At 44.4% G+C, this 144,179-nt stretch overlaps 3 protein-coding genes across 5 annotated transcripts; 2 read left to right on the top strand and 1 right to left on the bottom strand.

Moving 5' to 3' along the window:
* Positions 1–46,192: 46,192 nt before the first annotated feature.
* On the top strand, positions 46,193–68,853 carry tmem91 (transmembrane protein 91). Its single transcript, XM_072269884.1, has 4 exons — positions 46,193–46,232; positions 51,501–51,951; positions 64,137–64,286; positions 65,853–68,853. The coding sequence occupies exons 2-4, from the start codon at positions 51,523–51,525 to the stop codon at positions 66,009–66,011; spliced, it is 738 nt and encodes a 245-aa protein (XP_072125985.1). The 5' UTR covers positions 46,193–46,232; positions 51,501–51,522; the 3' UTR covers positions 66,012–68,853.
* On the bottom strand, positions 68,820–86,443 carry exosc5 (exosome component 5). Its single transcript, XM_072269885.1, has 6 exons — positions 86,219–86,443; positions 85,283–85,396; positions 75,534–75,655; positions 73,458–73,598; positions 71,866–71,955; positions 68,820–69,214 (listed from the first exon to the last, which is right to left on the bottom strand). Exons 1-6 carry the CDS (start codon positions 86,376–86,378, stop codon positions 69,116–69,118), a joined length of 726 nt encoding a protein of 241 aa, XP_072125986.1. The 5' UTR covers positions 86,379–86,443; the 3' UTR covers positions 68,820–69,115.
* A 694-nt stretch (positions 86,444–87,137) lies between these two features.
* Positions 87,138–137,240, top strand: bckdha (branched chain keto acid dehydrogenase E1 subunit alpha). Of its 3 annotated transcripts, none has more exons than XM_072269881.1 (9): positions 87,138–87,303; positions 95,797–95,973; positions 101,979–102,065; positions 103,228–103,336; positions 107,382–107,543; positions 108,736–108,942; positions 113,111–113,252; positions 127,743–127,840; positions 132,498–132,806. In XM_072269881.1, the coding sequence occupies exons 1-9, from the start codon at positions 87,193–87,195 to the stop codon at positions 132,719–132,721; spliced, it is 1,317 nt and encodes a 438-aa protein (XP_072125982.1). In that variant the 5' UTR covers positions 87,138–87,192; the 3' UTR covers positions 132,722–132,806. The 3 variants fall into 3 exon arrangements, with proteins under 3 accessions (XP_072125982.1, XP_072125984.1, XP_072125981.1); XM_072269883.1 differs by lacking the exon at positions 132,498–132,806 and adding an exon at positions 137,177–137,240 and having other exon boundaries at positions 87,143–87,303; XM_072269880.1 differs by lacking the exons at positions 127,743–127,840; positions 132,498–132,806 and adding exons at positions 120,176–120,347; positions 121,547–125,936 and having other exon boundaries at positions 87,152–87,303.
* Positions 137,241–144,179: the final 6,939 nt, after the last annotated feature.

Here is a 144,179-nt window from a genome sequence, read left to right as displayed (position 1 = left end):
GGCCACAAAGCGATCAAAAGTGAACATCACCATCACCCAGACGGAGCAGTCTCTCACGGCGTCACCTCCCGCGACGTTCACGTTGCAGGCCGGAGGGAAGATCAGGAAACCGGATGGTAAAGTCATGGGAGAAACCCGGTTTAAAATGACGCCGGTGATAATGACCAGGAGATCCGTCATCGCCATCGACAGCAGGTAGACAGTGATACATCTGGAGAGACCGCATCGTCTGCGGAACATCACCGCAATCACGGCCAAGTTAGCTGCAACAGAGGAAGGGTATCAGTGATTGAGCGTGGCGGTCATTGTGAGTCGTGAGTGTGTGATGTGAGAATTTGTGTGTGTGTGTGTGTGTGTGTGTGTGTGTGTGTGTGTTTGTGTGTGTTTGTGTGTGTTTGTGCGCGTGTGTGTGTGTGAGAGAGCGAGAGAGAGAGAGAGCATGGTGTAACTGGTCTGCATTGCGTGTGTGCTGAATGCGCGCTGTATTTAATTTTGTATGCGGTGTGCATTTGGTTTGAATATCAGTGGTGTATATTCGCTTTTTAAATGTATGTGAGACAAGCAAGTAAAAGAATGAAACTCGTAGGTGAACCCCTGACCTCCAGTTGTAGTCCCACCAAATCTCAGTGGAAGAAGTCTGATTGCACTTACCCTTTCTATAACCCTCCTAATTTTGTATACCTCTTTCAAATCGCCTCTTAAATTACGTTCCACGGAATAAAGTCTTCACCTTTTCAATCATTCCGCATAACCTGGGGCCTCTGGACCCGCAAAATCCTTGTAAGTAGATTCAGGGTGGAGAGCATTCTGAATTGTTGCATCACAGCCCGGTATGGAGGGTCCAGTTTACAGGATTGATAGAGGCTGCAGAGGGTCGTAGACTGAGCCAAGTCCATCACGGCACAATCCTCCGCACAATCAAGGACATCTACAGGTAGTGGTGCCTCAGGAAGCCGACATTCATCACTAACGGCCCCCACCATCTGGAGCACGAGGAAGTATTGGAGATTGAAGACTCACACTAAATGATTTACAAAGAGCCTCCTGCCCCTTGCTATTAGATTTCTGTAGAGTCCATGTACAATATCTCGGATTTCCCAATCTTATCACAATCAACAGAAAATCTGCAGATGCTAGAAATCGAAGCGACACACACAAAATACCGGAGGAACTCTGCAGGCCAGGTAGCATCTATGGGAAAAAAAAGTACAGTCGACGTTTCGGGCCGAGACCCTTCGGCAGGTCTAGTAGGGTTTCCTATTCTTAATGTCTTTGCACTGTACCGCTGACACAAAACGACAAATGCCACGTCATATATGTCAGCGATAATGAGTCTGATTGTGACGTTGTCCAGCTCACACTGCACGAGGGTATCAACACGCTGCCATTAGACCATAAGACGTAGGAGAAAAATGAGGCCATCTGGCCCATCGAGTCTGCCCCGCCATTCAATCATAGCTGATCGGAATGTCACGGAGAGCATTCGATAAACGCACTCCTTAGGTGAATCTGGCAGAGGGGGAGTGGTGAAGTAAAGGCCTGGGAAGCTAATAGATGAAAGAGAAAAAGGGCAGGAGAAGGGGGAACCTGATAGGACAGGATAGAAGACCATCGAAGAAAGGGAAGAGGAGGGAGCACCAGAGGGAGATGATGAGCAGGTAAGACGATGAGGTGAGAGAGGGAAACGGGAAATGCGCATTGTGAAGGGGGTGGGTGGGCCATTACCAGAAGTTCAAGAAGTCGATGTTCACGCCATCAGGTTGGAGGCTACCCAGACGGAATATAAGGTGTTGCTCCTCCAGCCTGCATGTGGCTTCATCGCAGCAGTAGTGGAGGCTATTGACTGACATGTTAGCATGGGAATGGGAAGTAGAATTGAAGTGGGTGGCCACCGGGAGATCCGCTTTTTCTAGCTGATGGAGCGTAGGTGTTCGACGAAGCAATCACTCAATCTAGGTCGGGTCTCACCGATATACTGGGAGCCCTGGATACAGTAGATGACCTCAAAAGACTCACAGTTGAAGTGTCACCTCACCAAGAAGAACCGTTTGGGGCCCTGACTGGCAGTGAGGGAGGAGGTGTAGCACTGTTCTGCTTGCACGGTTAAGTGCCAGGAGGGAGATCAGTGAGAAAGGAAGAATGGAAAAAGGAGTTGAGTAGGAGACGATCCCTGCAGAAAGTGGAACGTGGGTGTGGGGGGGGGGGTAGTAGGAGTGAATGTGCTTGGTGGTGGGATCCCGTTGGAGATGGCAGAAGTTACGTAGAACTATCTGCTGGACATGGAGGCTACTGGGGTGGTAGGTGAGGAGAAGTAGTAGCCTATCCCTGGAGGGGTGCGGGAGGACGGGGTGAGAGCAGATGTGTGCAAAATGGAAGAGATGCAGGCGAGGGCAGCTGTGATGACGGAGGAAGGAAAGCCCTTTCTTTGAAGAAGGAGAGCATCTCATTAGTTCTGGAATGAAAAGCCTCATCCTGACAGCAGATGCGGTGAAGGTCGATGAACTGAGAGAAGGGGGTGGTATTTTTACAAGTGACAGGGTGGGAAGAGAAAAATCCAGGTAGTTCTGTGAATCAGTGGGTTTGTAAAATATCTCAGTAGATAAATTGTCACCAGAGATAGAGACAGAGAGATTGAGAAAGGGGAAGGAGGTGTCGGAAATGGATCAGGGTTGAGGCAGGGTGGAAGTTGGAGGCAAAGCTGATTAAGTGAATGAGCTAAGCATGGCTGCAGGAGGCAGCCCCAATGCAGTCGTCGATGCAGCGTAGGAAAGGTTGGGGACTGATACCGGTGTAGGCTTGGGACATAGACTATTTTACGTAGTCAACAAATAAGCAGGCATAGCTGGGAACCATGTGAGTGCCTATGGCTACACCTTTGGTTTGGAGGATGTGGGAGGAGCCGAAGGAGAAATGATTAAAAGTGAGGATAAGTTCCGCCAGAAGAGTGGTGTTGGAGGAGAATGGGTTGAGTTTGTTACCTAGAAAGAAGCAGGGAGCTTTAAGGGGGATGGAGGTGTATAGGGACTGGACGTCTATGGTGAAGTTGAGATGATCGGGGCCGGGGAAATTGAAGCCATTGAAAAGATCCAGAGTTTGAGAAGTGTCACGGATGTAGGTAGGAAGGGACTGAGCCGGGGGGATAAAACCGAGTCGAAGTATGAAGATGTAATTCCAGCATCTGAAGATTTCCTCGTGTTTACCCCCCTTATCTGCCAGTCTGATGGTGAGATTAGGATTATTACAGAGAGAGTGCGGAGCAGTGCGGTGGGAAGGAGCACAATTAGAATTGGAGAGAGGAGTGGTAAAGTCGGGACGGTTGATGTCTCGTTGGCAGTGAGCAGTGAAAAGATCCAGAGCAGGCAGGAGACTAGAGCGGGGCGTCCAGACGGGAGACGGGAGAAGGGGTCATCAGTGGGGGAAGGATTGTCCTTGCCAAAGAAATAAGCACGGAGACGGGACGGCGGAAGAAGAGCTTAGCGTCATGGCGGGCGCAGAAGTCACTGAGGTGTGGGTGCAGGTGCACAAAGCTGAGTCCCTCACTGAGGACAGAGCGTTCTGCCTCAGAGCGGGAAAGGTCAGAGGCAATAGTGAAGACCCGGCATGGATGAGAGCTGGGATCAGAGGGAGGAAGAGTTTCGACAGTGTTTGAGGAGAGGGGAGGGTTGGGGTTTTCAGGGAAGGTGGGTGGGAGGAAGATGGAGTCTCCAAGAGCTGACGGTGGAACCTGAGGGACATGGGGTTGCAGAGTAGTGGTGGTAAGGGGTGACTGGGGTTCCAGCGGTAACGCGTAAAGTCCCAACATGGCGAAGACTTAAGTTGGTCATGGTCCAGGCTGGAATCGGAGGTAGAGGTTGTTCAGTTAGCACCTTGACAGTGTCCAGGGTCGTTGCATCCCGCAATGATGGTGGTGGAGTCCGGGTTTTGAATCTGCTTGAGATTGTTAGAACCGTTGAGGTCAGCAGCAGGGATCGCGGTCAGGGGACTTTCGTGGCTGCCGGCATTGGACACAGCAGGTTCTGAAGTCTGTAGACTTCTTCCGATCCTTGGTGGACATGACAACGTCAAAGAACCGGCGATTGAAAGTGTGGATCCGACGGAGGATAAAGTATCGGACAGGTCCATTGCAGGTGGCGGGGAGAGAATCCTGGAGTTGTGGATGTCATGGTCCGGTCCATGAAGTCTGCATTCCGGTTCACGGTCCGGTCCGTGGACTAAGGCCTCCGGGTCTTCCAGTTGTTCCTTGTTTCGGTTGGGTTTATCATAGGCACCTGATTCCCATCTTGCGGCTTGGAATATAAGTGGCCTTGGGGTTGTGTGTGGGCTGCGGGTTTGTCTTGTCAAGATTCCCTGGGAGCAACCTGCTGGTGGAGGGCGAGAGCGGTCACTTGCCATCTTTAGGCTGCGTTGGAGAACCATTACTTCATGGAGCTTTGCTATTGGTAGGTGGAGCTGTCTTTGCGGTATGGATTCGGTGTTTCCTGGGCCAGCTGAGTGGCTGCCAGCCACTCTGAGCTAGGTAGGGATCTGACTGTTTCCATAGCCAGCTGAGGTTGCTGGCAGTAACTGTGACTTGGAGCAACCCCGATGCAGAGATGGAACTGTTTGTCATTCTTTGGTGTTTGTCTCTTCTTGTCCTTGCCTCCATAGGGTAAGTCAGGCTGTTCTGCCATTGCCCTGCGGGGGAATCTGTCCCACCTTAGTGTGGAGATAAATTTGAGTCTGGGCTTGTCTAAGGATAAGTCCTGGATCTATGTCTATGTACTGTCCAGTCTCGTGTTAGTGCCGTGTTAAAGATGAGTCCTGGCTTTTTGAAGGCTAAGCCCTGGCTCTATGTTGACGTATAGTTCCCAGTCTGTCTCTGAGCTCAAATGTCGAGCCTGCAGCCTGTAACCTCATCCAGTCCTGTAGCCATGTCATGTCCTTGCCTAGATCTGGGGTCTGAGCCTGAGGCAAGACACAATTTCTGGGTCCTTGTCCAGTCTCTGGCTCAGAGTCCACGCCCAGTCTCCTTGTTCCCAGTCCCTCGTCCTGGTCCTGCTTCCCTAGCCTAGTCTGTGTTCCTGCTGCAACTCCTAGTCTGAATCCTGTCCCGTCATTTAGTTTTGTCTGTTCCTGTTCCTAGTACTTCACTGTCTGTGTCTTGCATTTTGGTCTGTTCCCAATGCCCCCCCCCCCCCACTGTGACAGTGGAAGAGACAAGGATAGGGTCCCCAGGTACCTCTTTGTGGCGGGAAAAGAATCGATTGAATGCGAGTAACTGGAGTCCTCAGTGGGTCCGAATCGAAGTTTGAAAACTGATCTAGAAGCCATGTTTCACAAGATGATGGTGAACACACGTGCCCAGGAAACACACGTGGCTCTAGTCGCGGGTTTGGGTGAGCACACGGTCGAAGGGTCGGAGGGCAGCAGAGATCACAGAGCGGGAGCAGTGAGAGAGGGTTTTGCTGAACCATTGAAAGTTTGAAGTTCTTCAGGGTAGGCATCGCTGGAAGAGACTTCACAGTGTAGAATCCCAAAGCTGAGAAAATCTGCAGATGCAGCAAATCCAGATCAACGCCCACAAAATGCTGGAGGAACTCAGCAGGTCAGGCAGTGTTTATGGAAAAGAGTAAACAGTCAATGTTTCGGGCCGAGATCCTTCATCAGGACTGGAAAAAAAAAAGCTGAGATGTTAGATCAAGAAGGTTGGTGGAGGAGAGGAAGAAGTACAAGGTGGTAGGTGATAGATGAAATGGGAGAGGGGAAGGAGTGGAGTCAAGAGCTGGGAAGTTGATTGGTGAAAGTGATGAAGGGCTGGGGAACCTGATAGCAGAGGGTAGATGACCATGGAAGACAGGGAAGAGGGAGATGATGGTAGGTATGGAGATGAGGTGAGAGGGAAATGGGAATGGTGAAGAGGGGAGGGTCACCTGAAGTTCGAGAAATCGAACAGGGTGGAGGCTACCCAAATGGAATATTAGATGTTGATCCTCTGCCCTGAGTATGGCCAATTATTGTCTTTCTGGGAGATATATTCTTGAAATTATTTGCAGTTTTCACCATTTTCATTGGGTTTTGTAAGTTTGAGTTTTGACTTAAACAACCTTGCACTAAAGTGGTAAGAGACTTCATCCATTCTTTCCTCTGGTCACAACTCATGTATCTAACACCGAGTCATAGAAGATATAACTGTAGGTACTGTAACCATCAGAGATAATCTTCACTGGTGGGAGGGCCATGGTCAAAATGATTGCTTTCCAACAGACACCCCATCTTCCTTTGGGTTTGATACAACTCGAGTTACTGTTTTCCATTGATTGCCTTTGACATCAGATTCTAAGGCTCTTTCTTACTACGGTGCAGTTCTAGCCTAATGACACACAAATTACACTTGCAAAACCCCCTCAGTGCCCATTCTGCCATGCCATCTTCAATGCCTCACATCCTTTGTTGTCAAAGAAAAGGAGGAGAGGATGCCAAACATCAAGAAGGCTGCTGGCCCTGATTCTGTCTCCCCTGTCTTCCTTAAACAGCTGTCAACAGTCTTCAATCAGTCTCTTCAACTAGGTTGTTTCAAGAAATCTGTTATTATTCCAAGCCCCTCACGCTCAAAAAATCATTCTCACTAGACTCAATAGCAACAGGCCAGCTACACTTACATCAGTCGTAATGAAGACTTTTGAAAGTCTGGTCATGTCATTCCTCAAATCCATAACTCAAAATTTTCTAGGTTCAATGCGCTTTACCCGTATAGTCAGCAGATCTGCAGGTGAAGATGTTGACATCCTTCCAAGAGTGGTGAGCGTGTGGAATGGGCTGCCGGTGACAGTGGTGGAGGTGGGTACGATTGGGTCTTTTAAGAGACTCCTGGATAGGTACATGGAGCTTAGAAAAATAGAGGGCTATGGGTAACCTTAGGTAATTTCTATGGTAAGGACTTGTTCAGCAGAGCTTTGTGGGCCAAAGGGCCTGTATTGTGCGGTAAGTTTTCTATGTTTCTAAGATGGTGTTGGTGATGTATGGGGATATATGGAGGGCAGCTCACGAAACTGAGATATTCTACCAGGTATTCTTTTGAACTATGAATGGCACAATCTGCAGCCTGTAATTACATTTTAAGAAATGATCATATTAATAATCAGCCTTGGGGAGGGGGCGTGCCTTTTTCTGATCGTCGTAAGTCGCTTTCATTGTGATTGGTTAATTTAGAAACTGCAGCTGCTTTTCCTATTGGATAGCCTGCCTGATGTCCAGTTTCAAATATCCTGGATATGTAAACTAGCACATGGAAAGGGCTTGCCACTCTCTTCCTTTGTTTAAGGCAAGGCGATTGGGAAGGTATGCTCCTCGCATACTTTTTTACTAAGCATGTTTGCTGAATGTATGCATATTTGTTGAATATTCAGATTTGAGGTGTCTGTAATTTGAGAGCATGGATGTTAGGTTGAAATGTCACTGTTTGTAAATAAAAATCACTAATAAACCTATTGGAAGTCGGTGTATTTCCTGCCTCACTTGCAGGACTTGTGAACCTGATTCACATTACACCATCTGAACAAACTATAGATTTTATGACCTCCTGAAGGATTTGGCGAACTTGACCCTCAGGGATGCAGGTATGTCACCTCGAAGTGGACGAAGGCTGGCCATCGGCAGAAGTGAGAATGCTCTGCTGACTTGCAAGTGATTGTAGACTTCAGGAGAAGGGAAACCAGAACTCCACGAGCCAGTCCTCTTTGGAGGATGAGAGGTGGAGAAGATCAGCAAGTTTAAATTCCTAGATGTTACTATCTCAGGGGATGTGTCCTGGACTCACCACTTAAGTGCAATTGTGAAGAAAACACGGCAGTGGTTCTACGTCCTTAGGAGTCTACGGAGATTCAGCAGGAAATCTAAAACTTTGGCAATCTTCTAAACTGGCTGCAACAGGGCCTGGTATGGAAACACCAGTGCCTTTGAACAGAAAATACCATAACATATAGTGGATTCAGCCCAGTACATCACAGGCAAACCCCTCTCAACCATTGAGCACATCTACATGAAACACTGTCGCCGGAAAGCAACATCCATCAACAGAGATCCCCACCACCCAGCCTATGCTCTTTTCTCGCTGCTGCCATCAAGCAGAAGGTACAAGAGCCCCAGGACTCTCACCACCAGGTTCAAGAAGAGTTTCTATCCCACAACCATCAGGCCCATGAACAAAGGGGATAACTGCACTCACTTGCCCATCCATTGAGATGTTCCCGCAACCAATAATCTCACTGGAAGAACTCTTTACCTCATCTTCTCGTGTTCTCGTCATTTATTGCTATTTATTTATATTTGCATTTGCAGTTTGTTGTCTTTTGCACCAGGGAGTAAGCAAGCTGGTATCCTGGTGTAATCACAACTCGGCAGGGCCGGCAGCATCTAAGGAGCAGAATAAACAGTCGACGTTTCGGGCCAGGATCCTTCATCAGGACTGGAAAGGATGGGAGCCATGCTGACCACAATTGTGATCGAAGCTAGTCCTGTAAACAGAAGTCAATCTGCAGATGGTGGAAATCTTGAGCAACACACATACACTGCTGGAGGGATTCAGCAAGTCTTCCAGCTTCTAAGGAGGGGATGCTTCTTCATCCCTCCCTCCCACCACCTTCCAGCTTATACTTCACACTCGCCCACCCCGTCAGGAGTTTGGGGTACATCCCACTCTTGGCCACTAGAGGTCCTCAGTGGGCTTCTGGTTTCTAAACATTCCAGCCTTGCTGTGTACTTGTATAATTGACCACACCAGCCCCTAGTTATTCTGACTATTTTAGCTGTGTGAATTGTGTTGTTCTTTGCTCAGTCTTTGAGCCAACACTTAATAATGTGCCTGTTTTGTAATTCAGTGTCGTATTCCTTTCAAGTGCATTTTTTGCCCTTACCATTGCTGTTTGTAACACATGAAATGCCAGAGGACCTCAGCAGGCCAGACAGCATCTATGGAAAAGAGAAAACAGTCGACGTTTAGGGCTGAGGCCCTTCATTAAGACTGGAAAGGAAGGGGAGAGGTCTTGATAAGAAGGTGGTGGGGAGGGGAGGAAGAAGTTTAAGGTGGCAGGTGATAGGTGAAACTGGAAGAGGGAGTAGGGTGAAATAAAGATCTGGAAAGTTGATTGGTGAACAAGTTAAAATGCTGGAGAGGGGGGAATCTGATAGGAGAGAACAGATGACCATGGAAGTAAGGGAAGGGAGGAGCACCAGAGAGGTGATGTACAGGTAAGGAGATAAGGTGAGAAAGGGGAACAGGAATGGGGAATGGTGAAGGAGTTCGAGAAATTGATGTTCATGTCATCAGGTTGGAAACTACCCAGACGGAATATAAGGTGTTGTCCTCCAACTGGAGTGTGGCCTCATCATGAACTGACATGTTGGAATGGGAAGTGGAATTGAAATGGTTGGCCACTGGAGGTCCCTGTTTTTGCTACAACGTGTCAGTCCAACTCTCTGACAACCAGAAATCTGAATCCTTCCATCCTGGAATAACTGCAGCCATAACTTAACCCACATATTCCATAGTTCCCCTATATCCGGTAGCACGTGGTATTGAGAAAATCTGAGCTGACAGATAGTTTTGCTATTACATGATAGTTTTGTTCCGAAGAAGCTTTGTATTTTATATATAGTTTTATTGTAGCAGAACAGTTTGTAGATGCCTGCAGAAGATCCCCATTAGAGGCTTGGCTCTGAGCATTGTTTGGTTGGAGGGTCTACATTTGTCCTCCAGATTCCTCGTTGCTTTAGTGACCCAAGTTGGACCCTGGACTCTGGTGACACCTGCGAAGAGTTTGCACGTTCTCCCAGAGATGGACATCACACTTTCCCGGGATCTGACGCAGAGTTTTGTCCCCGAAATGTCGACCATCTTTGTCTCCAGGGATGCTGCTCAACTCAGGTCCGGAGTTTGTTGCTCCAGATTACAGCACCTGCTCTCTCTTAGTACCTGATGGGTGAAGGAAAACCAGGACACCCCTTAATGGTTAGGGGCTACAACCACGAAGTCCCCTCCACACCTTATGATCTTCACCATCTTTTACGCAGCTGTGTTATGCACTGAGGGTAGCATTAGGTATGTTGCTAATTAGAGGAAAGTGCGTTGTTAACAACTCAGATATTTAACCCTTTATTTGGCATTTTCTTCCACAGTAGGAGCCCACATATTTGAGGTCGATGACATGGGAACACTAGTTGGAGTTGTATCTAACCCAAAGGAAGATGGGGTAGTGAACATAAGATCAATCTCAGTATATACACATTTTTATTGGATACAGCATGGAATGGGTCCTTTGAAGCACTCCACCCAGCAATCCCCTGATTTAATTTAATGTAATCACAGGACAATTTATAATAACCTTACCAGCTGGTACGTCTTTGGGCTGTGGAAAGCAACCCACGCAGTCACGGGGAGAACATACAAACTTACGGGCAGCGATGGGAATCAAATCTAGGTCGCCTGTACTGTAAAGTGTTGTTTTAACCACTATGCTGTTGTGCCACGGAGCTATTGTATGTGGTCATATTTACTGTGATTTTTAAAGTAAAATAATTATTGTGCTCTTTATCTCATTCTGTTTTTCTTTGTTGCACTGGATTCAGAGTAATAATTACTTCATTCTCCTTTACATCTATGAACTGGAAAGGACATTACACAGTCTTGAATCTTGAAGATCCAAGGGGAACTTCTTCTCTTGAGATGTAAGAGTGTGGAACAAGCTGCCAGTGGAAATGGTGGATGTGTTCAATTCCAGCATTTAAGAGAAATTTTGATAAGTAAAGTATATGGAAAGATGCAGAGATGACAGAGGAACAGAATGATGCAAAATATGCTGTCTTCACAGTGGAAGATGTCTGCAGTATACCGGACATTCAAGAGTGTCAGGGAAGTGCAGTGAAAATTAGGACTGAGAAGGTGCTCAGGAAGCTTAATGGTCTGAGGGTGGATAAATCTCCTGGACCTGATGGAATGCACTCTCAAGTTCTGAAGGAAGTAACTGGAGAGATTGCGGAGGCATTAACCATGATCTTTCAAGAATCAATAGATTCTGGCATTGTACTGGATAACTGAAAAATTGCAAGTGTTACTCCGCTGTTTAAGAAGGGTGGAAGGCAGCAGAAAGGAAACTATAGACCTGTTAACCTGATATCAGTGGTTGGGAAGTTGTTGGAATCAATTTTTAGGGATGAGATTACAGAATACCTGGAGGCACATGACAGGATAGGCTAAAGCCAGTGTGGTTTCTTGAAAGGAAAATCCTGTCTGACAAATCTACTGCAATTCTTTGAGGAAATTACAAGCAGGGTAGACAAAGGAGATGCAGTTGATGTGGTGTACTTGGATTTTCAAAAGGCCTTTGACAAGGTGCCGCACATGAGGCTGCTTAGCAAAATAAGAGCCCATGGAATTATGGAGAAGTTACTCGCATGGGTGGAGCATTGGCTGCTCGGCAGAAAGCAAAGAGTGGGAATAAAGGGATCCTATTCTGGCTGGCTGCTGGTTACCAGTGGAGTTCCACAGGAGTCGGTGTTGGGACCGCTTCTTTTTACAATGTATCTCAATGATTTGGACTACGGTATTAATGATTTCTGGCTAAATTTGCCAATGATACAAAGATAGGTGGAGGAGTGAGGAAACAGAGCCTGCAGAGAGACTTAGATAGTTTAGGGGAATGGGCAAAGAAGTGACAAATGAAATACAATGTTGGAAAGTGTATGGTCATGCACTTTTGTGGAAGAAATAAATGGGCATTTAGAAGGGGGGAGAATTCAAAATGCAGAGGTGCAAAGGGACTTAAGAGTCCTTGTACAGGATACCCTAAAGGTTAACCTACAGGTTAAGTCAGTTGTGAAGAAGGCAAATGCAATGTTAGCATTCATTTCTGGAAGTATAGAATATAAGAGCAGGGATGTGATGTTGAGGCTCTATAAAGCACTCGTGAGACAACACTTGGAGTGTTGTAGGCAGTTTTGTGCTCCTTATTCTAGAAAGGAGATACTGACATTGGACAGGGTTCAGAGAAGATTCACAAGAATGATTCCAGGAATGAAAGGGTTACCATATGAGGAACTTCTGGCAGCTCTTGGGCTGTATTCCCTGGAGTTCAGGAGAATGAGGGGGGATCTCATAGAAGCATTCTGAATGTTAACATGCCTGAACAGGTTAGTTATGGCAAAGTTATTTCCCATGGTAGGGGATTCTAGGACAAGAGGGCACGGCTTCAGGATTGACGGCCGTCCTTTTAGAACTGAGGTGCAGAGAAATTACTTTAGTCAGGGGGTGGTAAGTCTGTGGAATTTGTTGCTACCAGTACAGGAGGCCAAGTCATTGGGTGTATTTAAGGCAGAGATAGATAGGTTCTTGATTAGCCAGGGCATCAAAGGGTATGGGGAGAAGGCAGGGGAGTGGGGATGACTGGAAGAATTGGATCAGCCATGATTGAATGGCAGAGCAGACTCGATGGGCTGAATGGCCTACTTCTGCTCCTATATCTTATGGTCTTATGGATAAGAGGGCAATGGTTCATGTGCAGGTTGATGGGATTAGGCAGAATAATAGTTCAACATGAATTGCCTGAGCTGAATGGCCTGTTTCAGTGCTGTACTGCACTGTCTGATTCCTCAGCCACTTTGCTCACGACCTTCTTGCCACAGGTCATCTGTGGAACCTACCAACCGCAGGCTGATGGTTGCACTACCTCTGGTTACATTTTCAATGACTCAGATAATGTGTTAATGTCTGTGCGCCGTGCGAACTGAACAACCTCACAGTCACTGACATACTCTAAGTGATATGGTTTCACGGCAGCACCTCCAAGAGGACCGCAACCTTGTCGTAGGATTTGGAGGCTTTTCTGCCTCGATGACCCGGAGAGCTTTGTTGGCTGGAGTCAGGGTCTGCGCTTCAGCTCTTGGTAAGGTTACCCATGCCAGTTGGGTCAAAGGGTAGAGGCCAGACTAAGTGTGGTCTGCTGGTCCTCCAAGTTTGGGGGTTCAGTTCAGCGTCAAAAAAAAATGTTACGGAAACAGTAATGAAGAATCTTCTAAACAGGCACAAAGGGAGGACCTTCATTGCTGGCCTATCACCAGCGGCGTAACAGACAGCAAGTGAATACGTTTGCGGCAGCAGAAAATTGCAAAAACATTTTAAAAAAAAAAAAAGAAAATACAAGGTAGTGCTCAGAGGCCAGATTCTAAATAGTTGAAGGTGGATCTTCAGGCTCCTGTACTTCTTCCCCAATGGTATTAACAAGATGTCCTTAGTGATGGATGCTGCCGTATTGAGGTACCACCTCCTAAAGATGTCTTCAATAGTGTTGAGAGTTGTGTCTGTGATGGAGCTGCTGTAACTATGACCCTCAACAGTGCCTTATGACCCTCTGCATTGGAGCTTCAAAACCAGGCTGTGACTCTCCCGGTCTCAATGCTTCCCATTGTATGTCTAGAGAAAGCTGCAAGATTCACTGGTAAACACGAGGAATTCTGCAGATGCTGAAAATTCAAGCAACACACAGACAGAGCCGCCAGAGAAAGCAGGATCTCCCAGTGGCCACACGTTTTAATTCCACGTCCCATTCCCATTCTGATATGTCAATCCACGGCCTCCTCTACTGTAAAGATGAAGCCACACTCAGGTTGGAGGAACAACACCTTATATTCTGTTTGGGTAGCCTCCAACCTGATGGCATGAACATTGACTTCTCTAACTTCTGCTAATGCCCCACCTCCCCCTCGTACCCCATCCGTTATTTATTTATATAAAACATTCTTTTCCTCTCTCTCTCCTTTTTCTCCCTCTGTCCCTCTCACTATACCCCTTGCCCATCCTCTGGGTATTTCCCCCCCCCCCTTTTCTCCCTGGGCCTCCTGTCCCATGATCCACTCATATCCCACTTGCCAATCACCTGTCCAGCTCTTGTCTCCATCCCTCCCCCTCCTGTCTTCTCCTATCATTTTGGATCTCCCCCTTCCCCTCCCACTTTCAAATCTCTTACTAACTCTTCCTTCAGTTAGTCCTGACGAAGGGTCTCGGCCCGAAACGTCGATTGTACCTCTTCCTAGAGATGCTGCCTGGCCTGTTGTGTTCACCAGCAACTTTGATGTGTGTTGCAAGATTCACTGGTGATGTACCAAATCAACTCCAACTCCAAACAAAGCAGAGCTGCTGGTCTCCATAGTAGGATCAGGATAGCATATTATATACGATTATTCATTAAAACAATCATTAGCATCAGCTCAACACGAGGAAATCTGCAGATGCTGGAATTTCAAGCAACACATAAAAGTTGCTGGTGAACGCAGCAGGCCAGGCAGCATCTCTAGGAAGAGGTACAGGACGAAGGGTCTCAGCCCGAAACGTTGACTGTACCTCTTCCTAGAGATGCTGCCTGTCCTGCTGCGTTCACCAGCAACTTTTGTGTATTGATTAGCATCAGCTGCCTGAAGCTGCTTGTATCAATTCATGAGATTAGCATAAAAACAAAGATACCCTCCTAATGTGCTCCCTGGTGACTGATATTGGGTACAAATATGCAGTATGTTGTATGCTTAAAGATTTCAAGAGCAATTCATGCACCTCCAACAATCTTGTGGTTGGCCATTTGCTATTACATCATTGCAGTGATCGGCATTCCTGGTAAAGTTTTGGTGTTTATTATCAATCTTTTTGATTGATGTAAATTAATCATGGAATACATTCCTTTGGTCTTTTTGACATGTATGTTACACTCAAAAACAAATAGTTTTCATAAAACATGGCAACCTTTTCTGCAGTATATAGATGTAAACCTGTCTGCTATACTAATAAGGGCTTTTGTATAGGATGTTGTGGTGATGTCTATATTTTCATCGAAGTGTTCTGATGCCTGATATCTGTGAGGGGAAGAAATGTAAACGTAAGTAAATCTGGAAATTGGAAGTTTGGTTATAGTCATAGTCATACTTTATTGATCCCGGGAGAAATTGGTTTTTGTTACAGTTGCACCAGAAATAATAAATAGTAATAGAACCATAAATAGTTAAATAGTAATATGTAAATTATGAAATAAGTCCAGGACCAGCCTATTGGCTCAGGGTGTCTGACCCTCCAAGGGAGGAGTTGTAAAGTTTGATGGCCACAGGCAGGAATGACTTCCTATGACGTTCTGTGCTGCATCTCGGTGGAATGAGTCTCTGGCTGAATGTACTTCTGTGTCCACCCAGTACATCACATAGTGGGTGGGAGACATTGACCAAGATGGCATGCAACTTAGACAGCATCCTCTTTTCAGACACAACCGTCAGAGAGTCCAGTTCCATCCCCACAACATCACTGGCCTTACGAATGAGTTTGTTGATTCTGTTGGTGTCTGCTACCCTCAGCCTGCTGCCCCAGCACACAACAGCAAACATGATAGCACCGGCCACCACAGACTCGTAGAACATCCTCAGCATCGTCCGGCAGATGTTAAAGGACCTCAGTCTCCTCAGGAAATAGAGACGGCTCTGACCCTTCTTGTAGACAGCCTCAGTGTTCTTTGACCAGTCCAGTTTATTGTCAATTTGTATCCCCAGGTATTTGTAATCCTCCACCATGTCCACACTGACCCCCTGGATGGAAACAGGGGTCACCAGTACCTTAGCTCTCCTCAGGTCTACCACCAGCTCCTTAGTCTTTAGCTCCTTAAGAGTGATTGGGAAACTGCTGTGGAAGCTCAATCCCAAAATCTTAAATTACTTGGGACTTTTCTAATAAATACAACCATTGCATGGGAAGATTGTGCTACAGTGCTGCATCTCTGGATGTTAGTGTTTCTGCTGAACTATTTGAAGAGAAGATTTTCAGAAGCAGAATCTGGCTTATCAATGAGATATGTCATTAAATATGTCATTTTGCACGGTGGAGAGGAAGAAGTTGCTCCTAAAACATTGTGTGTGTGTGTGTGTGTGTGTGTGTGTGTGTACCAACACTCTTGTATCTCCTTCCTGATGGTAGTAATGAGAAGAGGGTATGTCCTGGATTGTGAAGGCACTTTTTGTTGGATGCTGCCTTTCTGAGGCATCACTTTTGAATATGCCTTTGATGATGGGCAGGCTAGTGTCGTTGATGGAGCTGGCTGAGACTTCGGTCTTCTGCAACTTTCTCCAGTCCTGTGCAGTGGCCCCTCCATAGCTACAGTGATGCAACCATTCAGAATGCTCTCCACAGTATATCTGTAGGTATTTCCTAGAGTCTTTGGTGACATACCAAACCTCCTCAAACTCCGAATGAACTATAGCCACTGGCATGAATTCTTTGTGATTGCATTCATATGTTGGAACCAGGGTAGATCCTCTGAGATATTTGATGGCCAGGAAATTGAAGCTGTTCACACTTCCCACTTCTGAACCCTCGAACCCTGAATTTCTCCCAACTTCTCCTTCCTGAAGTTGACGATGGTCTTACTGCGAGTGATGGCAAGGTTATTATTGTGACACCACTCAATCAGCTGGTCTACCTCACTCCTGTATTCCTCCACATCATCTGAGATTGTCCCAGCAAAGGTGAAATTATAGATAGGATTTGAACTGTGCCTAGCCACACAGTCGTGAGTGTGGAGGGAGTGGAGCAATGGACCAAGCATGCATCCCTGAGGTCACCTGTGATGATTGTCAGTGAGTAGGAGATGTCCTTTCATTGACTGTGGTCTCCCAATGAGGAACTCAAGTATCCAGTTGCAAAGGGAGCAACAGAAGCCATGGTTTTGAAGCTTATTAATCGCTGAGCTCAAATCAATAAACAGCGGCCTGATTAAAGTACTGCAGATGTCCATTTGGTATAAGGGCAAGTGGAGAGCCAGTAATTTCATCTGCTATAGACCTGTTGTGGTCGTATGCGAACTGCAGTGTGTTCAGGTCCTTGCCTGAGGCAGAGTTAATTCTAGCTATGGCCATCCCCTCGAAACACTCGACCACAGTAGATGCGAGTGCTACTGGGCAATGGTCGTTGAGACAGCTCACCCAGCTCTCCTCGGACACCAGTATGATTGATGCCCTTTTGAAACAGGTGAGCACGTTGAATCATAAAACCAGCTGAGCTGTTAATTCTTGCCAGTGGGTCATTCTTGGACACACAGCGATTTCTCACATCGATAACAGTTCTCTGACCAGAAAACAAAACCTTACCTGAAGCTCCTTGATGTTTTGATAACACAATTGCATACAGATAACAAGGATGCTTTTTATAAGCAGTCAGATGCACACAAGATAAAGTGTGTTAAACCAAAAGACAGAACACCCATTTGTAGGAAATATATGAGTAGGTCAAGGTGATTCAAGTGCCTTCTATTAAAAAGATTTAGCATTATAAGGAAACAATTCATCACTTTAAAATGTGAATCTAGCTAGCTCCATTAAGGATACTAGCCTCCGTATTATCCAAGACATCTTCAAGGAGTGCTGTCTGAAAAAGGTGGCCCCCCATCACCCAGGTCAAGCCTTGTTCTCATTGTTACTATCAGGAGGGAGGCACATACTCAATGATTCAGGAACAGCTTCTTCCCCTCTGCCATTCGATTTCTGAATGGACATTGAACCCATGACCTCACTAATTTTTAATATTTATTGTTGTACTACTTACTTAATTTAACTATTTAATATAAGACCATAAGACATAGGAGCAGAATTAGGCCACTTGGCCCATCGAGTCTGCATAAGTATGTATGTAAATACTGAAATTCAGTTTGTTTTCTATTATTATGTATTGCAATGTATTGCTGTCCCAAAGACAGGAATTCCACGGCATACAGTGCCCATAGAAAGTACTCAACACCCTTGGAAGTTTTTGTTTTATTGTTTTACAACATTGAAGCACAATGGATTTAATTTGGCTTTTTTTTTACATTAATCAACAGAAAAAGACTCTTTTGTGTCAAAGTGAAAACAGATCTCTATAAAGTGATCGTTGGCGGAGGCGGAGTAATGATAGCGCTAAACGGCGACTCCTTTGTTTGCATCTTTGGAAACAGCTCTACTTCCATCTTTAACATCTTTATTTTTCACTTCCAGGGTTCTTGAAACAAGGGGAATAACTTCACTGAACTTCTCTTGCCCCATCATTGGAATGATCCACAACCAATGGACTCTTTCATGGACTCTTCATCTTCTGTTCTTGATAGTTATTGCTTATTGATTTATTATTATGTCTTTGTTTTTGTATTTGCAGTTTGTTGTTTTCTGCAATCTGGCTGGATGCCCAGTTGGTGTGATCTTTCTATCATGGTTATTGGATTTATTGAGTATGCCTGCAAAAAAAAATCTCAACGTTGTATACAGTGATATAAATGTACTTTGATGATAAATTTACTTTGAACTTTTGAACTTTGAAAAGTTGATAGTAATAGTGATGCAAATAAATAAGGTATTAAATTAAACACAAATGAATCATAGGTTAATTATTGATGGAATTCATACATTTTGAATGACTGCCAGTGATGGTGTCACAGACAATTGCCTTTGGATTTGATAGATTAGTTTGTACTCCAAAGGATATTAAATAGATTAAGTTAGATGTTACATAATCTTTTCCAGGTACTCTATCATTTCTACATGTAAGGAGAGGTAGCTTACAATCTGTTGTGAGGGGGTTTCTTTTTTATATGGCACTGCGTAGTATAATTAAAATGGCTTCTTTGTTATGTTATAATTGAAAGGGCTTCTTTATCATGTTAACTGCTGAGAAAGTCCTCCCGCTTGCAGTTTGTTTGGATCATGTTACTGATAAGAAAGGTGTTACAAACCAATTGCGATAGTTGTTATGTCTTTGGCGTATCTGTAAGATATTGTATGCACGGGGTTTTGGAGGCAGAAGGCGGGAGGGAGAGATAGAGGATGGACCAGGTGCTGTGAATCCGCTAATGGGGTTGGACCCCGAGCGGGGCGTTCGGCGAGGAGAGGAGATGGAGACAGACTCATGTGGAGCGTCTGGTCGACCACCGTTGTTGGTCCCAGGCGGCCGGTCGAGGTGGTCTGAGAGGTCACAGGGTGAAGAAGAAGGGTCCTGAGTTCCAACTGTTTGCGCACGAAGAGATTGAACTTTGATAAGTGTGGCACTTTTTATTTTCCTTTTATATTTTATTACTGGAACTATATAATTAATAGAGAATATCTATAAATTGTAAATCATTTAATTGTATCTGGTGTATTGTCTGTTATTTGGGCGGGGTGGGGTACATCACACAGCATCCACACAAACTATTACCCAGTTTGGCGGGGCCGAGGGCTGTTTCCCTAGACGACAGCGAGCCGAGTGACCATGAGGCTGGCGAGGGGGGCTACACTGTCTTCCAGGAATACCATTCAAGTGATGGGTTTAATTCATACATTGTGAGTAAAATTTATAGCAGGTGCTTTTATTTAGATACCTTTGGGGAAGATAATGAGATTCTACCATAATGGTTACACTGGACAACAAATTTTTTTGAATGTGTTGCTTCCTCAGAATTTGTTTATGATAGACCACGTGAAGTTGAACACAAATATAATTTCAGACTACTTGTATCTGATAGGAATTTGGAGAAATATGAACTTCTACTGAAAATAATATGTTTAATTGCATAACAGTGTTGATGCTTTGCAATAGTTCAGCTAAGCTAAAATGTTTTGTTGATGATTTTGAATTGTATTCAGTGTCTGAGGCTTCTTGCTTAAGTGTCCAACAATAATCAGCCAGCACTGATGGATTCCAGTTGTCATAGAAACATAGAAAATAGGTGCAGGAGTAGGCCATTCGGCCCTTCGAGCCTGCACCGCCATTCAGTATGATCATGGCTGATCATCCAACTCAGAACCCTGTACCAACCTTCCCTCCATACCCCCTGATCCCTTTAGCCACAAGGGCCATATCTAACTCCCTCTTAAATATAGCCAATGAACTGGCCTCAACTGTTTCCTGTGGCAGAGAATTCCACAGATTCACCACTCTCTGTGTGAAGAAGTTTTTCCTCATCTCGGTCCTAAATGGCTTCCCCTTTATCCTCAAACTGTGACCCCTCGTTCTGGACTTCCCCAACATCGGGAACAATCTTCCTGCATCAGCCTGTCCAATCCCTTTAGGATTTTATGTTTCAATCAGATCCCCCCTCAATCTTCTAAATTCCAACGAGTATAAGCCTAGTTCATCCAGTCTTTCTTCATATGAAAGTCCTGCCATCCCAGGAATCAATCTGATGAACCTTCTTTGTGCTCCCTCTATGGCAAGAATGTCTTTCCTCAGATTAGGGGACCAAAACTGCACACAATACTCCAGGTGTGGTCTCACCAAGGCCTTATACAACTGCAGTAGCACCTCCCTGCTCCTGTACTTGAATCCTCCTGCTATGAATGCCAGCATACCATTCACCTTTTTCACCGCCTGCTGTACCTGCATGCCCACTTTCAATGACTGGTGTACAATGACACCCAGGTCTCGTTGCACCTCCCCTTTTCCTAATCGGCCACCATTCAGATAATAATCTGTTTTCCTGTTTTTGCCACCAAAGTGGATAATTTCACATTTATCCACTTTAAATTGCATCTGCCATGAATTTCATGATATTATTTGTCCAGGACCCACTGACACCTTTCACCATGCTTGTCACTGACAGTGCCAAGATTTGCAGGAAAGTCGAAATCGGAGTGCAGAAAATGAATCTTTAGTGACATGTTGCACTTTATGGAATGTTGAAGCATATTGTCAACCAGTTGCACGTAGGTTGGTGCTCTGTAGTTACCAAGAAAATTTTCAGTAACATCCTTGAATGCCTTCCATGCAATTTTCTCCGGTCCTGACAATGATGATCTATTTGATTTGTCGACCAACAAAAATACCTTCCTTAATCTTGGCATCAGTTGTTCTGACTTGAATTATTAATTGAAATAACAAATAGGCAATTTCAAAAACATGGTGTGTGACAGGGGAATTTCATGGTGATTTTCATAACCAGCACCCCAAAATCCATAAGATATGTCCAAAGGTATTCAGGAGGCAAAATCTTTATTGTCCAGTGTCATTAGTTAAGCAGAGTTAGATCGTACAAAGAAATAAATATTCTAAGGTAATGCAGCATTGCCCCTCTCAGGAGTTTACTATCTATGGTACAACTAATAGATGTAGCTTAGGATGGAGCACTTCATTTATGAAGAGAGTCCGTGGAAGCTAGGTCTGTTTTCCAAGGTGCAAAGGAAGTTAAGAGGGGTCATGATTGAAGTATATAAAATTGAGGGGTACAGATAGGGTAGAATGCAAGAAACTTCTCCCTGTATCAGCTGTATACGGAATTAGAGAACCTACGTAGATTTAGTAGATAGTAGTAGATGGTTGCCTCTCCGACTGGAGGCCTGTGGCTAGTGGTGTACCGCAGGAATCAGGGCCGGGTCCATTGCTGTTTGCCATCTATAGCAACGATCTGGATGATAATGTGGTAAACTAGATCAGCAAATCTGAGGATGACACCAGGATTATGGGGAAATTGTGGACGGGGAGGAAGGCTGTCAAAGCTTGAAGCGACATCTGAGCCAACTGGTAAAATGGGATAAAAAAATAACCAATGGAATTCAATGCAGACAAGTGTGAGATCTGACACTTTGAGAGGACTATCCAGGATAGGACTTGCATGGTGAATGGTAAGGCATTGGGGAGTATTGCGGAACAGAGGGATTTGAGAATACAGCTCCCTAATTCATCGAAAGTGGTGCCACAAGTACTTAGGGTTGTAGAGAGAACTTTAGCCACATTGGCAAAATCAGAGCATTGAGTACAGGAGTTGGGATGTTATATTAAAGTTGAATAAAATGCTAGCAAAGCCTGATTTGGAGCATTGTGTCCGGTTCTGGGCATCTGACTACAAGATCAAAAGGGTGCAGAGAAAATTTACAAGGAGCACACATCAAAGTTGCTGGTGAACACAGCAGGCCAGGCAGCATCTTTAGGAAGAGGTACAGTTGACGTTTCGGGCCGAGACCCTTCGTCAGGGCACTTGTTTGAAATTCCAGCATCTGCAGATTTCCTCGCGTTTGCATTTTTAAATTTACAAGGATGTTGCTGGGACTTGAGGATCTGAGTTGTAGTGAAAGGTTGAATAGGTTAATATTTTATTCAGTGAATGAGAGGAGATTTGGTAGAGGTATATACAAAATTATGAGTGGTATAGATATGGTAAATGCAAGCGGCGTTTGTCTACTGAGGATGGGTGAGACGAGAACTGGAGGTCATGGGTCAGGGTGGAAAAGTGAAATGTTTAAGGGAAACATGAAGGAAAATTTCTTCACTTAGAGGGTGGTGAGGGTGTAGAATGAGCTACTAATGGAAGTGGTGGATGTGGGTTCATTTTCAACATTTAAGAGAAATTTGGATAAATACATGGGCGGGAGAGGTATGGAAGTCTATGATTTAAGTGCAGGTTAATGTGACTAGTCAGAAGAATAGTTTGACGTGGATTAAATGGGCCAAAGGGCTTCTTTTTGTCATGCAGTACTCTCTTACTCTATTTAAGGTGAGGGACAGTAAGTAAAAGGGGATATGAGGAGTACTTTCTTTACACTGTGAGTAGAACGTGCTGCCTGAGACAGTGCTTGAAACAGCATTTACACAGTGTCTAGATAAATATTTGAATCACTTGGGCATAGACAGGGATGGACCAAGCAACTGGTGATGAGGTTAACATGGAAGGGTGCCCAGGTCAGTGCAGACAAGTTGGGACAAATGACCTGCTTCCATGTGGTACAATCATATGAATTCTAAGAGATTCAGCTGATGGAATTTAATTATTGTCTTAGATGTTCTACACACAAAGTTAAATGCCTTTTGTATTATACAGGTGACTCTACACTCCCAAAAGCATATTAGCTACCAATGGGTTAAACATCCCGAAGGATGCAGAAATGCTCTTCTTATAAAGAGGAATAGTTTCTAATCCATCATACAATAAACAGGTTCATCCAATGAAAGTCAATTTGCACATTGTATTTGAGCAATATTATACAAAGGGTAAACCATAAAGGCACTAATACACTGTTAGAAATTACAGGAGATATTAATACAGAAGAAAAAATTGATACAAACAGTGCAATTTAAACATAAAATAATATGGTAAAATAATAGTATACTAATTTTTATATATATATATATATCAATAGAGAAAAGGAAAAAAACCCCAAAAAAAGACCCCCAAAAAAAGCCACCGTGCAACTAAACTAAAAGCAAAGCAAAGCAATGGGCTAACTTGGAAACAGGTGGAGTTAAAGAACTTAAAATCACGTCCTCAAACCCGACCTCCATTAAAAACAGTTAAAAAAAAGGCAAGAAGGGAATATAAATATGGAACAAAAGAGAAAAAAATTATATTAAATGAAAATATTGAGTAAAAGATCTCCAGGTCTGTTCAAATTTAAGTGAGGAATCATAAAGATTACTTCTAATTTTCTCCAAATTTAAGCATAATATCGTCTGGGAAAACCAAAAAAAGGTAGTTGGAGCATTAGGCTCTTTCCAATGTTGTAAGATACATCTTTTCGCCATTAAAGTAAGAAATGCAATCATTCTATGGGCTGAAGGGGAAAGATTACTGGAAATTTTAGGTAGTCCAAAGATAGCAGTAATAGGGTGAGGAGAGATATCTATATTCAATACCTTTGAGATAATATTAAAAATGTCTCTCCAAAAAGTTTCCAGAGTAGGACAAGACCAAAACATATGAGTTAAAGAGGCTATCTGCCCCAGACATCTATCACAAAAAGGATTAATATGAGAATAAAAACGAGCTAATTTATCTTTGGACATATGTGCTCTATGAACAACTTTAAATTGAATTAGGGAATGTTTAGCACAGATAGAGGAAGTATTGACTAATTGTAAAATCTGCCCCCAGTCATCCACGGAAATAATAGAACCCAATTCTTGTTCCCAATCTAACCTAATCTTATCAAATGGAGCTTTCCTAAGTTTCATAATATTATTATAAGATTACTAAAATTTCAAGAGTTCAAATTTCAAAGTAAAATTTATTATCAGAGTCCTTGTATGTCATCACATACAATCCTGAGATTCATTTTTTCTGTGAAAATCTATAGAATAATATCTGTAATATGATCAATGAAAGATCAACCAGAAGATAACAAACTATGTAAATGCAAATATAAATAATGAGAACATGAAATAACAAGGGAAAGAGTCCTTAAAGTGAGATCATTGGTTGTGGAAACATCTCAAAGGATGGGCAAGTGAGTGTAGTTATCCCTTTTTGCTCAAGAGCCTGATGGTTGAGGGGTAGTAACTGTTCCTGAACCTGGTGGTACAAGTCCTGAGGCTCCTGTACCTTCTACCTGATGGCAGCAGCAAGAAGAGGGCACAGCCTGGGTGGTGAGGGTCTCTGATGATGGATGCCGCTTTTCTACGACAGCGTTTCATGTAGATGTGTTTGGCCACACAGTTATAAATGTAAAATAAGTAGAGCTGGGTGCTAAGCTCACAGCCCAGTGGTGCACTTGTGCTAAAGGAAATCATGGAGGAGATGTTTTTTGCCAATCTGAACTGACTGGGGTCTACAAGTGAGGAAATCGAGAATCCAGTTGTATTCAAAGGACATATTCAAGCCAATTGTATTCCAAGAATGTATTCAGGCCAAGGTGTTGGAGCTTATTGATTTGTTTTGTTTTGATTTGTCTTGAGGGAATGACAGTGTTCTGTTCTCTAAATGCATTAAAGTTTGATAAGATAGTTTGTTTTATATACACTGACTATTAACTAAGCTGAGTTAAATCTAACAAATGAGACCACATTTTAAACTATTCCAGTATTACTCTGCATGTAATGAGAAGTAGTTTACAACTTGTCAAACAAGTAATGGATTCCGCTTGTTATTCCTTTTCACACCTTGTGGTGCACTAGGCGGCATTTTTGCCGTTTCCGTAGCAATTGACTTTTTCTTTGAGGCCCAGATGCTAGCTCGATTCTCAACTCAGCACGGCTGGAAAGCGTCCAAGGAGCCGGCCGAATTCGAACTCTGGACCATTCGCCTCGAAATCTGGTGCTGATGCCACCACAGCACTGGTCGGCATAATGGATTCTGTTGAGGGAATTGAATTCATCGTCGCAAAGATGACCCCTTAGTAATAATGATCAGTTTGGCACAGTGAGAATCTGTATTTAATGTTGAGTACATTTATTGACTCAGTTCACAAGCACAGGAATGAACGCAACTGCACACCTACTAAGTTTCCCTGACCTTCCATGAATAGTCAAAGAAGAGGAAAGGTAATACCTGGGAAGAAGAGTCTATGCTGGCCAGGCGTTCATTGTGGTCCAGTTGTGAACCCAAGTGTCTGACGTGGGTCCTCCATTTCCACAACAATTGGTCTCCAAAGAGTTGTCGCTGCCTGAGCCCCCAAAATTGTCTATTTTTAGACTTTTCCTTATCAAGTCAATCTATGATGTTTTATTGTTATTGGATTCAAGGTCACCTGACTGATCTATGACAGATTCCCATTGGATGTAGCTCAGGGCTACAAGCAGCATTGCTCTATGACCTTCCCCTTCAACTTCATGCCTTGGGCGTCTTCTTTTGTTCTATGCAACTTTGACTGGTTGAAACTAATCAAACCAGGTCAACCAGACACTGGGCCTCATGAGATTACAGACTGCTTCTTCTTCAAACCTGCACTTTATACAATAACCAGTTTATCAGAGAATGAGCTTGGGTTTAGCAGAAGATCCTTGTGTCTAAGTTCAATTGCTCTGATTAAGTTATCCCAGGGCAATAATCCATTCATCAAACAGTTCACAAAATGACAACTGCAAAATGGCGAGATGAATGCCTACATTCCTGTTCCCTGATTGTCACTCTTTCTGGCCAACTTTATAGAAGGTGCCACACACCAAGGCAGATGGCTTCGGGTAAGATGGAATATTTTATACTCCAAAGGGATATTAATAAACAGAGTGAAGTTTTACAAAAAAATCGGCACTTCCCAGTGCTCCAGCATCCCTTTCCACATAGGCAGTAATAGTATACAATCTATCATATAACAAATTGATGTTGTAGATGTTGTTGCACATGTCAGGAGAGGGTTTACTTTGTACAGCAATTATTAGATTTCAATGTAAAAGTATTATCAAAGTATGTATCCTGTATGTTATATGTACCACTTTGAGATTCATTTTCTTGCAGTCTTTCACAGGAAACAAAAGAAATACAACACAATTTTATGAAAATCTATACAAAAACAAAAACTGTAAAAAACAGCAATGTGTAAAAGAAGACAAATAAAAATAATAATGAGAACATGAGCTGTAATTGCTTGCCTGGTTGTTGGTGGGGGAGGGGTGATGCTATCTTCCGGAATAATTTAGAGGAGGGGCAGGGGGAGGGGTCGATGCTTTGCTCTTGCTTGTGCGTGGGAGAGGGGGTGCTTTGGGGCTCGAATGTTTTCCTGTCATTCATCCTTTGGGGCTTTTCTTCTGTTTCGGGGATGTCTGCAAAGAGTAAGAATTTCAGGTTGTATATTGTATACATTCTCAGATATTAAATTGAACCATTGAAATAGTTCTTGAAAGTGAGTCTGCAGGTCATAGAATCAGTTCAGAGTCGTGGTGAATGAAGTTATCCATGCCAGTGCAGGAGGCTGATAGTTGTACGGTAATAACTGTTCCTGAAACTGGTGGTGTGGGATCTAAGGCTTCACTAAACAGGTTAAGTCTTACAATAATTCTTTCCAAATACTCCAGCATTGATCTTCACATAAAGAGAAGCAGATTACAATTTCTCATGAAATGAATGAATATTTTAGATATTGCCACAAATACAAAGTGAAATGCCTTTAGATAGAAGATTGTTCTATATATACCCAGTGGCCACTTCATTGGTTGCCTCCTGCACCTAATACAGTAGCCCATTCACTTCAGGGTTCACCATGTTATGCATTCAGAGATGCTCTTCTGCACAGCACTATTGTAACCTGTGGATATTTGAGTTACTGACCCCACTTCCTGTCAGCTTGAACCAGTCAGGGCATTCTCCTCTGCCCTCCCTCTTTAACAAAATACTTTTGCCCACAGAGCTGCCACTCATAGCTTTTATTTTGTTTCTCACACTAAGTTCACACTAGTAAACTCTAGAGATTGCTGTGCATGAAAATCCCAGGAGATCAGCAGCTTCTGAGATGCTCAAACCATCCCATTTGGCACCAGCAACCATTCCACGATCAAAGTCGCTTAGGCCACATTTCTTCCCCATTCTGATGGTTGGTCTGAATAACAACTGAACCTCTTAACCATGTCTGCATACTTTTACGTACTGAGTTGCTGCCATTTGATTGGCTGATTAGATAATTACAGGTGTACCTAATAAAATAGCCACTGAGTGTACATTGGCTATTACTGAAACATAGTGAAGTCTTACAATGAAATAAGCATCTAGTATCTCTCTACACATGCAAGGACATAGATTATAAACTATTGTAGTCCATATTTACCTAAAAGTGGTGACACAGGTAGACAAAGAGGGTGATGAAGGCTTTCGGCATGTTGGCCCTCATCAGTCAGGACACTGAGTATTGAAACTGGAGTGTTATGTGGCAGTTGTAAATAACACTAGTGAGGCCACATTTGGAATATTGTGTTCACTTTGGCACCCTACTGTGGGAAAATGTTGAAGAGATTTAGGAGGATGCTGCAGGAAATTGAGGGGCTGAGTTGTCAGTGTTTCAATGGTTCAGTTTAATAGCAGAGAATATATACAATATACAACCCCAAATTCTTACACTCTGCAGACATCCACGAAACAGAAGAAAAACCCCAAAGAATGAACGACAGAGAAATGATCGAACCCCAAAGCTCCACCCTTCCCCCCCACCTGCCTCTGCAAAAGCATCAGCCCACCCCCACCACCCCACCAGGCAAGCAAGAGCAAAGCCCCCAAAAGACACCATGATCTAGAGTCCATAAAAAACCCCACATCTAGTTTTTTTTAGATATTTACAAATTCGAGATTATGTTAGGAAATATATACCTAACTTCGAAGTTTTAGACAAACATGAGTCCCTGGAGGGACTCATTTGATCCTGTTACTCATAGTGCAGTATCCTGTTTTTATCAGATCCTACATAATGGAGCTCAGGTGAATACTGCAGGTCTTAAACAGGCATGGGTGGATGAACTGGGTATAGAACTGACAGAGGAGGTCTGGGATGAGTGTTTAAAGCGTATACATGATTGTTTGGTCAACGTCAGACACAGACTTATACAGTTTAAAACAATACATAGACTATGCACAGTTTCTACCCTGAAGTTTCACCAGTTTGTAATAGATGTAAGTCTGTGAACAGTAACTTGTCACATTCATTCTGGTCGTGTTGTAAGTTTATGCATACTGGAAAAGTATTTTTCACTGTTTCTCTGAGGCTTATGGGAAGCAATGGGAACCAGACCTGCTCATAGCCATCCTTGGAGCAACAAGCTCCCTATCTTCAGCCAATAAGTATGAAAAAATGGCTGTATTGTTTGACATGGTGATTGCTAAGAAGTTAATCCCGCAAATGTGGAAAATGGACTCTGTGCCTATGTATGGTCTGTGGCTGAGAGAACTGGCAAATACTTTATATTTGGAGAGACTGAGACTATGTAATGAGGACAGAGGAGACCTCTTTGAAAGGATATAGGGCCCTGTATTGGACTTTCTTATGAGATGAGGACTGAGGTTTTTTGGTGCGGTGCACCTCTGCTGTGTATGGGAGAATGGGGACTGATCTTACAGAGGCGTACCAGATCGTGAATGGCATAAATAGTGTCAATGCGCATAGTCTTTTTTTCACAGGGTGGGGGATTGGAGGGCATAGCCTTAAAGTGCAAGAAGGGAGATTTAATAGAAATCTGAATGGAACTTTTCTCATCCAGCAGATGATACTTATGTGGAATGAGGTGCCAGTGTAAGTGGTTGAGGCCGATACATTAACAATTTTTAAAAGGTACTCGGACAAGCGCAAGGACAGTAAAGGTTTAGATTTAAACTTCCGAGGAATTTAGATCAGATGTGAGCAAAGGGGACGAGTTGAGATGGGAATCTTAACCTTAATCAGCATGACCAGTTGGGCCAAAGGACCGGTTTCCCTGCCCTGTGACTGTATGACTCTCATGAAATAGGTTCAGATAGAAGTTAATCCCTATATTGAGAATGAGACTCAATGTGATGGTTTTGCATAAATTAAGAGTACTTTACACACAAAACCTATTTACAAATCGTAAACACAAAATAATTTGCAGATGGTGGGGTCAGTCCTGACGAAGGGTTCCGGCCCGAAATGTCAACCAATCTTTTCCATGGATGCTGCCCGACCTGCTGAGTTCCCCCAGCGTGCTGGGAGTGTTGCTATTTACAAATCAGTTGATTTCTAAAAACAAAGCACAAATGCTGCTTATATTTTATTATTCACAAAAAGAGTACAACAGTAAGTCACAAAATAAATAATTTCAGTTGATGGAAGTTGCTTTATACCTTGCAAGTGGAGAAATAGGCAGGACTACACTCTCAAATGCCTTTGGATAAGAATTACATTATAATGGCTATTAAGTAGATAGAGTTGGGTCTTATGGGGAAATAAACATCTTGAAGTAGTTCAGCATTGACATAAAGAGCCTTTTTTAAGGCATCCGTTAGTCTTGCGAGACCATGGATCTGCGCCTGGAAAGTCTTCACTCTCCAGGGTGCAGGCCTGGGCAAGGTTGTATGGAAGATCGGCGGTTGCCCATGTTGCATGTCTCCCCTCTCCACGATACCGATGTTGTCCAAGGGAAGGGCACTAGGACCCATACAGCTTGGCACCGGTGTCGTCGCAGAGCAATGTGTGGTTAAGTGCCTTGCTCAAGGACACAACACGCTGCCTCGGCTGGGGCTCGAACTCACGACCTTCAGGTCACTAGTCGAATGCCTTAACCACTTGGCCACGTGCCCACACACATAAAGAGTAGATTACAATATATCATAATGTAATTTGATTACAACAAATAGATTCAATTTATGTGTGTTAATTCATACATTCCTCCAAGAGGATTACAACCTCGGAGGCTTGCATGCCTCAATGAACTGGAGCGCTATGTTGGCTGGAGTCAGGGCTTTATGCTTCGGCTCTTGGTAGGGTTGTCCATGCCAAACAGGGTCAAAGGGTAAAGGCCAGACTAAGAGTGATCCACCAGTCCTCCAGGTTTGAAGGTTCAGCTCAGAGCTAATGACTCTGACTGTAAAACAAGATTGTTACAGAAACAGCATTGAAGATTCCTCTACATTTGAGTGTGAAGGTGTTCCCGAGCCTCCACCTCGAACTTGCATGACTGATAGTAGTGAAAACCGAGAAGGTGCTCCTGACATGATGAAGGAAGCCCTGAACGTGGCCAGAGAGAGATGGAGAACCTTCATTGCTGCCCTAAACTCCAGTGGTGCAATGGGCAGTTGAGCAAATTCGTATATTCCATTGAGGTTGAAAATGATGCCGAACTCTCAGTTAATGTCAGGACATGAGATGGAGTACTCGGTGCTACAGTGGCCATGAACTAAACAGAGTTCTTTATAGACACAAGAGCTGAACTTGCTGGCATCTGGAGCAACAGTATGTTGAAGGAACTCAGCAGGTTGAGCAGTATCTGTGGTGGGAAAAAGGAACGGTCAACATATTGGGTTGAAACCCTGCATGCAGAGCAAGTTAATTGCATGTTGAGGTAAATGCCCCCAGTTGCTCTGGTATTGATCTTTGCCTAAAGCAAGTAGTTTTCAATAGGTCATAGGACACAAGAGGCTGTAGTTGTTTATACATTGTGAATGCTGGCTGCAGATGCTGCCTTTGGAGAACACAAAGTACTTTATACCATGATCAGAATTAGAATCAGAGCCTCTTCATTGCCAGTATGTGAAAACATGCCAGAATTCATTGTGGTCCAGTGCCAAGCATAAAATGCAGGACAATACTATAATAGAAAAACACAACAGCAACCAACGATAATCAAGACAATAGTACAAACAGCCAGAAATAAATAACAATCAGTGCAAGCATCAATAATCAAACTTAAAGAAATGTGAACATAGGACCTTAAAGGCATCCGTTAGTCTTGCGAGACCATGGATCTGCACCTGGAAAGTCTTCACTTCGCAAGGTTTTATGGAAACAAAGCCTGGCCTGCTGCGTTCACCAGCATCTATAGGAGGAGGTACAGTCGACGTTTTGGGGCGAGAACCTTCGTCAGGACTAACTGAAGGAAGTTATTGAAATTGCTGGTGAATGCAGCAGGCCAGGCAGCATCTCTAGGAAGAGGTACAGATGATGTTTCGGGCCGAGACCCTTCGTCTCTGCCCGAAACGTCAACTGTACCTCTTCCTAGAGATGCTGCCTGGCCTGCTGCGTTCACCAGCAACTTTGATGCGTGTTGCTTGAATTTCCAGCATCTGCAGAACTCCTCGGTGTTTGTGAAGTTATTGAAAGTTAGTTTTGAGGTTTGCAGGTCATGCTGCGCTCTCTGCCGTGGGTTTTCTGACCAGCTGTGCGGCCTAGCGCTTCGCGATCTCTAGGAACGGCCTGGAAGGTGTGTGCCCCCGGGGCTGGGAGGTCGGAAGTCAGGGAGTGGGCCCTGTGGGTGACCCGGTTCCTCGCTGATTTTGCTGACTTTAGCATCGTGGGAGACTGAGACATTGAGACTGAAACACCGAGACTGCGGGCAGTGTGCTGGCTGCTGCTGGAGGAAGACCCCCATACCTGAGTGACTTCCTCCCCCAAACTCTCTCTTTTGATGGAGAGAGAGAGAGAGAGAGAGAGAGCCTGTCCGTCCTTGAGACAGGGGCTTGGAGAAGTGACGTGGAAGTTTGTAACATCAGAACAGCAAATTGCTGGTCTCCATCCTCATGGCAGGAGCAACCTCTTTCCCCCCTTGCTGGACAGAGAGCCTGTCTGAGATACTAAAGTGTTGGTTTGTGGACGGTAGTTTGATGTACACTGGATCAGTGGGTTCTTCTGCTCCTGCTCACTTTGTGGTGGGGGGTGGGGGAGGGTATTGGTGCTTCTGCTGGCATGGGTGGGGGGGGGTGTCAATGCTTTTGCTGCTGCTTGTGTAAAGAAAGGCGGGGGGGGTGGCTTCGATGTTTCTATCATTCTATGGGGTTTCTTTATTTTCTGGACTTCTGTGAAGAGGATGAATTTCAGATTGTGTACTGTATACATGCCCTGATATTAAATGTACTTTGAAAACTTTGAGTTAGATATTTTAGTATCAGGTACACCAGAGTGGCCGCTGCGAGCTGCACCGTGCTGCCATCTTCTCCTCCCGCCTTTAGCGCAGATAACTGCGAGGTGTCACCCCCCCCCCAAAAGGCAGGGCAAATGCAAGACGACAGTGCCCTGTTAGGGGCAAGATCCTGAACAGTGTTGCTGAGCAGAGAGATCTTACCATCCAAGTTCACACCTCCTTGAAAGCAACCACACAGGTCAATACGGTCATTCAGAAGGCTTACAGGATGCTTGCTTTTGTTACCCAAGACACTGAGTCGAAAAGTCAAAAAGTTCTGTTGCAACTTTATCAAACTCTGGTCGGGCCACACCTGGAGAATTGTGGACAGTTCTGCTCGTCCCACTACAGGAAGGACGTCGAGGCTCTGGAGAGGGTGCAGAAGAGGTTCACCAGGATGCTGGCTGGTTTAGAGGGCATGTAATCTCACGAGAGGCTGGATAAACTTGAGGTTGTTTTCTCTGGAGAGCTGGGGGCTGAGAGGAGATCTGAGAGGGGTTTACAGGATTATGAGAGGTGTAGATAGTGGCATGTGGCGTGTGGCCAAGTGGTTAAGGCGTCGGTCTAGTGATCTGAAGGTCACTAGTTCGAGCCTTAGCTGAGGCTACGTGTTGTGCCCTTGGGCAAGGCACTTAACCACACAGTGCTCTGCGACGACACCTGGTGCCAAGCTGTATCGGTCCGAGTGCCCTTCCCTTGGACAACATTGGTGTCGTGGAGAGGGGAGAATTGTGGCATAGGCAACTGCCGGTCTTCCATATAACCTTGCCCAGGCCTGCGCCCTGGAAAATCTTCCAAGGCGCAAATCCATGGTCTCACGAGACTGACGGATGCCTATAATAATAATCAGGTACAATACTGGCGGTCACTGGGCTATGTATGGGTTCCATTGTTGGCTAATGTTCATCAGCCAATTTCTCCAAAAATCAGAAATATGCTAAAATTCTTTCATTTCATTGAATATCCACTCTGTATCACCTACAATTAAAATGATAGAATATATACCGTATCCATTCATTAAAAAATTAATTTTATTGTTATTATTTTCTTGAAAAATGCTTTAAAAATGTATGAGAGTATGTCTGTAAAGTTGGATTCAGACCAACAGTAACACAGAGAGACCCTGTATCTTCAAAGTTAGTGTATAGTCCTTTACACAAATTCATGTATGCACATGTAATGCCCTGGTTAAGACTTGTACTGCTAAGCTGTGAGGTTTTTTTTTAATTTTAGAAGTTTCTGCAAACACAGTGTGTCCTGTTAGTAAGCTTCATTGACTATTGCTTTGGCTTTGAGGAAAGATCTGGAGTATTTGCAGTAGAAAATTTGAGAGAGCGGGGTGGGATCAGATTTCAGAAGGACAGTAGTCTGGTTTGGGGTCTTTTGTGAGGAGGTGTGGAGAAGATGCTCGGAGGATCCCACCCTTTGTAAGAAGTGCTTTGTGTAGACGAATGCTTCAAAGGAGGAAGAGCCAGTGCTCCTGAGTTGGCCAGTTTGGTTGAAATGGTCCTCAAGGGAAGTTTGAATTGTTGCTGGTGTCCACGCTGAAAAGGGGTTCAGCACGTTAGCAATCAAAGTGAAGTATCCCGACTACTTCAGAAACAAGCTCCAACGTTTATGTGCACATGTGTAATAGGCCCTTTTAGTTTTCTTTTCCTGTTGATAAAGTTGAAAAGTTGGTAAAATTTGTAAAAGAGTATTTTCTTTATAATTTTATGCTGGTGTACCATCTGTCATTTCTTGGTGACTGTTAATTGTGTACGGGACAGTATTTAGACAGTATTTGCTACAATCGATGTTCCTTAATTGGGACATCCTATTTTTCTGTTTGATTGAACTCCAAATCATACTGACCCTAGACGTGTGTTATTTATGACAGGGGGCCTTCCCTCCACTGAGTCAAGAGGCTGTTACCAGAGTTAGCTAACAATCCAAGTTTGTATATGAGAGGGTTACACACAGGTGCAATGAAAACTTCAGCTGCAGCAGCATCACAGGCACATACCATCATACAAGTGCGATGGGGTCCTGAATTACCGCTATGACCTGTGCTCATTTACCCCTACTAACTGTGCTTTTGGAAAGAGAGAGAGAGTTATTTAACATCGATGTCTTGTTTTGATTAGAGAGAGAGAGACAGAGACGAAGACTAACTGTTGGACTGTCACTTTAAGGCACTGGAAGTAACTTTTGGATTTCTGCCGAGTTGGAGACAGCATCAAGCAGCTCGTTAGTTGCTATGGTAACCGAGGGTGTTATTTGATGAACACTCGATGTTATGATTTTCGACAGGTTGTTGATACTTCTCGAGGACACTCGCCTGCTTGTGCATTTCTTACACAGAGAGAGGAAGGAGGAGTTATTTGAATGACAGTTGATGCTCAGCACGGGAAGATAAAATAGGAGGTCAGATGATAGACCTCAGACACACGTCTGGACACTGAATGATCATTGTTGTGCCCGCAGGAACAGTGGGTTTTGGAGGATCGATCTGTCACTCTTGCAGTGGAAAGGGAAGAGGTTGACTGGTGGGGAGTTGTCCATGTGTCCACCCTCGCCTGGGGGATAGCTCCACCACAGAAAACCGGTCCCCTTTGTTAAAGTCACAGTCAGTGACCTTTAAAGGATTTCAAAGGACAATGAGGAGATCGACGGCGTCAGCTCACCTGGAGACTCAAAACTCTCCCTCTTTCTCTCTCCATCACTACTCAACTCAATACCACGAACTGAACTGAACTGAACTTTACTCATCATCGTAAGACTGTATCTTTTTATCCCTAGACTTTAAGAAGCTTGGTTTTTCATACATATATTTCCACACTTACTGAAATACTTACTTCTATATATAATCATTGCTGACCTGTTTGATTTATCTACATTTATATTATTGTATTGTGTAGTTACTAACAAATATTACTAGTTAATAGCAATACAGGTCTCAAAATTGTTTTCTGTTTCTGCTGGTTCTTTATTCCTGTCACGGGGTTCGTGACACGAGCAGCATTTACATGAAAAGCATAAATTAAGCAGAAATCATACACAATGTTTACAAGAAGGAACACAATTAAAACAAAAATTAAATCACAAGTCCATTTTAGTGTGAAGTAGTCTTTGTGTTACTCAGCTGCTGTGATTAGGATTGTGCAGGTTGGTTCAAGGACTGGATGGTTGAAGGGAAGTTGATGTCCTTGAACCCGGTGGTGTGGGTTCTCAGACCGCTCCATCTCCTGCCTGATGGTAGCTGAGATAAGATGGCATGGCCCGTATGCTGTGTATCTTTGATAATAGATGTAGCCTTCCTGAGGCAGTGCCTGCTGTAGATACTGCTATTGGTAGGGAGGGAAGTGCCATGTGTATTGGACAGAGGCGATGACTCTTTGCACCTTCTTAATTTCGTGCACGTTTGAATTGTTGATTCGTAGAATGATGCAACCTGTCAGGATACTTTCAGCAGTATGTTTGTAGAAGCTTCTTAGAACGTTCACATCACAAGCTGTTTATCAAGTCACCACCTTTTTTCCATCGAGTAGGAAAGGGAGGAATCAAAGTCCAAATGGTGCAGAATCTGGACCTGCCACATCACATGCTTTCCTTGGACCCCTCAAATCCACCCTTCTCTTTGTCCAGCCACTACAATGTGTGAACCTTGATGTCCCCATTTAGTCAGGAATGGCCTCTCTCTCAAGGTGGTCAATATTTGATGACTTTTTCTTACTCTTAACAAAAGGTACAGTACTGCTCAAAAGTCTCAGGCACATGTAAAAAGAAAATCTGTAAGCCGAAGGTGCTTTCAAAATGCTGATTTGAGAAGTTTCTAAATTGAAGAAAAAGTACCATAAAGAGCATTAAGCAATAAAAAAGAAATTACATCAAATCAATATTTGGCATGACCTCCCTTTGCCTTTAAAACTACATCAATTCTCTAAGGTACACCGTCCTGCAGTTTTATAAGAAAATCGGCTGGTAGGTTGTTCCAAGCATCTTGGAGAACTTGTCACAGTTCTTCTGCAGGCTTTGGATGTCTTGCTTGCTTTTTTCTCTCCAGGTATTCCCAGACAACCTTGATGATGTTGAGATCGGGGCTCTGTGGAGGTGATACTATCTGAAACCATATAAAAATCTATGATGCCTAAGACTTTTGCACAGTACTGTATGGATCTGAGACCTCCTATCTAACCTCAAGGAGGGAAAGGGACCCCCCTCCCCAACTCCCCCCCGACTTTGTACTTTGATTTGCCCCGAACTGATGAAATAAATCTAAATCCCACGTTTTGCATCAGCTGTCAAAAGAGTAGGGTGCCACAGAAAGGGCAGAGCCGCGGATGATTCATAACTGCAGGAAGACCCCACCCTCTGCGACAATGGAGTTTTCATGGGGGTCTGAGCCATGCCCAATCCAGCTGTTCAAGCCCCAATAACGTCCGAGGCACTAGAGAAAACCTCAAACCTTTCACACCCAGTGAAGGCGGGAGTGAATTCACCAGCCACAAGGATGGAAATGGCACTTTCCACCTGTTATCGATCACCTGTACTCTGTTAAGGGACCCTGTAGCCAGCCACCACCCTCCTCAGGATCCAGAGATGGACACACCCCATTCCTCCTCCCACTTCTTCAGACCAACAAAAGCTCCTCCTCCACTGGGGCAGCTATCACGATGGGTTGCTGAGATGATTGTTGTGTGAGGTCCAGGGGTGAGTGCTGGCTCTTACACCCAAGCAAGCTCCAAGATCCCAGGATTGAGCACTGAGAACCTGTTGGCAGTCCAAAGTCAGAAGGTACTCTTTCCAGTGAGAACTGAAGTAAAGGAAAGGCCTTCTCTAGTGAGGCCCAAGGTGTGTGTTAGACCTCCTTCAGGATGGCCCAGGCCCCAAGACAAAGACAGATCCCTCTCCAGTGAAGCCTGGGATTCCAAAACAAGAGCTGAGCTTTTCCGAGTATCGTCCAAGGTCCCAAGGTGAGTACTCAGCCTTTTCAGTAAGGTTAAGGCTGGGCTTTCTCCAGAATGTCCTAGGTCTGGACACCAGTGCTAAGCCGCTCCAGCACTCTAGTGACAGTACACATTTAATGGCAGGACGCTTAGCAATGTGATTAACAGCAGGATTTAGCTCCATGGTTGCAGAGTTCGATAGGGCGATAAAGAAGGTGTATGGCATGCTTGGCTTTATTAGTCAAGGCGTTCAGCTCAAGAGTCAGGAAGTTATGTTGCAGCTTTATATAACCGTGTGGTAGGTAGTGGTTAATGCAATCGCTTTACTGTGCCAGTGGTTGTTGATCATACTTTGATCATGGTTGCAAAAACAAAGGAGATGGTTGTGGACTACAGGGGGAAAGGAGACAGGCTAGCCACTATTGACATCAATGGATCTGGGGTTGAAAGGGTGTACAGCTTTAAGAATAAACATCAGCGAGGATCTCATATGGTCTGTACATACCAGCTGTGTGGTGAAAAAGGCACAACAGCATCTCTTTCACCTCAGACAGTTGAAGAAGTTTGGCATGAGTCCCCAAAGCCGAAGGACTTTCTACAGGGGCACAACTGAGAGCATCCTGACTGGCTGCATCACTGCCTGGTATGGGAACTGTACCTCCCTCAATCACAGGACTCTGCAGAGAGTGGTGCGGACAGCCCAGCGCATCTGTAGATGTGAACTTCCCACTATTCAGGACATTTACAAAGACAGGAATGTAAAAAGGGCCTGAAGGATGTTTGGGTACCCGAGTCACCCCGACCACAAACTCTTCCAGCTGCTACCATCCGGGAAACAGTACCGCAGCAAAAAAGCCAGGACCAACAGGCTCTGGGACAGCTTCTTCCACCAGGCCATCAGACTGATTAATTCATGCTGATGCAAGTGTATTTCTATGTTATCTTGTGTAAGGGGGTTTCGATTTTTATGTTACTGCGGATGCTAATTAAAATGGCGTCTTTGTTATGTTAATCTGAGGAATGCGGCTTTGTTGTGTTAAACGCTGAGAAAGTTTGAGCTAGCAGTTTATTGTGGTTTAGAGGGTGATAAGAAATACGTTATTAACCAATTGGGATAGTTGTTATGGATTTGGTGTATTTGAAGATACTATATGCGTGGGGTTTTGGGGCAGAAGGCGGGAGAGCGAGACAGAGGATGGACGAGGTGCTGTGATGTCCGCTAACGGGGTCGGACCCTGAGGAGGGCGTTCGGCAAGGAGACGGAGACAGACTCCTGTGGAGCGTCTGGTCGACCACCATTGTTGGTCCCAGGCGGCCGGTCGAGGTGGTCCGAGGGGTCGCAGGGTGAAGAAGAAGGTCCTTGAGCTCCAACGGTTTTTGTGCACGAAGAGATTGAACTTTGATAAGTGTGGGGCCTTTTATTTTCCTTTTATATTTTATTCTCTTTTAATTATATAGTTCCAGTAATATCTATAAACTGTAAATCATTTAATTGCATCTGGTGTATTGTCTGTTATTTGGGCGGGGTGGGGTACCTCACACAGCATCCACACAAATGAATTATTCAGTTTGGCAGGGCCGAGGCTGTTTCCCTAGACGACAGCGAGCCGAGCGACCCTGAGGGTGGCCAGGGGGCTACACTTGACTATCCTGTTGTACATAATATTTATTATAAATTACTATAAATTGCACATTATGAAGGATGTAAGTAATGAAGTCAATTCGATTCGATTCGATTCATGGCCCCTTATCTCGGAAAGGATGTGTTGTCATTGGAGAGAGTCCAGAGGAGGTTCATGAGGATGATTCCGGGAATGATGGGATTAACATCTGAGGAATGTCTGGCAGCTTTGGGCCTGTACTCACTGGAATTTAAAGAATGCGTAGCGGCAGGGGGGGGTGGGGGGGTGGAGGAGTCTCACTGAAACCTACCGAACGTTGAACGAACTAGATAAGGTGGATGTGGAGAGGATGTTTCCTTTGGTGGGGGCATCCAGAATTAGAGAGCACACACTGAAAATTGAGGGGTGACCCTTTAGAATAGAGTTAAGGAGGACTTTTTTTAGTCAGAGAGTAGTGAACCTGTGGAATTTTCTGCCGCAGACAACTGTGGGGGCCAAGACCATGGGTATATTTAAAGCGAAAATTGATAGTTTCCTGATTGGTCAGAGCATCGAAGGTTATGGTGAGGAGGCAGATGTATGGGGTTGAGTGGGATCTAGCATTAGCCATGAAGGAATTGCGGAGCAGACTCGATGGGCTGAATGGCCTAATTCTGCTTCTACAGTGGCATGCAAAAGTTTGGGCACCCCTGGTCAAAATTTCTGTTACTGTGAATAGCTAAGCGAGTAAAAGATGAACTGATTTCCAAAAGGCATAAAATTAAAGATGACACATTTCTTTAATACTTTAAGCAAGAAAACTTTTTTATTTCCATCTTTTACAGTTTCAACTTAATAAAAAAGGAAAAGGGCCCGATGCAAAAGTTTGGGCACCCTGCATGGCAGTACTTAGTAACACCCCCTTTGGCAAGTATCACAGCTTGTAAACGCTTTTTGTAGCCAGCTAAGAGTCTTTCAATTCTTGTTTGGGGGATTTTCGCCCATTCTTCCTTGCAAAAGGCTTCTAGTTCTGTGAGATTCTTGGGCCGTCTTGCATGCACTGCTCTTTTGAGGTCTATCCACGGATTCTCGATGATGTTTAGGTCAGGAGACTGTGAGGGCCGGGGCAGAACCTGTGGTAAACCGTGTATATAGGTTGTAACTGTATGTCTTATGATCTTATGGGGTCCCGCTGTTGTCTGTAAGGGGTTTGTATGTTCGCCCCATGACCATGTGGGTTTCCTCTGGGTGCTCTGGTTTTTTCCCACATCCCCAAAGACGAACAGTTAGGGTTAATGAGTTGTGGGCATGCTATTTTGCCACTTGAATTGTGGCGACACGTGCAGGCTGGCCATCACCCCACCCAGCCCAGTCCTCAGGCTGTGTTGTCTGTTGACCCAAAACAACGCATTTCACTGCAGCCTCCAATGCTTCAATGTACATGTAACAAATACAGCTATACTTTCAGTACGCTGGGTGAACTCAGCAGGTCGGGCAGCATCAGTTAGAAACGATGAGTCGACGTTTCCGGCCGGAACCCTTCGTCAGGACTGAAGAATGAAAGAGGGGGAAGGATTTGAAGAATGCTTGTAGCTTCAGTTGGAAGACCAGTAATTTGAAAGACAAAGGGGTGGGGGAGGGGAAGCATTGACGTCATAGCCCTGAAAACAATGGGTGGTAGAAGAAGGAGGCGGAACCATGAGGGAGCTGGGGGAGGGGGTAGAATGAAATAGGGATAGAGAAAGGGAGAGGGAGAGAATTACCGGAAGTTGGAGAATTCTCTGTTCATACCAAGGGGTTGGAGACTACTAGACAGTATAGGAGGTGTTGCTCCTCCAACCTGAGTTTAGCCTCATCATGGCAGTAGAGGAGGCCATGTATGGACATATCTGAATGGGAGTGGGAAGCAGAGTTGAAGTGAGTGGCTACCGGGAGATCCTGTCTGTTTTGGCGGATGGAGCGGAGGTGCTCGATGAAGCGGTCCCCCAATCTGCGTCGGGTTTCACCGATGTAGAGGAGGCTGCACCGGGAGCACCGGATGCAATGTGTTCTAGCCCAAGATGTCGAATCATCGTTTCTAACTGATGTTGCCCGACCTGCTGAGTTCATCCAGCGTACTGAAAGTGCAGCTTTGATCACAGCATCTGCAGATTATTTTGTGTTTACAAATTCAGCTAACCTTCAAGGTCACATTCAATTCTGGCCGCCTCATTACAAGTAGAACGTGGAAGCTTTGGAGATGGTACAGAGGGACACTGCCTGGACTAAAGGGTGCGTACTGTAAGAAGAGGGTGGTCAAACTTAGGCTGAACTCCCTGGAGCAGGGGAGACTCGACAGAAGTTTATTGGAACATATGATGCACAGATATGCTACTCAGCTGACGTCTTTCTCCCTGGGTCAAAACATAATATAGGAGGGAATGCATTTAAGGTGAAATGGGGTAAGTTCCAAGCAGATGTGTGGGGCAAGTCTTTGTACACAGAGAGAGGTGGTTACCTGGAAAGCACTGCCAAGGGTGGAGGCAGTAGAGGGAGGTACAATAGAGGCAGTTAAAAGGCTGTTGGACAGGCATGTGAATGGAGTATTGGCAGAAAGTATTAGTTTAGTCAGGCATTTAATTACTTTCGCACAATATAGTGGACCAAAATGCCTGTTGCTATGCTGTACTGTTCTATATTCTCTGAGTGAGGTGAGACGAGGCTTGGAGTTTATCTTACAATGCACACGGCCTTGGAATCAGAGTCAGGTCCCCGGGACTGTCAGCTGGACGGTGCTGTCCTTCCAGGAGAATGCGACACGACAGCGCAGAGGGACGGTGTACGTAACCTGCCCGCCATCAGGGATTTACATAAAGCTGAGAAGCATGAAATCTATTACCAGGATGAATCCGAATGGATATGTTGCCTTTGACTCTGCGTGGGCTGAACCAGCCCAAGTGGGAATGTGACTCTATAAATGGAGAGGAGGTTGATCTGTTTGAGTTATTTTTGGAAAGCAGAGATGCTGGTAATCTCCACTGCGCCTGCGAATCATGAACTAATAAGAGACACACAGAAAATGTCCTACATAGGCTTTATATAATTATTCCTCTTTTTGCAGATCTGGCTCTGAATTTTCTGGGGAAAAAGATACAGGGAAGAGGGGGAGAGGACAGCAGAACTTCTCTGTTTAATTGGAGAGCACACCCCCCCCCCCCCGAGATCCCTCCTTTCTGCTATTAGGAACAGTGAGTCCTCCATCATTCAGAGTCGACCATGCTTGGTGCATCCTACTGAGACGCACACCGGCCGAAGGATTTTGGCCCAAAACGTTGATTTTACTTTTTTCCACAGATGCTACCTGGCCTGCTGAGTTCCTCCAGTGTACAACTGGTATTATAGGTTGAGACCCTTCATCAGGATACATCCTAGCTGTCTAGATATGCAAACTTGGGCAGTATGATATGGAGAGCAAGCTGTTGCCCATGTAGCAAGCTCCCCCTCTCCACACATCTGATAAAGCCAAAGGAACTGCAGGGACTGATACAGTTTGGCACCGGCAGTGTCACAGGAGTTGCCAGTCAGCATTCAACTCAACATAGAACTTCCTCAGGGACTCCTGCTCTGGAATTTTCCCTCGGAGTTTCTCCTGAGCCCTTCCCCATGCGTGGGTATGGCCGCAAGGCAGCAAAGGTTTGAGATCAGAGTTTTCCTTCTCCTAGATGAGCTGCCAACCATGGCTGACGAGCCCCATCCGCCCGGCGACAGGTTTTAAGGCACCAGTAGCCTCCCTTTTCTCCTTCTACTGTCAGTAGAAATGGTTCCACCGGGCTTAGTAGCTAAGCCACATGTGAAGGCCGGCAGCTGAACTTGGTTATCAGAGGCTATTTGAGGTGCATGCCATTGGGGGCATTCAATAGGTAGTGGGAGCTTGCCCCTATTACCACCCTGCATAACAACCTTAAGGAATCTTGAGTAACAATGATTGTGATATGCTTGTAATCTTCAAATTTAGGTCATTACTTTGTGCAGGATACCACAGCACCTTTTCTCCATCAAATCTTGCATTTGGTTTGAAGGAGGTAATTTAGCTGTTTGCAACTCAGCCAATCCATGAAGGGCCACAGGAGAGAGCATGCATACCCAACACAGAGAGTGTTGAGGGCGAAAACTGAACTAGCATCACAGCGGGACAAGGTGCACAGAGCTGAGTGTGGCACGGCAGTGGTCAGCACGCCTTACAGTACAGGCGACCCAGGTTCAATTCTTGCTACTGCCTGTAAGGAGTTTGTACGTTCTCCCTGTGACTGGGTGGGTTTCCTCCAGGTGCTCTGGTTTCCTCCTGTAGTCCTATGACCTATCAGTTTGTAGGTTAATTATAAATTGTCCCATGATTAGATTAAACAGGGGTTTGTTGGGTGGTGTGTCTCAATAAAATAAACAAAAATCCATAAGGTTTTGTTGTTTGGTGGCTGCGACTTTAACGCAGTTATGGTTCAATGTTGTGGTCAGGGTCTCACACACAGTGCCAGGGTGGGAACTGAACCGGTGTCGCAGGAGTTTACAGCATGTTATACCTCCCATAATGGGATATAGCACATAGAAATGAGTGCCTAGAGCACATCCAAGAGCAGACTTTCTTGCTTGGTGGCTTCAGCACTAACGTGATTATGGTCCTGTGTGCTGGTCAGGGATAAGGGCCGGCTGACTTCTCAGGTGGACCTTGGATATCTCAAGGTGGTCCTTCTAAGAAGGGCGAAGGGCACAGGGCACAGGCCCTTCCCAGATTCATCCCCCATGTGTTGCTATTTGTGGGTTCTTTTGCATCATTTCCTGCATTGCACAAACAAGAAAGAGTCTGCAGATACTGGAAATCCGAGCAACACACACAAAATGCTGGAGGAACTCAGCAGGTCAGGTAGCATCTATGGAAAAAAAGTACAGTTGAAGTATATTTTCCTGCATTGCTGTAGCCATTCCTCCTCTGAAATTAATGACAGTTGGATTTCCAGAGGATGTGGAAGTTGTTATAGAAATGCAAGTCTTCTCTTTACTCTCCCCTTCTTGCCCCCAGTTTGAAGCAAAGACCTTTCTCCTATCTTTGATGTGCCTGGTTGACTCCTAACACTCAGGCCCAGCTGTCTAAAAAGCAGAGAGTCAGTCAGTAGCCACTTTTTTTTGGGTACACCTTGTTAATGCAAACATCTTGTTAACGAAACCGAATTTCCCTTGGGATCAATAAAGTATATCTATCTATCTAGCTATCTATCATCTACCAGCCAATCATATGGCAGATACTCAATGCATGCAGTAAAAGCACACTGACACGGTCAAGAGGTTCAGTTGTTGTTCAGCCTAAATATCAGAATTGGAAAGGAGTGACTCTGACCATAGAATGATTGTTGGTGTCAGATGGGGAGGTTTGAGTATCTCAGAAACTGCTGACCTCTAGTGATATTCAAGCAGAATCGCCTCTAGAGCTTACAGAGAATGATGCAATGAGAATCCAGTGAGTGGCAACACATACAAAATGCTGGAGGGACTCAGCAGGCCAGCCAGTGTCTGTAGGAAGAGTCCTGATGAAGTGGTCTCTGTCCGAAACATTAACTGTTTACTCTTTTCCATAGATGCTGCCTGGCCTGCTGGGATCCTCCTGCATTTTGTGTGTGTGTGTGTGTGTGTGTTGCTTGGATGTCCAGCATCTGCAGATTTTCTTATGTTGAGTGAGTAGCAGTATGGTGAAAGTGCCTTGTTAAGGAGAGAGGGTAGAGGAGAATGTCCAGACTGATTAAAGCTGACAGGAAGGTGACAGTAACTCAAATAGTCACACTTTATAACAGTAGTGTGCAGAAGAGCGTCTCTGAACACACAACACGCTGAACTTTGAGGTGGATGGGCTACGCCAGAAGACCACAGACGCACACTCAGTGGCCACTTTATTAGGTACAGGAGAGCAGGTGGTCGCTAAATTGTGCCCAGCAAGCTCCCACAGACTGCAATGGGATAGCAACCAGACAATGTGATGCTGATCAAGAGATTAATATTGACCAGGATGCCAGGGAGATATCTGTTACTCTTGTTCAAAATGATACCTTTGGACAGATGTAGACTTGGCTTCACCTCTCACCTGAAAGTTGGAACCTCCAACAGTACTGCATTCACTCTGCACTACACTGGCATGGCAGTATAGCTTTCCGAACCAAGCCACTGGGGGGAAGAGAAAGCACAATCTTCCATCTCCTTGCTGCACACCAAACCACAGACAGCAGCAGGTCGGGGGGGGGGGGGGGTTACCAACAGCCATCAAACTCACTCCATGACACCAGGCTGATGAGAGAGGTGGTGACGGGACAGGGAAGGTTGAGGAGCTGGAAGAAAGTAAGCGGGTGGGGGAAGGGGAGGGAGGATATGAAAGGAGAGGAAAGGAGGATCAGGAGTGAAGCTGATAAGAGGTGGGAGGGTATTGAGTGGAATGTGAGAACCAGAAGGAAGGGTAAGGAGGGAAGGTTGGGAAGGGAGGGAAGGTGATCAGGGAGAAAGAAAGTGAAGAGGATGAGGAGGGTGGGAAAAAAGGATGAGTGGTGATCATAGAGTCATAGAAAAGTAGAGCCCAGAAACAGGCCCTTTGGCCCATCTAGTCCATGCTGCAACTTTTTAAACTGCCTACTCCCAACGACCGGCACCAGGACCACAACTCTCCGTGTCCCTACCACCCATGTACCTATCCAAACCTCTTAAACGTTGAAATCGAGCTCACATGCACCACTTGAGCTGGCAGCTCGTTCCACGCTCTCACCACCCTCTGAGTGAAGAAGTCTCCCCTTGCGTTCCCCTTAAACTTTTCACCTTTCAACCTTAACCCATGGCCTCTAGTTGTAGTTCCACCCAACTTCAATGGGAAAAAGCCTGCTTGCATTTACCCTATCTATACCCCTCATAATTTCATATACCTCTATCAAATCTCCCCTCAATCTTCTATGTTCCAAGGACTAATGTCCTAACCCATTCAATCTTTCCTTATAACTCAGATTTTCCAGACCCAGCAACATCCTTGTAAATTTTCCCTGTGGTCCTTTAACCTTATTTACATTTTTCTGCAGGTAGGTGACCAGAACTGCACATAATACTCAAAATGAGGCCTCACCAATGTGTTAAACAATTTCAACATAACATCCTGCACTCACTACTTTGATTTATGAGGACCAATGCACCAGACGCTCTCTTTAAGACCCTACCTACCTGTGACGCCACTTTCAGTGAGAGTGAAGATAATTTGGAGTCTGAGGGAGCCCGTGGCCAGGAAGGGTCTGACTTCAGGCGCTCAGCAGGTCCAAGCAGCAGCCGTAGGAACCAGCGGGCAATAGGACCGAGGGGGCATCCTGCGGGAGCGCTGGCACTGCGATTTGTTCAGTGAGAAGCGGCGCACCGAGCGGAAAGTTTGTCGGCGGAGACGCAGCAACGACACGGCCCGGGGTAAGTGAGTGGGACCCTCCCCTAACCCATACGTCCACCCCCACCCCTCCCTTGTTCTCCTTCCCTCACATCACTCCCTTCATAATCCCTTCACGCACTCGCATCCTTGATTCCCTCCCTCACCCTCCTTCACTCTCCCCTCCCTCTCTCACTCCATCTCTCCCTCCTCCATTTCCTCCCTCCCTCATCCCAATTGTCACCCTTACCCCCACCGCCGACCCTTTACCCCCCATTCCGCCTTTCTCACACCCCTTCCCCTCCATTTTTTTTCTCCTGCACGCCAAACTTTCACCCTCCGTCACCTCATGCCCCCTAACCTGGACCCCCACCTCACTTTCCTTCCCCCAATACCCCCAGCTACCCTTTAGCATCCAACCCCTGTTCCAATGTGACCCATTTCCCAATCGTTCCCCATACCCGCCCACCAACCCAAAAATCGCCCCCGCACGCCTTGCACAACAGCGGGAACTTTGATGGAGTCTCCTAAAGCACTGGATGCCGATGTGCAAAAATATAACGCCTCACTGGGACCTGGAAATGCTGCGAGTGTGGGCTCGGTCTGTCAGTGAAACGTTTTTCACACCATTCAGTCTATTTTTCACGCTGCACAATATACCTTCGCATTAGTCACTCTCCGTGTGTATTCAGTTCGGATTCAACACTTGACCTTTCGTTCTTTACTTGTCCTCTTTACTTTTAATTCATTTCTTTAATCCATCTATTGCTATTTCTTCATTCTTCATTATCCCTCTCATTTTTCCCCCCTTCCCCCCTTCCCCCCCTTCCCCCCCTTCCCCCCTTCCCCCCTTCCCCCCCTTCCCCCCTTCCCCCCCTTCCCCCCCTTCCCCCCCTTCCCCCCCTTCCCCCCCTTCCCCCCCTTCCCCCCCTTCCCCCCCTTCCCTCCCTTCCCTCCCTTCCCTCCCTTCCCTCCCCTCAATATCTTCTCTCCCCAAAAGCGCCTCTAATCATCCCAGCTCTTCAATCCCCTGACTGCCTCTGACACTCACTACCCAGCCCCCCCCCCAGCCCTGAATTATATTTGTCTATGTGTTTGTGAGAGCGAGGTGGGGGGAAGGCAGATCATGCACATTTGTGTCTCTCAGTATGTACCATATGTGTGCCTGTGTTTTGTGTGTGTGTGTCTATTTCTGTGTGAGTGTCTGGGTGCAAGAGATTGTGTGTGTATGAGGTTTTGTGCGTATGTGTATATGAGGTTGTGGGTGCAAGAGATTGTGTGTGTGTGTTTGAGGTTGTGGACGTGTGTGTGTGTGTATGTGTGTATGAGGTTGTGTGAGTGTATATGAGGTTGTGGGCATGTGTGTGTGAGGTGTTGTGGGCATGGATGTGTGTGCATGAGGTTGTGAGTGTTTGTGTGGGTGCAAGAGGTGTGTGTGGGTGTATGAGGTTGTGTGTGTGCATAAGGTTGTGTGTGTGTATAAGGTTGTGGGCATGGTTGCGTGTGTGTGTGTGTATATGTATGAGGTTGTGGGCGTGTGTGTGTGTATGAGGTGGGCGCTTGTGTGTTTATCAGGTTGTGGGTGTGTGTGTGTGTATGAGGTTGCGGGCATTGGGTGTATGTGTATGAGGTTGTGTGTGTGTGCGCGCACGCGCATGAGGTTGTGTATGTGTTTGTTTCTGTCTCTCTGTCATTTTCTGTATGCTGGGCTGCAGTTTCTTTGCCAAGTTGTGACTTCACCATCCATGCCTATTGAAACCTCATTAATGTGGCCCATGGAGAGATCTCATTATTTACCTCAGCTCCACGTGACTTCGATATCCATTCTCTCTCCTCTGTTGCATTTCTGACTGAATGAGTCACTGGTGATTTGGACTGAGATAGATGTTGTACAGAAATGTCACACAGCGACGGTACCATTAGGAGTGGGTTTAATGTATCACTGTGAAAGTCAAGCAGAAAGCCAGCATGGAACTCGGAACAAAGATGAACACTGCATGAAGCATGAGCATGAAGTGACCCCAGCTTTGTCAAAGCATTCTCGATTGTAAGGAAATATGCCATGAAGATAGGTGAAGAATAGGTGACAAATAATTTAGTCCCCATCCCTTTGGTCATTTTGCGAATCACATGCTCCTTTTTTTTTACAGAAGAGCTCAAAAACAGGGAAAATTGTAAAGCATGAAAAACAAAAATCAAAAACTGAAATGTCAGTAGTTTAAAAGTATTCATCCAGCCTTTTGCTCAGTACTTAGTTGACCTACTGCTCGCGGTTGTTACAGCCAGTAGTCTTTTTGGGCAAGTCTCTATTAGCTTCGCACAATGTGATGGAGCAAGATTTGCCCATTCCTCCGTGCGAAGTTGCTCAAGCTGTGCCAGGTTAGTCAGAGAGCAGTAGTCAGCAATACTGGAGTCTTTTCAGAGATTTACAATCAGGTTAAAGTGAGCCACTTACGGACATCCATTTTCATCATCTCAAGCCACCCTGTGGTTGCTCTGACAGCGTGCTTTGACCACAAGATATAGAAGCAAAATTAGGCCATTTGGCCCATCGAGTCTGCTCTGACATTTCATCATGGCAGATCCAATTTTCCTCTCAGCCCCAATCTCCTGCCTTCTCCCTGTATGCCGTCATGCCCTGACCAATTAAGAATCTATCAACCTCTGCCTTAATTATACATAAAGACTTGGCCTCCACAGTAGCCTGTGACAAAGAATTCCACAGATTCTCCACTCTCTGGCTAATGAAATTCCTCCTCATCTCCGTTCTAAAAGGATGCCCCTCTATTCTGAGGCTGTGTTCTCTGGTCTTAGACTCTCCCACCAAGGGAAACATCCTCTCCACATCCACTCTATCAAGGCCTTTCATTATTCAATAGGTTTTAATGAGGTCACCCCTCATTCTTCTGAATTCCAGCGAATACAGGCCCAGAGTCATCAAACGTTCTTCATATGGCAAGCCATTCAATCCTGGAATAATTTTTGTTAACCTCCTTTGAACCCTCTCCAGTTTCAGCACATCCTTTCTAAGATAAGGGGCCCAAAACTGCTCACAATACTCCGTGAGGCCTCACCAGTGCTTTGTAAAGTTTGAACATTACATCCTTCCTTTTATATTCTAGTCCTCTTGAAATGAATGCGAACATTGCATTTGTCCTCGTCACCACAGACTCAACCTGCAAATTAACCTTTAGGAAATCCTGCACAAGGACTCCAAGTACCTTTGCAACTCAGTTCTTTTTCTGTCCATCTAGAAAATAGTCAACCCTTTCATTTCTTCTACTGAAGTGCATGACCATACACTTCCTGACACTGTATTCAATCTATCATTTTTTTGCCCATTTTCCTAATCTATCTTAGTCCTTCTGTAGCCTCTCTACTTCTGCAAAACCACCTGCCACTCCACCTGCCTTCATATCATCTGCAAACTTTGCAACAAAGCCATCATCCAAATCATTGACATGTAACGTAAAAAGAATCGGTTCCAACACAGACCACTGTGGAACACTACTAGTCACTGGCAGCTAGCCAGAAAAGGCTCCCTTTATTCCCACTCACAGTTGGGATGTTGTTACTTGGCTGGTGATTTACACCACACCTACTGCTATTAAAAAAAGCAGACCCTTGCCCATAAATACTTTGCAAGTGTTGAAGCCAAAGTCAGTTAGAAGATACTGTAAAGACATGAAAGAAGGTCTTGTGGTCAGATGAGACTAAGTGGAACTTTTTGGCTTTAAAACACCAAGTGGTACATCAATACTGTGCATCAGCCAGGTAACACCATCCTGACTGTAAAGTATGGTGAAGGTAGTAACATGCTGTGGGGATGTTTTTCAGGAGCAGGGACTGGCAATCTGGTCAGGGTTGATGGGAAGATGAATGTTGCTAACTACTGAGAGATCCTGGAAAAAATCCTGCTGGCCCCTGCTGGAAAGCTTGAACTGGAGAGGAAGTTCATCTTTCAGCAAGACAATGACCCGAAGCACACTGCCACAGCAACCACAGAGTGCCTTCAGATGAACGTAATTCATGTCCTTGAGTGGCCCAGTCAGTCCTGACCCTAACCTGATTAAACATCCATGACAGGACCTCAAGATTACTGACCACCTCCGCTCTCCAACTAACTTGAGTAACTTCTGCAAGGAGGAATGGGCAATATTGCTCCATCATGTTGTGCAAAGCTAATAAGAGACTTATCGAAAAAGACTTCTGGCTGTAACAGCCATGAGTAGAGGTTTATCTAAGTACTGAGGAAAGGAGGATGAATACTTCTGAACTGCTGACTGTTCAGTTTTTAAATTTTTAATTTTTCATGCTTTACAATTTTCTGCTTTTTTGGGGGGGGGGCTCTACTGTAAAAAATAATGACCATGTGATTCACAGATAAAATTTCTCAGTTAATTTGATCAAAATCCCTTGCTGTAACATTTGTTTATGTGGCCAAAGGAGTGGGGGCTGAAAACTTTTTCAAGGCACTGTAAACTGGGAAGAACTATACCATGTGGGGTAGCATTTTCACACTGGATAGAGGATTGTGGGTTCGCGGCACATTCCAGATATTCGAACACCAATAGACCTTGCAACCTAATGTGGTGCAAGTCTTTTTGATGAAAAACTTGCTCGCAGTTGTACGTCAAGAATCTGTGACTGTTCACAAGTACAAGAGTAAGTCATGCTTCCAATGTGTTTTTAACACATTCATGTGTGGGACATGGGTGTCATTGGCAAAGCCAGAATCTGGTGCCTGTTGGAATCTTTATCCTTTACTAGGTAAAGGGGCAGGTGCCAAAAGGCCCCCTTGAGATCCCACCATAGGTTACCTGAGTCAGTTGACTGCAGGTAGGGACAGCAGTGAAAATAAAGTTTAAACCATTATAACACAAAAGGCATACACACACACACACACACACAGAGGAGTGGAAATGTACAGAAGACACACACATACAGTAAGGTAGTAGTGTGGTCACTTGAGACAAGTACTATGTTCTCCTAAATGGTTGTCTATTGGTGGGTCCTCAGGAGGCTGTACAGGTGTCCTTCAACACACTTACTAAATAGTGGACACACAAAATAGAGACACACACACACACACACACACACACACACACACACAGTACTGGACACACTGAATACAACACACATTCAATACATGTACACACCGATACAGCATACAATAGCGAACACACACGTACTATATGGTGAAGATTCTTTGGCTCGAATGTGCATTGGGTTTCGAAATGTGAGTTTCTATTATCAGTTTGCAAACATTAAGATTGTAATTCCTGTGGACAGAAATAATTTTTTTTTCACAGACATGACTCCTTGAACCTTTTGATGTTGGCAGTGGAGAGATACAAAGCAATGGAAGACATGCAGGAGCTCCAAAGACCCTTGCTGGGTGAGCAGGCTAAAGGCAAACCCTTTAGTCATGTCCTGCTGTGCCGATCCCAGGAGAAACCCACACCTCCCTCAGAGAGAGCCTGGAACCATTTGACTCTGAGCAAGTCCCCATCAAGAATGGATGCTTGCTCACATAAGGATACCATGGACGCTCTCTGTAGGCCAAGCCTTGCACTCCAAGTGGAGTCCATGGTCCTCCTGAATCTTAAAGGCTGCAGTGAGACTACCTTCACCGAGTGCAGGAATGAGGAAGGTGAGACTGGAAACCCTGCCTGGCCCCTGGACCTGGAGCTTGAGTCAAAGCTGGACAAGGTTCCAACCATCTCGATCGATGTGGAGGATGTTCCATTTCTGGAGATGCAGGTAAAGTAGTAACAATATAAACCAAATTAAATGCCCATTGTATTGCGTCCTCTTCCTGATTCATTTTAATTCGGTTGTTTTTATTTTGGGATCTGGACATTATTGATTACCCTGAACTGTTCTTGTGAAGGTGATAGCTCCCATCATTGACTTATTGATCTAATGTAGGGTGAAAGTGGTCTGATGGTGCTATTAGGGAAGATTTAAGTACTTTGTCCCAGTGGTGCTATTCACGTCAAGTCAAGTTTATCCATTTAACTATATACTGCATAAGTATACCATCAGAGGTGATGTTTCTCTGGACTGGGGGTAAAGCACAGTGGTACTCATAACACACATGTAACACAAAATAAAAATGTTTGTAACTTAGAAAAGAATAAAATCTACAAATGAATTACATAAACAAAGCAAAGTGCATAAAGTAAATATTGTAGGGTACAGGACAAATCAACGAGTGATACTTCGAACACGATGCGGCAGGGAGTTTAGAAGCCCAATGGCCTGAAGGAAAGAGCTGTTTTCCATCCTGGCAGTTCTTGTCTTTCTGCATTGGAGTCTCCTGCTTGATGGTAGAAAGTTAAAGAAGAATTGAATTGAGTCAACTTTATTTCTTACACCCTTCACATACATGAGGAGTAAAAATCTTTGTTACGTCTCAGTCTAAATATGCAATTTATGTTGATTTGTAATAAATAGTTTGTACAACAGGACAATCAATATGGCAGAAATACAATTATATCAGCATGAATTAATCAGTCTGATGGCCTGGTGGAAGAAGCTGTCCCGGAGCCTGATGGTCCTGGCTTTTATGCTGCGGTACCGTTTCCCAGATATTAGCAGTTGGAACAGTTTGTGGTTGGGGTGACTCTGGTCCCCAGTGATCCTTCTGGACTCTTTATGCACCTGTCTCTGTAAACGTCCAGAATAGTGGGAAGTTCACAACTACAGATGCGCTGGGCTGTCCGCACCACTCTCTGCAGAGTCCTGCGATTGAGGGAAGTACAGTTCCCATACCAGGCAGTGATGCAGTCTGTCAGGGTACTCTCAATTGTGCCCCTGTAGAAAGTGCTTAGTATTTGGGGACCCATACTAAACTTCAACTATCTGATGTGAAAGAGGAACTGTTGTGCTTTTTTCACCACACAGCCAATATGTACAGACCACATGAGATCCTCGCTGATGTTTATGCTGAGTAACTTAAAGCTGTTCACCCTCTCAAACCCAAATCCGTTGATGTCTCTCGGGGTTAGCCTGTCTCCATTCCTCCTGTAGTCCACAACCATCTCCTTTGTTTTTGCAACATTGAGGGAAATGTTGTACTATTGACACCATCGTGTCAGGATGATGACTTCTTTTCTGTAGACTGCCTCATTATTATTTGAGATTTCATGTAGTATCATCGACAAATTGAATTTGCAGATTGGAGCTGTGGGTGGCGACAGTCATGTGTATACAGAGAATAAAGGAGGGGGCTTAGGACACAGCCCTGAGGGGCATCTGTGTTGAGGGTCAGAGGTGAGGGAGCCCACTCTTACCACTTACTGGCGATCTGACAGGAAGTCCAGGATCCAGCTACACAAGACAGTGAAAGCCGAGGTCCCTGAGCTTCTTGTCAAGCCTGGAGGGAATTATGGTGTTGAATGCTGAACTGTAGTCCAAGAACAGCATTCTCACACAAGCATCCCTCTCCTCCAGATGTGTAAGGACAGTGTGTAGAGGTGTGGCTATTGCATCATCTGTCGATCGGTTGTGTCAGTAGGTGAATTGTAGGGGGTCCAGTGTGGGTGGTAGCATGCTGCAGATGTAGTCCTTGACCAGCCTCTCAAAGCATTTACTTATTATTGACAACAGGAATTCTGCAGATGCTGGAAATTCAAGCAACACACATCAAAGTTGCTGGTGAACACAGCAGGTGAGGCAGCATCTCTAGGAAGAGGTGCAGTCGGTTAGTCCTGACGAAGGGTCTCGGCCTGAAACATCGACTACACCTCTTCCTAGAGATGCTGCCTGGCCTGCTGTGTTCACCAGCAACTTTGATGTGTGTTACTTATTATTGAGGTGAGCGCAACAGGACGCCCATCGTTCAGATATGTTACCTTGGTCTTTTTAGGTACAGGGACAATGGTGGATGTTTTGAAGCAGGATGCAGAATGGATGGGTGGGATTCTTGATAATACTAAGGACCCTGCGTACACAGCGGAGGATTCAAGGACTTAGACGTTGAAGGAATACGAGTATATTTCCAAGCCAGGATGGTATACAACTTGGTGTTCCCACTCACCTGCTCCCCTTGCACTACATGGTGGTCGAGGTTGCCATTTACATCTCCAACATTTGTTGATTTTTTTTTGTGGAAAACTGCTAAGGAATCTGCAGAATTTGAGTTGGATCCAGTGTGCACTTCCCTTTCCTGACAGATCCCAATCCCATTCCACATCTGCATTTTCAAAGCCACAACATGCATCCATAAAGCAACTTGCACAGCAAGGCATATGAAAAAAACCTAAAGGGAGTGTTATTAAACAAGTTTCAACATGTATTTAAGTGCTAGGTCTGTTAACCAATGACAGAAGCTTTCAGGTGTTTATTAAAAAAGGGAAAAAAATGTAAAGATTTAAGGAGGTAGCTCCTTGGGGAGTGAACAATTTAAGTCAGTAATGGAGTGATTATAGTATCAGATTATTACCACTGACATATGTTGTGATTTTTTTTTCTGTTTTGTAGCAGCAGTACAGGGTAATGCATAAAATATACTATAAATTTAATAAGGTACACATCTTTGAGGCCAATGGCACAAGTTTGAATCTGGCCGACTCCTTACAGGCTTTCCATCTGTGCTGGGTTAGCAGCTCAGCCTCGTGAGAAGCAATTAAATGCTACGGAAGTAGCAAAAGTGCCACCTAATGCCCCATTAGGTGTGAAAAGGAAAAAAAATATATAAATTAAATAAATAGTGCAAAAAGAGAGAAAAAATAATGAGGTAGTGTCATGGGTTCATTGCCCATTGAGATATTTCTTGATAGAGGGAAAGAAGCTGTTCCTAAAAGGTTGCAACACACACACACAAAATGCTGGAGGAACTCAGCAGGCTAGGTAGCATTTATGGAAAGGAGTAAACATCGACGTTTTGGTTCAAGACCCTTCATCAGGACTGGTAGGGAAAGGGAAAAGTCAGGATAAGAAGATGCGGGAGAGGGGAGGGAGAAGTGCAAGGTAACAGGTGATAGGTGAAACTGGGAGAGGGGAACAGGGTGGAGTAAAGAGCTGGGAAGTGGATTGGAGAAAGATGTAAAGGGCTGGAGAAGGGGGAATCTGATAGCAGAGGACAGAAGACCGTGGAAGAAAGGGAAGAGAGAGGAGCACCAGGGGGAGTGTGATGAGCAGTTAAGGAGATAAGGTGAGAGAGGGAAACAAGAATGGGGAATGGTGAAGGGGGTGGGGGCAATTGCCGGAAGTTCGAGAAATCACTGTTCAAGCCATCAGGTTGGAGGCTACCCAGACAGAATATAATGTGTTGTTTCTCTAACCTGAGTGTGGACTCATCATGGCAGTAGAGGAGGCCATGGACTGATTTATTGGTATGGAAATGGGAAGTAGAATTAAAATGGGCGACCACTGGGAAATACTGCTTTTTGTGGCAGACAAAAAAATGGTGCTAAAATGTTATGTGTGTGCCCTCAGGCTCTTGTAACACCTCTTTGATAGTGGTAATGAGAAGAGGGTAATTCCTGGGTGGAGTGGGGATCCATAAAGATGGATACTGCCTATTTGAGTCATGGCTTTTGAAGATGTCCTTGGATGATCTAAAATCTGGGATGATCAGTCTTTGAAAGGGATGTCAAGGGGTTGTAAAGCATTAGATGCCTGAGTTAAGGAGGGGTGAAACAATTGATGGTTTGAATGCATGATTTAATGACCAATGTGTTGAGAGACAATGTAGATGAGAAGGCATGGGAGCAGAGGGAGATATAAGTAATTGGGATCTGGAGCAGATTTGGCAGTGGAATTAAAAAAAAATAGATTTGTGTTTAAAGAGTGAGATGAATTGAGTAGATACTCCCTGTCCATTCTATCCATGCCTCTTATAATCTTATAAACCTTTATCAGATCTTCCCTCTGCCTTTGACGCTCCAGGGAAAACAGCCCAAGTTTATCCAGTTTCTCATGATAACACATGCCCTCTAAACCAGGGAACATCCTGGTAAACCTCTTCTGCACCCTCTCCAAAGCCTCAACATCCTTCCTATAGTGGGGTGAACAGAATTGCCCCAGATGTGGTCTAACCAATATTTTATAAAATTATAAGCACTGGTCTTCCTCCTGGCTCTCAAGTTTCTTCCCATATTGAATTGAATTAAATTGACTTTATTTCTTACACCCTTCACATACATGAGGAGTAAAAATCTTTACGTTACATCTCAGTCTGAATGTGCAAATTATAGTAATTTGTAATAAATAGTATGTACAGTAAGATATACAACAGAACAGTTAATATAGCTTAGAAATACAATTGCATCAGTGTGAATTAATCAGTCTGTTGGCCTGGTGGAAGAAGATGTCCTGGAGCCTGTTGCTCCTGGCTTTAATGCAACGGTAGCATTTCCCAGATGGTAGCAGCTGGAACAGTTTGTAACTGGGGTGACTCAGTGGTCCTTCAGGCCCTTTTTACGCCCCTGTCGCAGTAAATATTCTGAATCGCGGGAATCTCACATCCAGGGATGCGCTGCGCTGTCCGCACCACTCTCTGCAGGGGTGAGCCTGTCTCCGTTCCTCCTGTAGTCCACAACCAGCTCCTTTATGTTTGTGACATTGAGGGAGAGGTTGTTTCCTTGACACCACTGTGTCAGGGTGATGACTTCTTCTCTGTAGGCTGCCTCATTATTATTTGAGTTAAGGCCAATCAATGTAGTATCATTTTGCAAAATGTGCTGGTTAGTAGATTAATTGGCCACTGCAAATTATTCTTTAACGTAAGTAATTATTAGTTTTGTTTATTATTGTCACATTATTGGGTGTATGGGGTGTCCAGGGAGGGGTAGCAACTCTGGTGAAGGTGCTTGACCTGTCCATTCTGGGGTACCTCACTCACCTTTAGTCCCCAACAGACACTCAGCTCTCACCCGTGGCTCCAACTAGCTGTTTGCATGCGACAGCGGTCACACCCTGGTACAGCGCTACGACAGGCGGACTAAACCAGGTGAAGGTGTCCGGTGGGTCTCATATCTTGGTGAGTTTGGGATATGCCTGTCTTAGCATGCTAAGCCATCCCTGGTGGATTGGGCAGATGAGACCTACAGTGAGTTCTAACAGCCAGGAAGGCGGTACTGCAAAGTTCCATGGAGAGTGAAGGGCATGACAAGGGACAGAAGACTTCATGGTCATCCACTGCAACCAAGGAAGACCCCAGTTTGTGATGCTTGTTCGTACCACTGGTCCTGGACTTCTGAGGTCGAGAGAGTGCCCCACTACAATGGATTTTCCACCTTAAAAACTTTCCTGCACAGGTTTCCTGTCATTGTCAGACATGACAGACACCCAACGCATTATTATTGTCACATGTATCAAGGTACAGTGAAAAAAACTTGTCTTGTATACCGTTTATACAGATCAAGTCTTTTCACAGTGTATTCAGTTCGAATAGGATAAACAATAACAATGCAGAATAAAGTTTAGAAGCTATCGGAAGAGTGCAGTGCAGATAATTGATAAAGTGCAACTTTATCATGAGGTTGATTGTGAGGCCAAGAGTCTATCTTAACGTATAAGAATTTTCTGCAAGAGTCTGATAACTGTGGTATAGAATCTGTCCTTGAGCCTGGTGGTATGCGCTTTCAGGCTTCTATTTTCAGCCCGATGGAAGGGGGAGAAGAGAGAATGCCTGGGATGGGTGGGTTCTTTGATTATGCTGGCTGCTTTACTGAGGCTGGAAGATGGATAACGTTCCCGTGATGTGCTGAACCGTGTCCACAACTCTCTGCAGTTTCTTGCAGTCATGTGCAGAGTGGTTGCAATACCAAGTCGTTTTGCATCCAGACAGAATGTTTCCTATGCTGCAGGGTGATAAAAATTGGTAAGAGTCGATAGTGATATTTTGTTTGTTTTCTTCAGCCTCCTGAGGAATTAAGAGTTCTGGCTGAGCTTTCTTGGCCGTGACGTCAAAGTGATTGGACCAGGATAGGCGACGGGTGATGTTTTCATCTAGGAACTTGAAGCTCTCAACCCTCCCAACCTCAACAATGTTGATGTAGATGGGGGGGGGGGGGGAGAGAGAGGGAGGAGGAGACAAAGAAAGAGAGATAGAATGAATAAATAATTTATATGGGTACAAGGAGGTAACGATAGGATGGCTGGATCGGCCTCTGGCAGCTGGCGTGGACAAAATGGGCTGAATTAACTTTATCTATGTTATTATACTGTATGCATTGATTTGGATTGACGCTGGAGATTTGGGCGAGCTATTTTCCACATACTCAAATTGGCTTCCTAAAACCATCTTTCTGTCACCTGTCCGGGGCTTCTGCTGCTCAGAGGGTTCTCATGCATCAGGAAGCCTAGACAGAGTTTCCAAGGAGCCAGAAGGGCTGATTTTATAGAATGGATGATTCCTTTGTTGGGGGATGATCTTGAGGCAGGAGCTGGGAGGTACCGGCTCTACAGGCGATGCCTAGTCCATTTATTATTCATTATTGTGAAAGTGACAAATTTACTTAAGTTATTCAAGTTGAAGTTGGTTGCCATGGGCATACATACCCGGGGTAGAAATTCACGAACATTAGCTTCTTGTAGCAGCACAGTACGTGACAAATGTAAGTTAAATATGAACATAAATTGTACAGAACTTGCATGGCATAATAAATAGACATAACATACACAGTGCAAACTAAGGGATGCTGCTTTCCTACGACAACACTTCGTGTAGTTGTGCTCAATGGTGGGGAGGGCTTTATCCGTGATGGACTTTGTTTTTTTTTTAATCTGTCTTTTTAATTGCTGGTGAGATCGCTCTGCTACAGAGAGGGAGAATGTTGCCCAGGTTTTCTGCATTTTGGATGTGGACTTGGACTGTGGACTTTTTTTCCAGTCTTATGGTTATATTGTATTTTTAGTTTGACCTTTCTTGTTTTTTGGGGGAGGGGGATTTGGGGTTGATGTACCTGTTTTATTTTTTGCATGGGGAGGAAGGAATTGGGGGGGAGTTGATGATTGTGCTGCTGTTCCTTCTTTCTTGGTTTTGTGGCTAGCTGGAGAAGAAGAATTTCAGAGTTATATACTTTGATAATAAATGAACCTTTGATTTATAGTCAGCTAATTATTATTAATATTGCATCATATGGGCGAAGCATTTCTTTAAAGTCAGTCCCCAGAAAGGAATGTTAAGAAACCCCTGGACTGGATGACAGATATGGGTGGGAGATATCAGAAACCCCCTCCACACCAGCATCATCTAGTGGCCGGAGTCTGCAACTACCTTGTGACTGACAACAATTCAGAATAGGAAAATTTAAAAGAAGACATGGTCAAAATCCATAACAGCAAAAGTGTATGTCAATATAAAATTTAATATCCATAATTGGCTTCTGACAGAGGTTAGACTGGTTGAGCTGAGATAATGACTAGATTATGTGCTCAGATTTATAAATCCACAATCTTTCTGATGCAGAGCCAAACGTTAGAAATATAAATGCTTGTCACTTAAGTCCTTGTTTGTGAGTGGAATACACATTCTGAATTTGTCTATATTTTGAAGTACTGCTTGCACCTAATGCTTGCTTGGAGAAAAACGTTTAATGGTTTATTGTTCTTTGCCCAGTTTTCTGATTATTCACTTGTGAGAAATAAGTAATAGTCCAGATGATTTTTCCACTGCGATTGGGTGGGACAACAACCATAGATCATGAGTTAAGGCTAAAAGGTGAAAAGCTTATCAGGGGAACATGAGGGAAAATTTCTTCACTCAGAGGGTGGTGAGAGTGTAGAATGAGCTGCCAGCACAAGTGATGCATGCAAAGCTCGATTTCACCATTTAAGAGAAGTCTGGATAGGTGCAGTACATGGATGACAGGGGTATGGAGGGCTATGGTCCCGATGCAGATCGTTGGGAGCAGGCAGTTTAAATAATTTTGGCATGGACTTGATGGGCCGAAGGGCCTGTTTCTGTGCTGTACTTTTCTATGACTCTGTGACTCTTCATTAATTTAATTGGTTCCTCTGGATTAGAGTAATATACCTGTTTACAACTTGAACCACCCTAAATCCTTTTCATTAGTGTAAAACTAAGAGAGTGACGAAGAGACAGAGGAAAGGGAGGTTGTGAAACAGGAAGATGGGAGTGAAAGAAAAAGCAATGCAGAGAGGGCAGAATAAAAAGGGAGAGAGACAGGGAGTTTGGGAAGTGTGCAAAGGAAGAAGAATTGTAATTAAGCTACATACATTGTAATTTTTTTGATTTAACTTAGAGGTTGTTCCAATCCCCCTTAAGAGATTTATCCCAGAGTCCTAATCAACAGCTCATGCCCAATACACTCTTCCTCAAACAAATAAGCTATTTGTGCATCTGACAGGTAAGAGGTGCCTAGGAATTCGATGATTCCCAATGTTCCTCTACATCCTGACTAGGAAATTTATCACCGTCCCTCCATCTGCCTGATTCAATACGGGCTGTCTCTGGGTTATAAACCACCTCTATGAATGAGCAAGCTTTCATAATGCTATTAAAATCAAAAGTGTGTCATATTCATTTCCATGAACGTCAGAAGTAGTTTCTCTCTCTCCATTAAGCGCATAAGAATTAGTTCCTTCGACCCATTGAGTCTGCTCTGCCATTCCATCATGGCTGATTTATTATCCCTCTCAACCCCATTCTCCTGCCTGCTCCCCATAACCTTTGATGTCCTTACTAATCAAGAACCTATCAGCCTCCACCTTAAATATATTCAATGACTTTTCCTCCACAGTCATCTGTGGAAATTAATTCTACAGATTAGCCACCCTCTGGCTAACGAAGGCTGTCCCTCTTTTCCGAAGCTGTGCCCCCGGTCCTAGACTCCCCCACGAGTGGAAACTTGCTCTCCACGTCTACTCTATCTAGACTTTCAATAATCGTAGGTTTCAATGAGATTCGCCCTCTTTCTTCTGGAGTCCGGTGAGTACAGGCTAACAACCTTCAAACGCTTCTCATACATTAACCTTTTCATTACCAGAATCATTCTCATGACTCTCTTGACCCTTTCCAAAGCCAGCATATCCTTTCTTAGATAAGGGATCTATAATTGCTCACAATACTCCAAGTGCGGTCTGACCAATGCCCCCTAATCAGTCTTACGTGCTTTTGAAACCATTCATTCCAATATTATAGAGGGCTGGTTAATGTATTGAGGGATTTTTGTGTATTTTTTGTACAAAATTGACTGTACAAATGGAACCTGTTCATTAACTAGGGATGGTCTGTATCGGAACTCCTCAAATCCAGAGCCCATTGCCGTTAATTTAACAGATGGTGAGCAGTGGCTCTCTGTCCTGTCATTGTCAATAAAAGTGGGACCAAAGCACTTCAATAACACATCCCTCATCTCAGATGCTACCTGACCTGCTGGATATTTCAGCATCAGATGTCCAGCAGGTGTGTTGTGCATCTCAGTGTTCCAGCATCATCTTTCCTTCTCTCCTGCCCTCATCACCTTCCCCTGGTTACACCTTCTCCAGCTGGAATTACCTGCCGCTTTTAGACAAAACTTAACAACATTTCTGTCATCTCCACGACCTCGGTTGCCAAACTATCACAGATGTCCTCTTTGAACTGTCCACCGGACTCTCACTTTGAAACCTAAAGCCAATTTGGATTCTTATTTTCCCAAATTCGACTAAAGATCCTTGGCCCCAAATATTAACCCTCCCTCATTCTGTCTTACTACAGTTGTGCCCGACCTCCTAATTATCTCCAGTAGTTTCTTTTATTTTTAATCTTTATTTACTTATTTAGCGATAGAGTGGAACGGACCCTTCTTTCAGCCTCGCCACTCAACAACCAACTGACTTAATCCTAGCCTAACCACTGGACTATTTACAATGACCAATTAACTTACTGGTATGCCTTTGGACTGTGGGAGGAAACTGCAGCACCTGGAGAAAATGGGGTGGCATGGTAGCTTAGAGGTTAGCGCAATGCTTCACAGTACACGTGACCCGGGTTCAATTCCCGCCACTGTCAGTAAGGAGTGTGTACGTTCCCCCTGCATTCTCCTCCGGGTGTTCCTGTTTCCCCAACCTGACTGGCTGGTAGGTTAACTGGTCATTGTAAATTGTCCTGTGATTAGGCCAAGATTAATCTGGGGGATTGCTGGGTGGCGGAGGGCCAGAAAGGCCTGTTCCATGTTGTAGCTTAATAAATTAAAAAAAAGCGCGTGTACACAGGAACATACAAACTTGCTTACAGAAGACGCTGGAATCAAACTCCGAAAATCCAAAGCCCCGAGCTGTAATGGCATTGTGCTAACCACTACGTCACCCACATCTGGTGTCTTACTGTCCATTTGCCTCCACAGATGCTGCCTGACCCACCGAGATCTTACAGCACCTTGTTTCTTGTTCTAGATCCCAGCATCTGCAAGTCTCCTCAGTCTGAAGACAAAATCTTTGGTTACACGCACACAGAATACTGCGGGAGCTCAGCAGCATCCGTGGAAATGAATAAACAGTTGATGGGCTGATACCCTTTTTCAGGACTGGAAAGGAAAGGGGAAGATCCCAGAATATATAAGGAGGGGAAGGAGGATAGCTGGAAGGTGAAAGGTGAAGACAAGGGTGGGAAAGGTCAAGGGCTAGAGAGGAAGGAATCTGATAGGAGAGGAGTGGACCATAGGAAGTGGAAAGGAGGAGGGGACCGGGACAAGTGAGAAGAGGTAAGAGAATAGAAGAAAAGGGGAGGGCGGAGGGAATTTTTCCTGGAAGGTAAAATCTTAGGTGGTTGTGTTGGCCTCCAGTGAGTCAAGTGATTGTACTTCAGTGGTTATTAATTTGTTGTGAGAGCTGTGGGATGTTCCAAGGGCAAGGTTGGGGAGGGGAGGGGATAGGGGTAACTTCTGACAAATAATTATTTGAAAATGCATTACTTGACCTTGCCTGGGCTGGGTGATTCTCATTTAAAAGCAATGCTTCCTGTTATGCTCATGCATCAAGCCAGCGACCTCATCATGGCCCATGAACCTTATTATCTGCACCACACTTTTCTCTGCATTCAGTTATTGCTTTTCCTTTTAGTACGACTTCAATGTGCTTTAAGTTCAGAATGATCGATCTGGATGGCTTGCGAAACAACGCGGTTCCATTTATCCTGGTAGATGTGACCAATTACCATAAGCACTCAATAAAACAGAATCTGGAAGAAGGCATTTTATTTATTGATTTTTTTGGGGGGATACAGTTTGGAGGAGGGGCCCTTCCAGGCGTGCCGCCCAGCAGTTCCCCCCCCCCCCCGATTTAACCCTAGCCTAATCACAGGACAATTTACAGTGATTAATTAACCTACCAACCGGTAAGTCTTTGCACTGTGGGACGAAACCGGAGCACCAGGAGGAAACCCATGCGGTCACGGGGAGAACGTACAAACTCCTTTTAGGCAGCGGTGGGAATTGAACCTGGGTCACTGGTACTGTAAAGCATTCTGCTGACTGCTAGGATACCATGCTGCCGCATTAGTATGCATACACTGTATACTCATCACAAATTGACACACTGCCCCATTGGGTATAACAAGCTGAAAAAAAGATTCACTATCAAAGTATATATGCAGTACAGAGCCATGAAACAAAGAAACAACCATGGAATCAGTTCAAAGAAAAACACCAACCCCTCCCCAATGTGCAAAAAAAAAATTGCGTAAATGTCAAAAATCAAGTGGAAAAACACAGGATATAAAACACCAAGCTACAGAGTCATTCAAAGAGTCTGAGCACATTCGGTTCAGCCCAATCCAGTGCTGTGTCGTTTGTTATCTGCAGGTTGCCCTGATCAAAATTGAACAAAATAAGGAGCAATGAGAAACACATCCTTATGTGAACTACAGGGTCTAATCCACAAACCGCGTCAATTAAACCTTGCCCAAAACCCAGGACTCCGGCACTACCCTCTGACAAAATGGAGGGGGAGTGTTTGAATAATGGAGTGTTTGATGTTGTCCTCTTTCACAGGCCAACTATTACAGCGATGACGACAGCGATACCGATAGTGAAAGAACTTTCCCCCTCAGTATCCCTCGGGATCATTTGGGTCTCGCCCTCTTCTCCATGCTCTGTTGCTTCTGGCCAGTGGGAATTGCCGCATTTTGCCTGTCGCAGAAGGTGAGGCAACACGTTCCGGTGGGGGAGTCTTCAAAGGTATAACCACAAGGTTGAGTGACAGAATCTTTGGCCTTGTCTCCAGGAGTTTTGAATGTTGAGGAGCAAGCTGATCAAGGTCTTCATTTGAGGAATTTGGGAAAACTATTCCTTCTGATTTGATTAAAATGTAGTGGATATCTGGGAATATCACTGGTAGAATCTGTGCGGGCCTGGCTTCGAGGCTTTTGAAATTCCCTTTCTGCATGGCAGACCACCTCTTTGAGAAGCCTTGAGTCACAGCTCTCCGAAACTAATCCACCTGGAATTGATGGCCAGGTAGTGTGGAGGAAGCAGGAAATCTTCAGGACTTGGACAGATTGGGAAAATGGCCAAAGAAATGGCAGATGAAATACAGTGTAGGAAAGTGTATAATCATGCACTTTGCTAGAAAGGATAAAAGCATAAACTATTTTCTCAACGCGCATTAGAAATTGGAGGTATAGAGGGACTAAAGAATCCAAGTGCAGGGTTCCCTCACGGTTGGCGCAGATCAAGTCAGTATAAAGGAAAGCAAATGCAATGTCAGTATTCATTTCAAGAGGACTAAAATATAGAAATAAGGATGTACTGTAATGCTAAGGCTTTATAAGGCATTGTACAGACCATATTTGGAATGTAGTGAACAGTTTTGGGCCCCATTATCTAAGAAAGGATGTGTTGGCACTGGAGAGGCTCTAGGGGAGGTTTATGAGAATGATCGCGGGAATGAAGGGATTAACATATGAGGAATGTTTGATGGATCTGGGCCTGTAGTCGCTGGAGTTCAGATAAATAGGGGGAGGGGCCGGATCTCAATGAAACGTACCAAATATTGAAAGGGTTAGATATAGTGGACGTGGTGCGGATGTTTCCAATAGTGGGAAAGTCTAGGACCAGAGGTCACAGCCTCAGAAAAGAAGGATGTCTCTGTATACCGGAGACGAGGATGAATTTCTTTAGCCAAAGGGTGGCGCATCTGTGGAATTCATTGTCACAGGTGGCTGACGAGGCCAAGTTATTGGGTATACTTAAAGCGGAGGTTGATAGATTCTTGATTATTAAGGGCGGAGAGAAGTCAGGAGAATGGGGTCGAGAGGGAAAATAAATAAACCCGTTGGCTGAATGGCCTAATTCCGCTCCTATGTCTCACGTTCTCCACCAACCTCTCAGGCCATGAATTCCAGATATCAACCACCTATTTTGGTGAAAAGTAAAACCCACAGATCCCTTCTAACCCCATGCCCTCTAGATTTGTGGGAAGATAGCACCCATCTATCCCCTTCAATATACCCTCCCCATCCCAGTCTCCTGAACCTCAAGGAAATAGACCCTGTCTTTCCTCATAATTGAAGTACTCCACCCCAGGTAACATCCCGGCGAATCTGCACCTCTCCAGTGCAGTCCCATCGCTCCTATAGAAAAGTAAGTGGAACTACACCCTGTTGGATTATCAATTTGAAATGCATTGTTAAAAGCAATAAACTTTGCTTGCTTCTCTATTTAATGTTTTCATGTGAAAATATAACTTCTCATCTGGTGCCCTTCCAGACCAGCAAGATCATGGACAGAGGGGATTACCACGAAGCCAGATCTGCCTCCAAGCAAACTTTTTGTATGGCCATCTGTTCCATTGCCCTTGGTGTGTGTACATATGTTGCGGGTGTGGTGGTTCTTGCCCTCTACATGTCAAGGAATGCCCATGCATAGCGACAATCTCCACAGGCACAGTCACTGAAGAGAGATCCGCATCTTTCATCAGTGTACATTGAAGGGGACGTCCCAGCATAGAAACCGTCAACCATCCTGACTGAAACCCGACTGGTATCCCTGCTCAAGGATGTCTGATCCAAGGAGAAGTCTGGGTATAAGGTACACTTGTGGAACGTGTGGATGTGCTCTGTATCACAATCATATCACTTTACAGAAAACTGGTTCATCTGGCATTAAACAGAGGCTGCATCTTGACCATGTGGAGCAGTGTAAAGGGTTTTGGCAATAAGGAGGGAGGGCTGGAAAAGGCAAAATGGGGAAGGAACATGGGGATTGGATTACCCTCCCCCAGCTGGCTTTATCTACCTATCATCCTTCATTTCTACCCATCACCTACAAGCCTTCTGCCTCTGCATTTCCCTCTTCTCCCTCCCCCACCTGGCTCTATCTACCCATCCTACTAATCTGGTTCCAACATCCTCTGTCTGACCCCTCTATCTCACCTCTGTACGATGGCCACCTTCACTCTACACCAGGGGTTCCCAACCTTTTTTATGCCACTAAGCAAGAGGTCCATGCTCTACACTCCTTAGCCCTTATGAAGGGTCTCGACCAGAATCTTTGGCTCCTCTAATGTTGCTCGACTTGTTGAGCACCTCCTACAGTATTTGTTTTAGCTCAATATTCCAACAGCTGCAGTCTCTTAAGCAACACGTACAAAAAGGCAACACGCACGGAAAGGAACAATCAGTTGAAGTTTTGGGCTGAGGCCTTTCAGTGGGACTTCAGCATCCTGATGAAGGGTCCTGACCCGAAACATCAACTTTGGTTCCTTTCCGTGAATGCCTGACCTGCTGCGTTCCTCCAGCATGTCCCACGTGTTGCTCTGGATTCCCAGCATCTGCAGGATCTCTTGTGTTTATGACTTGCTGCAGTCTCCCAAAAATGGCGTATTTATAAAGAGTAATTACATAATGACTGAGAAACTTTTACATATGCATTCATTCTCAATACATGACATCAATGTATGTTGATACATTGCCCATGTCAAAAGCCACATGAAGGTCATCTTTCAGAGCTGCTGCAGCCCTGAAAGTACAACTGAAGCATTTTGTTTGATATAGTTTGTAATGCACCCCATGCTCCTATGTTTTAAACAACTCAACACTGATAACGGAAGTAAATACCATCTTCACCGGTACAGTCACATAGCGTATGAAAGCAACATACGGCAACAAGGTCAATTGGTTTCAAAAAACATTCTGGTGCAATTGCAATTATAATGTCAAAGCAAAATTATTTAAGTTCTTAATAGAAGAGCATTTACACTCAGTGGCCACTTTATTAGGTAGGAGGAGAGGTAGATTCGGAGCTTGTCCGCCTAAACGCGAGAGCGAGGCTTGATCAATCTAAGCACTGGGCCAATTTGGAAAGGCCACGTATGGGCCGAAATGTGTTGGTGGGGTCCAGGCTCAGATTTTATCGATGCAGCGGGGCCCGGGTGCCTAGGGCGGGGTACAACCTAATGTTTGGATGATTTAAATGCCAGGCCAGGTGGATTGAAAAGGCAGGTGTTGGGACCAGAGGCGAGGGTCAAAAATGTCCTGCTCCACGATGTTTTGCTCCGCTCTGTGACGAGCTGTGGCTGGGGGCCTGCTCCGGGCTTCGTGTCTGAGAACTAACTTTCATACTAAAATGTTATTTGCTAACTTTTATTGTTTGCACATTTCTCCACCGCACATTGGGTGTTCGTTGTTTTTTTAAAAAATGGGTTCTTTTGGGTTTCTTGTTTCGTGGCTGCCTGTAAAGAGAAGAAACTGAAAGTGTACGTACTTTGAGCGACTCCCTGTACCTAATAAATAGGCCACTGAGTGTATGTTCGGTCTTCTGCTGCAACTTCAAGGTTTGATGTGCTGTGTGTTCAGAGTTGCTCTTCTGCCTATCATGGTTGTAATACCTGATTATTTGAAATACTGTCACCTCCCTTTCAGCATGAACCAATCTGCCCATTCCCCTCTAACCTTTCTCATTAACAAGGCAAATTCACTCTCAGAACCACAGCTTTTTTTTTTGTTGTTTTCTGAGAATTCTCTGTAAACTCTAAAGCCAGGGGTTCCCAACCCTTTTTGCGCCATGGACTAATACCATTAACTGGGGAGTCCATGGATTCCAGACTGGGGACTCCTAGTCTAGAGACTGTTCTATGTGAAAATCCCAGATCAGTAGCTGAGATACTCAAGCTACCCCATCTGGCATCAACAATAACTCTACGATCAAAATTACTTTGATCACTTCTCTTTCCCATTCTGATGTTCGGGCTGTACGACAACTGAACCTCTTGACCACAGCTGCATGGTTTTTATGCATTGAAGTGCTGCAATGATTGGCTGATTAGATATTTACATTAATGAACAAGTGTACCTAATAAAGTGGCCACTAAGTGTATATCCCAATGGTAGTCCTCCAGTCATAGAACTTGGAGCTGAATGGGAGCCAGCCACAATAGAAGGGCATGCGCTAATCCTTCTCCTCTGGAGAAACTGTATCCCACTGGCAGCAAACAGCTATGGAAAAGTAAAGATCTTTTTTTACCATGGCTTGAATTTTGTCACTGACACACTGGTGGCAGGAGTGACTGAGGTACCAAAGAAGCTGGAGATAGCTCTGGCACTCGGGACCACAGCAGTGGAAAAAGGAAATCAGGGTTTCTTTAAACTTGTTAACATATCTTATGTGGCTGTAATCAAATTGTGGAATCCAAAATTATATTACTGGATAAATGTTTAATCAGCTTGAAACCAATAATAAAAATAATCAGCAGAATTTTATTTTTAAAACATGTTCCTTCTCCCTGACTCTCATTAGACATATTCAGCCAGTGTTTGACAATAGTTCATGTAGAAAGCCAGAATGCTGGGAAAGACAAAAGTTGTGATGAAGTCTCTGAGGCACTGTCCAGCACATCCACAAGTTCAGCCAACTGCAGGGGTCCAAGAACACAGCCCAAGCAAGCACCATGTTTTTAACCAGAAGCACACCTCTGTTGTCCTCATCTCTGGTGCAACAGGACTCGACCTGGAAGGTCCATTCCACATTCCTTTTTATTCATTTAGCTTTGAATACCTTCTGCTTATCAAGTCCCTGTAGAACTGAAAGATCTTCTCTGAAGCCTTCTGGCATATTGCAACACACTGCTGAAGCTGAAACAGAAGACAAGTGCATGAGCAACACCATGGAGAAAGCTTCAAATCCCAGATTCATTACCAGAGCATAAACACTAACAAATTTGCTAAAAGGGAGAATTACCTCTCTGGTCAGTTTTGGTAACCATTGCAGGAAAGATGTCATTAAGATGGTCTTTCCTGTGATATGTAATAAGCCCAACTATTGATACAACTACAAAGAAGGCACGGCAGCAGCCATATTTCATTAGGAGTTTGAGGAGATTTGGTAGGTTACCAAAAGCACTCACAAAGCTTTAATAATGTACCGTGGAGAGCATTCTAACTGGCTGCATCACCACCTCGTATGGGTGGGGTGGGGGGGGGGCCTCTGCACAGGATCAAGGTAAGCTGCAGAGTTTTAAACTTAGCTCCAACATAGGCACTAGCCCCATTAGTATCCAGGACATCTTCAAGAGATGCCTCAAACAGGCGGTGTCCATCGTTAAGGACTCCCATCCAGATCATGTCCTGTTCTCATTGCTACCAATCAGAAAGAAAGTGCAGAAGCCTGAAAACACACACTCAGTGATTCAGGAGCAACTTCTTCCCTTCTGCCATCTGATTTCTGAATGGACATTGAACCCATGGACACCACCTCACTACTTTCTTTTATTTCTATTTTTGTATTACTTATTTACACTACCTTGCTACTTTATTTTCACACCACTTATTTAATTTTACATACATACACACTTCAATTCACAGTATTTTTCTCTATTATTATGTATTACCTTGTACTGCTGCCACAAAGACAACATATTTCAGGACATATGCCAGCAATAATTAAACCCGATTCTGAACATGGCAAGCCTGCGAAGATGTATAAGAATGTTACTGGGACTCCAAGGAAGAGGCTGGGCAGGCTAGAACTTTATTCACTGGAGTATAGGTGGCTGTGGGATGATCTTAAAGGGGTGTAAATATTCATCGGGGGGAGGGGGGGAATAGGTTGAAGGTACCTTTTTAAGGTACATTCATCCTTTTTAAGGAATCAAAAACTAGAGGGCATAGGTTTAAGCTGAGAGGAAATATTTAAAATTGATCTAAGGGATAAATTTTTGCATATGGAATGAGCTGCTAAAGGCAGTTATTGACTGAGGCAGGTACATTAACAATATGTTCGGGCAGGTACTTGGATAGGAAAGGTTTCAAGGGATATGGGCTAAACCCAGATTAATGGGACTATTTTAGGTGGACATCTTGGTAAGCATGGACAAGTTGGGCCAAAGGGCCTATTTCCCTACTATATGTCAATGTGTATGCTATCAAAATTTTACAACTTAGATGGTTATCAGATAACTGTACATTAGAGGAGTTGCAGGAGATGGCCGTAGGGCAGAGTGATGTTACTTGGGTAACTGATGAACCCAAATCCACAGACTGAACTTGATACACAACAAGGAAGTCATTCAGCCTACTGTTCCTCAAAATAAACTCTTCCAACCCTCAAACTTTTCATCATTAGTCAGTAAAAACTGGGATAGCATATGGAGACTGAACACTGCCATGGATTGTCCTGCGAGAGGGGGAGGGTTGGACGTGGAACGAGCAAACCCATCCCGTAAAAACCCAGTGCTACAGAAATGCCAACAGAGGCTCCGAAGATCTCATTCCTGCGAGGGGGAAGGGTACACCATGAAGCTGGGCTACACCTGTGGACAAAGTGAAAGACTGGCCCAGAACAGAGGACTCTGGCGAGCTGCTGTTGGCGGCCTACGGCATAGTACAGGTGACGGGTTTAAAAAGAAAGCAGAAATTGGTTCCCACATGGAAGGCTGGTCCAGAAAGTTACAGCCTGTGGGAAGCTGGCAAACTGGATCAAAGGGTTATTTTTCTGTCCACTGGGTGGTTGGAATCTGGAACACAGTGCCTAAAGTGATGGAAGCAGCTACTCTGACAACATTAAGCAGCATTTGGACAAGCTCTTGAATTACCAAGAGCATAGAAGATCACAGACCAAGGGCTGGCAAATAGGATTGATCTGGATGGGTACATGATGGAAAGAAAGGGACAAAGGGGCCTATTTCTGTGTGGTACAACACCATGACTCTAATAATGTGCATCAAGATAGCACCTTTAAATTTTCAAGCCCTTGCTGTGTTATCAGACTGAATCTGACACTGGCCCACAACTATCAGGGCAGAGGCACAATGGACTGAAGAGTTCTGTGCCGTATGACTTTAAGACTTTCAGTTTGCTGCCCTTATCAGATTTAATTAAGAAGCTAATTTAAATTCAGCAGGAGGTTAGGGACAAAACTGCAGACAAGAAATTAAAGCCTTCCCCAAACAAATAATTTGCACAAGTGCCAATTATTGCCAGACACATAAAGCACAATCTAATTTTAAAAATTAAGAACCATTAGTGAGTGGAGAATATGTCAATAATTGATTTTAGTATTCAGTGCAGGTTCTCCATTAAGCTTCTCAAACCTTGCCTGACCTTCAAGTGGAACAATGCAATGATCAGCACTAAAGGATATTCATCTCATGCTCTCCGCACAGCTTTCACATCTGCTGATTTTCCTGCAAGTTGGACCCCATCCTTCATGAGCCCGTACCCTTTCTATCACGGTAAAGAGGGGCATGGGAAAAAGGATTAAAAAGGCACGAGCTTTATAGACCAACCTCCTCAACAGAATATGATCCTTTTGTAGACAACGTGAGCATTTGGCTCTCAACACTGTCGATGGAGAAGGTGAGAATGGCTGCTGCGCCCTGGAACAAACAAGGCCGAGAATTAGAAAGGAGGACGAGATTGTCTTACTGCCCTGAAATTAACAAAGGAGATTTGCAACTTCCATCAGCATTAGTTAAATCCATCCTCAGGTGTTTAGACAGGTTTATAAATAAACCTTCAATACAAAGAGAGAATGAGTTTTGGTTTGATTTGTAAGCTAATACATTAACACATTTTAATTCCACGTCCCATTCCCATTCTGATATGTCTATCCAGTGATGGCCCGTGGCCAAGTGGTTAAGGCATTCGTCTAGTGATCTGAAGGTCGCTAGTACGAGCCTTGGCTGAGGCAGCGTGTTGTGTCCTTGAGCAGGGTACTTAACCACACATTGCTCTGCGATGACACCAGTGCCAAGCTGTATGGGTCCTAATGCCCTTCCCTTGGGCAACATCGGTGGCGTGGAGAGGGGAGACTTGCAGCATGGGCAACTGCTGGTCTTCTATACAACCTTGCCCAGGCCTGCCCCCTGGAAACCTTCCAAGGTGCAAATCCATGATCTCATGAGACTAACGGATGCCTATTCTATGTCTATACATGGCCTCCTCTACTGTCAAGATGAAGCCACACTCAGGTTGGAGGAACCAACACCTTAAATTCCATCTGGGCAGCCTCCAACCTGATGGCATGAACATTGATTTTTCTAACTTCCATTAATGCCCCACCTCCCCCTCATACCCCATCCCATCCTCTGGGCTTCCCCCCTCCTCCCTAGGCCCCCTGTTCCACGATCTGCTCATATCTCCTTTGCCAATCGACTGTCCAGCTCTTGGCCCCATCCCTCCCCCTCCTATCTTCTCCTATCATTTCGGATCTCGCCCCCTTCCCACTTTCAAATCCACCGAGGTGTCAATACCACCGAGGACCAAACCTGGACCTAACATGTCGATACAGCTGTAAAGAAGGCAAGACAGCGGCTATATTTCATTAGGAGTATGAGGAGATTTAGCATGTCACCAAAAACCCTTGCAAATTTCTACAGATGTACCATGCAGATCATTCTAACTGGTTGCATCACCGTCTGGAATAGGAGAGCTACTTACAGGATCAAAATAAGCTGTGGAGATTTGTAAACTCAGTCAGCTCCATCATGGGCCCTAGCCTTGTAGAATCCCGGACATCTTCGAGGGGCAGTGCCTCAAAAAGATAGTGTTCATCATTAAGGACGCCCATCACCCAAGTCATGCCTTGTTCTCACTACTACCATCAGGAAGGAAGCACAGAAGCCTGAAGGCACACACTCAACGATTCAGGAACAGCCTCTTCCCTCTGCCATCAGGTTTCTGAATGGACATTGAACCCATGAACACTATTTTTACTATTGTTGCAACACTTTTTTAACTTAATTGTAATTCACAGCTTTTTTTCCCTATAATTATGTACTGCCATTGTACTGGTACCCCAAAATTAACAAATTTCTTGACATATGTCGGTGATATTAACCCTGGTTTTGATAATGTCCAGGGATTTCGTATTACCAACCTTCTCCATCGCAGTCGTCGGGTCCAGAATGATGTTTCTGTCCGAGTCGATCACACACGTAATCCCGCAGAAGACACTTTTCATCGGGAGCCCAGCATCCATCAGTGCCATGCAGGTGGCATTCAGGCAACAAGACAGCAACTACTCCTGCCAGTTAAGGATTTCACTGGCAACGAAAGCTTCAATTGAAATTTGCAGATTCACCACCCTCTGGCTAAAGAGATTCTTCCTCATCTCCATTCTAAATGGATGTCCCTTTATTCTGAGGCTGTGTTCTCTGGATTTAGACTCACCCATCACAGGAAACATCCTCTCCACATACACTCTATCCAGGCCATTCAACATTCGATGGGTTTCAATGAGGTTACCACCGTCCTTCTGAATTCCATTGAGTCGAGGCACAGAGCCACCAATCTTTCAATCCCAGAATTACTTTCACAAACCCCTCTGAATCCTAACATCAGCACATCATTTCTTACATAAGGGACCAGAAACTGCTCACAATACTCCAACTGAGTCTTCACCAGTGCTTTATAAAGCCTCAACATTACACCCTTGCTTTTATATTCTAGTTCTTTCAAAATGAATGTTGACATCGCATTACCTTCCTCACCATCGATTCAACCTGTAAATTAACCTTTAGGGAATCATGCACAAGGAGTCCCAAGTCCCTTTGCACCTCAGATTTTTGAATTTTCTCTTCATCTAGAAAATAAACTACGGTTTTATTTTTTTCTACCAAAATGCATGACTATACACTTTCCTACATCTGGTGCTTCTTTGCCCATTATCCGAATCTGACTAAGTCCTTCTGTAGCCTCTAGTTCCTCAAAACTACCTGCCCCTCCACCCACCTTTGTATCGTCTGCAAATTTAGCCACAAAGCCATCAATTCCATCATCCAATTCATTGATGTACAATGTGAAATGAAGCGATCCCAACAGAGAGCCCTGTGGAATACCATTAGTCACTGGCTACCAACCAGAAAAGGCTCCCTTTACTGCCACTCTTCGCCTCCTGCCAATCAACCAATGCTTTGTCTATGCTTGTACCTTTCCGGTAATACCGTGGGCTCTTAACTTGTTAGCAGCCTCATGCGTGGCACCTTGTCAAAGGCCTTCTGAAACTCCGAGAACAACGTCCACCAATTCTCCTTTGTCTATCCTGCTTGTTATTTCCTCAAATAATTCCAAAAAATTTGTCAGGCTAGATTTTCCCTTGAGGAAACCATGCCAACTATGACCCATTTTATCATGTGCCTCCAAGTTCCCGAAAACCACATCCTTAACAATTGACTCCAATTTTCTTCTCAACTGCTGAGGTCAGACTAACTGGCACATAATTAGCTTTCTTCAGGATATGTGTTCAGGTCTCTGGATTGCGCTTTGAAACTATTTCATTCTAATTCAGAGAAGACAACCTATCCCAATGTGCTGCTTTTTAAGCTCTCAGGCACAATTAGGTTAATGCCAGAGCCCTGGCCAATATTTAGTCCATAACTAGTGTCATGAAAACAGGAGACTCTAGAATTTGAAGATGCTGGAATCTGGAGCAACAAACAATCTGCTGGAGGAACTCAGTGGGTCAAGCATTAAATCAAACACAAGTGACTCTGCAGATGGTGGAAATCCAGAGTAACACACGCAACATGCCGGATGAACTCAGCAGGTCAGGCAGAACCTATGAAAATGAATAAACAGTCACTGTTTCGGGCCGAGACCTATGGGAAATGGAAGGAGCTGTTGACATTTCAGGTTGAGATCCCCCATTATGATGGGGTCATGACTTAAAATGAGGACAACTCTACCCACACCCCGCATCCCACTCATAAGCTGCTTGATCTGCTGAGTTTCTCCACCAGTTTGATAATTAAAAGTTATTTTGGTGGTATCTCAATGCATAAATTTTCAACATGCTTCATACTGTACAAGACCAGACCAACTAGCTCTTCGATGGTTACTGAGCAGTTTACCTGAGTAAAGGCATGCTTCAGTTTAAAAAAAGTCCTTCTAATGTCAGAGGGCATTTTGGTGAGAGGTTGCCAGGGTGACCTAACTATCACTATTGTCAGGATACAGATCCAGAGTCATGGATGACCTGCAGTATGACTGTGATGGAGGACCGTGGGTGCAGGGCAGTCAGGATGGTGGCTTCACAAGTGTTTCGAATCATCTGCTCCTTGCTCTTCTCTGCAACACCTTTGACGAAAAAAACCGTGACGTTACGTGACGTGAAACAAAGCAACAACATTCTCACAACAACAAAGCTGTGTGAAGGCCAGCATCAGATCTCAGAAAACATTACATGGAATTTGACACATCCTGGAGCTCAATGGAAGATACTTATTATTAAAAACAAGACTGCTCTATAGATGCTCTGATGAAAGGTCTCAGACCTTAAACATTAACTTTATGTTTCCACAGATATTACCTGTTTGCATTATTTTGTGTTTTTGTTTTAACAGTTCTGTATGCAGAATGCCCAAAATACTGATGAGCACACTGGGATCCTTTGCAAAAAAAACCCCAATAAATTAGAAGTTTCATAGATGTTTGCAAATCCAAAGATCTATTTGGTATGGAAACACCAGTGTCCTTGAATGAAAAATCTTACAAAAAGTAGTGGGTTCTGCCCAGTGAAAGGATGGCCAAACTTTCACATTCCATGCGTCAATTTTTTCACTCACGAATTCAGATGCGATTTTTTTCAGGCACGAGTTCTATATTAACATATTCTTACAAGAATTGTGGTGGTACAAGGGTTGTATGGCGCATCTGAACTCATGCATGAAAAAATTGACACATGGAATGTAAAAGGTTGGCCACTCCTGGCCCAGTGTATCACGGGTAAGGCCCCTCCAGCTATTAAGCATATCTACATGATATGCTGTGGCAGGAAAGCAGCATCCATCATCAGGGAACTACCCCCCACCCCACCACCCAGGTCATGCTCTCTTCCTGCTGCTGTCATCAGGAAGAAGGTACAGGAGACTCAGAACTTACACACCAGGTTCAGCAGCAGTTATTACCCCTCAACCACCAGGGTCTTGAGCCAAAGAGAATAACTTCACTCAACTCAACCTCACTTTTGCCCCCATCGTTTTTCAGCTTCTAGCCTCTTGTCTCTCCCTTCACTCTTATCGCCCCTCACCTGCCTCGATCTGCTTTTAAAACTCTCTCTACCCATCACTCCATTATTGAAGTGATCCCAAACTTACTTTCAAAGACTCTTCATCTCATGTTCTCGATATTTATTGCTCATTTATTTATTTATTGTTATAGTTTCTTCTTTTTATATTTTCATAGTTTCTTCTCTTGCACATCGGTTGAACACCCAAGAAGATGTGGTCGTCCACTGATTCTATTATGGTTATTATTCTATTACGGGTTTATTGACTATGCTCACAAGAAAATTAATCTCAGGTGACATATATGTACTTCAATAATAAAGGCATCCGTTAGTCTTGCGAGACCATGGATCTGCGCCTGGAAAGTCTTCACTCTCCAGGGCGCAGGCCTGGGCAAGGTTGTATGGAAGACCGGCAGTTGCCCATGCTGCAAGTCTCCCCTCTCCACGACACCGATGTTGTCCAAGGGAAGGGCATTAGGACCCATACAGCTTGGCACCAGTGTCGTCGCAGAGCAATATGTGATTAAGTGCCTTGTTCAAGGACACAACACGTTGCCTCGGCTGGGGCTCAAACTCACGACCTTCAGGTCTCTAGTCCAATGCCTTAACCACTTGGCCACGTGCCCACAATAATAAATTTACTTCTAAAAAGCTCTGTGCCTGTTTCCCAAATGGCACGGTCACAGTCAACTGAATGGTCTCGTTTTTCAGAGTTCAAAATACATTCATTATTAAAGTAGGTATACTACATACAACCTTGAGATTTGTCTCCATATCGGCAGCCATTAACAAAAGAAACCCAAGAGAACCCATTAGAAAGACTGCTAAACAGCTATTGTGCAGCAAACGAAATCAAATCTTGCAAACAATGAAAGTAAGCAAATTAACATTTAGAACTGATGTTCATGAAAATGAATCCACAGCCACGAAGCCAGTCATCAGCGCAGCCCGACTAGGAGACTGTTAGTTGCAGGCCACAGCAATGCAGAGACAAGTAAACCTCACAGAGCAGCGAGTTGGACACTGGCCTGTCCTTTGCCTCCGGCTCCGACATACTGACCTCTTCAATCCCAGCGCTTAAATCAGCCTAAGTCTCCGGTTGCACCTCCATTTTGGACCTGGGCCCTGTCGCTTTGATGTGCTCTCAACGCAGGCCGTGTTGCTCCGAGATGTTCTTGGATCCATAAGACGCAGGAGCAGAATTAGGCCATACAGCCCATCGAGTCTACTCTGTCATTCCATCATGGCTGACCCACTCAACCCCATACACCTGCCATCTCACCATATCCTTTGTTGCCCTGGCCGATCAAGAAACAATCAACTTCTGCCTTAAATATACACTCGGACTTGGCCTCCACTGCAGTCTGTGGCAGCATTCCACAGATTCACTACTCTCTGGCTAAAAACCTCTGTTCTAAAGGGTTGCCCCTCTAATTCTGTATACTCCCACCATAGGAAACATCCTCTCCTCATCCACCCTATCTAGTCCTTTCAACACTCGGTAGGTTTCAATGAGATCCCCCCACATCCTTCCAAATTCCAGTGAGTACAGGCCCAAAGCTGCCAAACTCTCCTCATACATTAACCCCTTCATTCCCAGAATCATCCTTGTGAACCTCCTATGGACTCTCACCAATGACAACACATTCTTTCTGATATACGGGGCCAAGAACTGTTGATAATACTCCAAGTGCGGCCTGATTATTGTCTTACAAAGGCCCAGCACTATCTCTTTGCTCTTATATTCTATTCCCCTTGAAATAAATGCCAACACTGCATTTGTCTTCCTTACCAGAGACTCAACCTGTAAATTAACTTTCCGGGAGTCCTGCACGAGGACTCACAAGTCCCTCTGCACCTCTGATGTTTGAACATCCTCCGCATTTAGATAATTGTCCACACTATTGTTCCTTTTACCAAAATGCACTATCATACATTTCCCAACACTGTATTCCATCTGCCACTTTTTTGTGGGACCTGCGACTTGATTTAGCCTGTCCCCAACCTTTCCGATTTGACCTGGCACTTAAATTGGTCAAACCTTCCTTGCTGTAAATTTCTACAAGCTTCACTCCATTCTGACAGCTCATCCAGGACGACTCAAGCAGTGTGCTACCTTTGATTTCTGGGCCAACTTTCATACCTCAATATCTTACCATCACTATCAGTTTCACATCACCGCTATCTGTATTACCTCCTCCGGCAGCCCTATTTGTGGCATGGCAGTGTAGTTAGCAAAACACTTCACAGTATCAGTGACCTGGGTTCATTTCCTGCCACTGCCTGTAAGGACTGTGTACATTCTCCCTGTGAGTTTCCTCTGGGTGCTCTGATTTCCTCCTACACTCCAAAGAAGTACTGGGTGGAAGATTAATTGGTCATTGTAAATTGTCCTGTGACTAAGCTAGGGTTACAACGGGGGTAGCGAGGCTCTACAAGCCGGAAGGGCCTGTTCCGCGTTGTATCTCAATAAATAAAAATAAATGCTCGACGGCCCATCCACACAACCTCAGCAAGCAGTTCCACCCAGACTCCATTAGTACTTGACCGAGCACCACAGTCACTGTGGCAACTGAATCACTACTGGCTCTCTCATTCACAAGACCTTTGTCCTCTCATTCACAAGACCTTTGTCGCCTCATCTCTCCCCCATCTCTGCTGCCTGCTCTATCACAACGGGCTCCAAATCTCACCTACATTTCTTCCTTCCCGCATTTGTCCAAAGTTCAAAGCACATTATCAAAGTATGCATGCATTATACAACCTTGAGATTGGTCTCCTTACAGGCCGCCACAAAGGAAAGGCATCCAAGAGAAACCATAAAAAAGGCTGTCAAGCACTCCAATGTGCAGAGGGGAAAACCCCCCGCATCACGCAAACAATAATAAAGCAAGCAAGTAGCATTCAGAACTGAGCCCCACGAAAGAGAGTCCGCCCACAGACATGAAGCCACACCTCAGTTCAGCACAGAGCCGAGTAAATTTGCAGAGCAGCGAACTGTACTGACCGGCCCTGACACCCTCGCTTTTCCAATCTAACCCACTGCTTAAGTCGTTCCAATGTATTTCTGCCACTTTTCTTTCCTCCCAGAAACTGTGTATTTCTTCAAATCAACTTGTCAACTTAAATTTTGCCGCACCAGATAATCACACCACACACAAGTCTTTACTTTAACCTTTTCACTAGTGTAAGGGGGTTTTGTCTTTTACTGCGTCGGCTAATTAAAATGGCTTCTTTGTTATGTTATACTGGGGAATGCTTCTTTGTTATGTTAAATGCTGAGAAAGTCTCCAGCTAGACAGTTGCTTGGGTTAATACAGATAACAGGGTGCTATTAACCAATTTGGATAGTTATGATTTTGGTGTATCTGGGAGATTTGTATGTGCGGGGTTTTGGGGCAGAAGGCGGGAGAGAGAGACAGAGGATGGACCAGGTGCTGTGATGTCCGCGAACGGGGTCGGACCCCGAGGAGAGCGTTCGGCGAGGAGACGGAGACGGACTTGTGTGGAGCGTCTGGTCGACCACCGTTGTTGGTCCCAGGGTGAAGAAGGTGGTTCCTGAGCTCCAACTGTTTTGTGCACGAAGAGATTGAACTTTGATAAGTGTAGCGCCTTTTATTTTCCTTTTATATTTTATTCTCTATTAATTATATAGTTCCAGTAATATCTATAAACTGTAAATCATTTAATTGTATCTGGTGTATTGTCTGTTATTTGGGCGGGGTGGGGTACAGCACATAGCATCCACACAAACTCATTACCCAGTTTGCCGGGGCCGAGGGCTGTTTCCCTAGACGACAGTGAGCCGAGCGACCCTGAGGGTGGCCGGGGGGCTACACTAGTTTATTGTTCGAGCTCAGCCGGCGAGAACCTCAAAGCAGAACATCAAAAAGAGACACAAATTCTCTCTCTCTCTTTCTGGCAGCTCAACGAGCTTCTAATTTAAAAAAAACAAAAATGCTACAATTTATAGAATAAGCAGACAAAGAACACTCAGTTACAATGGTATGCCAAGTCAGTTAGAGCCAAACCCAACTACTTTGATAAGAGAGTCCAGTAAATCAGAGTTTAATTACAGATAGACATATTGTCCTCCCCGTATCAGTCATTCCTGTCGCTAGGCCCCTGACTTAATTACAGACAGATGTCTTTATCATTGAGCCTCTCCAAAGAAAACACTTTAAGTTAGTGGAGCAAAATAATAAGGCACGATCTATGTGAGCTCTGAGTAATTCCAGCCCTCATGTCACCTTGAAAAGGCAGCTACAGGCCATTAATCAAGCAAGCTATTAATCTAAACAAACTGCGGGCATATTCTTCAGTGAAAGCAACAGAATTTGTTCACTAACACACATAGGGTGGCACTTAAGTTTTTAACCCATTATTTACAAGAGTCCAAGAATCATGTCTTACTTCCCCAACATCCTTAAACTTTATCAAACTCTCCCAGTAGTTTAGTGTAACCCACTTTACATTATGTTGCAGCCAATTCTTCATAAATATGACAACAAGGGAAACATTAAAAAGTAGGATATTCCTTTTAAGCATGGACGTAGCCAGTGAAATCTCGGACTGGTGTAGCCCTGCCCATTGCAGGTGGCATGATGCAAACATGCGTTGTTTTTATGATCAAAGAAGTTGAGTGGCAGAGTAATGCAGTTGGTGATGTGATGCTTCAGACTCCGAAGTTCCTGGTTTGATCCTGACTGGTGTGTGAAGTTCGCACGCTCTCCCTGTGAACACAGGGACTTACTACAAATGATCCGGTCTCTCCCACATCTCAAGGACGTGTAGGCTAACAGGCCACTCCAAATGTTCCCAGATGTGTTGATGTATGGCAAATTCTGGTGGTGGTCAACAAGAATAAGGAGAAAATAGACTGGGAAGTCTTAATGGGGGAACAGCGAAAGATGGCACCAGAGGTTTATTGCAGACCCGAGCGACTTCTTCCAGTTCATCCACAGAACAGTTTAATTTTTTCTCTTTTAATGTTTCTTTTTACCTTTTCAAGGTGGTGGGGTCCTGTCTTAGTGTTGTGTTCTACAGCTACACGCAAACTGCGGTCCTTCATAGTGGTGGGTTCACGGTCTCTGGGGGTTTTGCTATTGCTTGCATGGTGGGGGATGGTGGGATTGATGTTTTTGCTGGAGAAAATGGGAGGGGGAGGGTCGTTGCTTTAGTGTGGGAGGGGGCACTATGGGGTTCTAATGTTTGTCATTCATTCTTTGGGTTTTTTTCTTCTGTTTCATGGATGTCAGTGAAGAGTTAGAATTTCAGGTTGTATACTGTACACATTCTCTGATATTAAATTGAGCCATTAGGTGCTTGATCGCTAGCATCAAATCTCCACAGTATATAGCTGTGGACTCAATGACTAACTCATAGAAGGTGGAGAACCAATCCTCCAGAGATGGTATTTGGGAGCCTATTAACATTTTATTTCTCCTTAGACTTCACAAGGTAGATTCTGCCTCTGTTTGTGAATTATGTGATGGAGAGTGCTTGGTAAACGAACTCCTTACACACACACTCAAACATTGTCTTGTCATTCTGCTGTTGTTGTGCTGGGTGTTGTAATTCAATGCCTTCCCCTGTATATTCTGATAATATGTCCTAAAGTAGGAGTCGCCAACCCGTCGATCGCGATCGACCGGTCCATCTTTGAGACTTTCCCAGTAGATCTCAAAGAAAAATCAAAAATAAATACACAAATACTGTTGTAATGTGAGCATTATAAAAGTAAGTAATGCTAATTAGGATAATGGTAATATAGGAATATTTTCACTAAAAAGCTGTTTGTAAAGAGAGATCGTTTCTGGGTTGCGGCGGTTTAGTTCCATTCTTTCTGCCCAGTGCACATGTGTGTAGTTCCCCCGCCATGCACCGCGTTTCCAGCGTGGCCCGTGCTGCCTCAACATAACCAATTAGATTAGGTAACAGTACAGACTGTCGCAAACATCAATATACGGCAGTGTCCCCAAACTCCGGGCCGCGAAGCATGCAGGAGTGCAGCGGTAGTCGGGATGCACACAGCACATCCTTAAGAAAAAAAGCTGAAATAAACAAGCTAATTAATTAGGTGAGTGTCAGCTCAGATCAGAGGCGACGCAATCGGCAATCGCTCGTGATATCCTGACAGCATGGCGGAGTCTCCACGAAAGAAGGTGAAAACATACAAATTCCATCCAGAATGGGAAGAGGAATTTCTATTTACCTTGGTGAAAGACAAGTGTGTATGTATGTTGTGCCACCAAACACAAGCACTGACTAAAAGAGGGAATCTGGAGCGGCACCGCAACACCAACCACCAGGAATTTAAAGACACCTACCCCCCAAAGAGCGCAATTCGTGCCTGGAAAGTTGAGCTGAAATCGGGGTTGAAGGCCCAGCAATTGTTTTTCACAAATCATGCTGCTCAAAATAAGGCTGCTATTGAAACACCATTCTGGCTAAACACAAGAAGCCTTTTACAGATGGCGATTTATTCAAGGAAGCAATGGTCATTACCGCAGAGACTGTCTTAATGACTTTAAAAACAAAAACGGCATCACAACCGCAATACGTAATATACCGCTCGGCCCTGCAACAGTGACAAGGAGGGTAGAGTCACTGTCAGAGGATGCGGATATTTTTCCCTACAGTTCGATGTAATGCAAACAGCTCAGCTCGTTGTATTTGTCAGAATGGCTTTCCAGGATTTTACAACAATGGAGGACTTCCTCACTCTTTTGCAATTAAAGGAAAGAACAAGAGGTGAGGATATTTACAATGAGTTTAAAAAAATGTCCGTGAAAATGACATCCCCATTCATAAACTGGTGGCAATTACTACTGATGGGGCCGAGCAATGCACGATGTGCGCGTTGGTTTTATAGCACTAAAAGTCAGTGCCTACTTCAGGTCAACTTATCGATGTGAAATTGCATTTTCACAGATGAAAATTATTAAATCTAAGTACAGGAGCTGCTTACTGACAGACACCTCACTCACGTTGCCAACTTTCTCACTCCCAAATAACAGACAAAAGTAGCAGTCAAATCCTGGGATATTTGTGTTTACCATGAAAAGACTACAATGACCATGAAGCCTTGCGCGGGCACCTGTGTGCGCATGCGCGTACGTGCCGATTTTTTTACCCCCACGAATCGGTTTTGGCTTAATTTTCATTATTTCTACTTTATATAGGCTGTGTATTTATCATATCATTCCTGCATTTACTGTATGTTAGTGTTATTTTAGGTTTTGTGTGTTATTTGGTATGATTTGGTAGGTTATTTTTTTAGGTCTGGGAACGCTCAAAATTTTTTCCATATAAATTAATAGTAATTGCTTCTTCGGCACAAAAGGTTTCATAGGAATGCTCTACCTTAGCGGGGGAAATACGGGACAGTTGGCAACCCTACACCTCACAGACTGTCTCAGACTGGCTGTCTGTAGTTATGAGCCAAATTTCAGGGAACTAGCAGAAAGTATTCAGCCCCAGTCATCACACTGAGTGCAACAGTCAATTTTCATTCATTTATTTTTCATCTTGAAATAAAATTAAATAATGAAACTTAGAATTAAAGGTGTGAAGTATTGTAATATTCTTAAAGAAAGACAGCTATGGCCTGTTTGATATGCTAGTTACAGTGTTTTCTGGTTTGAATTAACTTGAAAGTTTGACAAAAGTATTTTGTGTAATTCAAATACATTTCGCCCAAATAAAAGGCCTCAAATTGGAAGTACAATCTGAGCTGTTTTTTCTCTAAACGATTTAGTAGGTAGATCTTGCCTTTCACTGAGGTCGAGGTAGGGGACCTTGGGCTTAAAAAGGTTGGTGACCACTATCCTAAAGGTGTAAACACGAGGAATTCTGCAGATGCTGGAAATTCAAGCAACATACATCAAAGTTGCTGGTGAACGCAGCGGGCCAGGCAGCATCTCTAGGAAGAGGTACAGTCGACGTTCCGGGCCGAGACCCTTTGTCAGGACGGGTCCCACAGGGTCTCAGCCTGAAACATCGACTGTACCTCTTCCTAGAGATGCTGCCTGGCCTGCTGCGTTCACCAGCAACTTTGATGTGTGTTACTATCCTAAAGGGTTTGTTTTATGGTGCCTTCCCACCATATACTTCAAAATCATCAAATTTTTTTTTAGTAATGGGGATGTGTAAATATGTACATGTTGTCTGTAAACTGTATTTAATATAAATACTTCTGTTTGTATGTAATATGATTGCCACTACATTGTGGAGTGCATCATATTCTAATCCACGTGTGATTTTTAACTTTGTGGGCAATTAAAGATGGTATGTCCTGGTGTCTAATAAACAGGGCTCATCGCTGTGTGAGAGTGAGAGACTGACTGACTGCCAGGAGATCACACTGGACAAAAACAGTATGGAACTCCTACTGTGTTTTTTGGTAGATATGTTTTTGTAAATATCGGCAGTTTTCGTTATATTTTGCAAGTTTTGTACTTTGGTTATCCCTAATTAACACCCTCGCAATAAAGGGTGAAGTGACTCCGGGCATTTTGTTCTTTAGTCATAACCCACGTATTTAAGAAATTATTTCCTACTTAACTGCAACTCACCCAGTACTGTACTCCATGACATCTGCAATACTGTTGTACTTAATCAATTCTTTTCACCCCTCTCTCGGATATTAGTCAGATGTTTTCCACATCTTGGCCTCTCGGGAAGTCAACACTCACCTGGTAATCCAACTTTTGGCTTGAGTAGGACATCCAGTGTGGCTTTGTCAAAGATCTCCTTGCTCACTTTCACCTCTGCTGGTCCATACACAGCAGCCAGAACTGTCGTGTCTCCTACGATTGAAAACATATATTAGCGCAGGTAAATAGCAACAGTACAAAGGAGGGCTAACACACCGCAAAAATCCAGAATCAAATCTGTCTTGATTTAATCAACGTGGTAGACACCGAAGATCAAATTTACTATCACCTTCAATGCCAAAGCACACCCTTTGGTTGAATGAGGTAGAAGGGTGTTCGAAGATGAAGATCTCAGTCCTGGTATAAAACTCTGTCTGCTGGCAGCAGTAATCCTACCCTTCATGAATGATTTTGAGAATCAGACTACTGACAGTCGGCATCTTAGAACATTTAAAAAGATGCCACCATCTCTGCCTGCACTAAATCCACCGACTGTACACAGAACACCAGACTCCCGTGCCAGGTTATGCCACATCATATACATGCCCCAGGGAGGGGCCCCCTCCCTCTCGCCCTCTCTCTCTCCACCTCCCTCTTGAAACAGTTGACTCTTGAAGACCTAATAGAATTAGCCATTCGGCCTGAACAGGTTGAAGTGGAGGAGCACCCTCAGGATTGTGCAGAGAGCCTCCAATCCATGAGTTGGGACTATCCGTGAACAGCATTTTTTAATACACCCACCCCCACCCCATCGGGCAGCCCCCGACTAAATGCTCTCCACTTTCTACTTGTCCACCTAGAGACAGATAGGCCTGCTCCACATCAAGGCTGAACAGGGGTGTGAAGGCCCGGTAAAACCATGCGATCAGTTTAAACTGAGCGCGGGCTGCATCTTCACCCTATCAACGCTCTAGCCCCGAGGCCTCGGCTCTCTCCGAAGTTGCCCATGCGGGCAGACGGCGCCTCAGCACCCACCTTGCGTAAAGCAGGCCGAGCCGTCGGGCCGGGACAGGAGGCCGTGTTCGCAGGAGAACGGCCGCAGCATCCGCGCCTCAGCGCTGGCCGTTTCCATCGTCGCCTGCCGTCCGCGCCAAGGGCCTTGCTTGTACCCCTGACCAACGGCGAGCACCACCATCGGTTTCAGCACCGTCTCCTTCTAGCCAATCACCCACAGCACCCTTTGCCTGTAGCCAATTATCCGCAGCACCCTCCGTCTCTAGCCAATCATCTGCGGCACCGCTCTAGCCAATCACCCACATAACCCTCCGCCTCTAGCCAATTACCCACAGCATCCTCCGCCTCTAGCCAATCATCCACAGCTCCCTTTGCCTCTAGCCAATCACCCACGGCACCCACCGCCTCTAGCCAATCATCCACAGCACCCTCAGCCTCTAGCCAATCATCCACAGCTCCCTTTGCCTCTAGCCAATCATCCGCAGCACCCTCCGCCTCTAGCCAATCACCCACGGCACCCTCAGCCTCTAGCCAATCATCCACAGCACCCTCCGCCTCTAGCCAATCATCTGCGGCACTGCTCTAGCCAGTCACCAACAGAACCCTCCGCCTCTAGCCAATCACCCACAGCACTCTTTGTCCCTAGCCAATCATCTGCGGCATTATCTGCTTCTGCCTGTAGTCGACTAATTTCGGTCTCGAGCCAACCTCACAGCGCTCGCGCTGTGGCTCCAGCCAAGCAAAACCCTCGAGTCTGGGACGCAGCCCCCTCCCCGCCCACTTCGCTCAAGTCAGGTCCCTTCAGCAAAGGTGACCAACTCATGCCTTAATTTAATAAGAGTTTAGAAGGGATTTCCTCGCGGTTACTTATTATCTCACAGTATAACGATTTGATTTTTGTTCAGCTCTGATGGACGATGAAGGCTGTGTGGTAGTGGGAGCGGTTTCCAAGGGCAGTGACATCACGGGGCAGGCAGCAACCTGGGCAGACAGTTATGATGGCGGCGGTGGTCAGGCATCTGGGCCGAGGGTGCAGCGGCCTCGGCAGGAGTCTTTACGGCCGTAGGTTCCTCACGGCCACCCTTCGGCGGGCTCTTTCGGCCAGTGTAAGTCAGTGGTGCGGGGTCTGGTGTCAGCGGAGTTCCGGCGTGACACTAGGGGAGGGGAAGCGCCGACGGGGTTGAAGGACGCCGGCATCTCTGTTGCCCCGGGGTTGCCAATGTGCAGAAACAAAGTCTGGTGTATTGTTATATAGATATTCACAAGAGTAGTAACAAACGTACTTGCAGTAGCATCACATTAGATTGCATCGGTTAGGACTTTATTCCCTGGAACGTAGAAGATCGAGAGGAAATTTGACAAAATTATGTGCCGTATAGATAGGGTAAATGCAAGCAGGCTTTTTCCACACAGGTTGGGTGACGCTACATCGAGAGGTCATGAGTTAAGGGTAAAAGGTGAACTCTATAAAAGGAACATGAGGGGAAGCTTCTTCATTCAGGAGGTGGTGAGAGCGGGGGACGAGCTGTCAGTACAGCGGTGCATGCGAGCTCGATTTCAGCGTTTGAGAGGAGTTCGGATGGGAGAGTTATGGAGAGCTATGGTCCGAGTGCAGGTCGATGGGACTAGGCAGTTTAAATGGTTCAGCACGGACTAGATGGGCTGAACGGTGTTTCTGTGCTGTACTTTTCTATGACTACGCGTTCAAAAGAAAAAAAAACATACAAAATCTGGAGAACTCAGCAGGTCAGGCAACATCAATGGAGAAGAATAAACAGTCTATGTTTCAGTCCAAGACCCTTCAGGACTAAGGAGGAAGAATCCAGAATAAGGAGGAGGGTTTAGGGGAAGGAGTACAAATTTGCCTAAGGTATTTCAGAGATAGCTTGGAAGAGGCCTTTGAAAGGAAGCTCTCCAAGTACGCAGGACTGGTCAGCAACTGTCAGCAGGCTGGATGGAGAGCGAGGTGTCTCCCAGTGGAGGTTGGTTGTAGGGGATTCGTAGCCCGTTCTTTAGTTAGAGCCTTCAGCATTTTGGGCATCGAGGGAGAGAGGAAGAGGAGAGCCATCCGCAGTACCACCGATGCGGCAGAGAGGGCCTCAAGATGGCTGTGGCTCAAAAGAGGGGAGCCATGGAGTCATAAGTAGCTAGCCATCTGGACACAAGCTGGGGTCTGATCAGCCCCGGCTGGGTCACCTGGAGGAGGTTGTATGATGTTGAAAGACCCAAAACACCCGATGATTCCAGGAACATCACTGAAGATGTGTCCGGAAGCATCAATAGATGTATGTACACAGCAGTGGAGAGGTACATTTTCTGCTAAATCCTCCAAATTATTGGTACTAGTTTGAAGCCAGGACAATGTTACTAATACCAAGGCTGTAATTGTAAACACCAGAGATTTGGCATATGCTGGAAATACCACCATTTGTGGCAGACAGAGTGAATGTAGTAATCATACTGAGCCATTTCCATAAGTGGGTTATTGGAATTACTCCCAAAATAAGCACCCTGTTAGCAGCTCAGTCACAGAAAGATGTTTGTAGATGACAGAATCTCGTAAATGAAGACACCTTGGTGACTGAATGGAACAGATTGGAACTGGAGGATCCCGATAACCATAGCTGAAAAGCAGAAGTACCTCTCAAAATCTCCAAACAACAGCCCTTCTGCCCTGTAAAGTATCACCTGTCCAGGACTATGTGGATCCCTTAACCCAACTTAAACTATAAAGCTGTCCATAAGACACAGGAGCAGAATTAGGCCATTTGACCCTTTGAGTCTGCTCTGCCATTCCATCATAGCTGATTTAGTATCCACCTCAACCACATTGTCCTGCATTCTCCCTGTAACCTTTGATGCCCTGACTAATCAAGAACCTATCAACCTCCGCTTTAAATATACTCAATTAATTGGCCTCCACAGCCGTCCGTGGCAATGAATTCCACAGATTCACCATCTGTTCTAAGTGGATGTTCCTCTACACTGTGGCTGTGCTCTCTGGTATTAGACTCACCGACCATAGGAAACATCTGCTTCACGTCCACAGTATCAAGGCTTTTCAATATTCGAAAGGTTTCAATGAGATCTCCCCTCTTCATTCTTCTAAACTCCAGCAACTACAGGCCTAGAGTCATCAAACACTCCTCATGCATTAACCCTTTAATTCCTGGAAGCATTTTTGTGAGCCTCCTCTGACCCTCTCCAATGCCAGCACATCTTTTTTGTAGATGTGGGGTTCAAAAGTGCTCACAATACTCCGCGTGTGCTCTGACCATTGCCTTATCAAGCCTCAGCATTACATTCTTGCTTTTATATTCTGGTCCTCTCAAAAAGTCATAGTCATAGTCATACTTTATTGATCCTGGGGGGAAATTGGTTATCGTTACAGTTGCACCATAAATAGTAATAAAACCATAAATAGCTAAATAGTAATATGTAAATTATGCCAGTAAATAAGTCCAGGACCAGCCTATTGGAAAAGATGAATGGTAACTTTGTATTTGCCTTCCTCACCACCGGCTCAACTTGCAAGTTAACCTTTAAGGAATCCTGCACACAGACTCCCAGTACCTTTGCATCTCTGATTTTTGAAGTTTCTCCCCCATTTAGTACAACTTTATTCCTTCAGTGCATGACCAAGTACTTCACTATATTCCATCTGCCACTTCTTTGCCCATTCCCCCAATCTGTCTGACTCCTCCAGCAGACTCCCTGCTCCCTCAACACTACCTGTCCCTCCAGCTGTCTTCGTGTTGTCCGCAGACTTGGCCACAAAGCCATCAGTTTTGTCGTCCTAATGTGAAAATAAGTGGTTCCAACATCAGTCACCGGCAGCCAAACAGAAGAGGCCCCCCCCCCCCCCCACCACCACCATCCGAATTCCCATTCTTTGCCTCTGGCAGTCAGCCTGTCATGGAAGTATCATCCTTGAGTCTGCACAAAATATTAAAGAGGGTAACGGGAGCAGACTGGAAGGATTAGCTGTGTTGGGGTGGCGTGGGCAGGAAAGAAAAGGAGGATGATTGTCCTGATGCTCATTATCAGAGCACAGTCACTCCAATACATTACTGCATATCACAGCTTTGTGTCTTAGTAGTAGTAATAGTAGTCATACTTTATTGATCCCAGGGGAAATTGGTTTTCGTTACAGTTGCACCATAAATAATAAATAGTAATAAAACCTTAAATAGTTAAATAGTAATATGTAAATTATGCCAATAAATTATGAAATAAGTCCAGGACCAGACTATTGGCGCAGGGTGTCTGACCCTCCAAGGGAGGAGTTGTAAAGTTTGATGGCCACAGGCAGGAATGACTTCCTATGACACTGTGTTGCATCTCGGTGGAATGAGTCTCTGGCTGAATGTACTCCTGTGCCCACCCAGTACATTATGTAGTGGATGGGAGGCATTGTCCAAGATGGCATGCAGCTTAGACAGCATCCTGTCTAAGATCATGTGTGTGTCTCTACACGAGAGGCTTGATAAACTACCTTGTTTTCTTTGGAGTGGTGAAGGCTGAGATAAGATCTGATGGAGGTTTATAAGATTATGTGAGGCATAGATAGAGTGGACATGGGGTATCTGTTTCCCAGGGTAGAAACGTCTTATACCAGGGGGCATGCATTGATGGTTCAAAGGGGTTAGGTTCAAAAGAGATGTAAGTGGGAAGTTTTCTTTTTACTCAGAGGGTGACAGATGCCTGGAATGCACTGCCTGATACGGTGGTAGAGGCAAATACATTTGCGGCTTTTAAGAGACGTCTGGATAGCCACATGAAAAAGAGGAAGATAGAGGGAACAGTATTGTGTCGGTAGGAGGGATTAGTGTTTGGGGGGGGGGGTGGGGTTATTGATTTATGTTTTAGCTGCTTCAGCACAACATTGTGGGCAAAATGGCCTGTTCCTCTGCTGTACTCTTCTGTGTATGTTCTATATAATGTTAATATATAGATATGTCTTGCTCTCGCATCTCTCCCTCTTACAATCTGTATATATGTTATTTAATTTTGCTGACAGCTCACCCCTAGCTATCTGGAACTCACTTGTACCCACTTGTCTGCCATAATATCAATTTTTCTTTGTTTAATGAAGATTAGTCAGGACCACAACTAGTGCTGTTGTCTTTCATGTTTGCTTCATCCTCCCGACACCCATCACACCTTTTCCTCTCTTTTCTTTGTATCATCTTCCATCTGCAGGAATTGTCAAACACAGTTTACTTAAAAGCACATACTGCTTATTAGCAAGCTTGTGTCGCTCAGTTGACAAAACAGAGTCCCCACTCACAGAGCCTGGGAAGAGCTGCAAGTCAAGTGAGCCTCCGAGTACTGTCTGGGCTGCTGACATACATTCGTTATCACATACATACTTTGATAAGGGTAGTCAGAGAAGCTTTCTCATGCAACAAGCACTTCTTTGTTCATACATTATTCTCGCAGCATGAATTGTCAAGTTGCCAATAAGTCAGGTTTTAGCCCTTTTAATTCTGCATATAGTTCAACAGCCCTCCCCCCAACTCCATGCCAATACTGCTTGACCCATCAGCAGTTTGTGTTTTTCTCTAGATTCCTACAACTGTCGAGCAAGATGCTAAAAAAATAACATGATTTCTAAGTGTATGAAACTCAGAGTGTTGCAGGGTTACGTTGATTCCACACTAATGTATGGAAGCGAATGTTGGACAATATCAAAAGAAAATGAGGAAGACTCGAAGCTGCAGAAATGTTTCTGAGAAGAATAATGAAAATATCATGGAAGGACAATTGAGGAATTGCTGTGTAAAGTCGGAATAAGAAGAAAGCTGATATCATCAATCAGGAAACGGCAGCTGGCATTTTTGGGACATTTACTGAGGAAAGAGGAGCTCGAACATCTTGCAGTGATGGGTAAAACTGGTCGAAGAAAAGTCACGGTTGACAGTGCATGGCTTTCATGAGTCACATCACGAGATGGACTCAAGTTTTGAAGAGCTTATTAGAACTTCTGAGATTAAAGAAAGATGGAAGACCACGATTGCCCATGTCGTATGTCGTACGACATGGCACTTGATGATGATGATCCAGCATCTGCAGCTTCCCCTGTATTAGAGTAGTTGAGTTTTAAGGTGGAGGCATATGTAATTCTCTCAAGAAGAAATAGCTGTACCGCAACACAGTGGTGACACATTTTACTGTATATTTTGATGTTCGCATGATGAATAGTCTTGAATCTTGACCTGAATTATGTATTCAAATCTTTGGATGAGAATTGAAATAACAATGGAGATACTGTACTTTGAGATGTGAGTTTCTCTCTTGTTGAGTGCATTTTTGAATACGCACTGCAGCATCCAGAAATCAGAAAACCTTGTGCAAGGGCAAAGAGGTTAATGGGAGCACTTGTAGCCAGGTACAAAATCACTTCTGATAATATTGTTCAAACATTAAGTTCTTATTAACTGGCTATGTTAATCGCACAAGGCTGGGTCCTTTTTCTCTTGAGGTAAGAAAATAAATATTAACTGGTGACCCAGCAGAGGCCTCTAAAATGCAAGAATAGGCACAGTTTATATTTACTGGGCAAGAACAGAGCAAAAAACCTAGAAGCTGTGTAATATTCAAAAAGCAATCAGAAAGAAATTATATGCAGAGAGTGGTGATTCCCATCCTAAATAGTCAGTCCATGGCCTCCTCTACTGCCGTGATGAGACCACGCTCAGGTTGGAGAAGCACCACTTTGTATTCCATCTGGGTAGCCTGCAACCTGATGGCATGGACCATAGGGTGTGGTTGAAGTAACTATAGATGCTTTGAAGAAAAGACTGGGCAGGCTACAGAGGGGGAGAGAATAGAAGTTGACGCTGATAAATTTATATATCGAAGGATGCCAGCAGGGCTGACTGGTGAAACAGCAGAGGCAGCTATGACTAACTTTGCTGCAAAAAGTTGACTCTGTTTTTCTTCCCGCAGATGCAGACATACTTGCTGAGTATTTCTAGCATATTCTGTTTTTATTTTGAGTCTGCTATCTGCTGTGGGTTATAGTTGAGTACATTGAATGTCAATTCTACTTCCCGTTCCTCATTGCAACTTGTCAGTCTATGGCCTCTTCAACTGCCACGATGAGGCCACACTCAGGTTGGAGGAGCAACACCTTGTATTTCGTCTGAGTAGCCTCCAACCTGACGGCATGAACAACAATTTCTTGAACTTCTGGTAATTGCACCCCCCCTCACCATTTCTCAGCCCTGTTTCCCTCTCTCACCTTATCTCTGTACCTGCTCATCACCTCCCTCTGGTACCTCTCCCACTTCCTTTCTTCAATGGTCTGTCCACTCCTATCAGATTCCCTTTCCTCCAGCCATTTATCTCTTCCACCAATCAACTTCCCAGCTCCTTCCCCCTCTCCCAGTTTCACCTACCACCTGCTACCTTGTACTTCTTCCTCCCCTCCTCCACCTTTTCACACGAACATCTTTTTCTGTCCAGTCCCAATGAAGGGTCTTGGCCTGAAACGTCAACTGCGTACTCTTTTCCATAGATGCTGCCTGGCCTGCTGAGCTCCTTCAGCATTTTGTATGTATTATTTTGTACTTCCAGCATCTGCAGACTTCCTCATATTTGTGATATGCAGGAGTTATTTCCTGCTTTCATTTCCTCCTCATCCACTGAAAGCCAAATACAGTTCTGTAGCTGACTTGTCCCTGCAACTGAGGTATACTTGTGCTTGATGTATAAGTGGAATTCCAGTTAAGATGACACCGAACTGTGGTCTTTGTCAATGTTTGTGACATAGACAGTAGTTTTGTAAGCTCCTGTGGATGGTGTGATGGTCACGGATGGGAGTTATGGGTCATGTTAGGAAGAAGGAGGTGGCAGAGTTAAGAGTCAGGCCGGAGTCTAAGCCTTTGTGCCACGTTTGAAGGCCAGCTAGGTGATTGGGTGATGAAGACCATCTGGTGTCTGGACCTTTCCTCTGTGCTTGAAGGCCAGCGATATGATGAAGGACATTTGGAGTCTGGGCTGCCGTGCTTGAAGGCTAATGACAGTCAATTGGACTGTGTTTCATGTTTGCAAAGATACAGATCTGCTACATGTTTGTTTTTCCATTTCAAGTATATATTCATTTTCCTTTAAAAAGTTACTGAATTTGCTCTATTTTCCCTTTCAGAAAGTGGCTTATGGAACTTAAGGTATCTCAGTGAAAACTCTCCCTTCCTTAGTTTGATGGAGAACTGTCTCTCTTGTCTCTCTGGAAAACTTACTCATTCCTAATACTATTAGATTACTGTGTTTCTGAAGACATACTATATCTCTCCTTTCTCCAATTTGCAAATTAGTTGTATGTTCTATCTGGAGACATTTCTTTATTCAAAAAACAAACAACATTTGGAGTCGTGTACATTTGAGTTATCTCTTTAATAGAGTGTATTAGAGAGTTCAAAGCAAATTTTATTGAAGTACGTATATGTCATCATCTACAACCGTGAGATTCATTTTCTTGTGGGCATACTCAATAAATCTAATAGAATGACAGCCATAACAGAATCAGTGAGAGACTGCCCAGCTGGGGTGTTCAACCAGATTGTAGAAGAGAGTAAATTGCACAAATACGAAAAGAAGAAGTAATAATAAATAAGCAATAAATATCAAGAACATGAGAGGAAGAGTCCTTGAAAGGTAGTTTATAGGTTGTGGGAACATCTCAATGATGGGGCAAATGAAGTTGAGTGAAGTTACCCCTTCGGTTCAAGAGCCTGATGCTTGAGGGATAATAACTGTTCCTGAACCTGGCGGTGTGAGTCCTGTGACTCCTGTACCTTCTTCCTGATTGCAGCAGCGAGAAGAGAGCATGTCCTGGGTTGTCGGGGTCCCTGATGATGGATGCTGCTGTCCTGTGACAGCATTTCATGTGGATGTGCGCCACAATGGCTGGGACGGCTTTACCCGTGATAGACTTGACCGTGTCCACTACTTTTTGCAGAATATACTGTTCAAGAGCGTTAGTGTTTCCATAACAGGCTGTGATGCAGCCACTCAGTCAATATACTCTCCACTACACCCCTGTAGAATGTTGCCAAAGTTTTAGTTGTTGTGCTGAAACTCCGCAGACTCCTAGAAGCAGTTCAGAGAAGGTTTACTAGGTTTATTTTTGGGATTTTCTTATAAGGATAGGTTTGAACCTACTGATGTTTAGAAGAGTGATAGGGGACTTGACTGAAATGTATGTGATCTTGAGTGGTCTTGACAAGCTGGATATAGCAGAATGTTTCCTTTTGTAGGGGAATCTAGAACCACTTTTTGAAAATAAAGGTGATATAGTTAAGACTGGGAAGAGGTGAAATTATTCCTCTGAGGGTGTGAGTCTTTGGAATTCTTTCTCAAAGAGCCATGAAAGAAGAAACTGAATTTATTTTAAGACAGAGATAGATGGATTCTTGTCAAGCAAGAAGGTGAAAGGATATTGAGGTAGACATTCAGAATTGATATATGATGATCTTATTGAGTGGTGGAATAGATTTGTTGGATTGAAGTCCTGCTCGCTAGTTAGTATGTGGCATATATTTTCTTTATTACAGCACCTGTCGGTTTCCTGTTTTTTCTCTCTCTCTCTCTAGCATGCGCTTTGCCAGCAGCAGTTCACATCCCTGGATGAGAAGCCCCAGTTTCCAGGAGCCTCTGCAGATTTTGTGGACAGGCTGGAGTTTATTCAGCCCAACGTGATATCCGGCATTCCCATCTATCGGGTCATGGACCGGCAGGGACAGATCGTGAACCCGGACGAAGACCCCAAGGTTAGTCGTGCGCTATCTCCAAACAGGACTGTAACCTGACCCCGTGACCGGATCCTCACTGTGACTGTGCAAAGCGTAATCTGAGGCGAGTGAAAGCAATGGCAGTGTGTTGTACACAGGCACGTGTACAACATCTCGTACTCTTTCTGTCAGCAGGCAGCGGTGCAGGATATGACTGTTCCATTGACCACACTTGGTGATAGTGATGGGGAGGGGTGGTTTGCCACAAAACTAGGATGGGGATTGAATTGACGTAGGAAATGATTGGGAAGAGAATCCAAATGGGAACTTGGATGGGGGAGGAGAATGAGAGGACTGTTGGTATGGAGAGATTATTTTATTTCTCCATTCCATTTGCAGGAAATCAAGACTGTAGGAGCAGGAATAGGGCACCTGGTCCTTTTAGCCTGTCCCACCATTTGGTGTTATCATATCTAGTCTGTCCCAGGCCTCAACTCCTCTTCTGCACCCGATCCTTTAAAAAATGATCTACTTCTCTATACACCTCTGGTGATCTAGTCTCTGCCATCTGGGGTGGAAAATTCCACTGATTCACCAACCCCTGAGAAGAACTTCGTATGCACTGCAGTCTTAAATGATGCCCTTTTGTATAATCATAAAGTCATTCAGCAAGGAAACAGATTCTTTAGTAAAACAAATCTGCGCTAACCATCATGCACCCAATTACACTAAGCCCGTGTTATTCTCTTCACATTAAGATCAACTCCACCCTTGTCCTACTATTCACTGCCCACTAGAAGCCACTTTGTCATTTTCATTTTTATTTTTTTTTATTGACATACGGATCGGAGTAGGCCATTCAGGCCCTTTGAGCTGCACTACCCAACAGTCTCCCAATTTAATCTCGAAACTACTTACAATAAGCAATTAGCCTACCAACCAGTACGTCTTTGGACGGTGGGAGGAAACCGGAGCACCCGGAGGAAGCCCACGCTGTCATAGGGAAAATGTACAAACTCCTTACAGGCAGCGGTGGGATTTGAACCAAGTCACTGGTACTGTAAAGCATTGTGCAAACCACTATGCCACTATTTAAGATAGTGGGATGTGAGAAGAATCTGTAGCACCCAGAGGAAACCCATGCAGCCACAGGCAGGATATATAAGATCCACTGCTTTTTTTAAATACTCCTTTGAATAAGATTTGTACTTTTTACACAGTATCTGGTTCATCCCAGCTCACTGGCAGAAAGTGGTATAGCAGCTAAACTAACGGTTCATCACTTTCTCATTTTTCATTGGCTAAGTATTAGCTCATTGCCCATGTGATGTAATTGTTTTAATTATGTATCCTATTAACTAATTCATTCCTATCTAAGGAATTTTCATTAACTTATAAAAGTGATAGATTTTTCAGAGGTGCAATCTTGGCTTCTTTATTCCTTTGTCTTCGCATCATATACCTCAGCATCCTTTCTCTGCTCTCTATTCAGTTTGCTTAGTATTTGAATGTTTATTTGTATTCTAAGATAAACTAAAATCTTAGAATTAAGGCTGCTTGTCATTCCTGACCCCCGGAAGAACCCTAAAGCTCAGAGAATAAGCGGAGCTCCAACCACCAGATATCAATATTGAACTTGCATTGCTGGGGGCTCTGAGGCAGCAGCTCGACCCCTGAAGCCACTGATTCCTGTCGGTTGCATCTTGTAATTCTGTTTCCAGTATGAAACATTCCCATTTCTGGAAACAACTCAACATACAGTTTATTAGATATACCCGTACATCTGCGCGTTAATGAAAATATCTGATCGGCCAATCATGTGGCAGCAACTCAATGCATAAAAGCATGCTGACATGGTCAAGAGGTTCAGACCAAATATCAGAACGGGGAAGAAATGTAATTTACGTGACTGACCATGGACTGATTGTTGGTGCCAGATGGTGTTTGAGTATCTCAGAAACTGCTGGATCTCCTGTAATTTTCTCGCACAACAGTCGACACACACAACGGGGGTTCCCAACATTTTTTATGCCATGGAACAATACCATTAATCAAGGGGTCCATAGACCCCAGGTTGGAAACTCCTGCTCTAGAGTTTACAGAGAATAGTGCAAAAACAAAAAAAAAAGCACAATCCAGTGAACTGTAGTTCTGTGGGTGAAAACGGCTTGCTAATAAGAGAGGTCAGAGGAAAATGTCGAGAATGATTCAAGCTGACAGTAACTCAAATAACCACACGAAACAACAGTGGTGTGCAGAAGAGCATCTCTGAATGCACAGCGCATCAAACCTTGAAGTGGATGGGCTACAGCAGCAGAAGACCAGGAACATACACAGAGTGGCCACTATATTATGTACAGGATGTACCTAAAAAAGTGGCCACAGTGTGTATATATTCTACCTTAACGTCTTGTGGTTCAATATGGCCCTACCTCATTTTCCTAAAATCCAAGGACTCTGAATGGACTCAAATGCCACTGCTTGTATATTTTCATAAAAGATACAGATTTTTGAGTGAAGGCTCTGGATTTTCACAGTGTAAGTAATCAATTTTACACAAAACTCCCATAATCTCCTATTTATAATCTCAATGGTTCTGCATCTGGTTCAATATCCTACACTCCCTTTAAACTCATGCGGGACATATTTCTGCTTCCCCTTTTAACTCACTGGGATTTTCCTTTAAAACTCAGCCCAGCTCTGATTCCAATGCCATTATAAACACATTGGTACCCTGAGAATATATGCCTTTTTAACCCACAGCCCATTGTTGCTATAAGCTCTCCAGGGCTTTGTTTCCCATGCTTCCTTTCAGCTCTGGTTTACTGGAAAATTTATTGTATTTTTTTCTTAAAAAGAGTAATGTTTTGTGTTTTAATAAGAGCAATATCCAATATAGTCCGGAAAATCTGGCAGTCTGGTACTCCCAAAGTCGTAGTCATACAGCAGGGAATCAGGCCATTTCGTACATCACTAGGCACCCATCCAGATTAATCTCACTTTCCAATACTTGGCCCACAGCCTTCTATACCTAGCCCATTTAAGTGTTTATCTGGAGTCTAGACGTTTCGTAAGTGCTGTCAGTCCCAGAGGATTTCTGGTTTTTTGAGTTTAATTGTAACTAGTTGTCCTGCCATTAAAGAGCAATGGCATCATTCAGCCACTAGGTGGTGCAAGTGTCTACAGTAATTCGTATTGCAGACTGCAAGTTGAACAGCGAGGTAAAAGAACATTTCCCTTATTAGGTGGATTTCAAAGCATTGATTAAAATTCATAAATTGTATTTTGTTTTCTCCATAAATCAAGCTTGGATTATCAATCAATATGTAATGATTAAGGTGGATAGTGTAAATCTTATGGCAGTTCTTCAGTTTCACACACCTTCAGTTTCATTGGAGTGATGTCAGGTTATAGTTTAACAACAGTTGGGCAAATTCACTTGTGGAAGCCCACAATTGTTTAAAAGTAATCTCATAACCGGAATGGATGAGTTGCCTTATGAGTGCTTGTCTTCCTTAGCCAGAGGGTGGTGAATTTGCAAAATTCATTGCCTCAGAGGGCTGTGGAGGCAAAGTGAAGGTTGATATGTTCCTGATTAGCAAGGGCGTCAAAAGTTCCAGGGTGAAGGCAGGAGAGAGGGATAATAAATCAGCCATGATGGAAACACAATATAATCTGCAGATGCTGGGATTAAAGCAACACAAAGGGTTCCTGACGAAGGGTTCTGGCCCGAAACGTCGACCGATCTTTTCCACGGATGCTGCCCGACTTGCTGAGTTCCTTCAGTGTGTTATGAGTGTAGCCATGGTGGAATGGCAGAGCAGACTTGATGGGCTGAATGGCCTGATTCATCTCCTATGTCTTATGGTCTTATGGGAAAAGTAGAACAGGCCAGACTGTGCTGGTGTTTAGAAGAACGCGAGGGAACTTTAAATAAATACTTAGAAAGGATGCATTGGTTAAGAGGAGCAAGTTTGGACGGGACAGGCTCTTGTGTAGTTTAGAAGAGTGGGATGGAACTTGATTGAAATATAAAATCATCAGTGATCTTGATAGTGATGTGGATATATTCAAGGAAACCGCGATCAGAGGATTAGTGATGGAGGTGAGGCAAAGGTTTATCTCTCTGAACGCCATGCATATTTGGAACTTGCTTCCTCAGGGCAGTGGAAGCTAAATCTTTATATATTTTTAAGGTAGTGGGGTAGATAGGTTCTTGAGAAGCAGAGAGATGAAAGGTTGCCATGAAGTTACAATTAGCAGGGTGTGGCATGTCTAATTATTATTTTTTATTTATGCTGTAGCGTGGAACAGCCTCTTCCGACTCTTCCAGCTGCCCTGCCCAGTAACACCTACTTAATCCTAGACTAATCACCTGACAATTTACATAAACCAATTAACCTACCAACTGATACGTCTTTGGACTGTGGGGGGAAACCAGAGTGCCCGGAGAGAATTCCACATGGTCACGAGGAGAAAGTACTAACTCCTTACAGGCAGTGCGGGAATTGAAACCGGGTTGCTGGTACTTTAAAGCGTCGTGCTAACCACTACTCTACCGTGCCGCCCCAAAGAAGCCAAGTGGCCCAATGCTAACTCCTAATTGGCACGTTTGTATTAATTATTTGGAGGAGGAGGTGGGATGCTTTGTCAGCTGGTATGGGAAATCCGGGTTCTGTATAGATGTAATGAAGCTGTTGGTATGGAACCAAGCTGGTTCACTGATGTTCTCCAAGGAAGTAGATCTGCTACTCCTACATGACTCTATACCAATGATGTAAACTACTGACTGCCTGCAAGTCAATTCTTTGTGTCAGACAACAACTCAGTAGTCCACCTACTCAAGCAGTCTATAGATTGACAACAAATGATGTCCTGTCAGTGATACCCATCTTCCTAAAAAGCAGAACTTACAGAGTGGGACACCTTGTTACAGGAATTGCAGTAATGCAAGCCGGTTTAGGTGACTTCGCGCCTAAAGTGACTCTCCAAATGCAGGTGGACATTTTGAGACAGTTGCCTAGTGGAGCAGGTCCCCTGGGAAGGAACACCACTGGCCCTCCACTGTTTCATCAGCAGTTGTGTGAGGTCAACAAGACCCACAAAGCTAGTTGTCTGGGCATAATTACACTACGGTAATGTAATATTACATTACTGATCACAGTGTACTTGCTAAATTTCCTCCGTAGCATCCAGGACATCTTCAAGGAGCGGTGCCTTGATAGGGTGGCGTCCATCATTAAGGACCCCTGCCACCCAGGACATGCCCTCTTCTCATTGCTACCATCAGGAGGGATGTACAGGAGCCTGAGGGGACACACTCAATGATTCAGGAACAGCTTCTGCCTCTCTGCCTTCTGATGTCTGAATGGACATTGAACCCATGAACACTACCTCACTACCATTTTAATTAGTTTCTGCCTTTTGCACTACAAATTTTAACTTAAATATTTAATATATATATAATTACTGTAATTCATTTTTTCTATATATGTTTATTATGTTTTGCATTGTACTGCTGCAGCAAAGTTAATAAATTTCACAACATATGCCGGTGATATTAAACCTGATTCTGATCACAGCGTAGTTGCTAGATTTCATACATTGCAATAATGGAGGTTATTCAGTATCTTTAAAGTATTTGGGATATCCTGAAGAGGCGACTGTTTCAGAATTTAATATTACAGCGTTAATAACATCTAGGGGAAGTAGAAGATTATGGGAATTGTACGCTTTAAAGGAGGCTATTTAGCACATTGTTTGTGTGGCATTCCCACACCACTGCCAGTTCCCTCTACCCCTGATAAAAATGGATTTTATTGTATTCTGAATTCAGGAAGGCTTGAAAATGTTCTTTTGCCAGGAGTTGTGTTGGTTGTGTTAAATGATGGTGTGTTAACCCCTTCTCAAAGGCTTTATGGAGCAGCCGCAGTGTTTCTATTTCTGCACTGCCTGAGGGGGTTATGCTGTCTATTCACTGGGCTGGGTTGCTGTGCATTCCCACCGTTCACTGATCTACTCCGCTCTTTCTGTCCTTTCTGCAGTTGCCGAAGGAGATGGTACTCAAGTTCTATCAGAAGATGACACTGCTGAACACCATGGATCGCATTTTGTACGAGTCTCAGCGACAAGTAAGCACAAGACAGTGAGAGGCTCGGATTTTACTCTGCTGCTTCTGTCCCTTGGGCGTGCTAATAATTTTTACCTGGGTTTTACGTTGATGCTCCTGGTGCTGAACTGAATTACAGTGTTATTCATTGAAATCCCACAGCTCTTTTAGGAGAGCAGGGGAGTTCTGTGTGGTTTCCAAGTTCGTGTTTATTGTTTTCATATGCATACTTGCCCAGGGTATACATACAATGAAAATTAGCATTTGAGGCCTCTGCGCAGTACGTTACAGGCTGAGGACCAACATTAATAAACTTAAGTTAATATAGTTTTATATTTATTTCTTTTTTATTTATTGTTTATTTATTCTAATTATTTATAGTTTATTTATTCTAATCATTGGAAAGGGTACAGAGGAGATTTACCAGGATGCTGCCTGGTTTAGAAAGTATGCATTAAGATCAGAGATTAAGGGAGCTAGGGCTTTACTCTTTGGTGAGAAGGAGGATGAGAGGAGACATGATAGAGGTGTACAAGATAATAAGAGGAATAGATAGAGTGGATAGCCAGCGCCTCTTCCCCAGGGCACCACTGTTCAATACAAGAGGACATGGCTTTAAGGTAAGGGGTGGGAAGTCCAAGGGGGATATTAGAGGAAGGTTTTTTACTCAGAGAGTGGTTGGTGCGTGGAATGCACTGCCTGAGTCAGTGGTGGAGGCAGATACACTAGTGAAGTTTCAGAGAGTACTAGACAGGTATATGGAGGAATTTAAGGTGGGGGCTTATATGGCAGGCAGGGTTTGAGGGTCGGCACAACATTGTGGGCCGAAGGGCCTGTACTGTGCTGTACTATTCTATGTAATCTAATCTAATTTATTTATTAAGCTAAGGCATGGAGATGGCCCTTCCGGTCATTCCAGGCCGTGCTGCCCAGGAACCTTGGATTTATACAACTTACTTATGCACAAAATAAACACAATTTCTGGTCTTAACCAGCATCTCGTCACAGCAGATTTTTACCTGGTTGTAAATATGTTGCTGTGTGTCAGCTAGCTTTTGTGTTGACCTACAGAGAGGACACGTCAGAGAATGCTTCCTTGATTGTGGTGCTTTGGGGTGGCCTGAGGTTATGTTGTTGAGCTGTTCCCGGACCAATGCCATTGATAGACCCATCCTACCTTACAGGGTCGTATATCCTTTTACATGACAAACTATGGTGAAGAGGGCACACACGTAGGCAGCGCAGCTGCGCTGGAACCAGATGACTTGGTGTTTGGACAGTACAGGGAAGCAGGTGAGTTGAACGTGTGGATTATATCCGGGGCTGTCGGACGAGGCCTTATTTGGTCTACTGTGTAAATAAGTGCATCCTGTTTACTGGGTCAGAACATAGTACGGAACAGAACAGGATCAGGCTCTTTTGTCCACGATGTTGTGCCTAACAAATTAAACTAATGACACTTAATCCCTTCTGTCCACATCCTTCCATTCTCAGCATTTTCATATGCCTATCCAAGAGCCTTGTAAACTCTTTTATATTTCCTTCCACTACTACTACTGTAGTGCACTCTAGACCAAGGAGTTGGCGCAGGAGATCTTTGGGCTCTCTTCCATAGAAGGTAGGACCTGGATAGAAGGGAAGGTTGCTCCTGAACTAGAAGGGGAACTAATTTCCTAGCGAGAAGCTTTGCTCATGCTCCATGGGTGGTGAGGCGGGGTGGGCGGGAGGTTAAAATAGAGTTACGGGGGGTTGGGAATAGATAGTGGAGTGGTTGTGGAGGAAGGTGTTGTTAAGCCTACATACTACGTCAGGAATCAAAAGTCTGAGCATGGTGGAAAGGACTAATGTGCAGAGCTGTGTATATTTCAACGCAAGGAGTATTGTAGGAAAGGCGGGCAAGTTTAGGGCATGGATCAGCGCGTGGAATTATGACATTGTATCCATCGGTGAGACTTGGTTGCAGGAGGGACTGGTAGCCCGATGTTGCGGGGGCCCGTTGTTTTACAGCGGGAGGGGTGTTTATGTCACAGGCAGTACTCTAGACAGGAGAGCTCATCAAATGAGGTTTTTTGGGTAGGATTCAGGATCACATTAATGGGATTATATTACAGACCACCCAACAGTACGCAGGATTTAGAGGAGCAGGTTGTAGAGAGATCACAGACTGTCGCAAGGAACGTAAGGTTGTGATGGTAGGTAATTTTAACTTTCCTCATATTGACTGCAAATCCCATTGTGTAAAAGGGCTGGATGGGAAAGGGCTTGTCAAATGTATTCAGGAAAGTTTTCTTAATCAGTACATAGAAGTCACAACTAGAGAGAGAGCAATACTATATCTCCTATTAGTGAATGAGACAGGGAGAAGATAGAAGTTTGCGTTGAGGAACACCTTGCATCTCGTGATCATAATGCCATTAGCTTCAAAGTAAATATGGAAAAGAACAGGTCTGTTCCCAGGGTTGAGATTCTAAATTGGAAAAGGTCTAATTTTGATGTTATCAGAAAGGATCTGGCAAGTGTGGATTGGGACATGTTGTTTTCTGGCGAAGGTACACTTGGTGGAAGGCCTTCAAAAGTGAAAGGTTACAGAGTACAGAGATTGTTTGTCCCTCTCAGAAGAAAAGACAAGCATAACAGGTTTAGGGAACCTTGGTTTTCGAGGCATACTGAGGCCCTGGTTAAGATGGGGTGAAAATTCAAAAATCGGAAGTGCAAAGGGACTTGGGGGTCCTCGTGCAGGATACCCGAAAGGTTAACCACCAAGTTGGATCGGCGGTAAGGAAAGTGAATGCTATGTTGGCATTCATTTCAAGAGGAATAGTGTATAAGAGTAAGGAGGTGTTGATGAGGCTCCATGGGGCATTAGTGAGACCTCATTCGGAATACTGTGTGCAGTTTTGGGCCCCCTATCTTAGAAAGGATGTACTGATGTTGGAGAGGGTTCAGAGAAGATTTACGAGGATGATTCCTAGAATGCAGTGGCTAACATATGAGGAGCGTTTGTCGGCTCTTGGACTGTATTCATTAGAGTATAGAAGAATGAGAGGGGATCTCATAGAAACATTTCGAAGGTTGAAAGGGTTAGACAGGGTAGATGTGGAAAAGTTGTTTCCCTTGGCGGGTGAGTCCAGGACAAGAGGCCATAGTCTTAGAATTAGAGGGTACCCAGTTAAAACGGAGATGAGAAATTTTTTTAGCCAGAGTGTCGTGGATTTGTGGAATTTGTTGCCACATACAGCTGTGGAGGCCCGATCATTGAGGGTGTTTAAGGAGGAGATTGACAGGTATCTAATTAGTCAGGGTATGAAGGGATATGGGGAAAAAGCCGGAAATTGGAACTAGATGGGTGAATAGTTTAGCTCATGGGGGAGCTGCAGAGCAGACTTGATGGGCCAAATGGCCTACTTCTGCTCCTTTGTTTTGTGTTCTTGTGACAGTCACCCAGCTACCTGTCTCCTGACTTTTAGGGGTGACTATCTCCCTGTAACTCCTGTTCTGCCTCTGCCTCCCGAATGATCCGAAGTTCATCCAGCTCCAGCTCCAGTTCCCTAACTCGGTTTGTCAGGAGCTGCAGCTGGATTCACCTTTCGCAGGTATAGTCATCAGGGACGATTGTGCTCGCCCTGACTCCCCACATACTGCAAACGGAGCACTCAACTGCCCTAACTGCTGCCTCCATTACCTACTCTTAAGGTAATTAGATTTATTAAAGGAACTTACCCAACCTTACCTCACTTGGAGTGAAGCTTTTCCTCAGCCTCTGCTCGCCGAAGCCTCGAGCCAAAGCCTTCCTACTCTGTCTCCCTCTACTCCGTCGCCTGCTACAATGTTGCCCGCTCCATTAATCTGCTGTCTTTTGAACACTCCTGCTGCCTCACGGTCCGACTTACACGCGCTTGCGCAGTCGTGCCCCGTTCAACTGCCGAAGGTAGAAGGAGTCAATTTTAGAAAACCTAGCACATTTATTTTTCTTAGATTTACACACTTAGTCCAGCAGTCGTGGAGCGTACAGATCCCTTCTTTGTAGAAGTCGGCATTGTAAACCTCCTGAAGTGGTCCACAGCAGGGGTGATCGATAAGTTTGTGGTCTAAGGTAGAAGAAAATGAGGAGAAACTTCAAACTTTCTGCATTTTCACTCAAAGAGTTGAACTGCACATGCATGTAATGAGAGCTGTATAACTCATCTTCTAATTTAGGCCACAAACTTATCAATCACCCCTGCTGTGGACCACCTGGAGGTTCAAGATGCTCTTGTTACATGCACGTGCAGTTCAACTGTTTGAGTGATAATGTAGAAAGTTTGAAGTTAATAACTTAACTCCTTCTACCTTAGGCCACGAACTTATCAATCACCCCTGCTGTGGACCACCTGGAGGTTCAAGATGCTCTTGTTACATGCACGTGCAGTTCAACTGTTTGAGTGATAATGTAGAAAGTTTGAAGTTAATAACTTATCTCCTTCTACCTTAGGCCATGAACTTATCAATCACCCTGCTGTGGACCACTTCTACAAAGAAGGGATCCGTATGCTCCACGACGGCTGGACTAAGTGTGTACATGTAGACGGGGACTATGTTGAAAAATAAATGTGCTCGGTTTTCTAAAATTGACTCCTTCTACCTTTGGCCATGAAACTATCAATCACCCCTCGTATACCCAACAACTTGGCCTCCACAGCCAATTGTGGCAAGAAATTGCTCAGATTCACCATCCTCTGGCGGAGGGGGTTGTTCCAACATGCACTCTCTATTCTTCTGTAAATATAGTGAATGAAAGGAACTAGTGCACACTGCTGGCTTTGTGTGTGAGATGGGGAGAGTGCAGGCCATAAAGCCCTGCTGCGGTCTTTGTTTATCATGCTGCTGGGCGTGGCTGACTGTTGTTTGCCTTTAAAGAGAGCCCAATGACAAAGTTCCAAGTAGCTTCCTTTGTATCTCTATATAAGGAAACAGTCTCACCTTTACACTCTCAGACCTGGTGCAAGCTTTCACCCATCCCTCTGCCTCCAGAGATGCTGCCTGACCCACTGAGATCCCTCAGCAGTTTTATTTTGCTCCATATTACAGTCTCTTGTGTCTCAACAAGTGTGATTAACTCACTGGAGCACAATAACCAGCAGCAGAGGAAGATTAGAGAGTTCTTCCAGCACCTTGGCCAATAACTTTCCTCTGAGCACAATACCCAAGACAGTAGTTTCATCCCTTGTTTGCTATTAATGAAATCTTGTTGTGTGTACCTGGGCTCCGATGTAAAGTTAAGAAAGAAATGGATTGGGATTGATTATTTACACTGCCAATTTATTACCATTACGTTCTTTGTATGTTGCGTCTCTTGCAGGTGTTTTAATGTACCGCGATTTCCCTCTGGAGCTCTTCATGGCGCAGTGTTACGCCAGTGCCAATGATGTGGGCAAGGGCCGTCAAATGCCTGTTCATTACACCAGTAAAGATCACCATTTTGTTACAATTTCGTCTCCCCTAGCAACACAAATACCCCAAGGTAAGGATTTCCAGTCTAAATGCTTTACCCTCTCCCCTTACCACCACCTTCCCTCCGCTGCTTCTTGCTACCTCCTCAAAGCACGCCAGGTGCTGCAAAATTTTTCAGTCCAGCTCTCAAAATGGAAGTCGCAAAACCACCACAAATACTTGGAGGGAAGGTAATATGGTGCTAGAGAGAGGCAACCGGAGGTGTGCTTGAATGACCAGAACGTAGAACAGTACAACGTAGTACAGGTCCTGCAGCCCACAATGTTGTGCCGACCTTTTAACCGACTCCAAGATCAATCTAATACTTCCCCCCAACATAGCCCTCCATTTTTCTTTCATTTATGTGCTTATCTAAGTCTCTTAAATGTTCCCAGTGGTATATACCTTTACCACCACCCCCTACAGTGTGTTCCATGCACCCACTGCTTTGTATAGAATAATCCTACCTCTTGACATCCTCGCCGTATTTCCCTTCAGAATTGTGCCCTTTCATCTTAGCCATTTCCACCTGGGAAAAAGACACTGGCTGTCCACTCTGTCTATGCCTCATATCAACTATATACATCTCTATGGTGTGGGCATGTGGCCAAGTGGTTAAGGCGTTCGACTAGCGATCTGAAGGTCGTGAGTTCGAGCCCCAGCCGAGGCAGCATGTTGTGTCCTTGAGCAAGGCACTTAACCGCACATTGCTCTGCGACGACACTGGTGCCAAGCTGAATGGGTCCTAATGCCCTTCCCTTGGACAACATTGGTGTCGTGGAGAGGGGAGACTTACAGCATGGGCAGCTGCCGGTCTTCCGTACAACCTTGCCCAGGCCTGCGCCCTGGAAAGTGAAGACTTTTCAGGCGCAGATCCATGGTCTCGCAAGACTAACAGATGCCTTTACATCTCTATGAAGTAAACTTTTATTCTCCCTTGCTCCAGAGAGGAAAGCTGGAGCTCTCTTAGGTTTTCCTCATAAGACTTTCTCTCTAATCCAGGTAGCTTGCTTATAAATCCCTTGTGCACCCACTCTAAAGCTTCTACATCCTTCCTGTAATACCAACCCTCTTCACCATTACTTGCCCAACAGGGTTTCTCTCATGTAGTGCATTGCTTTTGTTCTCTCTCGCTGGTGGGATACTCAATCAGTACCGGTTGTATTTTTGGTTTCTAGATTGCAGTGATATTTATGACACTCTCTCTGCTCCTTTGTTCCCAGCCGTAGGGGCTGCTTACGCCTACAAAATCAGCCAGGCAGACCGCGCAGTCATCTGCTACTTTGGAGAAGGGGCCGCAAGTGAAGGGGACGCTCACGCAGGCTTCAATTTCTCGGCCACTTTGGAGTGTCCCATCATATTCTTCTGCAGAAACAACGGCTATGCCATATCGACACCGACTCATGAGCAGTACCGAGGCGATGGCATTGGTAGGTACCCGGAGAACCGTACAGGGGAGATGGTGGTGGTGTCAGATCATATGACATAAGGAAGAATTCACAGAACCAAAAAACGTTGAAACAGTCGAGTTTACTTTCATATGCACAGAGATATATTTGCATTGATGCAATTAAAAACATGCATGCAGTAGCATATCACAGGCACATACCATCATATAGTAGCATTCACACAAAAACCCTAAACTAATGATACATCATGCAGAATTTCTGCAAGAAGGAACACTGGAAGGGAGGGGGGGAGGTGTGAACAGCAAGTTAATTTTACTGCAAAGTGAACGGGATGGTTGCAATGCTGCAGTGATCAGGATTGTGTGAAGTGGTTTAGAAACTGGGCGGGTAGCTGTTCTTGAAAGTAGTGGCTTTGAGGCATCTGTACCTCCAGTCCCACGGTAGAAAGCACAGAAAGACACCCTGCATCTCAGCATGCCAGTACTGCGATGCAGCGTAGCGGTTATCATGACGCTTTACAGCACAGGCAATGTGGGTTCAATTCCTGCCACTGCCTGCAAGGAGTTTGTACGTTCTGTCCACCGTGACTGTGTGGGTTTCCTCCGGGTGCTCCGGTTTCCTCCCACAGTCCAAAGACGTACCAGTCAGCTGGTTTATCGGCCGCTGTAAATTGTCCCGTGATTAGGCTAGGTTTAAATTGGGGGATTGCTGGGCAGCGTGGCTCGAAGGGCTGGAGGGGCCTGTTCTGCACTGTATCTCAATATAAGTATAATATTCCTTTCTCTTATTTCCTTATACCAGAGAAACAGGCCATTATGTCCCTCAAGTCTGCTCTGCCCTCAGAGTATTTGCATATGCTCCATTCCCCACATATGCCCATCAGCTGCCCCCTGATTCTCCTGCTACCCACCTGCGCTGGGAGCAGCTTACAGCAGCCACAACCTGCCAACCTGCATATATGTGATGTGAGAGGAGGCTGGAGCATCCACAGGAAACCCAGTTGGTCACAGAAGAAACACGCCACTTCCTCATAATCACTTCTGATTTGAAAGTTATTTAGATAATGAAGACACGCAGTCCTCTTTTATTGTCATTTAGTAATGCATGCATTAAGAAATGATACAATAATTCCTCCGGTGTGATATCAAAAAACACAGGACGGACCAAGACTGAAAAAAACTGACAAAACCACATAATTATAACATATAGTTACAACAGTGCAACAATACCATAACTTGATGATGAAGTCCATGAGCACAGTAAAAGTTCAAAGTCTGCCAAATGTCCCACATCTCACACAGACGGGAGAAGGAAGAACTCTCCCTGCCATGCCGACCACAATCCGACTCTGAGTCATCCGAAAACTTTGAGCTCTGATCAGCTCTCCGACACCAAGTACTGAGCGCCATCTCTGTCTGAACGATTCGACCTCAATCTTGGTCGCCAACAGCAGGCAAAGTCGGGGATTTTGAGGCCTACCCTCCGAAAGATTCCCGACCACGCAGTAAGGACAGCAGCGGACGAGCATTTCGGAAATTTCTCCAGATGTTCCTCTGTGCTTTCACGTCCCTCTCCATCAAATCAGAATTGTCCACGGCCCCTATTTAACGGATACAATATTATTGAATCTGTACCCAACTCCCATCAGAAACTTTAAGCTAAAACGGAAGGTTCTCTGACTGACAAAGGAGGCAAAGAGTGGGAATAGAGGAGGCCTATTCTGGTTGGCTGATGGTGACTGCTGTTCTGCAAGGGTCAGTACTGGGATTGCTTCTTTTGACATTATATTTCAATGATTTAGATGATGGAGTTGATGGCTTTGTAGCCAAGTTTGCAGATAATATGAAGTTAGCTGAAGGGGCAGGTAGTGTTGAGGAAGCAGAGAGTCTGCAGGAGGCCTTAGGATTGGGAGAATGGGCAAAGAAGTGGCAGATGGAATATAGTGTAGAGAAGTGTATGGTCATGCACTTGATAGATGGAATAAAGGTGAAAGCTTTTCTAAATAAGCAGAAAATCACAAAGGCGAGGAAAGAGGACCGGGTTGAGACAACAGAGACTTACGGAGAAGAGGAGTTCGGTGGGTAATAAAATGGACGAGTTGACGGTGCTAGCCAGGGTCAGAGAACGTTTCGGGAGAGCAATGTTATGTGTTTCACTGGGGCTACATGAGGACATACCTGATCAAAACTTTTCCATGGACTGCTTCCAGACTGTTCGGGCTGACCGGAAGTGCACTGAGAGCGGTAAGCATAAAGGAGTTGGGGGCTTACTGTTCTGGTTAACAATGGATGGTGAAATCCTGGTCAAATTATGATCAAGGAACGTGTTTGTAGACTGGATATTGAACTTTTTGCTGTTGGACTCCGGCCATATTCCACTGAGATACAACACTGGGCGTCATGGGAGGTTGTTCCTGCCTGTGCCATTGAACTTTGCAGCTCCTCCCGTGGAGGTTCAGACACCCTGAGCCAATAGACTGGTCCTGGACTTATTTCCATCTGGTATAGTTTGCATATTATTGGTTGATCGTTTGTGGTTTTTGTATTGCTATATTTATGCTCTATTCTTGGTTGGTGCAGCTGTAACGAAATCCAATTTCCCTTCGGATCAATAAAGTATATCTATCTATCTATCTATCTAAAATACAAAAATCAGGTGCAAAGGGTTTTGGGGGTCTTTGTGTAGGACTCCCTCAAGGTTAACTTGCAGGTTGAGTCGGTGGTAAGAAAGAAAAATGCAATATTAGTATTCATTTTGAGAGGATTAGAATATAAGAACAAAGATGTAACGCTCAAGCTTTATAAGGCATTGGTCAGATCACACTGTGAGCAGTTTTGTGCCCCTTATCTTAGAAAAGATTTGCTGGCATTGGAGAGGGTCCAGAGGAGGTTCACGAGAATGATTCCAGGAATGAAAGGGTTAACATGTGAGTTTGGTGGCTCTGGGCCTGTACTTAGAAGAATGAGGAAGGAATCTCATCGAAACCTATTGAATATTGAAATATAGATAGAGTGGATGTGGAGAGGATGTCTCTACAGTGTGTGAGTCTATGACCAGAGGGCATAGCTTCGGAATAGAGGGACATTAATTTAGAACAGAAATGAGGAAGAATTTCTTTAAATAACCAGATGGTAGTGAATCTGTGGATTTCATGGCGACGGATGGCTGTGGAGGCCAGGTCATTGAGTATGTTTAAAGCAGAGGGTGAATGGGTTGAGAGGGATAATAAATCAGCTGTGATGGAATGTAGAGCACGCTTGATAGGCTGAATAACCTAATTCTGCTCCTATTTTTATTGCCTTAATTTAGTGGAAAATTTTCCTCAAATAATATCTTAATTTTTTGTCCCTTCCAACTACTAATCCGCCGTCACCGGAAATCATTTATTGACACATTTATCAACACACTTTTCGTCCCCCTTCCCTCCGCGAGAAGGCTTAGGAGCTTGAAGACTCGTACGGCCGGATTTGGGAACAGCTTCTTTCCAACTGTGATAAGACTGCTGAACGGATCCTGACCCGGATCTGGGCCGTACCCTCCAAATATCCGGACCTGCATCTCGGTTTTTTTGCACTACCTTACTTTCCATTTTTCTATTTTCTATTTATGATTTATAATTTAAATTTTTAATATTTACTATCAATTTGTAATCCAGGGAGCGGGAAGCGCAGAATCGAATATCACTATGATGATTGTATGTTCTAGTATCAATTGTTTGGTGACAATAAAGTATAAAGTATTTAATCAGCAAAACCCTTCAAGATATCAAACATTTCGAACAAAAGTATCTAATCTTTTATGAATAATCCTAGTCTCGTTCTACTTGAATTATCTGTCTTTCAGTCATCCCAGTGAATTCCCTTTCTGTCCTCTGCCGTTCTTAAGTTTTGATGTCCAAAATTCTGGTGAGTTGAGGGCTGTTACAGAGGTAACATTGAGAGTGACTTGCAAGGCTATGGGGTTTGTAGTGATGTACAAAGTAACAATATTGGGAGTGACTTAGGGGGCTCATGGGACTCAGGGGGACACGGACAGTCTTATCAGGTTGGTAGTGTTGTTTGGTTGAACTTGACATCGTAAAGCTTTGGGGCCTGGAGTGACCTAGTATCGCCCTGGTATTGGACATGGTGTACAGAAATGGTAATTTTTGGACCATTTACTTCATTTGACACTTTATCTGTTTCAATAGCTGCCAGAGGTCCTGGTTATGGTATAATATCGATCAGAGTGGATGGGAATGATGTCTTTGCCGTCTATAATGCTACTAAAGAAGCTCGGCGTAGAGCAGTGGCTGAAAACCAGCCCTTCCTCATTGAAGCAATGACTTACAGGTAAGTGCAGGTGCGTGTACGAGGTTTTTCAGTGGCTCCGATTATCAGTTTGTACCAATTCCTGGTTAATAATTCCTGTGGTTTATTTTGACAGATATACGGGGTGGCGGGGTGGGGGGGGTGATTGATAAGTTCGTGGCCTAAGGTAGAAGGAGTCAATTTTAGAAAGCCTAGCACATTTATTTTTCAACGTAGTCCCCTCCTACATTTACGCACTTAGTCCAGCGGTCGTGGAGGATAAGGATCTTGGACCTCCAGAAAGTGTCCACAGCAGGGGTGATTGATACGTTTGTGGCCTAAGGTAGAAGGAGATAGGAACCATAGAAACCATTGAAAAACTACAGCACAGAAACAGGCCTTTTGGCCCTTCTTGGCTGTGCCAAACTATTTTCTGCCTAGTCCCACTGATTAGAAACCATAGAAAAACTACAGCATAGAAACGGCCCTTTTGGCCCTTCTTGAATTATACAGCTCTCATTACATGCACATGCAGTTCAACTCTTTGAGTGATTATGCAGGTAGTTTGAAGTTAATAGCTCATCTCCTTCTACCTTAGGCCACGAACTTATCAATCACCCCCCCCCCCCAGATGAGTTATTAACTTTAAACTTGGTGCATAATCACTCAAAGTTGAACTGCATGTGCATGTAACGAGAGCTGTATAACTCATCTCCTTCTACCTTAGGCCATGAACTTATTAGTCATCCCTGCTGTGGACACTTTCTGGAGTTCCAAGATCCGTATGCTCCACGACCACTGGACTAGGTGTATAAATGTAGGAGGGGACTATGTTGAAAAATAAGTGTGCTAGGTTTTCTAAAATGGACTCCTACCTTAGGCCACAAACTTATCAATCACCCCTTGTAGTTTCCCTACAGTCCTGGGTGATTGCAGTCCAGAGTTAAAGACAGGCTTACAGTAAACTGCTACCTTGTTGCTTCATATATGGGAAGAAAATGTGACATGACCATGAATATTTTACATTTATTTTAAATGAGCAAGTTTTTTTTGTCCAGTTTGTGATGCTGAAGAACTTGGGAGTTTATTGACACTTGGAGAATTTGTTTCTACTGTTGTTTATGTTTCAAAAGTAAATTTGATTCATAAATTTGATCGGAGCTCGAAGTTTTCAGACGACTCGGAGTTGGACTGTGGTCGGGCATGGCAGGGAGAGTTTTCTTCCTTCTCCCGTCTGCGTGAGATGTGGGACTTTCGAGAGACTTTGAACTTTTTTACTGTGCCCATGGCCTGTTCTTCATCAAGTTATGGTATTGTTTGCACCGTTGTAACTATATGTTATAATTATGTGGTTTTTGTTAGTTTTTCCGTCTTGGTCTGTCCTGTGTTTTTGTGATAATCACACCGGAGGAATATTGTATCATTTCTTAATGCATGCATTACTAAATGACAATAAAAGAGGACTGCGTGTCCTCATAATCTAATCTAATAATCTAATATCACATATATAGTACTGTGCACATGGTCTTAAGCACATATATATAGTTAGGGTGCCAAAGACTTTTGTGTAGTACTAGTAATTTTATGTATTGCATTGTACTGCAGTTGCAATAAAAAAAATCCATGTCATATTTGAGTGATGATAAACCTGATTCTCCACATCTGGAGTATTTCATACAGTTCTCGCTCCACTATAGGAAGGATGTGGAAGCTTTGGAGAGGGTGCAGAAGAGGTTTACCAGGATGCTGCTTGGTTTAGAGGGCATGTGCTATTACAAGAGGGTGGGTTGTTTTCGCTGGAGGCTGAGGGGAGATCTGGTAAAGGTTTACAAGATTATGGGAGTCACAGATAAAGTGGACAGAGAGCATTTGTTTCCCAGGGTTGAAGTGTCTAATACCGGGGGTCATGCATTGAAGATGAGCGGAGGTAAGTTCAAAGGGGATGTAAGGGGCAAGTTTTTTACTCAGAGAAGTGTGGATGCCTGGAGTGCGCTGCCTGGTGTAGTGGTAGAGACAGATACATTGGTGGCTTTAAGAGATGTTTGAATAGGCAGATGGATGTAAGAAAGGAGGAGGGATATTGTCATGGTGTAAGTAGGTAGGATTAGTGTTTGAGTGTTTTTGATTTGCTATTAGCTGGTTCAGCACAGCATTATGGGCTGAATGGCCTCTTCCTGTGCTGCACTGTTCAGTGTTCTGTGCTTTATGATATGGGTCTCTATTGTGGACTGAGTATGGGAAGGGGGCGGGGAGAGGGAAATAATGGTTGGGTAAAGGGGAAGGGAGAGGGCTGGGAGCAGGAAGCAGCAGAGAGACATTTTGCAATGTTCAGTACATCAGTTGTTTGGAATCAGATGATCTTACCTAGTGTCTGCACCCGTGCCGCCCTCTCCTCCCAAAGCCCCAGTACTCCTCCTCTGTCACCTTCCCTGCTGCCCTCCTGTGGCACTGCAGCCTCACTATTCCCAACATCATTTACTCCTGCCATACTTACAAACTTGCTCTCCACTCCACATTCGCATATACAGTATTTTGCAAAAGTCTTAGGCACCTTAGATGTATATATGTGCCTCAGACTTTTTGCTCAGTACTTTAAATATACCTTGGACAGATCTGTTATTTGTCAGTTATTTACTTTTTCAGAAATGAAGAGCATATTCAATAAAATTTTGGTCAACGTTTGCCCACCAATAGTTAAGTGGACATCAAAGTAACTGCCTGCTCTCCTAAACATACCCATCTTTAAGAAACACCTTTCTTTAACATGACATTTTGTCACTCTTGTTGGCTTATTGCTATTTTGTTGTCCGATAATGTTCCTATGAAGTTCCCGGATAACTCATTACTTGTGTTAAATACCCAGAAAGGAAAGACTTTAACTCATGGGTTGGGCTGGTCTTGACCCTGGAGCAAGCATTAGGTTCGCATGATGCTGTCACCTGGGACAGTTAATCTGTTTGCTCTCCTCTGGTCTGTAAGGCTGAACTGAGATCTGATTACAATGCTTCTTTAATAATTGAGGCCTCATTGTACTATTAGTTAATGAGTCATTTGATATTCTCATCATATGGTCATTCATTGAGGTCCCTCAATTGAGTCCCCCTTCTAGGAATGTCAAAGAACTAACTTAATGCTCGTTTCTCAGGGCTCTGCCAGACAGCACTTGCTGACATCCTGGAAACTGAGCCGATGCAGACTCCACACCCAGTACATAACTGACAGGGATGCAGCTTTTCATAGCTGTCAATAGTAGCTCATGTTCACATAGACAGTAACCTGCATCACACACATTCACTAAAGGAATACTGCTAATCTGGTTGCCTTGCAAAGTCACACTGCCGTAGCCAGTGTAATGTTCGGTGGAGATGCAGGGAACTTCCTGGCCAGTAATTCTCTTACTCCCGTTGGTTGTGAGTACCTTGGGACATTCCAATGACGTGCAAGTCTTAATAGCTTTCAGTAAGTAGTAAAGCACAAACGTGAGAAAGTCTGGAGATGCTGGACATCCAAAGCAACACACACAAAATGCTGGAGAAACTCAGCAGGTCATGAAGCATCAATGGAAATGAATAAGCAGTTGACATTTTGGACCTAGACCCTTCTTCCAGACTAATAAGATCCTGGATAAGCTCTTCTCTGTTCTGACTATGTAGTCTTCACCGTACTCACTTGTAAATGGCAATTATGCCTCCAGGTCCAATGAAGTGCAGTGAGGGCTTTTTAATGAGTTATCAGTAGACACTGTATAAACAGGAAAATCTATTCTCAGTCAAAGTTCAAAGTAAAATTTATTATCAGGGTACATACATGCCGGTACATACAACCCTGAGATTTTGTCTCTGCGGGTATACTTAGCAAATCTATAGAACAGTAACTGTAAACTGTAAACGTAAATATCAGGAACTGTTAACTGTATAGAAACTGCAAATATAAATATAAATAAATAGCAATAAATAACAAGCATGAAATAACAATATAACAGAGTCCTTAAATGAGTCCTTAAAGTAGTGTAGCTATCTCCTTGAGTTCAAGATCCTGATGGTCAAGGGGTAGTAACTGTTCTTGAACCTGATGGTGTGAGCCCTGAGGTTCCTCTATCTTCTACCTGATGACAACAGCGAGAAGAGAGCATGGCCTAGCGATGAGGGTCTTTTATGATTGATGCTGCTTTTCTATGGCGACATTTCATGTAGATGTACTCATGTACTAGGCTGAATCCACCACCTTTTGTAGGGTTTTCCGCTCAAACGCATTGGTGTTTCCATACTTATCCATAATGCAGCACACCTTCCAATGCACATGTACAGAAGTTTGCCAAGGTTTTTGATGACGTGGCGAGCCTCCGCAGACTCCTGAGGAAGTAGAGACGCTGTCATGCTTTCTTCACAATAATATTTATATGATGGGTCCAGGACAGGTCTTCTGAGATAGTGACACCCAGGAATTTAAATTTACTGACCCTCTCCACCTCTGCTCCTCCGATGAATTTGCAGTAGTTCCTTTGGTGCAATTAAATATTGTCCCAGATACCTGCAAGATTTGGTGTTGCTCTTTAAATTTCCATGGAAGCTTGTTAAAAGTTAATGCCAATTCAGTGGAGATTGAATCTCATTACACAAATCATGGAACGTACCATTGCACTGTTCTGGTTATATTCTCAGGGATTTGAATTTATAACCTCAGCCTCTTGGGCCATGGTGCTTTGTAAGATAGCAAACTCCACAAACATGAGTTTTAAGAATACAACTCAGCACTCCTGTTGCTATTCAAAGTGAAAGTCAAAGTATATTATCAGAGTACACACATCACCACACACAGCCCTGAGATTCTTTTTCTCTATGGGCATACTTAGAAAATCTATAGAACAGTAAATGTAAACAGGATCAATGAACAACAAACTGCGCAAATACGGATATAAATAATGAGCATGAAATAACAAGATAAAAGAGTGATGCTAGTTCTAGTTATGCTAGTTTGAACTTGAACAGGGAGAATCAGGTCGTCAAAAGTTCAGACAATGGGAGACACTGAAGCAGGTTGACAGTTCACTGACTTCAATGTGAACTTTGCAGAATTTTTAAGGAAAGGAAAACAAGGAACACTAGGCCAACTGGAGGGTTAACTAAAACTCTCAAACTGAAAGCAAAATGCCAACACTGTGGCTGAATGTAATGTGTAATACTAAGCAATACTACTTGTTTCCAGTGTCAGTTGAAATGATTTTTCTTAGACGAAGATGAAGGTAAGCAGGGAGCATAATATTGCTGTGCTTTGCTCAAGTCTCGACAAGGCTGGAACAAAACGAAGGGAGTTAAATGCTGCCATAATGAAATAGTAATTGCTGGAGCATGCATACTCACGTGCACAACTGCTGAACCTGCTGCACAGTTCGCTTGCAGGAGCATCTAGACCAGGGGTCCCCAACCTTTTTTGCACTGCTGACCGGTTTAATATTGACAATATTCTTGCGGACCGGCCGACTGGGGTGGGGGGTGGTAGGGTTGCCAACGGACAAGAGTAGCAGTCAAATACGTTGTGTTTACCCCGAGATAGATGACAATGACCATGAGGACTTGCGTGAGCACCAGTGCGCATGCATAAACTGAGTATGCATGCGCCTGCCGATTTTTTTTCCCTGCAAATTGAGATAGATGACAATGACCATGAAGACTTGCGTGGGCACCAGTGCGCATGCATAACCTGAGTACGCATGCGCCTGCCGATTTTTTTCCCTGCAAATTGATTTTGGCGATTCTGTTCCGAGGGGGTGTTAATCACGACCGGAATATAGGTGATAAGTGGCTAATACACTCAGTTTTGTTTCTAAAAGGGCTTATCTAACGAATTTAATATTAAACACACAGCGCATATTTTCCTCGCATGAATACAGTGATAAGTCAATTGTCAGGGGAGGACAGGGGAGCTTGAAGTAAGTGTTGAACGAACTTCCAGTAGAAGTGGTAGAGGCAGGTTCGATATTATCATTTAATGAAAAATTGGACAGGTATATGGACAGGAGAGGAGTGAAGGATTATGGGCTGAGTGCAGGTCAGTGGGACTAGGTGAGAGTAGCATTCGGCATGGACGAGAAGGGCAGAGATGACCTGTTTCCATGTTGTAATTGTTATATGGTTATATCAGTCACTTATAAGTCAATAGCATCATAACATTTTAAGTAACGTTTGGATATTAAACACACAGCGCATATTTTCCCCGTATGAGCATATAAAATCATTGCAACACACCAATATCGCTGAATCAGTGGGAGCTCTGGGCTTGTTTCCCTGCAACAAGACGGTCCTATCGAGGGGTGATGGAAGACAGCAATACTCAAAGAGGGTTCCTTATGTCCAGTCTATTCTGCAATTTAGTTTTCGTTGTATTCATTGCAGAAAACTCCGCTTCGCAGAAATATGTTGGAAGCAACGTTTTCAGTGCTTTCGTGGCTATCTCAAGATATTCAGCCTTGACTTTGATCCAGAATACCAGCAGAGATGTTATGTCAAACACACTTTTCAGCCCGCCGTCATTTGCAAGCTCGAGGAGTTGATCTCCTTCCCGCGCTGACATGGATGACGCGCGGATAATGACCTCGCATGCGTAATGGCTCAACAGTGGCCATGACAAGAAATGAAGAACGTTGCAGCTGACTCATATGGCCAAATCATATTTCCTCACGGCCCGGTAGCGCATGCTTTGCGGCCTGGTGGTTGGGGACCGCTGATCTAGACCCTGCAGCAGAGTCCGTGGCTGTGACACAAGCCCTGCTGTGCTCTGTGGTTAACTAACCTGCTAATGCGTGTAACAGTTACTGGGTTAATAGTATATGTTGACTTCAGCTATGCTATCACAATTAGGTAAGGAATCTGTGCCTTCTGGAGAGGGGCAGGGAATGTCAATTTGGAATGTGATCTTGCTTCTCGGCGCTGAGACAGATTACAGATCTGTGTTGTGAATCTCCCCAGGATTGGCCATCACAGCACCAGCGATGACAGCTCAGCCTATCGATCCGTGGATGAAGTGAACTACTGGGATAAGCAGGATCATCCCATCTCCAGACTTCGCCACTACATGGAGAACAAGGGATGGTGGGACGAGGAGCAGGAAAAAGCGTGGAGGAAGCAGTCTAGGAAACGGGTAGGTATTCTGCCAGGTACCCAGAAATTGCTGCACTTTCTCCTTCAAGGACTATTTAGCATTCCTTTAAATTCATCCATGTTTGCCTGATGTCCCACAAAGAACTCTTAACATACAGAATTCTGAACTTTCTAAGTAAAGGCAAAAGAGTACTAAAGCCAGGGAGGTATGCCAAATTTCTAAATGCATATGTCTTATGCAGTTCTAACTACCAGACTGTTAGAATGGAGTGAGAGTATTTGGGAAGATGCAGAAGAATGGTTCCAGGGAATAGGGAGTATGATTAGAAAGATTAGAGAAGTTGGGGTTCTTCTTCCTAGAGTTTTATAAAGAGTTATACAGGACCCGAAACTGGTCCTTCAGCCGACTGGTCTATGTCAACCAGGAGCCCCATTTTCCCATGTTTGGACCATATCCCTCTCCTATCTATGTAGCTGTACAAATACCTTTTAATGTTGTTAATATAGCTGCCTCAACCATTACCTCTGGCAGCTCACTTCATATACTGACCACTCTCTGGGTCAAATAGTTGCCCTTCAGGTTTCTATTAAACCTTCCACCTCTCATCCGAAACCTGTGCCCTCAAGTTCTTGATTCCCCAACCCCGAGAAAAAGATCCATTTTAGCCCTTTATAGTTTTGTATACCTCCATCAGGTCACCTCTCATTCTCCTATGCTTCAATAAAAAAGCCCCAAGCTTTCTACATAACTAAGTCCCTTGAGTGCTGGCGTCATCCTTGAAAATCTGCTCCAAACTTCTTCCAGCGTAATGGCATCTTTCCTGTAGCAGGATGACCAGAGCTGTACATGCCATTCCAAAAATGTGGCCTCACCAATATCTTGTACAATTGCAACGTAACACCCAAACATCTTCTCGATTCTCCCTTCATCCCTCTCAGCTCTGAGATTAGGCACTGGCTTTGAAGGGGGAAGGGATAAGAGGCTCTTGGGGAATGAGGGTGGATTTCAAGGAAGGTGGAGGGATTCAAAGGGGTAGGTGAGGGAGGGACAGTGGCTATTGAGGCTGAGGGAGATGGGCGTGACGTTTCTGTAGAAAAGCAAAGAATTGAAGAGAGCACCATTGGTTGAGCTGTTGCGTCAGTGCAGATTAGGAGACACAGTGAGAACAAAAACATCCACTGCGATAAAACAGCTGGATTGTCAGCAGTTTAACCAGCTGACTGTCATCTCCTTGCCAGGTGATGGAAGCCTTCGAGGAGGCTGAACGTGCACCGAAGCCCAAGGTGGACTATTTGTTCTCGGACGTGTACGAAGAAAACCCTGTCGTGCTGCAGAAACAGAAGGAGGCCCTGCAGAGGCATCTGAAGATGTACGGAGAGCACTACCCCCTAGACCATTTTGAGAAGTAAATACCACATTCTGATTCTCAGCCTTACCCAACACACCTCCATGTGCATGTCAGTGAGTTTCATCTCAAGTCAACAAAATGGCTTCCAGTTAACCCCTTGATTTCTAAAACTTAGGCTGATTATGGTGAACCTTTGCTGTCCCTTCAATTTCTCATCCTGTAGATCTGAGTTGTGCTTTCCCGCTGTTGGTTGTTGGGTATTGGAGGCGTCTGATGGCTGTTAGTCTGCCAGATGGTGAATTCTTGATTTCCCTGTCCTCCCGCAGCACAAATAACTCAAAACTTAATGATGTCAAGTGTTCCGTACACCTGTAAGCCAGTTGGCTGAAGGTAAATGTCATGATAACACAGAAAACATTATTTCATACATTCAGATGAAAGGCTTGGTTAAAAAAAAAAGTAAAATCAGTTAAAAGGGCCAATTTTTCTTCCTTAACTGAAATATTCCATCAGGTTTAGGAGGAGAGATGATGTTCTGATCATTGGCGGGTGTTTTGTTGGCCTCTATCTTGATCTGTAGATCTCATTTATTTTCTAATGTGTTCTGACTACGAAATAGAGTTTGTTGCGTTGAGAATAATTACAAAGATCAGGAAGCAAATCTTTTTGACCGTGTTTCAGTTCCCTCCTGTCAGCCCTGTCATTTGTTGTATTAACAGAAATGACACTTTGCCTTCTGCAGTAGTCTTGTGGGTTTGGGTGTCCTCTAGGGCCGTTAGGAACTCTAGAAATTGGTTACATTGAGCTGTATCCTCCTTGAAAGTTGTGTGGTGAATCAAGTCAAGTGGTTGAAAGGAGAAGGGGACCTGAATTCCCAGCTTTCCACCCTTTAACATAAAGGTAAGGCTGGGCTCAGATCCAGAGGGTCTGTTACATCCAGTCTCACATCAATGGGAACCAGATAATTCCTGCAGAGTATGGCCCATAGTAATCAAAACTCCTCTTGCAGGGTGAGGGTATGTGGAGTCCGTGGTTGAGTCAGAAGGGGGAAAAGTTGAGAATGATGTGGATATGAAAAATATTAACACCCTCTGCTGCAGTCCATGGGAAGTGCTGGTCATTGATGCTGGAACATATCTACACGTTGGTGTTTGCCCAGTTTAAGACTAATATTGATATTCTGTACATGAACTTGGTCTCTTGTACATCTCATAGCTGCTACTGTACATCTTTGTTTATATGACCATAAAGGCCATTTAGCCTTTATCAATGCTGACCCTGTGGCTACCCTTCTGTGTTAACCCCATCTCCCAGCATTTGGCTTAAATGCTGCCAGTGACCTAGCTTCTACTTCTCTCCCAGGCAGTGCTTTTCATGTAATTTCTGCTGAGGGTCCCTCTCACGTTCTGTCCTGATGCAGGGCTTCAATCTGAAAAATCGACGGTTCCTTTCCACAGTTGCTGCTCAACCCACTGAGTTCCTGCAGGTGATTGTTGCTCCCTCGTATCCACTCCCACTTACCCTAAACCCATCTCCGCCAGTTCCATCTACCTGATATGGAGAAAGGTTTCCTGCAGTCTGCATTGTCAACACCCCTCAGAATTTTATGTACCTCAATCAAGGTCTTGGCCAAAATGGTATAGCTGCCATCTTCGGACTTCATTGTAGTCTGAATATTTACGGTGAAATTCAGAGCCAGAGTTTCCTCTTGGTGTAATCAGGATTCAGATGGGGACCTGATTTCAGGCACAATGATGTCAGTAATACAAAGGTTTAAGGCTGTGGTGAAGAGCTGACAAACCTGCTGAGATCACTGAGGATCCATCTTCAGCTGCTTACAGGGCATTCCGTTTCCCCTCTACTTTTTCTTCACAATGGGCTGGCACCACAATTATTTATTTCCCTGCGTGTAATCAGATCTGGCATTGCCTTCCTGATGTACAGTAATTCATAATGCTTGCAGATACTGCCGTGCTACAGAGCAGACAGTTAAGATAATTTCTAAGTTTTCTTGTGTGGGAATGACTGCCTTTCCTAACTTAAGGCACAGGCTCATAATCATGACTGGGACAATGTGGTCTTCAGGAAATGATGACAAACTGAAGTCACCAAAACCATTGATTTGCAGCTCATGTTCTTTCTCCAGTATCTCACCCCTTTCCAGCATAAACAGCAGTAACGGTGTAATTCAGTGGTGTTGGCTGCACGTAGGCAGGTGCTTGTGAGCATAAACACCCTGTAGCGATGTCCATGTCGTGAGGTAATTTAAAGGCTTTGTATTTTACAGCACTTCAGCTAGTGGATTACCATGTATTAAAACAAATGGAGGAACTATGCCAGGGACTAGCTCAGTCAACAGACCGCAAGGTCATTCAGCAGTAACACAGCAGGGCAATGTGATGTTAGCAGGTTCCCGCTTCCACCACCATCTCCAGGCTGCAGGTTTCTCCTCAAAGCACGCGGTTGAATTCAAAACGTACAATGTGATCCGCAGGGATATTTCTTTGGACACTTTCTGCCTTCTTGCTTGTGTGTAACGAGAGAGGCAAGGAGACACAGTGCCTTTGGATTATTTGCAAGTGGACATTGTGATTTGAATAAACTGAAGAGTCCCAGTGCTTTAAAGTTTTCAAATCAAAAGGTGGAGAGGTTCCAGGAGATGCTCTTTCTCTCTGTAATGAGCCACCCACATATTCCACCACCACCCAGTTTTTCTTCCCCTTGTTGCACAAGGAGATGTATGTTGGTTGTTCTCCCACAATTTACTCCTTTCTGCTTCATAGGTGAAATAGTTGCTAATTCTGCTTCCCACAGTGTTCCCAAAACCTCCCAGTCCTTCAGCAATGACTATTAAATAACTTAGTCAAAGGTTGTGATGTAAAATAATGTTTTACTTTTAATGCCCCCCATTTGGTGATATTAAATATTTCATGTTGGTTCTAAAGCATCAGTTAATGTTAGTTTCCATTTTGAATGGAGATGAGGCTTGGATCTATGATATGGGTGGAGTCACTACAATTTGGTTTGTTCAGCATCCACCTCTCTAATCAAAGAGTTGTGTTTAATAGAGCACAGCTGAAGCTCCTTGTACCATTTTCTTGTCCAGAGGTGTTCCCAGTAGCGTACGGGATTTATTAGAGATTCTGGGATCCTCCTGAAAGGTTGCACACCATTCCGATGGCCACTTCTGGCTGCTGAACATGGGGCATCCTTCCCAGCAAAGAGATGGAGCTTACTCAGATTACCCTAAACCACCTCAGCCAAATCTAATCCATGTACTTCCCTGTGTGAATGTTGTGTGGTATTCAAAAATTCTCTTTAATTGCTCATGGTTAATATTTGATTTCAGAACCTTTACTTTCTTGCATTGGTTTGTTTTGTATTGGTGTATCCAGAAACCTGGCTTTGTAAATGTTCTGTCAGGAACTTTCTGTTGCTGTGTAAACTCTCCAGCAACCTCATGGTCAAAACGGTGTGACTTGCTGCTGTTAATGTACCAATTTAAAGGTAACTTAAACACTAAATATATGTTGCCGTGAAGTTGAGAGCTATATCGGAGAGTGCAACTCAGGGGAAGAGGGTTTGATTATTGGCTAAAGTACATTAGGGAGTAGCCTTAGCAAATCCAAATTTCATAGTTAAAGTCTGTTACAAAATATAAATGTATTAAAGTTGTGTATATAAACATTGATAGTTGAGGGATAGGAGTAAAAATAATCAAAATGGTGAGAAATTGTGCTTTGTAGAATTGAGGGTCAGATGTTTGACAAAAAAAATCAACTAATGTTGTTTTCTCTGTTGTATGGAGCAGAAATGGATCTGCAATATGGTTGGAATTGCTACGATATAGTGTACTCTGTAATCACCTCTCTGTACTAACGGTGGTGCTGAATAATGGACAGTTAAAGCTCATTAAGCTAATTGAGCCTGCAGGTAAAGGTGTTCGACCTTGGAGGTCAGCCTCCTGGAGAAAATTTCCTGTTAAGGAAACCCCCTTAGAATTTTGAACATGTGACATCCAACTTCTCTCCTGTGTGTTGGAAGAGTCTAGATGCTCCTTAAACTGTGGTATCCAGACTCCCCTCATGTAACCTACTCATTAACTGTCAGGGAGCATGTAAGGAGCACCGTAGGGTTTCTAAGTAGTTCCTGTGATGGAATTGGCAATATTTTCATGGATCTCTGTTAAAACTGACAATTCATTAAAAAGTGCAGGTTGATGTTACCTCAGTCTGCCTTGGTAGCATGTGTAAAGATATGAGCAATAAAAGTTGTATTTAAGAACAAATTTGTTCATTCAGTGTCTTTCTTTCTCTGAGGCTTCTTTCGATCAGGGTTGACCATGGATGTTGCGTTCTAGCTCTCTAGATATGCCAGCCTGGGCACTACGATGCGGAGAGCATGCTGTTGCCCACGTAGCAAGCTTCCCCTCTCCGTACATAAAGGAATGGCAGAGACTGATACAATTTGGCACCAGCAGCATCACAGGAGACGCCAGGCAGTGTTGAAGTCAACATTGCAGTGCCTTGGGGACTTCAGCTCTGGATTTTTCCCTTGGGGTTTACTCCTGAGGTCTTCCCCATGAATATGTATAGCCAGAAGGCAGCGGAGCTTTGAGGTCAGGGTTCTGCTTCTCCTAGAGCTGCCAGCCACAGCTGATGAGCCCCATCTGCCTGAAACAACTGGCTTTAAGGCTCCAGTAACCTGCCTTCGCCCCTTCTCCTGTCACTAGAAACAGTTTCCGCTGGGCTTAGTGGCTAACACACACATGAAAGCCAGGAGCTGGACTGGGTTGTCAGAGGCTATTTGGGGCACATACCATTAGGAGCATTTAATAGGTAGTGGGAGCTTATCTCCGTTAGCACATGGTTATAACAGCCTTAGACAGTAGACCAAAACAAAATGTTGAAAATCTGAAATAATAGACAAATTGTACGTGGAAAGAATGAAATTTAAGCTGAAAATAAGAACACTACCATTGCTGTAAATATGTGTTAAAACCCACACAATGCTGGAAACATTCAGCAGGTAAGGCAGCACCTATGGCGAGAGAAGCAGTTAACATTCCAGGTCAAAGGGTGCTGTGATCAATAGATAATAATGTAGATTTATGTGGGAAGAGTGATGAGGACCTGGAATATCTGTGATGAGGTGAGGCCAGTATTGCCAAGGGGATGAGTTGTCCAGTCAAATGGACAGATAGGGATTGGTCAAAGAATATAAATGGTTGCTAATTGCTGTGAGTTAGGATGTGCCCAGCAGTTTTGCATATACTTACGGTGAGAGAAAAAAAAAAGAGTCAACATCACAGATGGATTTCTCACACAGAAATAACCTGTTCTGAATCTGACAAAGAAAGCAAGTCATTTGAAGTTGTATTTGATATCGAGCCAAGGGGAATCTTCCGGCAGGTTCATAATCATGATCTTAGATTATTGTTGATCAGCCGCCAAATCAGGCATAGTTATTGCAGATGGAATTTAATTCTTATAAGTACAAGGCGATGTATTTAGATTAGATTATGAAGACACGCAGTCCTCTTTTATTGTCATTTAGTAATGCATGCATTAAGAAATGATACAATGTTCCTCCAGAATGATATCACAGAAACACAAGACAGACCAAGACTGAAAAACTGACAAAAACCACATAATTATAACATATAGTTACAACAGTGCAAAGCAATACTGTAATTTGATGAAGAACAGACCATGGGCATGGTAAAAAAAGAGTCTCAAAATCTCTCGAAAGTCCCATCATCTCACGCAGACGGTAGAAGGGAGAAACTCTCCCTGCCATGAGCTTCCAGCGCCGCAAACTTGCCGATGCAGCACCCTGGAAGCACCCGACCACAGCCGACTCTTGAGTCCGCCCGAAAACTTCGAGCCTCCGACACTGAGCACTGGGCACCATCTCTGCCAAGTGCTTCGACCCCGGCCCTGGCAACAGGCAATAGACAAAGCTGAGGATTTGGGGCCTTCCCCTCCGGAGATTCTCGATCGCACAGCAGTGGCAGCGAAGCGGGCATTTCAGAAGTTTCTCTAGATGTTCCTCCGTGCTTCTCACATCTGTCTCCATCAAATCAGGATTGTGCACGGCCCCTATCTGAGAGGTCTACTAGACGTTGGGTTCCAGGGAACATTGAGGAGCACAATTGATGCGTGTACATTTGTTCCTGAAGGAGGTAAGTAGAAAAGGTGGTAAAGAAGTAATTTGCTACATTTCATTAGCTGAGCAGGGAACAAAAGGATGTTGAAGTCATGTTTTATACATTTTGGTTGGGTCTCAGTGCATTTCTGGTCACCTCTTAACAGGAAGAACGTGATGGGACTGGAGAGAGTGCAGTTAAGATTCACCGGAATGCTGCCTAGGAGGGAACGTTTTTGTCATGAGTAGAGACTGAATAGGCTGGGCGTGATTCCCTTGGACTGAGTTGGAACCTGTTAAAGGGGCATTAATTTTAAGGATGAGAGCTTTTCTCCATAAAGGAGATCTGTTAACACTAAAGGGAATACACTTAATGTGTGAAGAGGATGGAAAGGTTTGTTTTCAATCAAAGGGTGTTGAAATCTGAAACTGCTGGATGGCATGCTGGAGACAGGTGCTTTCACAATATTAAGTAATATACACTCAGTGGCCATTTTTTAGGTATCTTCTGTATCTGTCTTCGCTGCTGTAGCCCGTGTACTTCAAGTCTCAATGTGTTGTGCATTCAGAGATTCTTCTGTACACCATTACAACACATGGTTATTTGAGTTACTGTTGTCCACCTGTCTGCTTGAAGCAGTCTGGCTATTCTCCTCTGACCTCTCATTAACAAGGTGTTTTTGCCAACAACTGCTGCTCAATGGATTTTTTTTTTGTTTGTTTTTTGATCCTTCTCTGAACTCCAGAGAACGGCTTGAAAATCTCAGGAGATCAGCAAATTCTGAGATAACTCAAACCACACCATCTGGCACCAGCAACCATTCCACAGCCAATGTCACTTAGATCACATTCCTTCCTCATTCTGATGTTTAGTCTGAACAACAGCTGGACCTCTTGACCATGGCTGCATGCTTTTAAGCACAGGATTGCTGCCACATGATTGGCTGATTAAATATTTGTATTAATGAGCAGGAGTACTGGAGAATCTAATAAAGTGACCATTGAGGGTAGAGTCAACCACTTGAATCACCAGAGCACAGATGGTGATGGGTGTGTGTGATGTATAAAGACAATGACTTAATTTAACTTTGATTGAAGCTCAAATTTATTGCTATGGGCATACAGTACATACAGAGGGTAAAATAAAGGCATGTAAAATAGCTTTTTGTAACAACGACATGACAAACTTACATTAGTATAAACTTTATGTAAAGTATACAAACTTACACAAGGTAAACGTAATGACACTAATGCAAGTTGAGAGAGTTAAAAATGTTAAAACCCCATTTGTTGCTGAAGATTTCAGCCTTTAAGGGTTAGAAGAGGATATTTTGGTGTTCTCTTAGGAACTGGTTGGATATTACTCTCCCGGGTCTTCACATGACTTCTGTAATCATCCACAGCAGAGATTTCCAAGGATGCACGATCTGCAAGAGAAGACATCCTCTCTCTTCAGATCCCAACTTTGTACCGTTTATTCTTATACTCCAACCCTGGTCTTGATACTTCAGTCATCTTACCTGTAAGGTTTGGCAATATCTCTTATTCTTCTAAACTGGAGAAATCAGCAGATTACTTAATCTCCCATCATGGAAAGTAGTTCCTCGGATCCTGGATTTCCAATTGTAGACCCCAGCCAGTTCTGACTGGCAACATCTCCTCCACGATCTCCATCAGCACAGGTGCTCCACAAGTCTGTGTGCTTAGCCCCCTGCTCTACTTGCTTTACGCTTATGACTGTGTGGCTAAGCAGAACTCCAATGCCTTAATTGAGTCTGCTGATGATATCGCCGTCGTGGGCTGAATCAAAGGTAGTGATTCATCAGCACAGAGGAGGTAAATTGAAAATCTGGCCGAGAGCTGCCATAACAACAACCTCTTACTCAATGTCAGCAAAACCAAGGAACTGATTATGGACTTCAGGAGAGGGACACCACAGGTGCATGAGTCGGTCCTCACTGGCAGCTCAAAGGTAGAGAGGGTTTGAAACTTTAGATTTCCAGATCTTGCTATTTCAGAGGACCTGTCCTGGGCACAGCACGTAAGTTCAGTTGTGCAAAAAATCTCATCAGCACCCCTACTTCCATGGGAGTTTGTGGAGATTTGGCATGAGTGGAGGGTATATTGACTGGCTGCATCACAGCCCGGTATGGAGGCTCCGATGCCTTTGAATAGAAAGTGCTACAAAGAGTAGTGGATTTAGCCCATCCATCATTGTAAAGCCCTCCGAACGACTGAGCACATTTTTTCCAAACACTGTCATAGGAAAGTAGCATCCAACATCAGGGATACCCCACCACCCACGACACACTCTCTTCTCGCTGCTGCCACCAGGTCGAAGGTACAAAAGCCTTAGGACTCGCAGCACCGGGTTCAAGAACAGTTACTACCCCCAACCATCAGGCTCTTGAACAAAGGGGTTAACTACACTCAACATCACTTGCCCTGTCATTGAAATATTCCCACAACCAATGAGCTGACATACAAGGACTCCTCATCTCATGTTCTCGTTATTTTTTGCTGTTTGTTTATATTTGCATTTGCACAGTTGTCTTCAGCAGTCTGGTTCACTGATCCTGTTAAAGCTACTATTCGACAGAGTTGTTGAGTATGCCCACAAGAAAATGAACCTCAGGGTCGTGTATGGTGATATACTGTATATGTAATTTAATAATAACATTTACTTTGAACTTTTAAAACTGGTCATCCTTGGATCTAGTCTAGGGATTCTCCACTCTACTCGCTCCTGACTTGTTAACATTTAAAAAGGAGATATTAGATATTCACGAGGTGGATGTATCCCTGACCGCTATGAGGAGTAAGGGAAGGGATTGATGGGGAACAATCAGAGATTTGTAAATATCTACTGGCTTACTGGCCATAGGTGATGTGCAAGATGACTGGAAGGCAGCAAATATATTTCCTTTATTCAAGAAGAGCAGCCGGGATAAACTAAGCAATTACAGGAAGTTTGTGTAGATTTGGCATGTCAACTTTGACAGACTTCGATAGATGCACAGTGGAACGCATCCTCACTGGTTGTATCAAACCCTGGCATGGAAATATCAATGCCCAGGAATGAGAAAGTCTATAGAAGGTTGTGGACACAACACAATGCATGACAAGTAAATCCCTCCCCATCACTGAACACATTTACAAGGTATCCTGCAACTGGAAATCAGCATCAATAATCAAGGACCCCCCCCCCCCCTCCACCCAGTCATCCAGGCCATGCTCCCTTCTCGCAACACCCATCAAGCAGGAGGGATAGTTCAAATTTCAAATAAATATATTATCAAAGTACGTATATTGTATGTCACCATATACAACCCAAGATTCATTTTCTGTGGGCATACTCAATAAATCCATAGAATAATAACCATAACAGTATCAAATGAAAGACCACACCGACTTGGGTGTTCGACCAGTGTGCAAAAGATAACAATCTGTGCAAATACAAAAATAAATAAATAAATAAAAAATAAACAATAAGTATTGAGAACATGGGGTATAGGGGGCTCTGGATACAGGTAGTACCTTTAATGTCTGACATGCTGCTCCCTACTAGACAGGGTGGACGGGCATCACTGGTCCTCATCCATCTCCTAAATCTCTCACGTGTTGGCTCGAAGCGCCATACCCCGGTAAACCGCTACAGCTGGCGGGCTAAACCACGTGAGGGGGTGGTGTTAACGCGGCACCACTGGGCAAATGATTTCTATGATGAAGTCACCGGCCGGGGTGGAAAGGTTCTCAGATGAACTATAACGGCCACGTATTCAATGCCAGGGTGAGCCACCTAGCTGGAGGAAACCAGCTGTGGTCAAACCTGGAGAGGGATGGGCTCCGCCAGGTTTCAGATGCCCAAGACACGCCGCATGATGAGCACACCAAACTGGGGCAAATTTTGTCATGATGGCGCACCGACGACTCCACCAGGAGTTAAGGGCGCAAGAGGATGAAGAAGAAGAAGATTCGAGAACATGAGATGAAGAGTCCTTAAAAGTGAGTCCAATTCAATTATGGGGCAAGTGGAGTGCAGTTACCCTCTGTGGCTCAAGAGGCTGATGGTTGAAGGGTAGTAATTGCTTCTGAAACTGGTGGTGTGAGTACTGTGGTTTCTTTACCATGTTCCTGATTGGAGGGGATTGCTTCATCGGCAGGAGTTGAAATACTTCAATGCAAGCCTCTCAAAGCATTCTATCTCTGTGGAAGTAAGTGTTACTGGACAATAGTCATTGAGGAAGGTCACCACGTTCTTCTTGGGCATTGGTATAACTGAAGCCTGCTTGTGATTAAATGGATCAGCGAGTTTGTGGTTGATGCCAAGACTGTAGTGTAATGGGCAGCAAGGAAGACTATCATGGCTTGCAGCGGGATCTGGACCAGCTGGAAAAATGGGCTGAAAAGTGGCGGATGAAACTTAATGCAGACAAGTGCGAGGTTTTGCACTTCAGTAGCACCAACTAGGGTAGGTCTTATATAGTGAATGGTAGGGGACTGAGGAATGTGGGAGAACAAGGGATCTGGGAATATAGGTCCATAATTAATTGAAAGTGCTGTCACAGGGTAAATAGTGCCATAAAGAAAACTTTTGACACATTGGCCTTCTTAAAAAGGCGGGAGGAGAAGATGGCGACGCGCCTGCGTGTGCGCAGCCCTCCAGTGAAAATGATATCGTATCTGTTAAATAGGGGCCGTGGACAATTCTGATTTGATGGAGAATGGACATGAAAGCACAGAGGAACATCTGGAGAAATTTCTGAAACGCCCGTTCGCTGCTGTCATCACTGTGTGGTCGGGAATCTTTCGGACAGTAGGCCTCAAAATCCCCGGGCTTGCCTGCTTTTGGCAACAGAGACGGAGATCGAATCGTTCGGACAGAGATAGCGCTCAGTACTCGGTGTCGGAGAGCTGATCAGAGCTCGAAGTTTTCGGATGACTCAGAATCAGATTGTGGTCAGCATGGCAGGGAGAGTTTTTCTTCCTTCTCCCTTCTGCGTGAGATGTGGGACATTTGAGAAACTTTGGACTTTACTGTGCTCATTGAGTTCTTCATCAAGTTATGGTATTGTGCACTGTTGTAACTATATGTTATAATTATGTGGTTTTGTCAGTTTTTTCAGTCTTGGTCTGTCCTGTGTTTTGTGATATCACACCGGAGGAAATAATGTATCATTTCTTAATGCATGCATTACTAAATGACAATAAAAGAGGACTACGTGTCTTTATAATCTAAAATCACTGCTTTGAGTACAGGAGATGGGCTGTTATGTTGAAGTTGTAGAAGACATTGGTGAGGCCTAATTTGGAGTATTGCATGCAGTTTTGGTTACCTCCTTACAGGAAAGATGTACATAAGATATGTAGAGTACAGAGAAAATTTACAAGGATGTTGTCAGGTCTGGAGGACCAAAGTTATAAGGAAAGATTGAATAGGTTAGGACTTTTTTGCTTGGAACATAGAAGGTTGAGAGGAGATTTCATGGAGGGATAAAAAATTATGAGGGATATAGATGGGGTAACTGCAAGATAGCTTTTACAGTGAGGCTTCAGGTTAATGGTTGAAGGTGAAAAGTTTAAGGGGAACACGAGGGGAAACTTCTTCATCCAGCAGGTCAAGAGAGTGTGGAACAAGCTGCTGGTGCAAGTGATGCATACAAACTCGATTTCAGTGCATGTGAGAAGTTTGGATAGGCGCTTAGAGAGTAGGGGTATGGAGGACTATGGTCCTGGTGCAGGTTGATGGGAGTAGGCAATTGAAATGTTTCAACATGGACCGACAGGCCTGTTCCTCTGCTGTAATTTTCTATGACTCTGTTGCTCTAAGTAGGTTTTCATTTCAAAGAACTAACAAAATACATTGATGTGGGCAGTACAGTTTGTGCAGTTTACGTGGACTGCATCAAGTCATTTGACAAAGTCCCACTTGGGACATCAATTCATAAGGTTAGAACAAACGAGATCAAGTTGGCACATTGGATCCAAAGTTGGCTTGGTGACAGGAAATAGGGAGAATGGTGACTCGAAAATCCAGTGGCGTACCTTAGTAATCGATGCTAGAATCCTTACTCTTCGTCATTTTCATTAACAATCTAGCTATGAATGTTTGTGATTAATAAGTTCGCAAGTAATATGAAAATTGTTGATAATTGTGAAATACCATGTAATTAACGTTGTTAATGAATGCAATCCATACATTTTCTAAATAAACGGAGCGCAAACTTTACTTTGAAACGTGGTAGAGCTTGAACGTATTTGCATTATCAGCTCCTCACATCACAACACTGACACAAATTGTGACAACAAACTCATAATGGAAGTTCTGAGATATTTAAGACTGGTGCAAATAAGACGTTCACTGATATTTTGTACTACGCGGTTAGAAGTGAAGAATTTGAAGAACTGTCAACTCTTGTGACATCGTTGGAACATTTCAGTCCCATGAATGGAATGAAATGTAAATCCAGCAGCAGACTAGAAGTGGAACGTTTGGATGATCTGATGAGGATTATGACGTATCTTTCACCTGGATGTGAAATTCGTCTGGACAGTATTTATGGGCAATGGATTCGTAATAAAGACAGACAATAAGAAGTTTACGAATCTCAAAATATTTTCTTTGTTGTACTGTATTTTATTGAACTCTTCAATTATTAAATAGAATCAAAAGGAATTGAATTTTAAGTTTTCATTCAAAGTATTTATATTATAAAATAACATTTAAAGAGCCGCGCAGTTTTCAGGCCATGTGAAAATTTCTCACTCAGAGCAATATGCAGCTGTTAAAAAATTAGAGGGAGCGTTGGTATCTGGGATATAAGTTCAGTAATTAAAAAAGGTGTCACCACAGATGTATAAGTTGGTGAGGAAGGTCTTCATTGTCAGAGGCATAGAATTTAAATGGTTACGTGGTGGTTTTGTGGGGTAAATTGAATGCGCAATAATGTACGAAGCTTTGGGGATTCATGGTTTCTACCTTCTGCATCCCGGCACATCCCGCCCTACCGTCGGTAACAGGGGAATCAGCAGGATGCAAGCTGACTTTCTGTGGTGGGGGAAATGGCCCTGAGGCACAGAGTGATAGGGGGATAATTATATTTTATTTTGCACATAGAAGATTGAATATCGAGATCAGTGGGCACGTGGCCAAGTGGTTAAGGCATTCGACTAGCGATCTGAAGGTTGTGAGTTCGAGCCCCAGCCGAGGAAGCCTGTTGTGTCGTTAAGCAAGGCACTTAACCACACAGTGCTCTGTGTATCGGCCCTTGCCCTTCCCTTGGACAACATTGGTCTCGAGGAAAGGGGAGACTCGCAGCATGGGCAACCGCCGGTCTTCCATACAACCGCGCCCAGGCCTGCGTCCCGGAGAGTGACGCAGATCCATGGTCTCGCAAGTTATATATAGATGCCTTCTATAGAGGACTGGGGACTGTACAGGGTTGCTACCAGTCAGAGAAAGTCTGACACAGGCTCAAACCGGCCCGAGCTACAAACTGTAGTAGCCCCCTTACAATTCCGTAAACTGCAGGACGGAGGCTTCCCATTGTACATATGATGTAAAAGCGAAACTGCACACAATTAACGCAGAGCGCAGGCCCTGTGGCACACTGAAAAAGGCCGATGTCACTCTCCATATATAGGGCGCATGTTGGGCAGAGGTAGTGGGGGATAAACCACATTCGAAATAGCGTAAGAATAGTGAAAACTTTGGATTAGGGGACATTCGCTATGGGACGACTATCGTCACCGCTGACGTTCGCTTATAATAAAAGAGAAATTTGTTTCTGGAGGAAACAGCCGGATGAATCCATATGAATTTTTTTTTGATTACATGCACAAACCTCGGCTCAGTTTTGCAAACACTCACGGAGTCCACTCTCTGCCCGACCCAATACAACTGTAGAACTCAAATTGTTTTATTTATTAATTAATCGAATAATTGAACTTACAGGATATTTGACCATGGTCGCAATCTGCTCTCTGAACTTGGACTGAGTCACGGCATAGATAAACGTGTTTGTACAGCAATTTAAATGCAGAAACATAACACCGACGTGACGAAAGATGTACTGAGCATTGTTGTAATCGCTGGTAGATATCCCGGCATTGGAATAGAAGAAGGAGTCTATAACGTAGAGCAGCCACAGGAGGATGAAGCTGGCGGAGAGTGTGAAGAGTAAAATTATAGACTTCCTACGGCTCTCCATCTCAGGGTCACGGGTCTTCTCACCTTTGTTTCGACCTCTTAGTGATCTGCGTACGCGACTGGCTACCAATATATGTTTGACTGTCAGAACATTAAACAACAAGATCAAACCAAATGGAAGCAACGGGGTTGAAATTGCGTCAAACCAATCAAATCCCACCCACCCCGGTTCAGTGAAATAACCTGGCTTAAAAAAGCATAACCAAGAAATGCCATCGATGATTACCCAGTGTTTCAGTATAAAGTACTTGGGAATGTTTTTGAAACAGACCAGAGAGCCAGTTACTGTCAGAACCACCGTTGCAGTTTTCCCGGTGCAATATTTATCTTTTAAATTCTGGCAAGAAATAGCCACGTATCGGTCAATGGTGAAAGTAACGGTGAACCAGACGGAACAGCCCCTGGCTGCGTGCCTGAGGACGTAGAGGACTCTGCAGACCGGAGTCATGCGCAGGACATTCCAGGGGAAATAGTAAATATTGATCCGTCATAGTATGACCTGAGTGATAATGGTCAGTAGATCCGCTGCAGCCATGGCCACCAAATACAGAGTGGTGCATCTGGAGAGCCCGCACTCGCCCCGGGATAGGATCACGATCGCCACGAAGTTCACTAGAAAGCAAGTGTGTGTGTGTGTGTGTGTGTGAGAGAGAGAGAGAGAGAGAGAGAGAGAGAGGTTAGAATTTACTGATCATACACCTTGCTCAGTAAAGTTTACATTTCACTACCAAAAACATGAAACTGATCAAAAAGTAGAAACTCACAAAAAAGCCAAGCATCCAGCAATCCAGGAGGTGGAGAATGAAATCCAGTGAGTGAAGGGGGAATGAGAAGGGCACAACTTGGGGAAGATGAACCATTCGGAGGATGTGAGGGTGACGGGCAAGCAGAGAGAGTGTAGGACGGGAAAGAAAACGAGTGCCGGGGCCGAGGTTAATTTAGGAAGAACTCAGTAGCTAAGTAGCAAACAAGAAGAGGAAGTGGGACCAGTTACTGGTAGTCAGACAATTCTCTGTTCATGGCGTGGTGCTGTAGACTAACCAGTTGGAATAGGGAATACCATTCCTCGAGTCCACATATTAAAGTTTAAACCAAAATAACTTTATTGTTAAAATTCTTATGCACATTTCAGCATATATTACCCCGAGTTTCATTTACTTGCAGGCATTCACTACAGAACAAAGAAATAAAATAGAATCATTGAAGATCTCTCCACAAAGACCCAGCAAATGAGCAAAGGAACACAAGTGAGCAAATAGAAAATCTACCGACCAACTAAGTAATTAACTAAATAAGTTGTACTGAATACTTGTTTTTGGTGCCTAGTCTCTTATGCTTGCACAACGCTTCTAAAATATTTTGAGAGTGTCTGTCCTACCACTTCCTCAGCGTGGAACGAAGCACCTAAACCCCTTCATTAGACATTACCTTCATGGGGTAAACAGTCTCTCTATTTGCCACATCTACAGCCTTCATAATTTTTTATAACTGTGTCCGGTCATCCATCAGCCTCTCCCACTCCAAGGAAAACTCGTACAGTCTATCAATCTGTTCTTATTACTGAACTAGTCCGATCCAAGCACCAGGCTGGTGAATCTCCTTTGTTTCCTCTTCAGTGCATCGGCATACGTTTCTATAGTGTGGTGACCGGAACAGTACAGAACACTACAGGTGTGGTTTAGCCAGTGTTTTATATGAAGTTATTACAATGAAAATCCGGCCTTATATTCTACGTGAAATTGGCGAAGCCCAACGGACCATATGCCCACTTGCTCAGCCATGCTACTATTGCTCCCAGTTGAAGGGAGCGATGGACTTATACCACAACGTCCCACTGTTCATGAACACTCCCTGGGGCAGTACCATTTACCATGTACATCCAATACTTGTCTAACTTTCCAAACTGCATCACTTTGCAAGTGATAGGATCAACCTTCATTTCGTGACTATGGTCAGGAATCCCAGTGTTGGTAACTCGCAGTAGATTTTTTTAGTGATAGATGTTCCTGTTAACACACTGAAGTCATGAGTCTCAAACCTAGATCTTGGCACATACCTAGCACAATTTTACACCGTCACATGCTCAATGGAGTTAAGCATTCTATTCCAGCTGGCAACTCACATAATCAAATACCTCGAGTGCAACACACGGTCAGAAATATACAGCCAATTTGGAAGGTCCGCTCAGTTTAGGACACGGAGTTCAGTTACAAATACTCCATGACACCGAATCAGCTTGCTATATTTAGTGCCATGTGTTCTCAATGCTGTATGGTCCAAGGGAAAATAGATGCTAAAACCGAGAATAAAATCAGAGCTCTGGATGAACTCAGATCAGCACCTGTGAATGCAAAAGGTATAAGTTAAAGTTCCGGATTGAAGTATTGGAACAGGAGTGCGCGCAAATGGAAAGATCGGCAGTAAATAGGATTGGGATGGAAGCTAGTGGGGGACTTGAACAAGATGGGGTGAGGACAATGGACAGACGAGGGGATGATGGGCAAATGTAACCAGGTGGGGAGCAAGATAGGATGGTACGTAATAGGTGAAACCGTATAGACAGGAGATGATAGATTGTCGAAATATGTCTCAGTATTACCTTGATTTAAAATCCAAAAGTTAACCGCATTTTGAGCACAAGTTTAGTATTAGCTGAGGGATAAAATACCGCACTAATTCAGGACGTCAAGTGCAACGAACCGATTTCCTCATTACAGATCTATATAGTACTGAACAGTAAGTATTCACTTTAATCAAAATAGTCTTATCAAATCAAAAGATCCACCCACAAGCAGAGACTGACTAAACTGTGAAGACAGTAGGAACCTACCAGGAACTCCCGTAAAAACAATGATCGTGTACCATATCTTGGCAGCGGTTTGAACCGGTAGATGCATGTTCGGTCTGAAGAGACGTGTGACTTTGTGCTGCAGGAAACTCTCTTGGAATGGAGCTCCGAAGTGGTAGACTCTCTGAACATTTCTTTTGTATGCTGAATGATCTCAGGGGAGATTTCAAAGTTGCAACACCTTCCAGGATGTTTGTTTAAAAAATAAATATGACAGATTACAACATGCAAGTTAAATGTCTCTTGTGTAAATTAGAAAATGGAAGTTAGATATGAAGTTTGCAGAGAATCCTGAAAAGAATGGTAGCCGTTGCTGGAACATTAGAAAAAGGGTTCGAATGTCATTTTCTGAAACTTGTCAATTCCGTGCTGGTGTCCGGAATCATAAAACATCGCCTTCTAGATCCATGCTAACCATCAAATAGACATCCCTAAACAAGTATTGAATCTGTAGTTGCTGGAAATGCAAGCAGCACGCATAAAATGCTGGAGGAACCCAGAAGGCCAGGTAGCAAAAAGTACAGTCGACGATTCGGCCCAAGACACTTCGGCAGGACTGCCTAATCATGGGCATATCCCTTCGCACCATCGGTAACAGGGCTTCAGGTCGACCTATTATAATGGGGACATTGTTTCTGTAGTACGGAGAGAAAGTGGGATAATTGTGTTGCAGATGGATGACTGGGGACCTTACAGGGTTGGTACCAGGCAGGGAAAGTGTGTAACGGGCTCATACCGGTCCGAGATACAACCTGTGACTCTTTGACATTATGTGTACAATGGGAAGCTTCCGTCCAGCACTTTACGGAATTTTGAGGCTATTAACAGCCCTACGTTTACTGCAGTTAACTGCAGTTTTGGGAGCAAAATGGCGTTGCTTGGTTTGTACAAGCTGAGGTCCAATTCGCGCTGCGAGATATCTCCGCCGACAACACCGAATATTTCTGGTGGTAGCATCTCTCAGCAACTCCACGCCTGCGAGAGTATCGAGTCTACTGGAACACCCGCCTGAACGCAATAAATACCAACCGCTGAAAACTCATCTTCTACAGACTATCGGAGTCTAAATGTGCCAAGTAGTTGCTCTGCTTGCCCGTCCTCGGCGATGCTAAACTCTCGGCGTTTATGGAGCACGTGCTGTCTCGCCTGGGAAATCAACATTGCTGAACTCTTCATACAGCCAATGCCTGATCAAGTTCTCATAGCCGCCCCTAATGCAACTCAAGGGCGAGAGGGGGCTTGCTAAGATGGCTGAGGGAGCCATTATGAAATGCTTTCAGCGGCTGTTCATGGAGCACATTAAAGTCCTTCTCGCGGTTACCCTGGAAGCGTTCCAGTTCGCCTACGGCACAAAGCGTTCCACTGATGATGCAATAGCCTCTACCCTCCACTCTGTCCAGTCCCGCCTGGAAAAGGGGGTCTCATATGCTAGACAGCTGTTTATAGACTTCATTTGGACGCTCAACATCATCATACACCAGCGAGTGTTGGGGAAAATGTCCTCGCTGGGTCTCAACATCTCCCTCTGCAATTGGATACGGTACTTCTGAACGGTAAAGTTATAGTCAGTCTGTGTGGGCAACAGCATCTCTCCCATTACGCTGAGCTCTTTCGGTCCCCAAGGCTGTCTGCTCAGCCCGCTGCTGTTCATACTGCTGACGCATGACTGTCTCACAGGATCCAGCTCAAGCCGTGTCATCAAGTTTGCAGATGGCGCAACAGTGGTTGGCCTTATAGAGAACGATGACGAGACGGTGTACAGAGCGGAAGTGGAGCGGCTGGTGGATTGGTGTGAGAATAAGAACGCAGGCCTGAATGTGGAGAAGTCAAATGAAATAATTGTGCACTTCTGGAAGGCACAGACACACCAACTCCTCTGCGAAGACATGGCTGCTCCATAGGGAAAGTTAAGCGCACCAAGATCCTGGGAGTTCACATCAGGGATGACATCACCTGGTCTATTACTATCGCCTCTCTGAACAGGAAGGCACACAGCACCTCCACTTCCTAAGGACATTGAGGGAAGCGTGACTTCCACCAACTGCCGCCCTCTAATCTTAACTGAGTTTTACCGGAACACTGTTGAGAGCGTCCTGACGAGGTACATCTCCATCTGCTATGGGAGCCATCGAGCATCGGACCAGAAGTCCCTAAAAGGACTGTGAGAACAGCTGAGAGGATCATAGCGGTCTCCCTACCATGCATTGGTGACGTTTATCAGGAGCGGTGCCATCGCAGGGCCCTTAGTACTATCAATGATCTCACCTATCCATCGAAAATCCTCTTTGACTTTCTACCATCAGGCAGGAGACTACGATGCATAAAAACAAGAGCTTTTAGGATGAGGAAGTTCCTTTCCCCAGGCCATTAGGCTTCTGCACTCCCGGCCACAACGTATTCGAAGTGTCACTGTTTAATCTGTTAATTTTAGTACACTTTAGTTTGTTATTTATGTACGATTCATCTGTAGATTTTATCCTTCCCATCATAAGTTATCATGTGTATCGTGTGTTATGTGTACTACTGTGTTTCGAAGTTCGAAGAAACGTTTTCTCGTTTCTATATATATTATACGGCTGTATACATTAAATACTTGTATATATTTAAATGTTAATAAATATAATTTGAGTTAAAGACAATACCCTTTATCAAGTGCTTAAATGCTCAGTGGACCTAACCAGGGCATTTGGTCTGGGATACAAAGCGAGCTCTTTCCAACGCGACCCCACTGGCTCACCTGCAGCCCAACGCACCCATAACCATTACTACTGACGGCTCAGACTATGCCGTGGGTGCTGTGCACTAACAGTTGGTCGGAGGCGTGTGGCAGCCGCTCGCCTTCTTCAGACGACAGCTCCGCCCCCCGAAAAGAACTGTAGCTTCTCGGTCTCTATCTGGCTGTCTACCATTTTCACTTTCTTCTCGAAGAGGGTCACCATTTCACAGCGTTAGTGGACCACAAAACCCTTGTAACTGCAAACCCTCGGTCTGCACGACAGCAACGCAACCTGACCTGCACATCAGAGTTCACAACTGATATACAACATATCAAGGGGAAAAATGATGCCGTGCCTGATTGCATCTCACGGCCATCCATCCCAGAGTCCATGCTTACTGAGCTTACCAGTTGACATTAAGTTCGGGGAAACTGGGGTTTCTCTCTTGTGTGCGGTCTGAACCGGTCGGCCTCGCACCATAGTGCCCGCAGTCTGGAGGCGGACTTTCGCATCTGGGCTGGAAGGCCCCAGAGAAACTGGGTGCACTAAAATATGTGTTGCAAGTCCTTCGAAAGGACGTGCGTGATTGGAGTATAGCCTTTGTGCCGTGCCAGCGGACAAAAATTAACCGTCATGTCCTGGCGCCATTGTCGCCTTTTGAGGTGCCTGAGCGATAGCTGGACAATGTCAATGTGGACCTTATTGCTCCTGATCCCCTACGGTTCCATGCTCCTCCTTCCCATAGTGGACCGTAGCACCAGGTGACCAGAGGTCGACCCTCTATCATCGGCGACGGCCGCAGAAATGGCTCGGGCGTTCAACAGCACCTGGCTTAGTCGGTTGGCACTTCATCTGACACTTCTACTGACCGCTGTACCCAATTCATATCAGCCCTCTCGGTTGCAATGGCCCTGAACCTCAACGTTGGGTGGCATCACCCCACGGCGTATCACCCACAGTCCAATGGCCTATGTTTAGCGGTTTCACACCGCTCCTTAAAGGCTGTTCAGAGCTTTCCTGACTAATGGGTTCTTTCTTTTTCGTCTCTCGTGAGCTCTGCTGAAGCTCAGAGGAGCTCCAAAGGCTGATCTGAAGTGGTCCGCGGCAGAGTTGATATACGGGCAGGTGATTTTATTCCTGACGCCATGACCGCCTGGTAGGCCTCTCAATAGCATTCCACCCCCCTCAGTAAAACCAATTCCTTTGCTTCAATTGCTACCTCCCGTCATGGAGTGCAACAGTCTAGAGTTACAATTCGGCTCGTTTGTTTTCGTCGGGTATGCTGCACACAAACAAATCTTAAGGCCTATTTATGATGACCATTTCCGCGTTTTGGAACGGAGGGAAACGATTTTATCCCAGATAAGAGGGGCAAACCTGAACGTGTTTCGGTAGATCGCTTAAAACGATCGACTAAAATTTGGAGGATTCCGCTACCAAGACCCTGCCGTCACGACATGGCCGTGAGCGTGTGACCTCACCTATGAAATTGTCAGAAGCACCTGCTGTTTCTCCACGCATGGAACATCCGACTCGAGCCCGGCGGCTCGTATGAGTTCCCGACAGGCTCCCAACGCCGGATTTAGTAAATTCTGTGGTGGGTGGGGTTTGTGCAGGGCAATGCAATTGGCGGAAACGTATATTTCTCAAACAACCGACACTCATTTGGGGTTCCTCATTAGAGGCTGGTCGGACGTGATGACGTATTAGGCGAAGTTCTGTTCCCGTGATTTTTGTGTTTAGTGTTTGGAGTACAATAAATGAGATGTTACGGTTTTTCTTTTACGAAAAACGCCTCACGTCGTTCTATTAGTGAAAACCGCCGCGTTCGCCCCGGAATGGGCGACTCCACTGCTGACGTCCGCCTGTAATAAAGAGAAAGTTTTGTTCTGAAGGTAAACAGCGGATTCCGTGACAGTTTATTTTCGTTTACCCGTACCAACCTTGGCTCAGCTTTCAACTCTCAGCTGTCAACTCTCTGTACGACCCAATGCATCTATTCCGTTAGTAAGTTAGTTAGTTAGTTATTGATATACAGCGCAGAAGAGGCCCTCTCGGCCCCCCCAGCCGCTCCACATAACAATTCCCCCGAATTAATCCCAGTCTAATCAAGGGTCAATTTATAATGACCAATTAACCTGCCACCCGGTACTTCTTTGGGCTGTGGTAAAGAAACCTATGCGGTCACGGGGAGAACGTACTAATTTCTTACAGGCAGCGGCTGGCATTGAATTTGGGTCGCCTGTACGGTAAAGCGTTGCGCTGTAAAGCGAAGTAAGTACACGCTAATGGCAGAACTCAATTCTTTTATTTGTTAATTAATCGAATAATTGAAGTTACAGGATATTTGACCATGCTCTTCAGCTGCTCTCTGAACTTGGACTGAGTCACGGCATAGATAAATGTGTTCGTACAACAATTTAAATGCAGGAACATAACACCGACGTGACGAGAGATGTACTGAGCATTGTTGTAATCGCTGGTAGATATCCCGGCAATGGAATAGAAGAAGGAGTCTATAACGTAGAGCAGCCACAGGAGGATGAAGCTGGCAGAGAGTGTGAAGAGTAGAATTATAAACTTCCTACGGCTCTCCATCTCA

Source organism: Mobula birostris, chromosome 10 (genome assembly GCF_030028105.1).
Source record: "Mobula birostris isolate sMobBir1 chromosome 10, sMobBir1.hap1, whole genome shotgun sequence".
In the NCBI taxonomy this organism is placed as follows: domain Eukaryota; kingdom Metazoa; phylum Chordata; class Chondrichthyes; order Myliobatiformes; family Myliobatidae; genus Mobula; species Mobula birostris.
The sequence above is the reverse complement of the archived record's forward strand: the minus strand, read 5'-3'. Positions and strand labels throughout refer to the sequence as shown.

Excerpts from the sequence above, each read along its gene's own strand:
- exosc5 (XM_072269885.1), bottom strand. The coding sequence starts at position 86,378 with ATGGTGGTGCTCGCCGTTGGTCAGGGGTACAAGCAAGGCCCTTGGCGC. Across the intron at positions 85,397-86,218 it reads CTCGGCCTGCTTTACGCAAG|GAGACACGACAGTTCTGGCT; the intron begins GTGGGTGCTGAG and ends TTTCAATCGTAG. Across the intron at positions 73,599-75,533 it reads TCATCCATGACTCTGGATCT|TTGCTGTCTTGTTGCCTGAA; the intron begins GTATCCTGACAA and ends TGGCAGGAGTAG.
- bckdha (XM_072269880.1), top strand. The coding sequence starts at position 87,193 with ATGATGGCGGCGGTGGTCAGGCATCTGGGCCGAGGGTGCAGCGGCCTC. Across the intron at positions 102,066-103,227 it reads TGTACGAGTCTCAGCGACAA|GGTCGTATATCCTTTTACAT; the intron begins GTAAGCACAAGA and ends CCTACCTTACAG. Across the intron at positions 103,337-107,381 it reads TGGACAGTACAGGGAAGCAG|GTGTTTTAATGTACCGCGAT; the intron begins GTGAGTTGAACG and ends CGTCTCTTGCAG.
- tmem91 (XM_072269884.1), top strand. The coding sequence starts at position 51,523 with ATGTTGGCAGTGGAGAGATACAAAGCAATGGAAGACATGCAGGAGCTC. Across the intron at positions 51,952-64,136 it reads TTCCATTTCTGGAGATGCAG|GCCAACTATTACAGCGATGA; the intron begins GTAAAGTAGTAA and ends CCTCTTTCACAG. Across the intron at positions 64,287-65,852 it reads CATTTTGCCTGTCGCAGAAG|ACCAGCAAGATCATGGACAG; the intron begins GTGAGGCAACAC and ends GTGCCCTTCCAG.